This window comes from Sander lucioperca, chromosome 21 (genome assembly GCF_008315115.2).
Source record: "Sander lucioperca isolate FBNREF2018 chromosome 21, SLUC_FBN_1.2, whole genome shotgun sequence".
NCBI lineage: Eukaryota > Metazoa > Chordata > Actinopteri > Perciformes > Percidae > Sander > Sander lucioperca.
In genome coordinates, this window is record NC_050193.1 from 21,339,065 (window position 1) to 21,461,013 (window position 121,949).

The 121,949-nt window shown below is 41.3% G+C and overlaps 6 protein-coding genes across 9 annotated transcripts in view; 2 read left to right on the plus strand and 4 right to left on the minus strand.

Annotated features, from left to right (window-relative positions):
* Positions 1-15,695: 15,695 nt before the first annotated feature.
* Positions 15,696-17,366, minus strand: hoatz (HOATZ cilia and flagella associated protein). The gene is made up of 2 exons (XM_031318762.2): positions 17,244-17,366; positions 15,696-16,237 (listed from the first exon to the last, which is right to left on the minus strand). The coding sequence occupies exon 2, from the start codon at positions 16,229-16,231 to the stop codon at positions 15,767-15,769; it is 465 nt and encodes a 154-aa protein (XP_031174622.1). The 5' UTR covers positions 16,232-16,237; positions 17,244-17,366; the 3' UTR covers positions 15,696-15,766.
* Positions 17,367-18,257: 891 nt separating this feature from the next.
* Positions 18,258-59,309, plus strand: LOC116063736 (myosin-11-like). Of its 2 annotated transcripts, none has more exons than XM_035996579.1 (43): positions 18,258-18,415; positions 19,682-20,006; positions 20,443-20,613; positions 25,011-25,167; positions 26,338-26,365; positions 27,144-27,243; positions 28,389-28,421; positions 29,173-29,265; positions 29,357-29,420; positions 29,562-29,660; positions 31,004-31,147; positions 31,672-31,767; positions 31,865-31,983; positions 32,507-32,659; positions 32,751-32,924; positions 33,588-33,761; positions 34,304-34,418; positions 34,511-34,698; positions 35,297-35,418; positions 36,578-36,647; positions 36,844-37,004; positions 37,603-37,711; positions 39,087-39,218; positions 39,299-39,505; positions 40,414-40,551; positions 40,638-40,761; positions 41,356-41,527; positions 43,736-43,948; positions 44,137-44,281; positions 45,010-45,216; positions 45,869-45,973; positions 46,922-47,074; positions 47,224-47,472; positions 47,966-48,178; positions 48,768-48,980; positions 49,826-49,987; positions 50,569-50,697; positions 50,841-50,929; positions 51,403-51,526; positions 52,084-52,292; positions 53,183-53,291; positions 53,396-53,568; positions 58,016-59,309. In XM_035996579.1, exons 1-43 carry the CDS (start codon positions 18,273-18,275, stop codon positions 58,239-58,241), a joined length of 6,330 nt encoding a protein of 2,109 aa, XP_035852472.1. In that variant the 5' UTR covers positions 18,258-18,272; the 3' UTR covers positions 58,242-59,309. The 2 variants fall into 2 exon arrangements, with proteins under 2 accessions (XP_035852472.1, XP_035852473.1); XM_035996580.1 differs by having other exon boundaries at positions 28,392-28,421.
* A 2,639-nt stretch (positions 59,310-61,948) lies between these two features.
* Positions 61,949-69,849, minus strand: LOC116063775 (nuclear distribution protein nudE homolog 1-B-like). 2 transcript variants are annotated; one of them, XM_035996581.1, is made up of 9 exons: positions 69,582-69,849; positions 68,697-68,840; positions 67,815-67,968; positions 66,397-66,545; positions 65,878-66,014; positions 65,316-65,570; positions 65,125-65,210; positions 64,402-64,547; positions 61,949-63,712 (listed from the first exon to the last, which is right to left on the minus strand). In XM_035996581.1, the coding sequence occupies exons 2-9, from the start codon at positions 68,780-68,782 to the stop codon at positions 63,664-63,666; spliced, it is 1,062 nt and encodes a 353-aa protein (XP_035852474.1). In that variant the 5' UTR covers positions 68,783-68,840; positions 69,582-69,849; the 3' UTR covers positions 61,949-63,663. The 2 variants fall into 2 exon arrangements, with proteins under 2 accessions (XP_035852474.1, XP_031174601.1); XM_031318741.2 differs by having other exon boundaries at positions 68,697-68,837; positions 69,581-69,811.
* A 3,259-nt stretch (positions 69,850-73,108) lies between these two features.
* On the minus strand, positions 73,109-77,359 carry LOC116063788 (mpv17-like protein). The gene is made up of 4 exons (XM_031318757.2): positions 76,371-77,359; positions 75,821-75,891; positions 74,579-74,608; positions 73,109-74,479 (listed from the first exon to the last, which is right to left on the minus strand). The coding sequence occupies exons 1-4, from the start codon at positions 76,675-76,677 to the stop codon at positions 74,264-74,266; spliced, it is 624 nt and encodes a 207-aa protein (XP_031174617.1). The 5' UTR covers positions 76,678-77,359; the 3' UTR covers positions 73,109-74,263.
* A 6,695-nt stretch (positions 77,360-84,054) lies between these two features.
* On the plus strand, positions 84,055-101,674 carry crlf3 (cytokine receptor-like factor 3). Its single transcript, XM_031318730.2, has 9 exons — positions 84,055-84,183; positions 90,455-90,582; positions 94,137-94,344; positions 95,050-95,137; positions 95,302-95,479; positions 95,567-95,795; positions 97,415-97,553; positions 97,730-97,842; positions 99,758-101,674. Exons 2-9 carry the CDS (start codon positions 90,466-90,468, stop codon positions 100,021-100,023), a joined length of 1,338 nt encoding a protein of 445 aa, XP_031174590.1. The 5' UTR covers positions 84,055-84,183; positions 90,455-90,465; the 3' UTR covers positions 100,024-101,674.
* A 6,460-nt stretch (positions 101,675-108,134) lies between these two features.
* Positions 108,135-121,949, minus strand: part of LOC116063745 (polycomb protein suz12-B-like) — a 15,012-nt gene continuing 1,197 nt past the window's right edge. Inside the window, exons 2-16 of one of the 2 annotated variants that reach the window (XM_031318677.2) lie at positions 121,089-121,135; positions 120,885-120,949; positions 115,863-115,931; positions 115,032-115,081; positions 114,842-114,927; positions 114,492-114,738; positions 113,487-113,589; positions 113,258-113,363; positions 112,521-112,695; positions 112,317-112,405; positions 111,230-111,373; positions 110,715-110,872; positions 110,400-110,592; positions 109,304-109,383; positions 108,135-108,624 (exon numbers count right to left, since the gene is read on the minus strand). In XM_031318677.2, coding sequence (XP_031174537.1) covers positions 108,180-108,624; positions 109,304-109,383; positions 110,400-110,592; positions 110,715-110,872; positions 111,230-111,373; positions 112,317-112,405; positions 112,521-112,695; positions 113,258-113,363; positions 113,487-113,589; positions 114,492-114,738; positions 114,842-114,927; positions 115,032-115,081; positions 115,863-115,931; positions 120,885-120,949; positions 121,089-121,135 — 2,057 coding nt within the window. In that variant the 3' untranslated portion in view covers positions 108,135-108,179. The remainder of the gene's footprint in view (positions 108,625-109,303; positions 109,384-110,399; positions 110,593-110,714; positions 110,873-111,229; positions 111,374-112,316; positions 112,406-112,520; positions 112,696-113,257; positions 113,364-113,486; positions 113,590-114,491; positions 114,739-114,841; positions 114,928-115,031; positions 115,082-115,862; positions 115,932-120,884; positions 120,950-121,088; positions 121,136-121,949) is intronic. The other variant, XM_031318678.2, reaches the window with a different exon arrangement.

The following is a 121,949-nucleotide window of genomic DNA, read 5'->3' on the forward strand; positions in this document are numbered from 1 at the left end:
AAGTTCTTCTTTTTATTCGTTGTAACATTTTTGTTAATGACACTTTCTCACAAATTGAGCAGTTTGAGGGCATCGAGCACGTTAATGATCAAACAGCACAAATGTGCACCTGCTCATGAACAGGTGGTATCCATCGGGCTGAAACGAGCAATTTGTGAACAAGTTGTGCAGTTGGTAGAGTTTGCTGAATCCAACTTTAAACACTCTTACAAGGCAAAGGGAATAAAGGGCAGTTTAGGAAAATAATACAAAAATGTTCTTGTATGAGACCCATTGTCTATTGTCTCTGTATATTTAAAAGTAGTTAAGAAGCAGGGGAGGAACAATCTTTTTTCACATGCAGTAGTTTGACAGTTTTGAAAGAGCTTTGGGCAAATATTGACATCATGCAGCCTTAAAATAAATTATTAGAGCACAAAGCAAATTATAAAGGCTTTCACTCTTTCCCTAACACATATTTCATGGAAAGATGGAAAGCGTCACCACTCTGACACTTGTGTTTGTTGGCAGGGCTGTGGGTTATACATTTTTTGGGCCAAACCCATGACTGACAGCTCCATCACCAAAAGGTCAGAGGGTCAACCCTCTCAGAAAGTCAATGGGCTTCACCAGCACAGTGTCCTTGGGGAATCTGCTGCAGGGAACCGTTCACCTCCGACCTCTCTGAAAATGAACGGCATAAATGTGCTGTGTGTGAGTCTCAAGGGGATGTACACTGTACCTAGGAAATAAATCCTAATAGTAACTGAGCTCTCCAGATTTCAAAATGAAAAAGCTGAAATTAAGCGGTTGTGTTAGCAGCTGACCTATACATCACAGCTAGAAAGGCACTGAAGCATTTCTTTTCAACTATGAAGTAAATATTTAAAAGATAATCTATGAATGTTTCGCTATTTCGTCCCTACTTTAGAAGGTAGTGAATCGCTGGCCTGAAGTAATGATCTAAAGATCTAGAAGTCTAAAAGGCTTCTTTTTTCCCACTGCAGGATCTTAACAACCTGAAACCTGGAGCTTCCCATGACCTGAACTTCTCAGGACCTGTGAGGCTTTGGTGCATGGTTCTACCTAGTTCTACCCATTTGTAGCCACAATATGTGGAATTTGGTCACATAGCATTCCTTATTGTCATGGATGGATTACTGAACCGACGTACCAGGCACAGGCACAGCTGCCCAAGAGGCCAGGGGTCCAAACTACCAAAAACATACATATAACCACCCAGATTTACTACAAAGAGACACAAAATGATCACAATGAGACCCAAAGTTACTACAAAAAGGGGGCCTCTTACAGTACATGTCTGGTCCCAGGGGCCCATTGTATCATAATCCATCCATCCATCTGCAAAGGCATTTTCGTGATCTTACAAATCTACTATCTAGAATGATAAAATGATAAAAATGTTTGCCCAGGACGAAAGTGGCCCGCCATAGCTAGGGCAGTGGAGAAGAAGAGCTTAGCGGAGCAGTATTGATTGATTGATTTAATTTAAACAAGGAAACATTTCCTCATTAAGGGCAGAAAAAACACACCTGTTAGATCTCAAAAAATCTCTTGATTGAAGCTGCAACCCGACAGGGAAAAACAAGATCACTACTGGGAATTTAACTGATTCTGAAAATAGCTACACTACCTCCACATTACTGGGAAATGTAGGCTAGTTTAAACTATTAAAAAACACCTCTCCAACATTGTGTACACAATCTACAGTTTACACGTTACTAATACGTTATTAATTGTCGTGTTTGTCGTATTGCTGTTGCATTTCTTTCCCCTGAAAGTATCTGGAACTTGTATTTGTGCTGAAATTTAGTTCAAAGATTGTGTCCCCAGAGTTAGGGGAGAACAGTGGAAACAAAAGCCTGTGACAACGGTGACATGTTTAATTACGGGTTGTTAAATTCCTGTAGTGGAAAAGTGGAAAGCAAAAATGTAAAGAGGGCCCTAACTACAGGCTGAAATGAAAGTCATTTAAATGTAATGCAGACGCTGATTTGAAAATGTCACACCAAACAGTTTATGTGTTCATTAGCCAGAGTTAAATGAACAAACAGAGATAAAGGAAATTATGTTTTAAGACTCGATTAAGACATTAAGACACGGTTTTTCCAGCACTTTGGTTTTACGCATTTAGAAAAACAAAGTAATGACCTGAGAAGTAATCTCGTATTCATCCATGTCTGCAGTGAGGTATTCAAATTTGCGATGAGTCAGCCAGAAACCCCGGCTCCTTCTACTGCTGTGGTCACTGCAGTTTCTCCTTTCTCAATCTGGGTGTTATATAAAGCGTGGTGGATTGTAAACAGCCGGGATTAAATTGGCTGAGAGTTGCAGAAGTAAAGGGGAGGTTGCTAGGGCCGACGTAATCCAAACTCAAGTTATAAATCCTGCCTGTCTGTAAACTGCTGGTTGGTGGCAGGTCATGAATCCTCTCTGTACGCAGATGTAAACATGCTGGTGACGAATGAAAAAAAATGTTTGAATGTATTTATCTACATATATTTATCTATGTATTACACATCCTGTTTCCTGTCTTTTTTTTCATCTGGATTCAATTTGATTTCCTCCAGCACACTGAGCACATTACAGACACAGCATACTTAAGGTCTCAACCCTAGTTTAATCTTTGCTTTCTGTGTGTCCTCCACGTCAAAAATAACCCTAACCTGCTTTGAAACTGCATCTAAAAGTGATAATTATCATTCAATCAATTGAGTATTTCATGAATTAGATGTATTATTCAGTTTATAAAAGGTTTCATATGATGACAAATGAGGAACCAACAGGTTTGTTATCTCATGTCTAATGAGCATCACAGCTTCATTAGACCCAAGGCTGGATTAGCAGTTGGCCAAAGTTACCCCGGGGCCCCAGACCCCCGGGAATGCTCAAAGGCTCCAGGTTTACTGTGTGGCAACTGGTTTGGGGTTATTATAAATGTATTTGGGTTACTATGCACTACCTGAAATTCCATTACCTTGCACGGCAGCTGGATTCTCCTGATATCACGCGATCACACAGGATCACATATCACACGGAAATCCATCTCGTCAGGCTTCAAGTAATGCGTTTGTGTCTGTACTACCAGCTAACCGAACCAATCCGTGCGGTCGATGAGGAGCAACTGGCAGCAATGGGCGTGGTTTAGGTGCGTGCGATGGCCGCGACTGTTTGTTCAAAACAACAATGGCGGATGTGATAGACAGATGGTACATCCAATCACCTGCCAGGTATTTTTTGAAAGTGCCTGCTCTTTTCCAAACAGTTTCCAATGACGGCTTCTCAGATGGTTCCGTGTAACAAACCATCTGGCGTGTCAGGTTAGAAATTCCAGTGTCTTTCAATTTGTTCTATAATTGCGTCCATTCTGACCGCCTCCGTTATGCAACGTACATATCTCAGTTCAAGCAGCGTGAGCCTTCATAGAGGGTTTTCACGACGCGTCATCAGACGCGTCATCAGACCCGAAGTCGCCATGTTGGAGGTACTCCGCATCACAACAAAGCACAGGCACTGAAGTAGATCCCGAACGGCGTCAAGGAAAATGGTTAATTATTGCCGTGTTTTAGGTTGTACCAATAGGTCAGACCGAGAAAAACATTTGGAATATTATCGACTTCCAAAAGTTATTAAAAACCAGGGAGAGGAGTGCCAGAAGTTATCAGAGGAAAGGAGGCGCTTGTGGTTGGTAAAGCTCAACCAGGATCTACGATGGAAAATCTGTCTTGTTCGGTCTTTGAAATGAAAAAAAAAAACTATTGAGAGTCACTTGGCTACACCTCGAGTATTGCAATGATATCATACAGTTAAGGTTAGGTTGATTAAAGACGTTATTGCATTACTTACTTTGGCTTCACAACACATGGTCGTTAATGACTTGGTACTGCGTCTCCCTCACCCATCCACACACCATCTGGTTATAAGCCTCCAAACTTTTGTAGGATTCAAGGTCTTCCGCTGTGTATGGGCTCGGCGAAAAAAACAGGTAGTTGACTATATCGGGATATGCAACTGAAGGAAGAATCACTGGGTCGCCGTGGATCCAAGAAGAGGGAGCCAACTTGTAGGGATCTGCACTGCCAGTAAACTGTAATTTCTCAAAATATCGCTCCTTTTTAGTCCTTCCATGCCTTTGCATCTTGGACGCGTTTTGATGAGCTTTTCTGTTGTTTAGATATAAAGTATTAAAGCATCCAAAGTGCACAATACTCCATTACTCCATTCAGTTGTTTACACCGAGTGCCTCCAACATGGCCGCATATCCAGGTTACCGCCCAGAACGTGACGTTGGTGAAAACCCTCTATAAGCTTTCCAAATAAACTCAAATTTTTACAGAAATAGCTACTGTAGTTGCATTAGCAAGCAAGGTGCCCCGAAAGTAGATCCTTATAGTAATGCTATGTTCCCACTAAGAGTGACAAGGCAACAGGCTACAAGTCATTTTCAATGGAATTTCAATTTCAATTTATTTATAAGGGACAATGTGCAATTAAAACATAAATATGACCATTCGATGCATTGCACCAGAGTTAGCCTTTGGCTAATTTACATCTGCAGTCCGGTGATGTTAACCTACAAACTGACGCCCCAAAACTTGTTGCCGGGTGATGGGCGTGATGTGCTACAAATCAAAGTTGAACTGGCCTCAACTTTTTTCAGCGCTCCAATGATGCTGTGAAGCGTCAAACGATAATGTGTTTTTGTTTCACTGTTTCTGGTCCCCTTCTCTCTCCCCACCGGTACGTTCCATCTAAAGAATGGAAAAAAAACCTCTTGCCGTAAGCCAGTTTCCATACACTTTTTACCTCGATACTAACAGCTAAGTTAGCTGACGCTGCACGCAGGCATGCAATGGGGCATGTAAACTAAAGCTATCTCCACAGGTGCTCTTAACTGACAATTCATGGGCCATGTTCACACACACACAAGCCCATGACAACATAACTACATCAATGAGCGATTGAGTTACACTTCAGATTTTGGTTTTTAAACGCAGCAAATTTGTTGTAGTCGTTTGTGCAAATCAATTAATAATTCAAAGGAACAAATTAAGTAATGAGGGCACACGTTATTACTATAAATCAGAACAATTTGAGTGCACAACATCTAAATTTGTAACCTAAATTTTAAAATAAAATCAGCCCTGTTACCTGAACTTTTCTGATTTGTAGAGACCTCTAGAGATGAATGGAGCCCCATGCTGACCTGCCCTTATGGATTCCTTTCCCACGCATCCCTTATAGACGTGTCAGCTGGACTCACTTTGATCCATAATATGTCCACTTGCACTCGTGACGAATGGAAACTCTGAGCCATAATGGCCGGCAGAGATGCAGAGTGGGAGGATTAGCTAAGCAGCTAAAGCGTCTGTTTTGTAAATGGAGGTGGAGGATTTATAACTAAGCAGAGACGCAGAGAGCGCTTCTGCCCTCCCCGTTACCACATGCAGAGCTGCACACAGGAGGGGAGGGGACGTCATCTGCACATAGGGAAGACAGTGGAGGTAATTTACTGCATGATACCTTAAGTTAAAGCTGGCTTTCGTAGTTTATTTATCAAACATAAATCATTTAACACATCACTTCCAGTGCACCAAAGGATTGTTTGTTTTATTCACTGGGCTGAGAAGACATCACTTTTTAAAAACTTAATGTTAAATCTCTTCCAGCTGTTGGAGAAATATCAATATACTCATTGATTATACATCCAGGTGACCCATTTTATACACTTCATGTTTTCGAAATAAGACAAACAAAGCGATGAACTGTAGTGTGATGAATACTGGACCTTTTAGTCTACATTGTTTTGTTTTATTACAAAGATAAGGAACATGTAGTCAATGTTTCTGATGTCAATGATTTAATCAATGTTATTGGTAGTATTATCTCAAGTGTAATTTCAATTTTGAATGTTATTTTAATATTCAATTTGACAACAGACCTTATAGGGAGATTATTTTCTCAACTGTTGTTTTCAGACCCAAACCTGTCCCAAACCCACAGTATGCATGTGGGGGGGAAAGTACAAACCCAGTCTGAATGTGTTGAAGAGTTCAGGTTACAGATTATATTCATAACACAATCTGGCAGATTTTAGGCTAAATCCAGCCTTGTTACACACACATTAAATACAAAGGTTGGCTGTTAGAAAGTGCCAAACATTACATATACTCATTCTTGTGTTTACATGTTCAGAGAAAAGAAAAGAAAATGTAGCACCTTTAAAGCAGCATTGATTGATTTTTCGGCCTCTTGGGGGGCAGCACAAAAAGCTGCAAACACAAAATTGGCTTAGTCATTGTTGGCATTGTCACAGCCCAGCTCTAAGACTGCGACAAAATAAGAGACACGGGTTTATTAAAGAATACAGTAATTTATTGACCAAAACATAATGAAACCCAACAAATAGATGGGAGGAATCTGTAAAGTCAGTGGTGTAGGGAGTGGCAAAACGGGCCCAGGTGTGTGCCATGTCGCATTTTCAGAGGAAAGGACGTCTCATCCCTCTAAAAAACACATTTTCTCGTTTCCTCTCTCCTCGCATGATTTCCTCGGTGGGACGAACGAAGAAGGGAAGCAAGTGAAGAAACGTGGATGCAATTTAAGGACCTGGGACGTACCCCTGGACAGAGAAAACACAGCAACAACAAAGCCACTGTTAAACCAAAAACTATCATCTGAAAGATGCTAAAAAGCTCCATAAAGCTGAGACCACTGACGAGTTGATTGATATTTTTCTCTGGGTTCGGCACAGTTTCCCCAGTTCGGCAGTTATTTGATCCATTGTTAATATAAAATTATTAATTGGTGCAGCTTTGAATTATGACAAAACGTCATATTTGATGAGACGTGGGTCAAAACTTGAATTTAACTTCGTAGCACACTCCTAGTTGATACATGATGCACTTGCACAGTGTCCAAATAATGACAGGAGCCTCTTGTTTGGCACTAAATGAGGTGCAGCACAGTCTCAGTCCTTGGAGAATACGTTAGATGCATATTTCTGTGCTGATCCTGGGCTTAATGGGGCTTGGTGATAGCAATGCTTCATCTCAAGGTGCACCTACATTTTTCAGTCTGTGCAAACAGGCTTGCTGTACAGTATGACCTTCTCTATTAATGACAACACGACATTAAACAAGAGCTTTTTTTCTCTGCACTATACATCACTGGGCATTGTTTGCAGTGTATCTGGCATTAGCAATACAAATAGACTGGTCAGAGAACATCCAGAAGAAAAAGGGAAACAGCTTATTTTTCATAATCAGAAAATAGGAGGCATTTATAATGATACAATTCAATTCCAATGGGACATCCCAGAGATCAATACCCTTTATTCTCATGAATTGAACTGCCCATCCTTCAACCCGGATTCTCCAGTTCTATGACTTCTCAGAGGGTGATCAATGCGTAATCCTTCTCATTAACTGTGACTTTTATGTATCTGATCAGAGGATAGCTGGATGTTATAATTGAATGTGAATATTTGATTCAGCTGATGCTGCAGCACTAAAATGACATTTATAAACAACACATTTGCAACAGAAAATATATTTTGAAAGAAATATTTTTTTTCCCAAGACCAAAGCTCCCCAAGCTAACAAGCTTTGCCTTTTTGCAAGCTTGTTAGCTCACTTGTTAGTCCACAGAGCTCCAAACCACCAGTTGACCTGCATAATGAGCCTGCAGGAAACCTATGACTTTAAAGAGCAACTTGCTGGTTGAATTTCACACTAATTGTATATTTAACCTCACCTATAAATGATCATTTGACAAGGCAAGATTTTTTTTTTTATGTCTTACAAGACATAAGGGCAGAATTTAATTTTCCCCCTGCATCGCATCAAGTTACACAAGTGAGTCGATTTCCCTGACTTGGACTGCGCATTGGTCCGAAGGCCCATTATTCTGAAACCCCAGTAGTTTGAAAAATGTCCTATTGGACAAAAAGCCCATTATCCTGTAAAACAAAAGCCCACTGCTCTGAAGGCCTGTTGTTTTGAAAATACAAACTCTGGAGTTGGTGGAGTTGGAGTTTAGTGACTGCCGGCCTTTACTACTTTCCAGACTCCATTAACATTTTGCTCACTTTAACAGATAATGTAAATCATAAGGTATGACTTTGTCTAAAGAAAGACATTGCGGCTGATATTTTACTTTAACAGCTCTTCTGTGAACTAAGTTCAATAAACAAAAGTGCGCTTTTATTTCTGAGAAACGGGCTGTCTACTATGGGCTTTGGGTCCAATGGTAAGTTTTTCTGTTATTTACTACTGTGGTTTCGCTGTGGCAACGCTGCCGAATATCCAGAAGTTAAAGCCCGAGCAAGAACAATCTTTGCTGAGTTTTGTTGGTGGCCATGACGTTAGTGATTGGTTATGGCAGATCCAGAGTGGCTCTGGGCAGATCCAATAGTTTTAAACTTCAACAAAGTACCCGCCTTCAAGGAAGTTAACACTTGTCAATGGAGAGTGGCCAGACTCTCTGTACAAATGAAATACGAGAGTCTGGTAGGACCAGGCTAAGCTGTAGTAGCTTGAGCCAAGAAACTAGAACAAAAAAAACAAACAATATAAAGATGTCCCTTTGTTAGCAGTAAAATGTTTTACTGCCTTCATGTCTCTGTGCTGACAGCAGCCTTCTGCGGGTACAGTGAAGCTGTAGGATCAGAGAAAAGAGCAGTGTAGGACTTTAACAACAGCTTTGAGACCATTCTGGTGTATCCCAAAGGACGTTTCAAAGTCTCACAGCAGCCACGAAGCCTGTTCATTAAAAGTGGGACTTTTTACAAGACTGCTACTGGTACTTATCAACTGTAAAACATCCCGCTGGGTACGCAGCTTTGAGTGGAGAGGAGACACTTGTATATCACCTCCCTTTAAACTCAGCCTCGGGGACGAGCCTCTGGAAAGCTTGTGTCGCTGTGATTTGTGTCCCTCTCCAATTTATTGTCGTTGACGGGCTTTTTTTTTTCTGTGTTCTTGTGTTACACAAAAGGTTGTCACAGACACCAGAGACAGATCCATAAATATCCTCAGTGTTCTTCTTCACCACCTGAGTAAATAAAGCACTTCAATGTGCTGGTGTATGCAGGTGTGTGTTCATTATAAATGCGAACACTTGTTATTGCTTTATCACAATGTTCGGCTCACATTTTTCTTGTCTGCTTTTTTTTTCTCTCTGCCTTGTACTAACAATCCTGTTGTGGTGAAACAATCCGATCACGATTGTTTTGCGGTTCCAATCCTATCATCTATACTGGCTTGACCCGTGTGAGTAGATTCTGAAAGCAGTGTTGAGATCTCGGAGGACAAAGCGACACAAAGCAGGGTTCAGTTCACAATGTTCTAAAGGTTTATTGAGACACACATTTTCTAACAATCACTACATTCAATTAGATGACGTGTAGAGAGATCACACCTGCTCCTACATTTCCCATCAGCCCAGTAGCATACTGGTCCATTTCCCTGTTTTCAACCTTGAGTAAAATTTTTATTTTACTGGCTTGGTGTCACTTGTGCTTTTGGATTCAAACCTGCTTTTAATGAGCCTTTAAATGCTTAGATATTTGGATCTATAAGTGAGTCTTTTAAAATTAAATTAAAAATACATTAAACAAACATCTGTCTCAGAAATGTCTAATGACCCCATCTGCCTATCATGCCACCCCAAACCCCAAACATTTGACCCACAGTGCCTCACAAGCAACAGTCTGGATCCTATAGAGCTCTTTGAGGCTAACTGGCTCCTTAACTAGACTATTACTGTGAAGTTGCATCAGAGAGCAGCCCTCTGAGGCTCTAAGGTTTGTATTATTTAACAACTGACAAGTTTGAAATCTCAAAAAGAGAAATTGCATAAAGTCTGTATCTAAAAACTTGACATCAGAGGATTCAGAGGAATGAAAGCTTCAATTATACATTTTAGGGGGCAAAAAATGACTTTGAAAACTGACAAATGCACCTGAACTTAACCAACACTCCACTCCAACAAAACAATTTCTAATCATTATTCTACTTGTCCTAACACGGAAATATTAACAATGTTTAAGTTGTTCAAGGTTCTTAAAGCTGGAGTGAAATGAGTTCACACAGGTCTGATAAAGCCTTTTGTCGCTAAGGAAAGCTCTGTGTATTTCACAGTGTACCGACCAGAGTTGTCTGGTGTCTGTGGTGACTTTTCCTGTGATGGCGCAGCAGAAGTGATGCATTTTACGTCCATCAGCCAGAGAGTAATGGGGCAGGTAAGGAGGAGAGGGTTAGGGTTAGGGTTACACAGGGTTGTGTGGTTACTCTCACTGCCAGAGGGAGGAGACAAGAATTGCACAGTGCAGGTTTAAAAAAGACTTTTACCTGAAGAAATGTGTGTGTGTATGTATGTATGTGTGTGTGTGTGTGTGTGTGTGTGTGTGTGTGTGTGTGTGTGTGTGTCTCTGTCTGTCTGTCCGTCTGTGCGTGCGTATGCGTATGCGTAAGCGTGTGCATGTGTGTGCGTGTGTGTGCGTGTGTGTGTGTGTGTGTGTGTGTGTGTGTGTGTGTTTGTGTGTTTGAGCTCCAGACCTTGACAGTGAGGACATTTTTGGAAAGTGATAGCATTTTCTCGGGTCCATATTTTCTCAAGGGGAAATTTAATGCATTATAAATCACAGTCCTCACAAGTATAGGGTTACAAAAGCCTGTGTGTGTGTTCTTCTTGACTGCCTGATTTATAATCAAACCCAGCTGATTGTGTGGCCTCTAAGATGGCTGTCTGAATACCTGATTTGTGTGGATGTGTAGGATGTGTGTAAATTTGACACACAACTATATGCCAAATTTTACTTAATAAAATAAATAATAGTAAATGTGGTGTCTTTTGGTAGATGTTGGCTGGTGGGGCAGCTGCTCCACCATGATATGGAGAGTAATGGCTAGCCCTGTCAGACCAAGACACACACACACACACACACACACACACACACACACACAGTCCATTTTAATTACAGCCCTATTGTTGTGGTGACGGTCTGAGAATGAAGCGTGATCAACGGCTCTTTATTATTCTCTGCATGTCTCTGAACAGTAAAGATGTCAGAAACTACACTGACTCAGTATTAATGTTTAACTTATGATCAAGGCAGAGTGATTTGATGAAGAATACAAAACATTATTGATCCAAAAACATCAGACAACATTTACATGGAGTTCAACATTTAAAGCTTTAGTGCGTAACTTTTTGATATTAATGAACGTCCGTTACATTCAAGCCATTGCCAAATGAGTTGCTACAAAGCTATGTTCAGAAGGTTGTTGCGTCCGGCGACTTTCCCGCGCAGAAACTCGAGTGAAGATAATTACCTCTTCTGAAGAGTCCATCATGTTGTTTTAATCCTCCGTGTCCTCCTTGGCTACTAGCAACTGCGTGGAGAAAGGGAGGGGGGCTGTCAGGAAGGTGGAGAGAGAAGAAGAGATACTTTTTTTTGAGATTACATGCACCCCTTTCCCCTTATTTGCCTCACCCGGGGAAGAAAGGGCCGTCCCTTCCGACCCGAGTGTGGCGCCTCACTGCTAACATTATTAGCTGACGCAACATGGCTAACAGTGCTAACATCTGAACCAACCTGAGCATCAGAAAGTGCAGGGTAGAAAAACTCTTGAGGCCATACAAAATGTACGCCCTTTAGTGATAAAATAAGGGGGTTGTTCGTGGCCTTCGTGCCTTCTCCCGAAGGTAGCGGGCACGAGCCGGCCCGAAGCCCGAGGTGGGAATGGGTAAGCAAGTCCCTCATGGCAAGTGGCAGTCCTATCCCCGAAGCTCTCTTCACGGGAAGCAGAGCTGCCGAACCCTCTGGCTGCTGCTGCTGCGGGCGGAGATGAGAGCCCAGCTGCTCCAAGGCTTTACGGCTGGCTTTAAGCCTGTTATTTCCTGAATGTTTATCCCGAAAAGCGACTCTGAGAGAGGGTGGTTCAATACAGGGAGTACAGACCGAGCGTCAGGTGACTGTGTCCCACCTGAGCTACACGCAGTCAATGGCAGAGGTTGACATGTGATATCAGCTCGGTCCTCTCGTGGGTGTGGGAGTTTGTTTGTTTATTTTTATTTAGACTGGAAGTTGAACGGTCTTCTCTCTCTATCTGTTGGCCCCCCATTGTGAGTCAGCAGTAATGAAATGTAGGCGCCCCATTAACGTACCATTTCTGTGCATCTTTCCTCATCGGAAGTTCCCAATTTCAATGGAATGCACCAAAAGCAGCAGTGACAAGCTCCACCTGGGGCAGACGGGGGAAACCAACCCCTGCTAACTCATGTAAATAGCGTCACTAACTGCGCTCCATTTAAATTTAGGGCGGGAAAGTCACCACAGACACTTAGATTGTATTACTCGACAAAGCAGTAAAGACAAGCATTTTCGTCAGTGGGCCACATGCTTAATCAACATTGTTTTAACTCACTTTTTGATAGATAGGTACTTTCTAGACAATTAACTACATGAAAATCTTAACTTTAAGCAACATGTTGCCAACGTTGTGCAGCAGAACATTGAGCTCTGTATCAGACCGTACAGTGTCCTAAAGCTCTGCATGAAATGTCAGTTAAATATCAGGAACATCACTTTCCGCTGACCATAATACTCCCTCAGAGCTCCCATCTCTCATATGAGCGGTGATTAAGTGCAGCAAACTGAGCGACCAACAGCTGGCGTAGAGATATTACAGCGATCTGTTTTCACCCCTGAGAAAAGACACTGCAGAGCTGAGATATGAGACACTAACATAGCCAGAGAGCTTCTGGATTTCATGGTTATGATTATTTGGGTTCACCTCAGGAGCACACAGATAGCCACTGGTTGTCATGGAAGATAAACCACTTAAAGTCACCTTTGTATTTATGAAAAACAGTTTACAATGCGAGTAGAATCTCCTCACACACACTAAGGTCGTTGTTTGCCAGGTGAAGCCCATAAATGAGTTTTTACTGACATCTTTTGGTAAATTCTTATTATTACACCAACCTTCAGCACAAACAGGGCATGTTTAAACCTGGACCAGTGTGTACTGGACCAGTATGTTTATTGGGCTCAAGTGTATCAAGATCTTAACAAGCACACCATTTTACTGTTAAACTAAGAATTTAGACTAAACGACTGTCAGTCAGCGCACAACTTTGATCCAGACTGAAACATCTGAAAACTATTTATCCTCTAGTGCCACCAGTTGGTGGAGATTTGTAGCTTTTGAGTGAAATAAGTTTTGGATGGAGTGCCATAATAATTTGTTCAGACATTCATGTTTCCCACAGGATGAATTGTAATAACTTTGTTGCTGACTTTCCATCTAGCGCCATCATCAGGTCAAACTTACATTTAAATACCTGCAGAACTACTGACATTCCCATCAGACTAACCAGCCAATGTTAGCATGCTAAGACAGCATTTAAAACTGATAAAAACACTCTCACCTCTTTGATGTTGTGGCAAAGTACAGCCTCAAAGAACTGTTAGCATGGCTGCAGACTCTCAGGAGGAAATAGTGCATTTGTTGGGGACTATTTTCAGCGGCGGATTAATCCACATTTAGTGCTCTAGTGAGTATTTGTGACAGCAGGATGGTGTAAATGGGATTGAGTCAAAATAAAGTATGTGTAATACAGTATGTTTTCATGGTAATAAAGGAACATGTAACCCAGGGCAACAGTGTGGCTCATTGATGTGTTTTTAACAACAATGGAGCTCTATGGCACAGAGGAAGAACATATATCAGGCTGTGATACACATATATTCATTTTTGGTTTGAGTCTTTTTTTGTGGGATTTCTTTTTTTTATAAGATTATTTTTTGGGGGGCATTTTAGGCCTTTATTATATTGGACAGCTGACGAGGTGAAAGGGGAGAGAGAGGGGGAATGACATGCAGCAAAGGGCCGGAGGTCGGAGTTGAACCTGTGGCCGCTGTGACAAGGACTGAACCTTTGTACATGGGGCGCACGCTCTACCAGGTGAGCTATGCAGGCGCCTTTTTGTGGGATTTCTTTATAATAACAATATAGAATATAACCAGACTTATCATTTTATTAAAATGAAAAAGGTTTAAAAAGTGGATGTTTTGACACTTTCTTTACTGCAAGAACAAATTATTATATTAATCTACAGTGACCACAGCTTTTGTTTTTATGGAGACTACAAACACTGCATTAAAGGTGGCTGTAAAAAGTTTCTCCAGAACAATCTACCTTTTTTTCTGCTGTTCATCCATATCCTCTGTATGTTCCAAACTGTCTTATTTCTCTCAGAATATAAATAAATAAAATTAAAACCTGTTAAAGATAATCACACACTATTCTTCACTCGTGAGGAAACGTTATGACAGCCAGCACAGAAGTGAATTGTTGATACTCAAGAGGGATTTAAGCTACTTAAGGGTGAATTACAGGGCTACTCGAGGTTGGAGAGGTTAAAGAGCGTTTGTAGACGACGGGCTTCTGTGTGCTCTTTGTGCTTTGAAAACTTTAACCAAATTAGTTAAAGTCAACATTCAGCAGGCCTCTTCTTATCCTATTATGGTTGGGCCATCTCCATTGGATATTTGGAATTTGAATATCTAGACAGGCTTCACTTCATGTTACGTAATGCTGTTTGAAGCAAACTGCTGGCTCCAGCTGACACCAGTAAAAGGTTAAGACATGAATCAGATAATTCAGTTTTACATATATATTCTTGCTTAAAATACTAGGCAGGTTAAATGCTTCATATGGTTTGCAATCAGAACATATAATTACAATTAAAAAAGTATATATAAACATTCCAGGAGCAACGTAAATCCAGTCTAAATTATAATCAATTTGAAGCCATTTTATATCGCAGGGCATATAAGCTCATTATTTCTAACCCTTTGCTGGACTGGTGAACGGCCCGAGATATTTATGTGATACACTAAAAACCTTTCACACTGAGAGAAAGGGCTGCACGTCATGATTATTTTCATTAGCGGTTATTTTGTCCATTAATCTTTTCGGTTAATTGTTTTATCAAAAGAGTCTCCATCAAAACGTCTTCAGATGTCTGGTTTTGTCTGACCAACAGTCCAACGCCTAAAGATGTTATAGTGAACAATCATAAAACAAAAGAAAGCATCAAATTCTTTTAACCACGATGCTGGAGCCAGCAAATGAACCAGCAAAGCACCTGCAGCATGGCTTTCTATATTTAGGATTTTTGTTTTTGAAGCCCCTGCACACATAGGGAACTCACACAGGTGCTTTCACTTATGCACCTGATTAAACCTCCTCTCAGGACCCTACTCAACACGGTACAGCCAACAAAGGTTGCCTCAATGAATTTGGTAATCCTCTGACTTTTCATCTGGTGCCATAATCAGTTTGACAATTTTAATTTGTCCAACTCTCATCGGCCTGAACTGTACTTTGTGATAAGAACTAATTAGCAAATGTAAAAAAAAGAAAGAGAAAAAAAAAAAAAAAAAAACATGGCAAGAAAGAGACATGACAAACATTAGACCTATACCTGCAGACTGTTTCCAGTCCACATTATAGAATATGTAACAAGACTATTCAGTTGGGACAGTAGTAGCTAACTTTTCAGGTATTTGAAATAAGCCTCAAGACCAGACCTCATAGAGAATTCCTCGTATTTTGAAACGGAACAGGCCTAACTATCTGCTTAAAGTTAAACGGACCATGTTATAAACATTTTTAATTTTGACATTTTTGTTCTTCTATAGGCCTAAACCCCCCACATGTGTGAAGCCTTTTAAAAACTTAATTATGGTCCTTTACTGCAGCTGCTTCACCAGCTCTTCGTCGTCCATCTCAGAGTCTGGTGGTTTTTGCAGCTTCAATATTTTATCTCGGCCGAACTTCAAATTGGGTTTGAAGTCCACAGAGAGCAGCTCCTTCTGAATCCTCTGCTCCCTCTGCCTCCCCAACAGAGCCAGGATCTCCCTCCTCTGGTCGGCCATGGCCACATACCGCTGCCTCTCCTCCCGTCTCTGCCGGAGAGCAGGGACACTCGGCGGCTGTGGGACGGGGTGTTTGGACATGATGTTTTGGAAATGATGCTGCGTCCGGGATACCGGCAGTCTCTGACGGATGTCTGCGGACACCAGCCGGGATTCCAAGGGCGGCAGGAGAGACAGTGAGCTCCACAGCTGTCGTGCGTGGGACACGTCCTCCGGAGAAGAGCCGTCAAACACGGTGAAGCATTTATCAAAGTCCTCCTGCTCCGGGGGCTCAGACATTTTACTCTTAGTCCAGAAAACGGTTATCAAGAAGAAAAAAATTAAACCGAGTTAACACTAGTTTAATAAGCTAATAGCAAACTATAAGTGCGCTGTAGTTAAGTATAGTCACCATGGAAACGAGACATCTACGGCAAGCCATTATGAACCAAAGTTAATCCTTCCGCGCAAACCTTTCAAAATAAAAGTAGGTTATTGGTAGGCTACCTTAATTGACCTTTAGAGTAAACTGCGGGAAGATGCCCCCTTAAAGGGATTTTCTGAAGTATGGTTGAATGTGGTACTTATCCATAGTATCATATCAATAGATGGTGGTCAGCACACCCTCAGTTTTGGAGATGCAGGGAGAAGCACCAGCACAAAAGCATGTACTGCTGTGATTATGAAATGCACCTAAATGCATCATTAAAGTCCCGTCGGAGCCACACTTTTTACCGTTCAGGGAAAATGTTACCACACTGGTTCTCCGTCATCTCCATGGTGTCTTGAAAAGTGAAGCCACAGGCTACCGGTAGGCTAACATTAAACTAGCCTACACTGTGTAGTGTCTTTTTAGCTACAGTGTTGGAATCCTTTTGAGTAAAATACAGCCACACTTTAGAGCGTTGCTTTTAACCATAATACTAGCTAACGGTAGGTTTCCCTTACTTTCTGCCAACGTTAATGCTAACTAACATCACATGCAGTTATGCAGTTGTACAGTTGGGTACAGTTGTGTCAGGTAGTTTTACAATTACAATGATGATGAGCACAGTATCCTTTAGGCTAGCCTACTGTTCATTAGGCATTCATTATTAAAATGTATTATATCCATTTTATAGGTAATTTTTTGCTATGTAGTACTAACAAGTAACAGCTGTCAAGTGTATTGAAGCAATATTTATTAATTGTAGCCTAATATTTTCCTCTGAAATGCAGCGGAGTAAAGTGTGTGTAAACTAAGTTAACAGAAAATGGAAATACTCAAGTAAAGTAAAAGAACCTCAAAGTTGGGGTTACTAAGGGTACTCACCAGTCTCCACCTCTACTAATTAGTGACAAATCCTATTTACTCAACAGTATAACAGTAAACTACTCGACATCACATCTGTGTACAAATTCATTCATTCAAAGCTTTTAATTTGAAAACAGAACAATTAACCCTGTCCTCTCGCTGTGATTGGCTGGATGCAAGTCGCTCGTGGCTGCTGCCAACTATGGAAACGAAGCGGGTCGCGCGCGCGGCTCCACCCCCAGGTGTCGCGGGCCGGTTTAAATAGTGTGGAAGAAGGAAGGACCAAATCATCATCATCAGTTCATTTACCTGACATGATTTTCTCATATCCCTGGAGTTGAGCCTCCATTCTGCTGCTCTGAGGGCTGAAGCACTGCACAGTGAGTATAAGGACTTTCTTTATTATTCATATATTATCCGTTTTATATAATACAGGGGACAGGTAGAGGCTTTTCTACTTTCATGCAAGGAATTCTATTGTTCAATTTGTTACAAATGCCAATAATATTAACCTATTTAAACCTGCAGAATGACTTTAAATAGTAGCTTATTAATAACTAAAGTCATATTTCTGTAGAGCAATATGTTTTTATATTTGCTGTTGAAGAGTAAAAAATGGATTATCCATTATGGATATGATAAATAAAGTTTAAGAGATTTAGGATAATGCAGCAAGCTTTTGGTTTTAAACTAAAGTGTTAAAAAGGTTTAAAAATTTAAACATTTAACAAATCTTGTTTGTTGACAGTTGAAGTAAAGCTTTAATTGTAAAAATGTCAAATCTTTATTAGAGATGCTGCATATTGATTCCTGCTCTGCTGTGTGTGTGTGTGTGTGTGTGTGTGTGTGTGTGTGTGTGTGTGTGTGTGTGTGTGTGTGTGTGTGTGTGCCACACATGGATGCACCTTGTGTCATGTCACCATTTTGGTGTAAACGGTAAGCTTGGCTGGACACATGAGCTGCACCTTATAAGGTAGTATGCCTGCTAAGTCCCTAGCATCCCTCTTTGGGCTACCAAAGCTACCAGGAGCAAAGGGTTAGCCAAACATGGGCATTCCAGCATGGCAGCTGGGTTGTTTGATTACAGGGGTTATCTGTTTGCTGCTTTTCATGTTTTATTGCCGGCTGTTCAACGGGAGGTCAAAGCAGCCCTGTGACCTACATGAAGAGGCAGAGGCGAGGATAAGGGAGTAAGTAGCTCATTGCAAACCTACAGGGAAATGCACCAAGGCGTTTATCTGCAGTAATCTGTCACTGAAACCAAATGTAAATGATCCGAGTCACAGTCGGATGCAAAGGCAGCCGTTTGAGGTCATAGAAGGAAGAAAGAAAGCGTGAGCTAATGTCTTTTATTGATGGTCGTTTGTTTTCTGTGTGATGATTCCAGCTGTGTGACAGTCACTGAAGATAGACTGATGGTTTATATCGTCCTCTGTTTGGTGTTATGTAGAAGTTTGCTCTCTCTGTTCAATCAAACTGTGATGACAGATGTTTAGGGTTGTTTGCTCACTGTATGTTCCCAGCTTTGTCAATTAAATCTGCTCAACCGAGGAAGGTTTTGAGTGTTAAACTCTTAATAGATTATACCTAAAGATGTTTTGTTTTTTTTCCTCCAGACTTTAACTTTGAGTGTTGCTTAATTAAGCATAAATTGAAAATGCTACGGAGAAGTTTTTACTTAACATTTCTTTAGACACTTTAGACCCTCAAGACTTTTTACAAGATTGTAATGAGTTAATAAGTTAAGGTAAGGCAAGTTTATGTATATAGCACATTTCATACACACAAAAATGGTAAATTAATTGTTTTTATATAATGCTATTCTACCTTAACGGACGCTCTTAATAGCGCTTTACTATTTGTCTCTCATTTACCCATTCACACACACACATTCATACATAGATGGTGGCAGAGCTGCCAGATAGAAGGCGCTGGCCTGTGCCCATCAGAAGCAACTTTGCATAAACATATGAAATAAATAAAACAACAAATAAGACTATTTCTAAAAAAAGTATAAAATAAGAACACTGGAAATCAAGTAGATTTAAGAAGTGCAAAAGTATAAAAATGGAGTTACAGGCGAGAAGATCAATACCACTCTAGTGTCTGCGCGGTAAATATGAAGCTACCACCAGCAGGCGATTAGCTTAGCATAAAGATTAGAAACGGGTTGGGGGGCGGGGGGGGCGCAGCTAGCCTGGCTCTGTGCATTTTGCTTACCAGCACCTCTAAAGATCCCTGATTTACATGTCCTGTCTGTTTAATAGTTAGAATAACCTAAGTGTGAAAACTTGTTTTGGGGGTTGTGTGTCGCACTATTTCTTGGCTGGGAGCAGTGATTTGAGAGTCTGCTGCTCCTTATCTGCAGCCTCATTGATGGATGACTCACCGTTTTATCCAACAAACTCAGTGTGTTGACAGTTTCTGTGTTTGATTTCTGCCGTCTGTTATGTCAGCAGGTCAGAGGTCAACCCGACTCCCATCGATCCACCAGAGGCTGACCCAGTCGCCAGCGACGATCCAGACGTCAGCTCCACCGCCTCTGAACCGCCAGCGATCCACTCCGACGCCGCTGCGTCTCAGATCGATTCATCCACTAACGGTGATACTTCCAACATGGCTGACCCGGCCCCCGACGATGCCAAGTTCCTCTTCCTGGATAATGACTTTCGCAACAGCGGGGTGGCGCAAGCCGATTGGTCGGCCAAGAAGATGGTGTGGATACCGTCGGAGAAGGAGGGCTTCGAGGCTGCCAGCATAAAGGAGGAGAAGGGTGATGAGGTAATGCACGCCCTGATGATGTCACAACAGATTCTCCGTTGTCTCTGCATGCTGCTGTACCCTTTGTATTTTACCGCTTTCATGCTCCTGATTGTTTTTTCTCCAAATGAGGACAGTTTTTTTGAAAAAAGTCTCTAATGAACGGTTCAGATGCCAAATAACAACATAACACACACATCTGTCTCTATTAAAGTGAACTAATATACTTTTTTTAATCATCCTTCTCTTTTTATGGACAAGACCAGCTTTTCTTTTTTAAAGATTAATAAATAAAATGCAAAAAATGATCTAAGGGTCAGTAAAACAAAAAGACTGCACAGAATTGCTTGACATCAATACATATTTATTACGTCTGTAAGGGAAGTTACACTCAGGTCTTTAAAGGCTACGCAGAGGTAAACAAAGCTTCATTATGACAGTGTGTTTTTGGGTGCAGGTGCTGGTGGAGCTCTCCAACGGTCAGAAGATGACGGTGAACAAAGACGACATCCAGAAGATGAACCCGCCAAAGTTCAGCAAGGTGGAGGACATGGCCGCCCTCACCTTCCTCAACGAAGCCTCCGTCCTCCAAAACCTGCGAGAGAGATACTTCTCCAGCCTGATCTATGTGAGTGAGGGGCACACACACACACACACACACACACACACACACACACACACACACACACACACACACACACACACACACACACACACACACAGTGCGTCTCACTATCTTTGTGGGGACCCGTCATTGACATAATGCATTCCCTAGCCCCTTACCCTAACCTTAACCATCACAACTAAATGCCTAACCTTAACCCTTACCCTCACCCTAACGATAACCTAATTCTAATCCTAATCCTAAAACCAAGTCTTAACCCTCAAACAGCCCTTTAAAGTTGTGGGGTCCAGCATTTTGGCCCCACAAAGCTGTCCGGACCCCACAAGTATACTGTATTCCCAGTTTTTGGACCCCACGAATGTAGATAAACAAGAACACACACACACACACACACACACACACACACACACACACACACACACACACACACACACACACACTCACAGAGACACAGGACCCTCACATAATGTGTTCTCTAGCCCCTAAATCTAACCTGAATCTAATTTTGGTTTTGAAACATATCTTTATTGCAGGCTGTTCTCGTTCACTGTTTGTACTTATGTACCATGAGAAGTAATGCACACTATAATTCGTATATAATCCACATAATCATGAGCCAGGGCTTGCAGGGCTGCAGGGCTTTCACCCAAGAGACCGCTGTTTGTGTTCTGTGTGAAACCAAAAGTCAATGAGACTTATTTTAACAGATTTTTGTTACGTACTTTAATAACATTGCGTATGTTAGGAACGTAACAAACCTACCTATTTGAACCCAAACCCCGATCTTTTCTTAAACCTAACCAGTGGTTTTGTTGCCTAAACAGGTTCTGCACTGCAGAGGCCCATTTCAGAAAACAGTTTTAGTGAAAACTCTGAGTATGTTAACCCTGAGATGAGGGAAGCTCTGGGTTTTCTGTTTCAGAAAGGGAGGTTAATCAAACTTAAGAGAGAGGGGTAACTCCAGCCCATTTCAGAAAGAGAGGTAAGTTAACCTCAGAGTCAGTTACTATGGTAACTGAGCCTGTGAACCTAACCTGGTAAAACAGGGTTGGTTTATTAACTGTGTTAGGCAGACTATAAAAGATTTTTTTTCTCAAAACATGGCATTTCCTTTTGTCAACATTCCCGTTGATGAAGAAGCTGTATTTCTTTGTTAGTTAAACATACGTCGGGAGATGATATTGAGTCCCTGATGCATTTTGATTTCCAGATAACTACCTATTTGAGCTGTATCGTTTTTCTTCCCAGTCTATCAGTTATGTAGCTTACATAACCTTATCAGTCCTAATATCACTAACGTCACCCATCGTGGACATGCTCTTACATCCCAGCAGATTATTTGTGTCGCATTACGTTTTTTTGCAAACGGCAGTTTTCTTTACAACATTAGTGATGCGGAGCATTTTAGTAAAGCCACTGAATGCAGAAGAATCAGAAGAGTGACTCGCTCTGAAACGTGTTTTTAACGTTTTTGTAGTGTTCCCTGGACACAAACCAGTAACAGCCATTAAAAATATGTTCCACATGATTGCAGGTGAATGATGTAAACCCTTTGAAATAAAAGATTATGAATTATAATTCTGTTAATGATGGTGCTGCAGCCTCAGAATGGAATTAGTAGGCTTAGGACTTTTTCGCCCGCAAGATTGCACCTAAACGAAATAGATTATAGGTTCAATACCATTTCACCACTAATATTAGGCTATTGTGATTAAATATGAAATTAAAACACTATATTGGAACTTCCGCATATACTCGAGCAGCATTTTTTTCCCACGCAAATTCTCTCTTTAGCAGCAGCAGTCATGTTGCTTTTTTAACGAAATATATGTTCAAACTCGCTGTATGTGCGCATGAGTATTTCCGTTTGTGGTTGTTACCATGGTAAATCAGGGTAAATCAACTCAGACATCAGGGTTAGACTCAGAGTTTGTTAAACCTCCAAAACAATTAAGCATGACTTCTCGTAACATATCGTATATGAACATTTGTATAAGGATACATTGCTTTCATTCATCATTTTCAGAAAGAAAAGTTATCAAGGCACAAGCACAGACAACAATAAAATTTCAAAAATAAATGACTTGTTTGTTATTATGAAGAATAAGTTGAAGAAAGAGAATAAAAAAAAAACGATGATGTGGATTGAACATAAAACCCTGTAGAAGTTACGCACATCGTTGTTTTCCAGAAAATCATAGAAAGTGCAGCTCACATTTGAGCACCTCACAACAAAATGTATGTCTCAGAATTGTTCTAGGTTTTTAAAGTGAAACATCTGAGCAGAGAAAGGGAAAACAGAACTAACATGATCATCAAGAAACCAAAAATGATCTCTTAAATTAAGAAACTTGATTGCTCCGGGATTGCTCCAGTGCCGCTGGAAATTCCGCCGGATGCATGTCTTTTTGTCCGTTTCCTTCTGCATCCTTTAAGGAATTTTAGGGCTTTGGTTAACTGCTCCTCAGATCTCTGCAGGGTAAATCCAGACAGCTAGCTAGACTATCTGTCCAATCTGAGTTTTCTCTCGCACGACTAAAACAACCTTTGAACGTACACACGTTCACAAGTTCCTTCCTGAGGCTATTTTGCAGGCAAAATCAAACTGACATTATCGCTGTGGAAAAAGAAATAACATCAGCACTTTTAAATCTACATGTAAACATAATATGAGGAGAACTATTCTCATTATAAAACTCATTGAAGTTGACACTGACTAACTTTCAGGTGGAAAAGTCCTTGTTTAGGGACTGTGCGCAGACACACTGCTCGCTACATAGACTCAGGATGTCCTGGGAGGATCAACAGCTTATGTTTTTATTTTTTCAGTCAGTCTTACAAAGTCTAATAAGGTATGGGATGTAAAATTAAAACCCACACTGATGCATCTAATACGGACAGCCTCCAGTCCATATATGAGCAGACAGTATCTGAGCAGCCACAAAATTCCTTAATCACAAGGTTGGCGGTTCGATCCCCCCGGCCGTTCCTGTCTTAATATCGACGTGTCCTTGAGCAAGACACTGAATGAGTGTGTGAATGGGTGGCAAGTTGTAAAGCAGTTTGCTTGGTAATGTAGAAGGGATCTATATAAACGCAGTCCATTTACCATTTAACAAACGAGTCCCACAATGGAAAGTAAATCATTATACATCATTGAAACATAAATCTAAATTCTAAATAAAACGTGTTGTGTTGTAGGGATCATGCAACAAATTTCAATAAATAGTGTGATGTTTTTGTATATTTCAGTTTGAGAGGTTGTGCAGTATGTCAGTGTGAAAGCCTGTGTAGTATCTGTAAATATGGAGAGCTGGGCGATAGGGAGAAAATACTATTGATGCTTTCACACAATATTTACAAAATGAGATTTTTGATAAATGAACATCAGTTGCGTGGATATAATGACTAAGTGGGTAAAGGCAAATACTAGAACAGTCTGGTAAGTTCAGAAAAGTGCATCACTTTACTGTAATGCAGCATTTAAAGCCAGGAAAAGACAACACTTGTGTCATATGTGCGATATTACGATATCCAAAATTTATATTAATATGTTGGTTATTTGTATTTATAGTATGATGATGATACAGAGTCAAGAAGGGCAAATTGATTTGGTCACTACATGCAGCAGAAATGTACACTTTTTTTTTTTTTACATTGCTGGTTATTACAGATATTGCAGGTATTAGTATAAATTATTAATTATTTTCATTATCAGTATCAGTATAATCTATAAGCTGATTATTTGGAATGTCAGAAAATATTGAAAAATGTCCCAAGCCTAAAATTGCCCCAAACCCCAGAATATTCAGTTTATTTTAACATAATGTAATGCAGAAAAACTAACTTTTAGGAAGCTGGAACCAGTGAATGTTTGACATTTATTTCCAAATTGTTTGTCAAAATAAGTTGCCTTTCTATTTTCTGATCGATGGACTAATTGATGAAATGTTATAGCTCTACTGTGAATTCCTGGATGAGCTGATTGACACTTGAAACTGGAAAACATGAATGTCTGTATCTCTGACCCACAGGAACATCTTAACATGAATTTAATGTCTCTTCAGACTTTATTTGAAATGTCTGAAAGTATGTCTGGATGCTTCTTTGTCAGTTACTGCCCACCACTAACTAAGAAAAAAACAAGACGCATCTCACATAATGGTATAGGAGAACACGTCCTGAGGATATCTATATGAAACTACAACCTACAGTTAAAGGGGCAGGGCACATATGATGTATCTCTTACACACTCAATGTTCCACTAATCCTGGGATTCCTCAAGTTTAGAGGACAGTATTCCAGGAGAAATCAGGGAATCTGTCAAGTTTAACAACAACAAACCAGAAGGATCACTGTAAAGTCCTAACTGACTGCCCCCCCCCCCCCCCTTTCCACAGACGTACTCAGGTCTGTTCTGTGTGGTGGTGAACCCTTACAAGATGCTGCCCATCTACTCTGAGAAAATCATCGAGATGTATAAGGGCAAGAAACGCCACGAGGTGCCGCCTCACATCTACTCCATCACAGACAACGCCTACAGGAACATGATGCAAGGTGTGTGTGTGTGTGTGTGTGTGTGTGTGTGTGTGTGTGTGTGTGTGTGTGTGTGTGTAAAAAGTATTATATAAAAACCAAATTTACCACTGTTGCATTTTAACACACTGAGCTTTAACACATTACGTTTTTGAGGCATAGTGTGCTATAAATCAGCATTTTTAAGCCATTTTCCCACCAGAACTGTACGTATAGTAGTAGCAGTAGTATATACATGGGTCACAGGTTAGTTTGTGTTACTGTGTGACTCTGGCAAATCGGAACTAACCTTTAAAACACCAAAGTCACACAGTAACGCAAACAGACCAGTCGAGGCAGCAATAGACCAGCAACTCCAATGTTCTGCAAGGTAAAATAACGAGTCAAAGGAGTCTGGTGGATTCAAAGAGAGCATAGATGGATATAACAGCTACGCTTCCCTGTTGTAAAGTGCTGTCTGACGGCAATGTAATGCGGTGAAAATATTCCAAATATAGCGTATACCTAAACTGATATTAATTATTTCAGGTGTCTAAAAAACATTTAGCTGCTGCCCCCTTACCACAGCAGAACATTGCTTATAGCTTCCGCGTCAGTACTCCTGTCTGCTTCTCCAAACTGGGGGTGTGCCGACCCCCATCTACTGTAGCTAATACACTGACTATGGATAATACCTCATACAACCCCACTTCAAAACAATCTGAACTATCCCTTTTAGGTAATGGTTGACACACACACACACACACACACACACACACACACACACACACACACACACACACACACACACACAATTATCAAATAAAAGTTAAAAAATAAAGGTTGAATAGTGGCAGCAAGCAGCCCTAACCAGCCTCAGAGCATTGCGTCTGGTCTCCGGATGGTCCACCAGTGACCTCAGACCAACTCCTTACTTTCCATTCAGCCCCAGAATGGCCATACATGGAGCAGGGAGACGAGATTACAGCGATGGAGCCCTGCATCCACCTGCTATTTTTAGATGATATGAGTGATGGAGGCTAATCTCCCCCCAAACGAGATTTCAGAGCTGTTTGCTCTCGTGTCAGAGTGAATCGGCACCGCCTTCAGAGTTCATGTTTGGTGTGTTCAGCTTGGTTTCAAGTGAGTTTAAACTTTAAACATCACTCTCTCTCTCTCTCTCTCTCTCTCTCTCTCTCTCTCTCCACACAGACCGTGAGGATCAATCTATTCTCTGCACGTGAGTCAAAACATACTTAACCATTTCCATCACACTGTACCATTCATGTGAGCACACACATTTCCATCACTTAATGGGACATTGCATTGACTTGCATTCATTCCCTGGAGACTTAAAATAAGTGTTAACCCTAAAAAATTTAATTATTCACATTGTGGGGACTTGGATTTTGTCTCCAAAAGGGAGGGGAGTCTCCACAATGTAATTGTGTGTGTATATATTTATGTTTACATGTATGTAAGGCTGCAAGTAACAATTAAAATCATTATCAATTAATTTAATATTTTTTGTTCAGTTAATCGTTTGGTCTGTAAAACGTCAAACACATGTAAAATGCTTGAAAGCTTGAAAACTCCAAAATACTCAGAAGACAAAACACCCAGCAAATATTTATATTTGAGATGTTGGATCTGGTGGATATTAATATTTCTATCTTCAAAAAACGACTAACACATGATTAATTATTCAGATTATTATTTGTTTCAGCCCTTATCTACCATCAGGGATTGAATATTGTCACAAAATATCAGCTTTAGTTGAAAATAAATAAAAGCTGGCCTTCAAAAAAAAATCCAGAATAACTCCATCCTGTCTCCATTGTCAACACTGTCTCACTCTCTTCTCTCTATCTTTTTACCTCTCGTTTGTTGTCATATACTTTTGTTTTCAGGACTTCTTTTGTGCTAATAAACTAAACTATTATGACTCTGTCTTATTTTCCTCTTTTCCTCCTCCCACGTTTCATCCCTCTCTCCATCGCCTCTTCGCCGTCACCCAGAGGTGAGTCTGGAGCGGGGAAGACAGAAAACACCAAGAAGGTGATTCAGTATCTGGCTGTCGTCGCCTCCTCGCACAAGGGCAAGAAGGATGCGAACCCTGTGAGTAGAAACGTCTTTAGAAACGTTAAGATGTTTTAAGATTGAGAAGCTGGATCTACATAGCAGCCAAATAATAATTAAATAAAACAAATTACAAAGACGCGTGCCAATCTTACATTTGCCCAAACACAGCATGTGTCACATTTCTTCCAAATTTGGAGTAAAAAGTATCAATACCACAAGGTAAAAAATACTCACAAAAGTGCTTATGTAGAACCGTGACTGGTTATAATATTGTATATATGATGCTATTGAATTATTTTAATGGATGCATATTATTTGATTATTTGATGAATGCAGCATTTTAATGTTGTAACTGGTTGTAACTTCAACTTTCCAATTTCACTGAATCATATTTTACAATATGATCATGTTTTGTTGATGCACTAAAATCTTAATCTGAACAGCAACTACAGCTGTGAAAAACCAGCATTCAAAGTTTGACAGTATTATTTGTTGCCACTCGCGCAACTTGACAGTAATGAGCTGAAGTTAGGGACCGTCTCAAAAAAGAAGCCAAGAGAGCTTTTCAGATTTTTGTCAAAAGCTTTTTCAACTATGTAAATTATAACAATAATTTCACGATGCTATTTAAATACTAAAAAATATGCCAAAAGATTAGCGATATACAATATGAAATATGAGAAAATGGACTAAAATATCATACATGTGCTGTACAGTGTATCTGCGCAGTGGACATACTGTTTAAAGAAAACTAATATGTTACATGCATCCTATTCCCTCATCCCCCCATTTTATTAAATGTACCCATTAAATGTTTGGCTACTATCATATGAAAAATTGGAGCCTCAGTGTTGTAGATATTACTGTACACTTGTGTTTAGTTATGTCACAGGCTTTTGATTTTTCTCACAACTCGTAAAACGTCAGTAAAACATGTGCTGTCAATGGAGAACTACATACTTACAAGTCTTCGTATCTTTGCCACAAATCGTCCACAACGTTAATTGTTCCTATAATCAAGCAAAGAAGAACAATCTGTGATTTGTTTAGGCAAGATGTATTGATGCTTGATCTCTGGCCCTGCTGCTCTGTGCATTTCAAGCAGCACATTTTTGGGAAATGCTAAATGTATCAGCAAAACAACAGTGGAGTTTGTTACCAGTTCCTGTTTCTTCCTGCAGCAGCAGCCGCAGCAGGCAGGATCTCTGGCATACGTGAGTATAAAATCTCATAGACACTTTTACACAATATGTAAGTAGGAGACGTTTTACTACTTACTACTATCTAAGGGATAGTTGGGATTTTGTGAAGTAAGGTGGTATTATCCATAGTCAGTGTATTAGCTACAGTAGATGGTGGTCGGCACAATCCAGTTTGGAGAAGCAGGCAGGTGTACCAACATGGAAGCTAAGCAATGTTCTGCTGTGGACAGGGGCAGCAGCTAAATGTATTTTAGCCAACTAAAAAAATCTATCGGTTTAAGTGTACGCTATATTTAGAATATTTTCACCGCTCTACCTTGCTGTCAGACAGCCCTTTACGACGGGGACCTGAAGCTGTTATCTATGCTCTCTTCTAAGCCACCAGACTCCTTCAATAAAAACAGTAATTTTACCTCCCACAACACGGGAGTGGCTGGTCTCCTGCTGCCTTGATCAGTTAGTTAGTTTTTTTATGCTTATTGTGTGACTTTGGTGAATCCGAACTAACCATTTTAAAACACCAAAGTCACACAATAACGCAAACAAACTAACCAATCGAGGCAGCGATAGATCAGCAACTCCTGTGTTCTGCGAGGTAGAATTACTGTTTTTGTCAATGGAGTCTGGGGGTGGAGTAGGAAGTACTCAGATCTCCTACTTACAGCAGGTAAAATAAGTAATACTAAAGCATGGAAATACTTTGTTACAAGTAAAAGTCCTGCACTCAAAACCTACACTATGTGTAACTTGTTATGGGCTGCAGGGGGAGCTAGAGAAGCAGCTGCTGCAGGCCAATCCCATCCTGGAGGCATTCGGAAACGCCAAAACCATCAAGAACGACAACTCCTCACGATTTGTAAGTTTTTAATCAGTTTGTGAGTCAACACTTTTAGTTCTCCGAGTGGTTTAAGGTGTCGTGTAGCCACTGTTGTCCTCTCTGTCCACAGGGAAAGTTCATCAAGCTCAACTTCGATGTGACCGGTTATATTGTTGGGGCCAATATTGACACCTGTATCTTTTTTTTATAGATCCAAGTTGTTTGTTAAATTATGAATATAAATGGGATAATAAGATAAAAAGTAGCATTTTTGCTTGAGATATTACCAGAAAACGGGCCTGGTTATCGGCTTAACTCTGTCGTGACCCGATCAGACCTGCTGGAGAAGTCTCGCTGTATCCGTCAGAGCATGACTGAGAGAGCCTTTCACATCTTCTACTACATGGTGGCCGGAGCCAAAGACAAGCTGAAGGGTGAGCAGCCACAATACAAAACACTCTTCTTACTCTAAGGTTTAATGGGCTTAAAGAGTCAGTGTGACATATCTTAAAAATGAGCTGTCTCTAACCCGGAGTCAGGTAAGATAATAATCAGCAAGGACAGCCACTTTTTGAAGCCAGCTTGCTATCTCAGCACACAACGCTTTATATCTATTTATTTAACCTTGATTCAGGCCTAACCATCGAGTACCTGGTGCTCCTTTTAATGTAGCTTCTATTGTCCATTGTGTTTTTATGTAAATGTATTTTAAAGCTATAGTGCGTAGTTTCTGTCGCCCCCATGAGGAATTCTAAGTAATGACAACAACACTGTCGGCGCGTCCACATGATAACTAGCCTTCCGTGACCTTCAGAAGAGGTAATTATCTTCACTCAAGTTTCTGCGTGCGAAAGTCGCCGGACGACACAATCTTCTGAACATAGCTATACTGAGAAATCCAGAGAGAGTTGTGTGGAGCTGATAGTCTTAAATAGCTTTGTAGCAACTCATTTGGAAATGGCTTGAACGTAACGGACGTTCGTTAATATCAAGAAGTGACGCACTAAAGCTTTAAAGTGTTCTATCTGGATGTGATATGGTGTTTTTAATGTATGCTTTTTAATAGCAGATTTTGCACATAGAAAAATTACAAAAAGGAGAAAATGAAATATTTTCTATTTCTTTCTAACACCTCTTATCTCTAGCGCACAGACAGGTCTTGAATGTGTTCAGCCTAGCTTGGCATCAAGACTGAAGATGAGGGGAAACCGTGTTGGTGCAGATATAGCCCAAAAACCGTTCTGCTTATGCTGTTCGGATGTCTGTGTCTATCTCCATCTATCGGATGGATTGCCGTGAAATTTGGTTCAGACATTCATGTTCCCCTGAATTGTACTAACTGTGGTGATCCCTTCACTTCTACAACTTCTCCTACTTGCCCCATCAGGGTCATCCCTATTTTCCCAGGGTCCTACAGTTTGAATGTTTAAATTCCATTCAGCCACTGTGGAGATTGCCCGCAAATTTAAAGCATAGGTTTCAAGGGGTATAACATCAGTAGGCTGTAAGCTGCAGGTGATTTCAACATATTGACCCAGGGAAACATACATTAAACATATTGACCTAGGGAAAAACATTGCTGAGAACATAAAACCATTTGAAAGGTCTTGTTAATGAGTCATATTAAGCGGATATTGATCTCTATTCATCTGTGAAGAAGATGAAAGATCAAACTGATATTTATGTCATCTGCTGTGGGTTTGACCGCTACCAAACAAATGATCCGTGTGTGTGTGTGTGTGTGTGTGTGTGTGTGTGTGTGTGTGTGTGTGTTTAGAGGAGCTTCTGCTGGAGGACTTCAGCTGCTACCGTTTCCTGGTGGCCGGCCACGTGGAGATCTCCGGTCAGGAGGATGATGAGATGTTCATTGAGACTCTGGAGGCAATGGAGATCATGGGCTTCACTGAGGAGGAGAGAATGGGTACTAACTCCAACCATCCATCCAACCTTTTTCTAAATCATTTTCACTTCAAAGACGGTGTCCTTTTTAGAGAAGAATAAATTTAAGGGAATATGAATTAAAAACATCAGGAAAGTGGAATTAATTCAAGGAAAAGAGTGGGGAAAGTAAAATCACTAGAAAACCTTTACACCTTTAGTATTTTGTTCATGCTGGGACAAAGAGAGGCTGTCTAAATGTTCTCCAAAACTTAATTTCCTGAGGAATCCACAATTCCTCTCTCCCTGGACACATACAAAACCATTTAAATGAAACCTGGCATGCAGCATCTTACTGAAATAGCTTTTTGCTACACCAACTTTAATGTAGTTTGGGTGTTCACTGTGCAGCTGTATTATGTTGGGACATAGAAGTATGTGAACAGATCTCTGTACCAGCAGGTATTTGTAATTTCATTATTTGGATCAGGCAATAAAACTATTTTGGAACTTTTAGAACTTTAGCTGCAAATGTATGCACCATCTTGATTGTCGTCCTCTCTGCAGGGATGATGAAGGTGGTGTCCACTGTGCTCCAGCTGGGCAACATCAAATTTGAGAAGGAGAGGAACAGCGAGCAGGCCACCATGCCCGACGACACCGGTAACCATTTCAAATACCAACACCAGCACTTTAAATGTACCTTTAAACGTCTCTGACCTCTTCTTCTTCTCCGTCTCTTGTTACCCATCAACCCCAGCTGCTCAGAAGGTGTGTCACCTGCAGGGCATCAATATCACCGACTTCATCCGAGCAATCCTCACTCCTCGAATCAAAGTGGGCCGGGAGGTGGTGCAGAAGGCACAGACCAAGCAGCAGGTAACCGCAAACCAGACCTCATCAGCACAGAAAATATAGGCTCTTCTGGATTATTTCCGTCCGCCAAGGAGGTTATGTTTTCGGTTTGTCTGTTTTTGTTGTTTGTCTGTCTGTTTATCTATCAACATGATTACAGAAAAAAATTCTTGCCTGTTTTTCATGAAACTTAGTGGAAGGGTGTAGCATGGCGCAAGGAAGAACCTAATACATTTGGGAGAGGATCCAAATCATGGGGCGGATACACAAATTATTTTTCACTTTTGTTAACACTGTGAGATAGGGCGTTTGTGCTGCATTCATGTGGTGTCGGAATAATCAGAAAAATTAGTTCCAGACTGGGAACATTCACACTGCATTACCATTATGAAATAGGGCATGCCTTGGTGGAGGTCTGCGCTCTTTGAGTGCCCTATCTAGTTTCCTCTGAAATGTAGTCCAGGTGATAGAAATACTCGAAAAAAGTATCTGAGACTCTGAAATTAAAGTAGGGCAGTTGAGTAATTGTGCCTCCACCCCCCTCCAGGCTGATTTTGCGGTGGAGGCTCTGGCTAAGGCCATGTACGAGCGTCTGTTTCGATGGATCCTGGCCAGAGTCAACAAGACGTTGGACAAGAGTAAGAGGCAGTCGTCGTCCTTCCTGGGCATCCTGGACATCGCTGGCTTTGAGATCTTTGAGGTGAACGCTGACTGAAAACCTTTAAATACTTGAGTGTTTGTTTTTGTTTGTGTGGTTTTCTGATCACTGCTGTGACGTTTCTCCGCCTCAGGACAACTCCTTCGAGCAGCTCTGCATCAACTACACCAACGAGCGTCTGCAGCAGCTCTTCAACCACACCATGTTCGTCCTGGAGCAGGAGGAGTACAAGCGAGAGGGCATCCAGTGGAACTTCATCGACTTCGGCCTGGACCTGCAGCCCTGCATCGAGCTCATCGAGAGGCCGGTCAGTGTTGACCCACACATTAACGGGTTTATAGATGTGATTATTAAACATAGAGTTTTACCTTTCACAATGCTGAGAGTACAAGAGGTCCAAAGGACTTGCATGCAGAGACAAAAAGGATTTAACCAACATAATAGTCATAATCATAATAGTTTATACTTTATTGATCCCCAGGGGGAAATGTTTTTTTTTTTTTCCACTCTGTTGTTAGTTACACACATTTACACACAAGCCTGAAACACATGCACACATGCTCAGGACCAATACATGCACAAACGGAGAGATGTCAGAGTGAGGGGGCTGCGACTGCTGGACAGGCCTTGCTCAAGCAACCCTCTGCTTCCCAACCCAACTCCCCACAGACTGAGCTACTGCCACCCCATTGTTCACTCATTGTCTAGCCATTAAAATAAAACTTACAACCTTTAATAAGCACTAGGATTAAAGAGATGCTTCCAAAAGACTGTTCCTGTCCAGAGTGCCAATAATAGTCGGGATACACACCTGTATCACCTCTACCAGGCGTGCATTTAGCTTGAAACTGAGACCTGAACTCTAACACCTGCCCCCCATCCAATCCCAACTGTCCTAACCTCGATGGAAAATAATTTAGATTTAAGATGTTGTCTTAACTGAGCTTCTGTGTCCGTCACTGTCCTGCAGAACAACCCTCCTGGCATCCTGGCCCTGCTGGACGAGGAGTGCTGGTTCCCCAAAGCCACCGACGTCTCCTTCGTGGAGAAACTGCTGAACACCCACACCGGTCACGTTAAATTTTCCAAACCCAAACAACACAAAGATAAACTGATGTTCACTGTTCTGCACTACGCCGGTAAGGTGAGGATCACCCAAAGCTTCAGGACCGAGACAGTGATAATCCTGAGAACTGTAGCATCAGTTAGTTTAGTTTAAATGATAAGGCCAGTCATATTCTATGTTTTAAACCAATGCTCATACTACCGAGAGACACATTGCTGCTTTGGGTCTTTTAATCTGATTTGTTAACAGTCAGAACAATAAAGATCATGATCACCATCAACAAACATGACTTCCATCCAGAGATGTGGACTTGAGACCTGGTGACTTGGACTCAAGTCACAGTTTGCATGACTTGCGACTTGACAAAAAATAAATGACTTGAGACTCGACTTGGACTTGTAAGTTAATGACTCGAGACTTGACTTGACTTGAGGCATGATGACTCGGATGACTTGCCTTAACTAAGGACTAGACTTGACTTGACATAACCTGTGACTTGATTTGACTAGCCCCCAAAAAATAACTGGAGAGTGGAATGAGACTTGGACCAAATTACTTGAGACTTATTTGGGACTTGAGCAAAGATGACTTGGTCACAGCACTGGCTTTTCCATTTCTAGGTGGACTATAATGCAGCTAACTGGTTAACTAAGAACATGGATCCTCTGAACGACAACGTGACCGCTCTGCTCAACAACTCCTCCAGCACCTTCATCCAGGACCTGTGGAAAGACGGTTAGTCCTCCGTGGCAGGGCAACAAGTCCTCATTTCACCACAAATCTGTAGTCATGGTAATCACATGTGGTATCCATCTCTCCTGTGTCAGCGGATCGAGTGGTGGGTCTGGAGACCATAACCAAGATGTCAGAGAGTTCGGGGCCCCCGAAATCCAAGAAGGGCATGTTTCGCACAGTGGGTCAGCTGTACAAGGAGTCTCTGGGCAAGCTGATGACCACGCTGCACAACACGCAGCCCAACTTTGTCCGCTGCATCATCCCCAACCACGAGAAGAGGGTAGGCCATCCGTGTTTCCTTCTAGGGGTGGGACAAATCGAAAATTGTGTGTATTGTGATTTGTTTTGCAACGATTTTTAAAATTGATTATTTTCCCTAGAATCTATATTTTTTATTTTTTATTTTGCCAATGATTCATCTAAATATTTTCTGTTTATAAGGTATCATATCCATTTCCAGCAAAACAGACGGAAAGCAGAAACTGCAGTAAATCCATGTTATGTACTTCTTTACAGAATAATGAAATAAATATCTGACTGACGTGATGTACATTCTTTTTTAGAAAACAATTAGTTTTTAGAAATATCATGATATATTGTCTCTAGAAGTGTATTATTCAACTTTTATTTTTGTTAAAGAAGGAAAAGAAAATCGCAATACTCAATACTATCGAATCGCTACACTACAATCGCAATAAATGAAAATCACAGTACAAATCTAATCGGCACCCATGTATCATGAAAGAATCGAATCGGGACAAAAGCACATCGTCCCAGCCCTAGTTCTTTCTCTCCGAATGTATCCAGAACAAATTATTTTATTTGAGCTGAAGCTGCAGTGTGTCGAGAAGACACTGAATGCTGCTGCTGTGATGCAGGCTGGGAAGATGGACTCCAACCTGGTGCTGGAGCAGCTCAGGTGTAACGGCGTGCTGGAGGGCATCAGAATCTGCAGGCAGGGATTCCCCAACCGCATCGTGTTCCAGGAGTTCAGACAGAGGTGAGGAAACTGTCTGACACCACATTTATTCGGATTATTATTTAAACGTAAACAACATGAATTGTTGTGTTTGTACTGATGTTGACAGTGTCTGTATTAATGATAGAAGAACTGCACTGTAATAAGCCCCAACTTTGTGAATTTACTTGGCAGTGCTAGGAACTTGATATTACCAGTGTTTTAGCCTTTCGTTTTAACGTAGTGTTGCAGTTCCTCACTGTGACCACTGGAGGGCAGACACAAACCTGCAAACTTTCAAAATAAAACGACCAACAAAGTGTGTGAAATGAAATCATTACATCACCCATTTCCAAGTTTGCATGTTTTTTGTTTAACCTTAAGGCAAGACACTACAGGTGAATAGGGTACAAACGTTAACTAATGGATATCACCCTGAAACAGGTGATTACTTGCATCAAGCCAATTAGGTTTTCTGAAATGTTATGTTTAAATATGCAAATGAGGCATTATCTTATGCACATATCTAAATATGTGCTAATTTGCATACATTTCCAGAAGAGAAATCTGAACATTGGATAAAGCCAGGTTCAAAACTCTTGGTCCATTTTGTTGACATACATACAGTATTAGAGTCAAAGGTTTTTACAGAGGTAATTTTGGATATATCTTTTTATCACTCCATAAATCAGAAAATACTTTCAACAGCCATACAAAAAAATCTATTTTCTCCATATTTTTAGTAATGTTGTATAAATCCGGCTATGATGTAGAGTATATGAACAAAGCCCTCTACATGCTAATGAAGTGGAGATTTTTGGAGTATGAGAACAAAACTCATTTTGAGAAAACAGCCTTTAAAGATATGTTTTGTAAAATGCCATTTATTTTTATTGGAAACCACTATTTACAGACACATTATCTAATCAAATCCTTAGCATTCTATACTTTGGATCATATATACTGTACGTACTATACTCCTAGGAGAAATCTACAGACACAAATAAAAAAAAGTGTAATAAATAAACACCTAAATATGTATTTTGATTGTTTTCTTTCCACTAGTCTGTAAGAAGACATGTTAAGGAAGCAAAATCTCAAAATTGACCAGTGCCTATGCCTGGCCTTAAATTAATAATATGCATACCTCTCCAGTTGTTACAGTACAGTGACAACAAAGTGTTTTTTTCTGTGCTTGTAGATATGAGATTTTGGCTGCCAATGCCATCCCAAAGGGCTTCATGGATGGGAAGCAGGCGTGCTGCCTGATGGTGAGCTAGATGGAACTGGACAGTTTTATGTTATCACACATATACAATATAATACTGCTGATACAGTCTGTTCTGTTTTGAGAATACCTGCATACTAAAAGTCATTTGAATATGAATTTATTTGAAAATGATGTTACAAGAAGCAGAAATGTCTGTCCTTTAAGCACCTCCTCTCCTCTGTTCTGCTGTCCTGCAGGTGAAGCACCTGGATCTGGATCCTAACCTGTATCGCATCGGTCAGAGTAAGATGTTCTTCAGGACGGGAGTCCTGGCCCAGCTAGAGGAGGAGAGAGACCTCAAACTGACCGTCGTCATCATCGCCTTCCAGGCACAAGCAAGAGGCTTCCTGGCCCGCAAGTAAGAGAAACAGTTAGACTGGACGCTGCTACGCAAGTACAAGTTTAGGGTACTCGTACTTTCGTATTTCCATTTTCTGCTACTTTATACTTCTACTCCACTACATCTCAGAGGTAAATATTGTACTTTTTACTCCACTACATTTATTTGACAACTTTAGTTAACATTGCAGATTCAGATTATTAATACAAAACACAATCAAATGAATCATGATGTATTTTTTTTATAGATTAAGATCAAACTGTATTGATCCTGGGGGGACATTCACAAATTACCCAGCAGTACAGTATATAAAGTAATTCAACTGAGCGCCACCTTTACCAGCTGCAACATTATAGAGATGAACACATGAATGCATCAATAATTACAATCCAGTCATATAATATATATTCTGCATAATGAGTACTTTCACTTTTGGTACTTTAAGTATATCTTGATGCTAATGCTTTTACCTAAGTAATATTTGCAGAGCTTTTACTTGTAACAGAGTATTTTTACACTGTAGTATTTGCTACATGTACTTAGTACTAGATCTGAGTACTTCTTCCAGCTCTTCCAGCTCTTGCTGCTTAGTTAATCTTTCTTGGTGTGTTGTCAGAGCTTTTAGTAAACGTCAGCAGCAACTGACCGCCATGAAGGTGATCCAGAGGAACTGCGCCTGCTACCTCAAACTCAAGAACTGGCAGTGGTGGAGGCTCTTTACTAAGGTCAAACACACACACACACACACACACACACACACACACACACAATTCAATTCAATTCAATTTATAGTATCAAATCATAACAAGAGTTATCTCGAGACACTTTACGGATAGAGTAGGTCTAGACCACACTCTGTAGTTTACGAAGCCTCAACTATTACAGCGGTTGCCTCAAGAGCAAGCATTATCAGTAGCTATTGCGACAGTGACAGTGGCAAAAACTCCCTTTTTTGTTAGGAAGAAACCTCGGACAGACCCAGACTCTTGGTAGGCGGTGTCTGACGGCACCGGTTGGGGGTGTGGTGAATGGTGGCAATAATAGTCATAATAAAGATAGCGGAACAGTGACCACAATTGTAGTCGTAGTAGTTCATGTCATAGTAGGGCACAGCGCGGCGTTATGGGGTGTAGTGTGGCACAGCTGCCTGAGTGGACGTGGTTGGACGCAGCAGGACGCAGTCGGACACAGCGGGGAATCGCAGAGCGTAGCAGGGTGTAGTAGGTCCATAGCGACAGCTGCACCCAAGACCCCGGTCTAGGTGCCACCCTATTCCAAGGCGATATTCTGGGTGAAGAAGAAGCATAGGGACTCCGGGGAGAAAACTCCCCAGAGCTAGGTTAGTAACAAGCATTTCTGGGACTAAGATGCACACAAAAGGAGACAAGTGAAAAGAGAGAAGAGAGAGCAGCTCATTGTGTCCTTGGAAGGAAGGAACTTCCCCAGCAGCAGTCTGGAGTTATAATAGCATAACTAAGAGAGGCAGGCTAACACACTCTCTCTCTCTCTCTCTCTCTCTCTCTCTCTCTCTCTCTCTCTCTCTCTCTCTCTCTCTCTCTTAAAAAAGCAGGGAATCAGAGCAAGCTATTTTTCACAGTGGTTATGTTCTAAAGCACTGATAAACACTCACACACCTCCGGATTGCCGGATTATAAGTGAACGCAGAGTTTTGTCCTGTCTGGTTCTGTGTGTCAGTTAAATGTGTGCGTCGATTTGAGACGCTGAGAGGCAAAGCAGCAGTTTGGAATGAGAGGGCTGCACAGCCTGCATGCTGTTATTGGCTGGGGGTTACACACCCACGTGGGGCCCAAAGGCTCTTTGTTGATGCCCATAAATGTCCCGACTGACCAAAAAGAAAAGAGAGAATCCAGGCAGAGGGCAGGGTCTCTGCAGATACAGACACCACCACACACTTCTAGTGGGTCATAAGTGATGATTGAGAGGGATTACTTCTGTATTAGTCTGTACATTCTGTACATCTGTTCCATATTATACCTTTCAAAACACGTTTCCTGTAAATGAGATGAAACCATGAACTGTATATTGAAAATAAAGCCAGGCTGAGTTGTGGATTGTGTGACATGTCTGTCCGTGGTTCAGGTGAAGCCCCTGCTGCAGGTCACCCGACAAGAAGAAGAAATGGGTCAGAAAGATGAGGAGCTAAAGGCAGCAAAGGAGGTGGCGGCCAAGGTGGAGTCCGAGCTGAAGGACATCACCCAGAAACACAACCAGGTGAAAGAAATGCAGCTCTTTATCTTGTTTTTTTTTATTATCTTAAAAGTTCCATAAATGACAGGAGTGTGTGTTTGTAGCTGATGGAGGAGCGAGCCCAGCTGGAGATGAAGCTGCATGCAGAGACAGAGCTGTACGCTGAGGCGGAGGAGATGAGGGTGCGACTGGAGGCCAAGAAGCAGGAGCTGGAGGAGGTGCTGCACGAGATGGAGTCTCGGTTGGAGGAGGAGGAGGACCGCAGCAACGCCCTGCACAACGAGAAGAAGGAGATGGAGCAGCAGCTGCAGGTCCACACAACATATTATTATTATTATTATTATTATTATTTTTATTATTACACAGTCTTATGAGACAGAGTATCTCATTAGGGATTAATTGACATTGTCATCTTAATAACTAATCTTCTAAAATGAAGTACATAATCAAAAATGTTCATATGTGCAGCAAGATAAGATACACCTTTATTGTCTCCTTTAGGAGAAATTTGGGTAACACTTTACTTGAAGGTATCTACATAAGAGTGGCATGACACTGTCATGAACACATGACACTGTTATGACACATGAACCCTAACCATAACTTGTCATGACAAAAACAGAATGACACTTAATGACAGAAGCGTTATGTCATAAACGTTTATGACTTGTTTATAATGTTTATGACACGTTCATGACAGTGTCATGTCACTCTTATGTAGATACCTTCAAGTAAAGCGTAACCGAAATTTGTCTTGGGCAGTCGAGTAAACAAACATGGCAACACATCGCACATAAACATACAAATGTCTACTACAAATATGATCAACTACAGTTAGCATTAAATAAACATCTAAACACACACAATCCCCCCCCCCCCCCCACACACACACACACACAAGAAAAAGAACCTAGTGCACATCCTCCCCCTCATATTCTATATATATTCTACCCAGATATTGCACTTTTCCCATTAGATCATACTGTGATCAATAACTTATGTATTGCACAAAGTCGTATATATTACACATTCACTATCAAATCAAAAATATTGCACCAATGCCCTACCAGATATTGCACATCCTTCGCTTACCATAACTATAACCGTAAAAATAATAACATTAATAAATGAATAGAACAAACATGCTGCACCCTTTTTATTTTGTTACATGCTGTATTTTTCACCTATATTCCACCACACATGATGTTTTTCTCTGCAGCTGATGGAGGCCCACATAGCAGAGGAGGAAGACGCTCGTCAGAAGCTGCAGATGGAGAAAGTGTCTGTGGAGGGAAAAGTCAAGAAACTGGAGGAGGACATTCTGACGATGGAGGACCAGAATAACAAACTGCAGAAGGTAGAAAGAGTTTAGCAGTTTTGCCTTGTGGTGTGGTCTGTGTTTTAATACACAGTAACACACACTGTGCTCTTGTGTGTCTACAGGAGCGAAAGCTTCTGGAGGAGCGGCTGGCTGACATGAGCTCTAACCTGGCAGAGGAGGAGGAGAAGTCCAAGAACCTGACCAAACTCAAGACCAAACACGAGTCCATGATCTCAGACCTGGAGTGTCAGTCAGCGAAATACTCCTCCATTCAGTTTTACTCACATCTGTTTAGATATATAGAAGAGGGCAGCTAATAATGTATTGACCTTGGTCTTAATAATCAAAAACTGTCGATCAGAAGTTTTTATTTTCATTTGAACAGGCGTTTTTTTCTCTTTTCTGTATTTAAATAAACTAACAAGGACAATATCCTTGTGTGTAATACAGAAAAATACAAAGCACACATAAGGTGTGCAGAAGAAATGTATTATTATTATTATTATTATTATTATTATTATTATTATTATTATTATATATACAGAATTTAGAGAAACATAAATCAAGTCTATAAACTCCTTTATAAATATATTACAAAGTCAGACTTTTTACCTGTAAATTTGGATTTATAAATGAGATTTAGCCTAGAAGATTTAAAATATTGTATATGGCTGAGAACTCAAATTTCATTCATCTTCTAGGATGCTACGACACGTTTCCAACAAGAAAAAATAAAGTGTATTGTAAAGGTGGCAAGTGATATTAATTGCAGGAAGTTTAGAGTTCTTAATAACAAATTGACCTAACAATTATTTTTCCCATAACACCAATCTCCTGCAGTGCGTATGAAGAAGGAGGAGAAGGGTCGCCTGGACATGGAGAAGGCCAAGAGGAAGGTGGAGGCGGAGCTGGGCGACCTGCAGGAGCAGCACGCCGACCTGCAGGCTCAACTAGCCGAACTCCGAGCCCAGCTGGCCGCCAAGGAAGAGGAGCTGCAGGCCACACAGGCCCGGTAAGCACACGATGTTCACGACAGCCGACAACAACAACACACTGTTGGACAGAATGACCATAGTGACGATACAGGGTTTTTCCTGCATAGAGACATTTTTGGCGCCCCCCCAAAGAGATTTTAGCCAGCCCCAAAGGAAAATCATCAGCACTAAAATGATAAGAATTGATAATAAAAAATATCAATTAAAATCCTCTCTAAATGTGTTTAAGAGCAATTGACCAAACAAGCGTTAAACAAGCAGAACATAGACTTGAATAGGAGCGCTAATCTCAGTTTTATCTCCAGAGTCAGGCTGTACTGGACTCTCTTAAATATTTTTTTATTTTTACCCGTTTTGTTAATTGGTATACATTTTTGTTTATCAAATTGTCAGAAATAACAGGTAACTGCTTAGATTTCAGTCAAATAAGGTAACACAGACTAATTTACTGTATGTGTACCGGTCATGCTTATCCCTGCAGTCACATTAGCTACAAGAGACAGAGACAAAGCGACAGGCTACCATTCATTTTCAATGGGAGTGGCCATTTGCCAGCGACAAGCGACGAGCTTGCCACTGCCACGAGCAAGGCAGGGCCAAAATAGACAAGAAGTCTATTTTATGCAAATGCTGAGCGATGCGACAAAGCGACTGCCAATCGGAGTGAAGGCAGCGTGAGGGCAGCGTGACGTATGTCAGTGGCTCGAGTCGAAGAAAATAATTCAAGATGGCGGAAATAAATACTTTTAAATCCAAAAACATCGTTCTTGTGACTTGTAAGACGTGGTTGAAGCAAGGGGGTAAGCTTCGCCTCAGAGCTCGACTCTCCTATGGCGCCATTTTGATGCTACAAAGCGATCACCCGACGTTAGCATTCCATTGACTGCCATTCATTTTGACGTCACTTTGACAGCGAATAACTTTACATCTGAAGCGTTTAAAGACTTTATTTGTCCATTGTTTATTTCTAAAGAAACACGACAATGTATAAAAGACTCCATTACCTTGTACCTCACGTTATGGCTCCGTAGCAGACGTTTTTATAAAAATAGGCTAACGATTGTGTCATAACCCCGCGACTTACTGTCGCATAGTAGAGGAATTACCGTATAGTACAGGAGAAGCTCACAGGCAGTTTTGACTTACATTAGCTGTTTAAGTGTAATTACTAATGTTAACTAGCATTTTAGTTAGCAATAATTAGCCTGTGCCTATGTTATCTCCTTACATATACCTACGCTCTCTGTCTCTGCAAGATTCGGAATGATTGAGATTTCTCTTGGCACAGCTACCAGAAGACTTACAACTTTCAGACACGTTGCTCACGTCACATGTACGTCGTTTCTCTCAGTTGGAGGCTGCGCAGTAACGCTCAGCGCTCACCGGAAAAGTGCTTCTAATGGCCTTCACTGGTCTCCGTCCAGAGCAACGGGATCTGTTGGTCCATTCTTATATACAGTCTATGGGTTGAAGGTAGCATCGGAGAATTTCTGTTTACTGTTGCCAAGCAACCAGGAGTAGGTTAGGCACGCCCAGGAGCGCCCACAAGCGAGTGCATGTTGCTCTCTTTTGTAGCTAATGTGACTGTAGGGTATGGCCATGTGAAGATGGAGTCATTAAAATCAAAAGTGGAAGCAAGCAAGTGCATTTTACATTATGTATTATTTTGTGTTGGTTTTAAGGGTTACATTACACACACCTTTCTGACCTGATTGGGGGAGCTTTGCCCGACAATTTCTGTAACTTTCTGAAGTTACATGACTTCTGTATGACTTCTGAAAGTGTGCCTTTAAGTGTGGTCATTCAGAACAGGCATAAACACTTTCATCTTCAGATAACACGTGTATAATAAAGTTAATTTCAAGCATATTAGGATAAAGACATGGGACCTTTAAAACAAAGCTTCACAGATCTTTCCCCAACACTAAGGTCTACATGTTTCAAAGGCTTTTCTAAGCAGGACGAAAAAAAACTGTTATAGAAAAGTACTGGAATCCCCTTAAAATGTGTAATATTCTGACTGTAGAAAAACTCCCCCAAAGTTGCTAAAACTCAACAGAACTAAATTCTTTTTTATGAGAAAAACTAGAGCACATGTGCTCAGTATCCTTATGGTAGCTGATCCTACAAAGACATTTTCACCCAGACAATAATGAAACTCCTGAAATTAATATTAGTACTTTAATATATTAGAAACTTTATCAGAACCTTATTTTGTTGCACAGCTTGGAGGAGGAGTGCAACCAGCGTGGGGCGGCAGTGAAGCGAGTTCGGGAGTTGGAGGTTTTGCTCTCGGAGCTGCAGGAGGACTTGGAGGCCGAGAGGGCGGCCAGGGGGAAGGTGGAGGCGGCCCGGCGGGACCTCGGAGAGGAGCTGAACGCTCTGCGCACCGAGCTGGAGGACAGCCTGGGTACCACCGCCGCCCAGCAAGAGCTAAGGTCTGTACGATCTGATGTTTCCTACATATACAGTACCGGTACCTGATTGGTTGGCACATTCTAATACAAACAGAGGACTAGATAACAGTGTAACCTGCATAAAAGTGGACGTGTGTAAGCCAAACCTGTCGGCCGTGTCACTGTTGGATGTGTCTTGGTGATGTGGTGTGTATATGTGTGACTGACAGGGCCAAGCGTGAGCAGGAGGTGAGCATGCTGAAGAAAGCCATGGAGGACGAGGGGCGGAGCCACGAGGCCCAAGTCCAGGACCTGAGACAGAAACACAGCCAGGCTGTGGAGGAGCTCGCTGAGCAGCTGGAGCAAGCCAAGAGGGTACACAGACACACACACACACACACACACACACACACACACACACACACACACACACACACAGCATTACATTACATTATAACATAGTAACCTCTAGTGCAGACGTACTCAAACTTTTAACTTAAACACATAAAAATATCATAATATATAAGCGAAACACTGTCCGGTCCGGACTGATTTGCAATTCACTATTTTCTGACTTTTATCTGGACTTTGAGACGGTTTTGAGATTTCTGCTTTCACCCCGAAATACAATAGACATGAATAGAATTTAGTTGTTAGTTGTGGTGCTCACAGAAATTAAATATTTCTCTGAATAATCCACAGAACACACTGTCAACAGCGTTTATAGGGAATGGGGCTGCAACTAGCTTGTTTTGATCGATTAATCATTAGATTTTTTTAGGTTAGTTGTTTAGTTTTTATAATCTCAGAAAATTGAAAAAAAAAAAAAAAAATCTTTCAAACTTCCAAGAGTTGAATATGACATTTTTAAATTTCTAGTTACAAAACTCTTACTTTTTTTTTTTTTGAGAATGCAGATAAAAAACATGGTATGACCTTAATGCATATTTAAGTAATGATAAAGAATGATGAGAGATGAACGTGAAAATTTACAACAACAAAAAAGTCTCCCTTATATGTGACCAGTGCACTTCTATTAAATTTAAAAAACACGTACTGAGGCTGACTCAGTCCCTCACTTAGCTCCACGTCTCTCCGCCCAGGTGAGAGCTGGTCTGGAGAAAGCCAAGCAGGCTCTGGAGAAGGAGTCTGCAGATCTGAGCGCTGACCTGCGATCCCTCGCCAGCGCCAAACAGGACGTGGAGCACAAGAAGAAGAAGGTGGAGGGCCAGCTGAACGAGCTGAACTCGCGCTTCAACGAAAGCGAGCGGCAGAGGACCGAGCTCGGGGAGCGAGTCTCCAAGATGACTGTGAGTCACAAAAACACTAATGAATCAACACTGAAGCACCGTATATCAAAGCCTGCTTGTATCCAAATATATGCTGTATATGTATCAAGGTAAATATGTCTCCAACAACAACACTGAAAGTTAAACAGTGACCAACTGAAAACTAAACAATAAATGAGCAGAAAATGAACAGGGCTGCAACGAAGGATCATTTTCGTAGTCGAGTAATCTGTTGATTATTTTCTCGATTAATCGATTTGTTGTTTGGTGTATAAAATATCAGAAAATGCGGAAAATCTGTGAAGATGACGTCCTGAAATGTCTTGTTTTTTCCACAACTCACAGATATTCAGTTTACTGTCACAGAGGAGAGAAGCAAGTACAAAATATTCACATCTAAGAAGCTCTAATTAGAGAATTCTAGAGAGAGAATATCAAAATAGTTGGCGATTAATTTAAAAGTTGACAACTAATCAATTGATCGATTAATCTTTGCAGCTTCAACCAAGTTCAACCAGCATTCGTCTTTGTTAAATTCGATGTGTTCGTCCTGATTTTAATTACAGGTAGACTAGAATATAGAGCAAATTCAATGTTCACCCTTCCTCCATCTGTCTCTTTGTCTCTATACCTCCACCTTCTATCTGCTTTTCCTTCTCTTTGTCTCCTCCAGACGGAGCTGGACAGTGTGACGGGTCTGTTGAACGAGGCAGAAGGAAAGAACATCAAGCTGAGCAAAGACGTCTCTAGTCTGTCCTCCCAGCTCCAGGATGCACAGGTGAGGGACACCACACATACATACACCACTTCATAAAGTTGTAGGTCTGCTTTGAGCTAAATAGCTAACATTAGCATGCCAACATGCTCACAATGACAATGCTAACATGCTCATGTTTAGCAGGTCTAATTTACCACGTTTATCATCTTTGTTTAGTAAGTTAGTATCATTGAGGTTATATGACCTGGATACAGCGTTCATGATGGAGCCTCCTATGAGAGTTGCTCAGTGGCGCATACGGCAAATAAGTTTCTATGCTTCCGGGTTTACTTCCGTCATATGCAGACCACTGAATATGCGCAGTAGTGTTTCTCCCGCTGGCCCCCACCTGTGAGTTTCCGCTCGGCCCAGAGACTTTACATTGTGGTGACCTCAAACGTTTTTAAATCGCTTTTCTCGGCTCGAGGGAAGTTTTTTCAAATATAAAAATTCATGGATTAAAACTTCTGCATAGAAAGAGTCATAACCAGCCTTGTTTGCAGTTGGAGGTGTCCTGGCAGCAGTTTTACAGACGTTTTTTTACAATGGTGGCCTATGGGGAAAATCCTTTCTGGGCCGCAGTGGGGATTGTTGCAGTTTGCATTGTTGCAACACTGCAAATAGCCACTGGCAAAAACAAACTGGAGGAAAGGCTGAGCGCTGTTCCTGGGGGGGCTGGTTAGTATGCTAACATTTGCTAACTAGCTAATTGTGGTTTCAAATCATCCTCTGAGGACTATGAATGTCTGTACAAAATGTGGTGCCAATCCTTCACGTAGATGTTGAGACATTTCCCTGAATGAGTGAAAACCTTGACCCACTGGTGGTACTGGAGGGAACGTTCAGGGGATCACCAAAGTCAGTGGGGTTTGTCTTCTTGGGACCATGAATGTGCAACATTTCACTCACCATAGGTAGATATTTCATTCTGGTGGACAAACCTCTTTTCTCCTCGTCCTTCTTCTCCAGGAGCTGCTGTCAGAGGAGACCCGACAGAAGCTGAATCTGTCTGGACGTCTGCGTCAGACGGAGGAGGACAGGAACATCCTGCTGGAGCAGCTGGAGGAGGAGACAGAGACCAAGCGGGCCGTGGAGAGGCAGGTCTCCAGCCTCAACATGCAGGTCAGTACATTCATACAGATGCGAAATGTGCACTTTTCAAGTCACAAGGCAGTCGGAGAACAATCGGCAGCGTCACAAATACTGAAAGGTAGCACCCTGTATAAACCTGACAAACTCCTGTAAGCTCTCACTGTTTCACCTTCTGTCAGCTGTCTGACTCCAAGAAGAAGCTGGACGAGATGTCGGGCACGGTGGAGGCACTGGAGGAGGGGAAGAAGCGTCTGCAGCGCGAGCTGGAAGCGGCCAACAGCGAGTACGAGGAGAAGGCGTCGGCCTACGACAAGCTGGAGAAGAGCCGCGGCCGGATGCAGCAGGAGCTGGAGGACGTCCTCATGGACCTGGACAGCCAGCGGCAGCTCGTCTCCAACCTGGAGAAGAAGCAGAAGAAGTTTGATCAGGTCTGACTGCAACTCTGGGAGATATTTACTTAGCTTTGTCGGTAACACTTTACTTGAAGGTATCTACGTAAGAGTGACATGACAGTGTCATGAACACATGACACTGTCACATGGACCCTAACCCTAACCCTAACCATAACTTGTCATGACAAAAACCGAATGACACACTAAAAGAAGCGTTATGTCATGAACGTTTATGACTTGTTTATAATGTTTATGACACGTTCATGACAGTGTCATGTCAGTCTTATGTAGATACCTTCAAGTAAAGTGTAACCACTTTGTCCAACTTCACATACACTTTATTTACTACGTATTTTTGCACAGGAGTACTGTGGGTTTTGTTCCCCGTCATTTACATTGAAAGACATTTTAAAAGGCTCCAAACATTCCTACATAAAAACTTCCCTCAGTGCAGATGTACCTGTATATTCTGTTCATTTTACATTCACATCTAATCTCCGGTGATCTCCTCTGTCTTCATGTCCGTCAGATGCTGGCAGAGGAGCGCGCCGTGTCCTGTAAGTTTGCGGAGGAGCGGGATCGGGCGGAGGCGGAGGCGAGGGAGAAGGAAACGCGGGTCTTGGCTCTGGCCAGAGCGCTGGAGGAAAACCAGGGCGCTCTGGAGGAGGCGGAGAAGACCATGAAGGGGCTCCGAGCTGACATGGAGGACCTCATCAGCTCCAAGGATGACGTGGGGAAGAGTGTAAGAGGAAACATCCTAACATTTTTATTTTCTTTAACATCTTTTCTGATCTTATCCCCCGTTCTCTACACTCTCCATTGGCTCCCGGTGCATTTTAGAATCAATTTAATGTTTGTTTTTAAGGCCTTAAATGGCCTGGCCCCGCCGTATTTGTCTGAGATTTTAACCCTTTGCAAGCACAACAGGTCATTACGGTCATCCAATCAACTCATTTTAGAAGTCCCAAGGTCAAGGTAGAAATGATGGGGTGATCATGCTTTTGCAGTTGCTGTCCCAAGACTTTGGAACAAGTTACCTCCTGACATTCGCACTATTCCTCCTTCCTCATTTTAAATCCAGCTTTCAATACATAGACATTTTCCCATTCTTCCTCCTGTTTTTGTGCAATCTTTTCTGATTTTACTGTATTCTATGTTTTATTCTTTTTATTGTATAGTATGTTGTTTTATTCTTGGTCCATGATGTAAAGGACTTTGGATACCTGCTGGTTGCTGTAAAGCAATATATCAATACATGTTGATTGATTGATTGATTGATTGATTGATTGATTGATTGATTGATTGATTATCCTCTCTCGGTTCTCCGTCAGGTCCATGACCTGGAGAAGGCCAAGCGCGGCCTGGAGGCCATCGTGGACGAGATGAGGACGCAAATGGAGGAGCTGGAGGACGAGCTGCAGGTGGCCGAGGACGCCAAGCTGCGTCTGGATGTCAACACTCAGGCTCTCCGAGCGCAGCACGAGAGGGAGCTGCACGCCCGCGATGAGCTGGGCGAGGAGAAGAGGAAGCAGCTGCTCAAACAGGCTGAGTACAACCTGCTGCTGCTCTTAACGCAAGATCTGGGGCACGTTCAATCTTAAAACGGTGTGCACCGTTTTGCTACGGTTTCCTGGTTGAACGACATGTTTCCTCGGAACGGTGTGAAACGTTGTGAAACGTTGTGCAACAGCTTTGAGTTATGTTTTCTCTCGTTTGTGGGTGTGTCTCTCATTTAGTGGCTGCGTTACAGGTGATACCCAATCAGCAGAGACGTGTCTGTAAACCCATGGTGATAAAAAGGCAGAGCGCTTGCGCACACAGCAGAATGTGCAACCCCCGTTTCAGTTTTAAAAAATGTGTTCAGGTCACACAGCTTTTTATTCTAGTATGATTTTAGCTTGTGCAGATATTATGCATGAAGGCAAAGTGAATAAAGTGGATAATACTATAGAAATTGTAAATAAATACAATTTGAATATGGTAGATTCAAAGTTCACATTATTCTTATACAGTCTGTCTGAAAGGCTCCATTTTAGCGGCTGTCTCTTTAAGCCCCCCTCCCAAAAAGTCTGCTCTGATTGGTCAGCGTTTCCGGGTCTTCGGCATCAGCGTCTCTGCACCGTCATTGCAGCCGGGGAATGACTGTAATGGCACTGTAGCGACACTTTCTACATATATATATATATATATAGATATATATATATATACAGCTCGACCTGATTTATAATTTAAAAAAAACCTCTCTTTACAATATGGGACCTTTTTAAATGAATTTGTAGTTTTGACACTGTGTGTACTCACCCACATTGTTATAAAGTCAAATAAATCAAACTAAAATAGAGTAAAATGACAGTATGTCTAACTGTCCTCCCTGCTGTCACTCCATCAGGTGCGTGAGCTGGAGGCAGAGCTGGAGGAGGAGAGGAAGCAGCGAGGTCAAGCATCGGGCAGCAAGAAGAAGCTGGAGGGGGAGCTGAAGGACATGGAGGACCAACTGGAGGCCACCAGCAGGGGGCGCGACGAAGCCGTCAAGCAGCTCCGCAAGATCCAGGTCAGCCTCAAAGTAGTCTCGCTTTGCCAGACCCTCCTCCACAGCGCTGCGGAAGAGGGTCTGGCTAGTCCACATAGCATTCTGGGATGGGAGAAAAATGTGCTCTGGTTTATTATTTAAACCAATCACAATCGTCAAGTGCGGCGCTAAGCACCGGGAAAGCCACGGTGCCGCTGCAAAAACTTGTTTTGGTTTACCCTGCAGAGATCTAAGGAGCAGTTAACCATAGTCCTAATACATCTGGCAAAGTTTAAAATTCCAACACAAACAAAATGAAAGGCAACTGACATCCGGCTGAAAAGAGTGACATCCGGCTGAAAAGAGTGAAATCCGGCGGAATTTCCTGCGGCAATGGAGCAATCCCGGAAGTGGAACGTCGTGATTATAGACTAGCCTCAATGCAACTAAAGCTGCACTGCTAGTTTTGATTAAGTATTTTACATCATGAATTTTACATGAAACATAACACGTTTTTTGTTGTGTTTTCTTGTTCGAGTGGTTACTCAGTTACTAAACTACAAGAGTCAACCTGCGTCAGATATATTTACAAGCCTGTATGACCTGCTCCGCTCTGGTCACAGGGCCAGGTGAAGGATCTCCAGAGGGACCTGGAGGACTCGCGTGCGGCCCAGAAGGAGGTCCTGGCCTCAGCCAGAGAGTCTGAGCGCAGATCCAAGGCCATGGAGGCGGACATCGTCCAGCTGCACGAGGTGACGCCTGTGGTGCCCTCTTACACCGCAGCTTCACAATAAAAGCTTGTTGTTTTCCATCAATTATGACATGAATGAATGTTTAAGTTGTTGTTGAAATTAGGGAGAGATGACATGATCTTCATTTGTGTTTCTCTGTCCAGATGTTGGCAGGAGTTGAGAGAGCTCGTAAGCAGGCAGAGGCAGAAAGAGACGAGCTGTCTGAAGAGCTGGCCAGTAACTCCTCTGGAAAGTGGGTGTCTTATGTTAACACACTTCCGATGTTTACAATCTGATGACTGTGGCAACAGCAAAACATGTTAAACTCATATATATATGATTTATTTTTTTTTTTCAAGAATTTTAGAAGATTAAATGAATACATCTATTATTTGGGATTTTTATTAGATTATTGGCAGAGTTTAACATGTTTTGCTGTTGCCACAGTCATCAGATTGTAAACATCGGAAGGAATACAAGTTTTGTGATGCTAACAGGAAATAGAACGTACAATTCAATCTAGATGTTTGAATTTAAATTACCCATTGGTTTGTAAAGATTTTAATTTTTCTTTTCGCAACATATTATTTTCCCCTCAGAAATATATATTCTTGTGAGTAGAAGAGCTTATAAAAAAAGTCTTGCGATGCACAATGAAAAATGTGAATGTCCTCTCTAATCAGATTTACTTTCCAACCTTCCCTCCATCCTCCTCCTTGTGTTCAGATCGCTGCTGTCGGATGAGAAGCGTCGCCTGGACACTAAGATCAGCCAGCTGGAGGAGGAGCTGGAGGAGGAGCAGGCCAACGTGGAGAGCCTCAATGACCGGCTGAGGAAGAGCCAGCAGCTGGTAGGCCCAGAGTAGGGCTGTAAATCACCATACCATATTATATCCATTCTTTGGACAACGATCGGGGGTGGTAGTAGCTCAGTCTGTAGGGAGTTGGGTTGGGAGGGTCGGCGGTTCAAGTCCCCGTACGGACCGAAGTATGGAGTGTGGACTGGTAGCTGGAGAGATGCCAGTTCACCTCCTGGGCACCGCCAAGGTGCTCGTGAGCAAGACACTGAACCCCCCCACAACCGCTGAGGGCACCTGTTCAGCAGTTGCATTTCCTCACTCTGACATCTCTCCATTAGTCCATGTAAAGGACCTGTGTGTGTGTGTGTGTGTGTGTGTGTGTGTGTGTGTGTGTGTGTGTATTTCAGGCCTGTGTGTAATAACAGAGTGTATATTGTAATTTACACTCTGTCAATGATCAATAACGAGTATTAAATTAAAATACCATATTTACTGATATCACAAAGTCGGCCACGATACCATTGCCATTACCATACCATACCATTTGGAAGCTAAGTTCCTTCCTCTTCATGTTTCTTTCTCATGTTTCCTTTGTTTTTGTGGTGCAGGTGGAGCAGCTGGGTGCAGAGCTGGCGGTGGAGCGCTCCACCTCCCAGAGCCGCGAGGGATCCAGGCAGCAGCTGGAGAGGCAGAACCGAGAGCTGAAGGCCAAGGTGCAGCAGATGGAGGGCCAGGGCCGCTCCAAACTCAAAGCCTCCATCGCCGCCCTCGAGGCCAAGCTGAGAGAGGCGGAGGAGCAGCTGGAGATTGAGAGCAGGTACTGGTGCATGGTGGGAAACTGAGTTCCAAAAGTTAATTTCCTACTAGAATTTAAGCAGTACAACAAAGAGACCCAAATAAGTAAAATTATTTTTAGAGAAGAAAGAAGACTCGTAAGGATTAAATCACTTCTCAAAACCTATGTTTAAAAAAAAAAATCTTAATCATTATATTTATTTATTTATTATTATTTGTCTGATTTCATTTGCTTCATTGTGTTGCTAAAATGTTTTATTCCTGGTTCAGCCACGTAAAGCACTTAATAACTTTGTCTTGAAAAGTGCTATAATTATTATTCGGATTATTGGCCTGATTATGTAGTTTTAGTTTGGTTTTAGTTTTATTCATTCAATTATTTTTCACTGCTTATTTATGTTGTGGTTTGTTTATTAACCCTGATCTGGATCGGTTGCGGCTCCCTCCGTTGTAATTGATGTACTCGTTGTGGAGGATTAACTCCACCTGTGTGGTAGTATTGGTTGTATAATTAAACCCACCTGTGTGGTAGTATTGGTTGTATAATTAAACCCACCTGTGTGGTAGTATTGGTTGTATAATTAAACCCACCTGTGTGGTAGTATTGGTTGTATAATTAAACCCACCTGTGTGGTAGTATTGGTTGTATAATTAAACCCACCTGTGTAATTATGTATTGGTTGTAATTGCCTGTGCACACGCTGAGGAAGGCCGCTGACCGAAACTTCTGTTGTGTGGCAATAAACTATCAAATTGGAGTGCTGTCCCAGTAGCTTTATTTATGATTATTCACTTTTAGGATCCAGCACTCAGCCTTTGCTTTCTAAGATCTAACTGAGTTGAGCGCGTCCAGTCCTATTTTTTATAATTATTATAAATGATATAATGGTGATAATTTGATGTGTCGTGTAGAGAGCGTCAGGCCAACGGCAAGAATCTGCGTCAGAAAGAGAAGAAGCTGAAGGATTTGACCATCCAGATGGAGGATGAGAGGAAGCAGGCGCAGCAGTACAAAGACCAGGTAGGCCTAACTCTGGAGTGAAACTACAAGTAACATAATGGCATAATGGCACTGTCATTCATGATGCCTTCACAGTTCCATATGTGTTTGTGTGTGCTTTGCAGGCGGAGAAGGGCAACGTGCGGGTGAAGCAGCTGAAGCACCAGCTGGAGGAGGCGGAGGAGGAGGCTCAGCGCGTGGCAGCAGCTCGCAGGAAGCTGCAGCGGGAGCTGGACGAGGCCACCGAGGCCAACGACACGCTCAGCAGAGACATGGCTTCGCTCCGGAGCAAACTCAGGTACCCCACACAACTCTGGGACGGAGGCTACATTTACGTTGCTACGTTTTAATTTAAAAAACAAATATCTTTTGCTACGTTTACACCTTGCATTCACACTGCTCTGGCGTTTCAGAGCCCCTATAGACCTCAACAGTCCCGCCCACAGCCGACTCCGGAAGTAAAAATCCCATTGATTTTCTCCATAAGGATTTAGAATATCAGTCATAATGTCTAAACCATCACGTGGTTGTGAAAAGAAGGTTTCTGCTCCTGTAGAAGCTAGAAGTCCATATGAAATTAACCTTGTTTTAAAAAAACATGTTTTATCCGCGATTTAATGGAGAAAAAGTACACTACCCACAGTCCTAAGTGTAACAGCAACGTCTCTGATTGGACCAACTCGCTGTTACCATAGAAACGTTTACCGTACCCGCGAAACCGCAAACGGCTAGAGCGATCTTCTACCATTGAAGTCTATGATAGTTTCTGTACACTGTCTTGTACCTTTGCCTTTTTTGCCGTTTTCAAAATGTTTTTTTGCGCCAAATTTAATGTGTTATGCTCACTATTCATCTCGTAGCTGGTTGGCTTGGTTCCAGACTTAAAACTCTATATATAAGCAATTTTCGAAACGTTAATGAAACAATTGAATGGGGAAAAACACTTCCAGAGACAGAGCCGAAAAAAAGTGGGCGGTGACTGTTGAGCTCTATAGAGCTCAACAGTCCTGCCCCTCCTCTGAGAGACCTTGGGTTCAGGAAGTAAATTTCCCATTCATTTCTCCCATTGACGTCTGGAAAAATCTGTATATAAAGAGTTTTAGACCATGCCTTAGGCTAACCAGATGGTACGTGACAATCCCAAAAAAGTAAAAGGTACAAGACTGTGTACATATCGTCATCTCAGAGCGAAGGAACTACTCATCCCATAAACCACCGCGCACCACTGAATAAAGGAAGCTAAGTTAGTTTAGCTAACAGCTAATTCGGCTAACCGCTAGCTGAGACAGCATGTAATAATTTAAAAGACCCTCAAAATAAAACCTGAAAATAACCGTTAACATATATAACAGCTGTTACGTCAGCTGTAGACGGCTTTACCCAGTGTTAAGTTTGAGTTAACGTTATTTTAGACTGAATCAAGCTGTCAGCTAGCGGTTAGCCGAATTAGCTGTTAGCTAAACTAACGTTAGCTTCCAGGCAGAGGCTAACGTCAGAAGCGTGGAACAGATCGTGATTCGTGCAGTGTCGTAAATCCTCGTGACGGATCGTGCAGGCAGCAGAGATCGGGTACGGTCACCCCCCTCCTCACCAGCATGAGTTCCACCAATCAGAGGCATCACTGTGGGATTGTGGGATTGTTCAGGATTGTGGGTAATGAAGTACTTATCCAAGACATCGCGAATAAAAGACATTTATCTCAAAACAAGGGTAGAGCCCCATGATTTGTGGTGTCTATATGAGCATATACAATCGCTGAGTCATGTCGGCATGCTGGTTTTAAGTCTATCATCGACGGTTATGATTTTATGGCTTATACTCCAATTTGTCCGAGAACCTCCTATGGCGCCATTGTAATGCTACAAAGCGATCACCCCCCGTTAGCATTCCATTGACTGCAATTCATTTTGGCGCCACTTTGACAGCGAATAACTTTACATCTGAAACGTTTAAAGACTCTATTTGTCCATTGTTTATTTCTAAAGAAACACGACAATGTATAAAAGGCTCCATTACCTTGTACCTCACGTTAATGCTCCGTAGCAGACGTTTTTGTAAAAATAGGCTAACGATTGTGTCATAACCACGCGACTTACTGTCTCATAGTAGAGGAATTACCGTATAGTACAGGAGAAGCGTGCAGGTAGTTTCGTCTCACATTAGCTGTTTAAGTGTAATTACTAATGTTAACTAGCATTTTAGTTAGCAATGATTAGCCTGTGCCTATGTTATCTCCTTACATATACCTACGCTCTCCGTCTCTGCAAGATTGGGAATGATTGAGATTTCTCTTGGCACAGCTACCAGAAGACTTACAACTTTCAGACACGTTGCTCACGGCACATTTACGTCGTCTCTCTCAGTTGGAGGCTGCGCAGTAACGCTCAGCGCTCACCGTAAAAGTGCTTCTAAAGGCCTTCACTGGTCTCCGTCAAGGGGGTAAGCCTCTCCTCGGACCGCGAACCTCCTATGGCGCCATTTTAATGCTACAAAGCGATCACCCCCCCGTTAGCGTCCCATTGACTGCCATTCATTTTGGCGCCACTTTGACAGCGAATAACTTTACATCTGAAGCGTTTAAAGACTCTATTTGTCCATTGTTTATTTCTAAAGAAACACGACAATGTATAAAAGGCTCCATTACCTTGTACCTCACGTTATGGCTCCGTAGCAGACGTTTTTATAAAAATAGGCTAACGATTGTGTCATAACCACGCGACTTACTGTCGCATAGTAGAGGAATTACCGTATAGTACAGGAGAAGCGCGCAGGCAGTTTCGTCTCACATTAGCTGTTTAAGTGCAATTACTAATGTTAACTAGCATTTTAGTGATCAATAATTAGCCTGTGCCTATGTTATCTCCTTACATATACCTACGCTCTCCGTCTCTGCTAGATTGGGAATGATTGAGATTTCTCTTGGCACAGCTACCAGAAGACTTCCAACTTTCAGACACGTTGCTCACGTCACATTTACGTCGTCTCTCTCAGTTGGAGGCTGCGCAGTAACGCTCAGCGCTCACCGGAAAAGTGCTTCTAACGGCCTTCACTGGTCTCCGTCCAGAGCAACGGGATCTGTTGGTCCATTCTTATATACAGTCTATGGTCTCCGTCCAGAGCAACGGGATCTGTTGGTCCATTCTTATATACAGTCTATGGGAATCTCTGCCTGACGTTACCATGGCAACTACTGGGCGGAGTATATATGCTGCCTCCTGTTTACTCCGCACACGCATGCCCAGTATACAAGAATGTTGATGAGATATGCGATTTGGGTGTGTTAGTTTAAACGGAGATTAGTTCTTCTACTGGAGCTAAAACACGGAGATCGCTTTTGGCTCTAAACACAATTTAAATGTAGCCTGAGTGATGGGGAGACTGGGAAACATCTTCATAATGCTACTACTATAATACGGTTGAAACAAAAAGATTAGTGAATAATTAGAAAAAAATGTTTTAGGTAGAGACCAATATCGATATTTGTGAGTATTTATTTTTCGACATGAATTTTGTTTTTTTTATAAAGATCACTTAATTGTAGGCTTAAATTTAGTGTTTAAGACGTGCTGAGCAAAACATTTTGCAGTCGGAAGCTAAAGTTGACAGTGCTCTCTAGTTAAGCTCGATAAACAATTATTGATTTTTAAAATAGTTGTTCAGTTGAGTGGAGTTTTTTTTTTAAGCAGTTTCTCAAATGTGAAGATTTGCTGAGCGCAGACCTCTGACAAGACATGCCCTATCTCACAATGTTAATGCAGTGTGAATGTTCCTAGTCCAGAACTAATTTTTCGGATTATTCCGACACCACATGAATGCGGCACAAACGCCACATGTCGCAATGTTAGCGAAAGAGACAAATAATTTGTATATCTGCCCCGTGATACGGATCCTCTCCAAAACGTAATGGGTGTCTCCTTGGTCCATGCTACACCCTGACACCAAGATTCATGAAAATCTGTCAAACCGAACCGAAAACATAACCTCCGTGGTGGAGGATAACATAATAAAATAGAATATCTTTGGGTCATCTGAAGATATGGGCATTTTTTTTTATTTTACAAACTTAACAAATAATCAATTAATAAAAAAACATATATAGGAAATAGAATTAAAACAAATGTATGGAAGCTGGAGCGAGCCACCAAGAAAAAGACGATAAACACATCAAATTAACACTTACAGTTAGCTGCCGTTTTGTTTTTCCATGTACTGCTTATCAATTTAATATTGCAATTTAAAAAGTCAGTCCGTTTGTTAGAACAGTATCTTTGCTTAACATGTTAGACTGTTAGATTAGAAACATCCAGGTCCACCTGAAACATAATAGTTTTGCATAGATAAAATAAAAAGGTAATCCTAATTATTTAAAAGTAGGCCTTAAACTTCTGTAGTGTCTGGAAAAAAAGAACTGTGAAGGCATGAGATCATTTGTGATTTCACATTTCTTCTTCCTCCTTTCATGTCCTGTTTCACACCTGTCCTCAGACACTACTGACCTGTAAACTGTCCGCAAAGCATGCTGGGAATATTCTCCTCTTTCTCTACGGGCTCTTTAACTTCCGTTTCCTCATCGCTCTCCTAATGCCTCCAGTTTACACCTGCTGCAAGATTTCAGGGGCTTCAGCTTTCTTTCTTTTTTGGTTTAACCTCGCTTTGCAACAAGCCACCTTCCTCTATCCTTCCTCTCCTTCTGACCCCCCCGTTCCTCCTCTTCATCTTCCTCCTGATGTGTCGGCTGTTCCCAGGCGCGCCGGCGGTGGCGGTGGGGGAGAGGTGGTGTTCAGCAGCCCCGGTCCTCGGAGCAGTGGCGGCGGCAGCATGCGGAGCCTGGGGCTGGGAGGGAGCATCAGCCGCAGGAGCACCGTCAAAGAGAACTCGGTGGAGCTGCCGGAGGAAGAGCCTCCATCCCAGTCTCCGTCTCCCTCTCCAGACCGCCGCGGAGACGCCTACACCTACTCCCCCGACGAGTAGGGGGGGGGGGGGGGGGGTCACCCAAGTTGTGGGGGGCAGAAACTGTCCCAGCAATATTTTCACATTTTTATTTTAAATTATTTGAAAGTTTCCTTTTAACAATAACGTGAAGGAGTCTCATAGATATTTTAACAACGCGATGGATTTATGTTGACATTCTCAACGACATTACACAAACAAGTTGGGGTAAAAAAAAAAGACTTAAAAAATTTTAGACTTATAAAGTCTGTGAAATGAATTGGCAACTATATTGAGAATTAATCATTTGGGCCAAAACAAAAGAAGCATTTTCAAGACGTCACTTTGAGCTATGGGAAATTATTACACTACTTTGTCACATTTTATAGACAAAATATTTGATGAATTAACCGAGGAAGGTCTACAGATACTGTAGTATAAAAAATTAAAACGAATAGATGTGAATGAAAATCCCTATTCAAATAATCTACAATCATTTTTTTTTAAGTCTTTATTTGTAACGCTCCAAAATACAATGTTTATTCTTTACTCTATGAAATGTTCCAGCTGTTTCTGAGAAATTACATTTTCCATGTGAAATTGCTGCAAAGACTACCCTACCCATAAGCCTCAGCGGCTGGTGCTATGCAGAAGACTACAGCCATAGTGTTACCATAATGCAGGACACTTTATAGCTGCAGTCAGAAACCAAAGGTTGCAGTAAAGATGCTTAATTTATCCAAACTCTAAAAGTAAGATGATTCTAATTTTGACATTTATCTAAAATGAAAGCTCAATGCACTCTGGGATTTGAAGTTGCCTTATCTCCTGAAGCTGTTGTGGACACTTAATAAGTGTCTCGTTTCAGTTCCGTGTGTTGAAATGCTCCAAACAGTCACAGGACATTATCACGGTATTTTATTTATTTTAATTATCAGTGGCTAGTTTTAGTGTCTATAGTATTTAATTGTTGGCAGGAAGTATTGGCAGCTTACATCCAGTTAAACCTGTCGCTCCATAATTTCCTATCTTGTCTTTCTGGCTTTATTAAGTCATGTACTACTCGCTTTTGTTTTTATCTCCCCTTCTCAAAAATGTATCAGTTAATTAGAAAAAAAAACACCACACAGTTCAGGAAGCCCACTTAAAAAAAAAAAAACCTAACAAGTAACCCTAAAATTACATTTTAAGAACACATGCAGGTCCCCATTTAATTTTTCATTTTGAATCTTTCACAACTAAGTTTTCTCTACAGCCTAAGAGCTGTTCTTACCTTATTAACATGAAGTAATCCTACTAGCATCAGCTAGATGCAAAATTGTTTAACTTTATTTTGGGGAAATAAATCTCAATATTTAAGAAAAGTGCAATGAGCACAGAGAAAGAGGTATGAATGAAAATAGATTTGAAATCCTCAAATAAAGTTTACCAAATGAAACGGACACAAAATGATCTCCAAAATAAAAGGCAGCATCCAGAATCTGATTCCCAGTTTAATTTGACAAGAGTTTGAGGGTTTGTGATGTGAAGTCAAGGAAAAGAAGCAACCATTATTTTAAATGTCTGTGGCTTAATATAACATATGTGAATTTAATATATTTAGATGTATTTATATAACAGGTAGTTTAAAGAATATATATATATATATATATATATATACACACACACACACACACACAGCTGTTGAGAATGTATTTTCAGAATACTCAAAGATGCTTCTAACCATCTGTTGCTCAATAATAATAAAGATTAACGGGATTCTCAAGTTGCAACTTTTTTCTATCCAGGTTTTTTGTAAAGCACAAGCAAAATATTTATTGTATGAAAATTTTAAAATATCCACAAAAAAAAAAGAAGAAACAATATATTATGATTCATACTTTTGTTTAAAATTTGGATTTAAAAATTAAGCAAGAATGGAGTCACTACTTTGGAAAATGGTTAAAACATCTTTTTTTAATCATGCAGCACACTAAAGATTTTCTCATCCAAATAGAAGTACGGAAGCCCTGAGAGGCAAGTGAGAAAAAGAAATTCTGGTGATCCATTTTTTAACTCTGATCAAAATAGTTTTCTCTCCTGTGATTTAAGATCAGGTGAAAAAGGAGGTTTTGCCAGGATAATCTAAGTTCCCTAAAAATAAGGAATAAAAAAGCTTTTAGCAGGTGATTTTTTTTTTTGCCTTGCTGTAATACCCACAAGAGGCTGAAGTGCACCACTACCCCCATGTTTGAGATAGGACTGAAATCCGTTTTCTTCTTGATCCTGACAAAAAAATCAGGATGTTTTCAGATGATTAAAAAAAAGTAACTTTGAAAAATGATCCTGGCAAAACCTTTCTTGTCACTTCCCTCTCAGGGCTTCCATATAGAAGAGCCTTTAATGATTGAATAAATTCCTTCAGAACAGCAGGACGTTTTGTTAAATGACCTGTGTGTTTCATAAAACCTGCCGGGTTTATTTTTCGGGAAATGAGATGCTTCGCTCAGAAAATGTTTTTAGAATATTTGAGAGAATCCGTTTATTTGGAAACAATGTAAAACTAAATTTGTAACCCAACTGTTGTATATTCATTCTTGAGATTAGGCGGGTGTGATTTAAACCCCACAGATACACATTCATATATAACTATTAAAAGTGAGTTGTACAATGGCTGCTGTGATGCAGAACTTTCTGAAGTGCTATTAAACTGCTACTTAATCTCACAGATGTGTCGTCTCACTTCTGCTGCTTTCTAGAAGAAATAAAACCAAGACTTTTTTTTTTTACATTTCAAGTTTTATTGCTTTTTCAGAAACATAAGCAGCACCGAAGGTGAACAAAGAGCGCATCAGGTCTTTGTATGTGAGCGTACTCTTAAGTCATAAGGCAAAAAAAACAAACACACAAAACCTCAAATTATTTTCCACTTTGACCTTAACAGAAAGGTCCAGTCTGCCCTGAGCAGCTAATTCAAGTCAATCCTTCCAGACTCAAGCAACTGAACCACAGCCTACAACCTATGTTAATGACGCTACAGTAGAGGTACAGTGTATATATATATAAAAAACACTACACGTCAAACCTATTACAAACTTTCTTTTTAACATAAAACACAAGTAGCCTTCACTGAAGTATTCCTGTCTCCTCGCTAACAGGAGACGTTTCCTATTTCACTCCTGGAGAGACAGAAGTAAAGCTCTGCAGAGGGGTTCAGTCTCCTCTACTCGCCAATGTTCATTTCATCGCAGAATATCAAAGTATTGGACACAACAAACAACATACTGATGATTCTCTATTCTTGGAGCCTTAGTAAGAGTGGTGCTAGAAGTGTAAACTTTGTCCTGAGAGTGGTGCTAAAGGAAAGGTTAAAGTACATTTGAATGGCATCTGCCTGTAAGATTTTGATATTTTCTAGTGGCGTTTGGCCTGATCAAGGTGCCAGTGGGAAGCTCAGGTGGGGTAAGTGAGCATCCTCTGGGGATCATGAATATCGACAGTTCATCCAACAAGGATACAAAGTGTTTAAAAGGTTAAAGGAGAATTCCGGTCAATTTCAACACGTAGCTGACTGCAGTAGATGTGAAAGACTTAGGGGCCGTCTACAAACTACAACACCGAAAAGAGATACAACAAAAATATTTATTAATTTAATGATTAAATAAGGTAGTGTCTCCTAACTTACCTCAATTATAACTTGTCTCCCGTTAGTTGTACTACAGCACTTACCGGAATTCTCCTTTAAGTGACAAACGGGACAACTAGGGATGTCCAGGGGTCAAATAAACCCCAACAAATGTCAATCATTTATTTACTGTACTCTTGTTTTTGTCTTATTCAGCCCGTTAAATTACTAATTCAAGGTTATCAATTTAATAATTCTGAAGTACGGTCTCAAGTATTTGGATCACAAAGTTTACTAGACTAAAGATGTTATTTCCATGCGCCAGATACACATTTAATCAATATGCTGCTATGTATAACATTATTTACCATGTAGTTTATTTCTGGATGAATTAAGTTCCATCTTATCTCATTTTTTAGGTTGTAGCTTTGAGTGTGCACAGGGCAGCTGTGTCATTTAGGTATCAGATACTCTAACACTAATCTCAGCCATACGGGGGGGGGAGGGGGGGCAAACTAAATTTCCTTATTCAGAGTAAAAATTCAGAAAGCTGAATAAGCTGCACAACCAGAATTAGTCAAAGTTAAATAAGGCTAAAAAGCTACATGTAACGGCAGAGATAGTGACAGTGATAAATATTTTCATTACTATGACTCCAACATTTGTTTCATTACTTATACACAACATATTAATTAAGGCAGCTTTAAGATGCAGAACCACTGAAGGCCACAATATGTTGGCAAGATTTTGATTCAAAAATGTATTTTTTATTTTCCCCACAAAAAAATGATGCTTTTAATAAGTTATTTGACTTTTCCTACAGACTGTCATAAAAAAAAAAGCACAGTTCATTAAAAGCTTAAGGCTTGCAGAGGGGTGCTTTTGATACCTTGAGGAACAGGAGTCCTAGTGAGTGTTCACACAGCTATCAAGTTAATGTTTTTCTGCAGTCTGTATTCTGTAATCTAAAAATACAGTATATTTCAAATATGTGTGTTTGAATCAACCATTTCCATTCCATTAGTGGCACTTTCTTGTAGTTGTGCCAATACTTTATATATAACAAATACAGCTTTGGAGGCATACTGTATAAAAGCAGATCAGCAAATGTGGTTTTATGAGGACAAAAGGAAAGGACTGACTGTGTTGCAGTTTAAAAGTTATTAGTTAGTTTAAAGACATTCTCAAAAACTGCCTCCCTGTCTTCTGATGTAGAGAAAAGTGCCCGTCCAGTGTTCCAGGTGAGTTCAAACTAAACAAAGCAAATTTTCACTTTGGTTTAATTGTGCAGGTTTGACCACCGCAGTGTTTTAGCAGATGAAGGTGACAGTACAGATGTTTACCCCCATGCCAAATCTGTGTTTCCAGCGGGGATTAGCAAAGTCTGTATTTTACTGGAATTTACTGACATTATCCCCCAGATATTATGCCAAGGCTCTGTCAAAACTTACATTAATAATGCATCTGTTAGTCTTTTCTTTATTGACTCCATATGCAATCGTGCTGCCTCTAAAATTCGCTTTGTGTTCAGGCTTTACACACCAAAAAAAGAAGCAAAACAAAGGTGGTGACATGCAGCACAAGTCCAGTTAGTTAGTTCGAGCTAAGTGCGAGTGCCGAAAAGAAGTCCTGCTAATGAACAAAGAGAAGTTCTGACTGTGTGGACATGAGCTGGTAACAGACATCCAAACATGTCCATAGCAAACATACCCGTCTGTTTGCATCACTGCAGCTCCCAGTGGTCGGCGTTCGGTGCGATGTGCAACACACAGTACCGTTAAACAGCGGCCGGATGGACGGGAAGGCAGCAGCAGCTCACAGGAGGATGAAGGACGGAGGTGGTGGAGGAGGTTTTCACTTTCACAGCAGCAGCTTGGGTCCTGCGCCGAACTCTAACCTCTTCACCAGCCTTTAGAAACACAACAGACAAAACACTTACAACCTTCAAACCAACGAAAAACATTGACCAAACATTGATGTGACAATATTTGGGTGGTGGAGAGTAATTAAATACATTTAGTCAAGTACTGTATGTACAATTATGAGGTACTTGTACTTTATTTGTGTATTACTATTTTATGCTACTTTATACTTCTACTCCAGTACATTTTAGAGGGAAATATTGTTCATTTATGCAACAGTTACTTTTCAGATTAAGAGTTCACGCAGACTTTTTAAAATGATACATTGTCGAGGAATAACTACCCAATAGTATATGAACTAATTAGCAAGCTACAACATTAAATGAATACATCAGGAATAATAATCTGAAAATATGATAACATACTGTAATATAACACTGCCATGGGCCATTCTGCTGCCTTTTGAGTACTTTTACTTTTGATAAGCTAAGTACATTTTGGTGCTAATAATTTTGATCTTTACTTAGAGTAGACTTTTGAATCCCAGCGGTGCTTTCAAAACACACTGACTGGCACATAAAAAAGAGAAACCAAGCAGTTAAAATAAAAAAAAATAAAAAATTGAAAGCTTCTTACAGTTAAATTAGTGATTTTTGATCAAAGCTGGACTATGTTTTGCAATGTTTTGTATTTTCGTGACATGAGCTCTACAGCTGTTGTTGCCCTTGCATCTCACCCCTTGTTGTAGAGGCCGTTGGTAGGATGGGTCTCTGTGGAGTTGTTGTGGCCCGACGTCGGCCCCTGTCCCCCCGCGCGGCCTCTGCGGCTCGCTGTCTGCCCGTTGACGTATTCCCGACACGACGCCAACTTGGACTCCAGGTTCTACAGGCAGCGCAGGAATCACGTCTGTAAGTTCTTCCATAAACATTTCACTTCATACACTATCATCACTGTGAGATCCTAATGTTTAGAATCAAGGTGTTACGGTGAGTAGGGAGAGAAATCTAATCTGCACCCAGATAGGAATGAAAGAAAAACTTAAACAAGACTAGGCGTCAGTCTAGCAGCTCTGTGAGACCCTAATGCTCATTATAAAAGAAAAACTAAACAGTTAAATGGATACAAGTTCAGGTTGAGATCTTTAACAGTTGTGGTGACGTAAATGTAATAATACGCCAGAGGTAATTGTCACAATAAAAAGGTCTTTAACAACCTTTATTATGTTGTTAAAGTGTTAAGAGATGCACGTGGCAGAAAGTCTTTAAGCTGTCAGTATAAAAACTTTGTGCTTGTGTTTGTGCATTATGTTGGTTCTAAAAACCAATAAACTTACCAGCTACAGAGAACAAATAGGGTGCATTTGAACATTAAAACCAGAAGCACCCTGCGGCGTTCACATGATGAGCAGTCAGCAGCTGCTGAAAAGTACTGGGTCAAACATCACACGTGTGGTTCTTACCCCGACTTTTCTCAGCAGCTCTCCGACGATGTTCAGGGCCGAGATTCTCGCCGACGTGGTGAGAGGAGTCCCCGAGAGGCTTTCACCTGCAAAAACAAACCATCTGATGAATGCAGAGAAATCCAACCTTCTCGGTGATGTAGCACAGGGAAACATCACGTAATCGCTCCAACGACAACACACGAACGGACCTCTGCTGACGGAGGGCAGCGGGGTGGTGAAGGACTCTGCTGAGGCTGCAGGTCTGGGTGGAGGGGTGGCAGGGGGGACGGGCTGGTTAGAGGACGAAGACGTGGTTCTGTCCTCGGTTCGTTTGTCTGGTGGGGTGAGGGGCGGGGTGGGCAGACCAGCCGAGGCCAAGGAAAGGTCTTTGATTGCACTGCTGAGGGTGGGCTTCCTGTCCTGTACCTGCTGTTTCTGCTGCACCGCGAGCTCCTGTCTCAGGTCTGAGACACACACACACACACACACACACACACACACACACACACACACGTTACAGAAGTGAAACAGACTTTAAAACTGTATTCACTGTATCCCTTGGCACCTTGTTTTATCTTCTTGTTCTTCTATACATACATATGCTACAATATTTGTATTTATTATGACTGTTTTCCCTAAAAGAAGATAAAAAATAACATGAAAGCTCCAAAAACAAAAGATTTGTGTTTAGATAAACGTCCTCACTTTTTTTAATCATGACACAAAGCCATTTCAAACCTGAGCCTCCGCGACAGCACTAGTTAGACCTACCTCTGGCCTCGTCCTTCAGCCTCTGGACGGACTCCAAGAGATTCTCCTTCTCGTCCAGCTCGCTCTCCAGGAAGGCGTTCCTCTCTATAACATGGTTCATCCTCTGCTCAAAGTCCTCCAGCGACATGATGGTCGCCCTGAAACACACACAGAGTGCAGCGCAGTGTCAGGTAACCCGATGAAGGCAGCCAAAGGCATTGATTGGTAGAATACTTTTCTGCAGGCTTGCTAGCTAGTTTACTTGTACTGTCAAACTTGCACTGTGAAAAGGCAGCTGGAGGACAAGCAGATAGCAGACCTGCCCTTTAAAACAAACAGTTATAAAAAAAATAAAACTACTTTCAAGGTGAAGGGAAAACACACACAGGCTTTTTAACTTTTGTTACCTGTTTCAATTATCTTTTCTTTTACCTCTTTTTAGGTTTGCAAACATGGCTAAAATTGGTTTAATCAGATTGTGAAAACCACACGGAATTTCTTTAGTACAGTTGTACTATCATAGTGCGAGTGTGCTCCGACCTCTTGGTCCGCTCCAGGTCGTCGTTGGCCTGCTCCAGCTCTCTGATGTATTTGTGAAGCTGGTCTCTAACGGCGGTGGTCTCAGCCAGGTCTCCCTCCAGGCTGGAGATCTGCCGGTAGGCCTCCGAGTGCTGCGTCTCATACTTCTCCTGGCAGGAGGCCCACCACAGAGTCAGGAAGGGACCGGAAAATAACAGAACAATACTGATTATGAAGGCTTTAAACCATAACACATAAAGCAGACATGGATTACTACTTCAGTGGCTCAATACCAAAAGCAGACCATGTGTGCAACCGCTGTCACCTTGCTGCTGCCTTTCTGGACATTTCCATACATTTTGTTTGTCTAAAAATGGTATATACTGTATATACGTATACATCAGAACCGAGCTCCCAGGAGGCAATGTGAGGCTCAGAGCTGGATGAAGAGAGAAGGTAACACACAACGTGAAACTGTGGCAAGCTTCAGCATGCTTTTGCTAAATTCCATAAGGTCCCTGCATACTGGTCATACCTAAGATAAAGCCCTGCACTGTTCTGAAAGTGGGTGGAAACCTTTTCAACTTCTTCTTCTCGTCTTATTTACTGCGTAGGCTCTACATGTATCTAACCTGACTACAAAAACAAATAAATATGTCAATTTATTCAACTTTCAAACATATTTTGCTGCAGAATCCCTGAGGTGCTGTTTGTCACTTTCTCTTCACAGGTCTTCAAACCGCTATGGAAACCCAGACAACAGACTAAAGAAACTTTGGAGTTCCTAGAAAAGTAGTCCTGGGACAAAAATGACCAGAAACCTTTTGGTGGAATTGCAAAATGCCTGTGCACATCCCTCTGGGGATCTCAACAGCAGGATAAACTAATAAATTTTTAAAAAGGGAGCTAAGTGGGCTAATGAACTGGGACATGACTGGGATAGGTTTTAAGGGAAGAACTGCCATCCCCTCCAGACACAGGCCAAGCAAGAGTCATCAGCTGCCTTTTTTCTGCTCTGAATCAATCCTCTGTGAATGTCTGTGTGTGTGTGTGTGTGTGTGTGTGTGTGTGTGTGTGTGTGTGTGTGTGTGTGTGTGTGTGTGTGTGTTCAGACAGTGAAGCCTATTGAGCACAGGCAAATGCAGCCATGAAACTTGACTTACTATCAGCTGATGGTATGGAAAGTAAGCATAGCATTTAAATAACTTGGACATCTCTGAAACAGCAGCTTTAGGCTTCAGCGTTGGCTATAAAACCATGATGAGACAATTGCTTGTGTTATAGGTGCTTCTCAAAGACTTTAGGAATAATAAGAAATATTACAAGACATATTACAAGACTAGTACATCTTCGCCCACCTTCAGTGGCACTGTCTTTATTTTCTTACGGGATATTGAACATGTTTGTCAGTATCTGATAGCTGATAATGTCCTCTGTACCTTGTAGTTTTCCAGCTCCATGCGGAGGTGGTTGTTGGCAGAAAGAAGCTCACGGTTTCGTGCCTCACACTGTTTGAGCTCCAGCTCCAGCTCCACCTCATAGTCCCGACTCATCTGCTGAAACTCCTGCAGTTCCTCCTGAGCTTCCTCTGCACTGCACACACACGTATACGCAGAATGTAAGCCATGTCTATCATTCAAGTCATTACTCAAATTGGCTTATTAGTTTGGATTTTCTGGTTTTATACAGTAAAAACACTGCAATCACACACGTTTGGAGCAAAACAATCAGTCCAAGACATTGTCAAAGACAAATGTTTGCTAGACAGTTCTAAAGCAGATCTGTTTGGACAAACAACAGCTCTGGGCATTATGGATTAAACACAAAAATCTAAAAAAAAAAAATCACAAAAATGTGTTTAATAGGAAAACACTTTGAGGTTCACAATTACTTGTCTTACAGGATTATCTACTGACTCACCAAACTGAAGAGAAGAGAAAAGCTATCGATTGTTTTTCTAGAATGTATTACGGAGCCCCACGTGCACACAAGTTATTATCTTGTTCGCACAAGATGTTCGAGCAAAATAATAACTTATGTAACTTATTAGCAAGATAAAAACAAATCATCCTTAAGGACTTCTGTGGCATAAAAACATTATGAAACACTATAGCATGCTTTCCAAAATGGTCATCAATAAGGGCAGCTAAAAGGTGCAAAAATACACTGAAGGTAAACTAACTAAGAAATGTATTCTCATATCATGATTTAGAGCACTTTGTCTTTTAAGTTGATGAACTGAGGGAGGCAGAAGTGATGGTCTGTGAGGTCTGTTAAAAACAACATAAATAGCATATAGCAAATAGCACATAAAAACACACCTCTGTTGGTGCCTGGCAGCCTGTTCCTTCCAATACTCCAGCTCTTCCTCCAGGGACCCAAACTCTGGAGGCTCAGGATCCCCCATCTCCAGTCCAGGTGGAGAGCTGAGTCTCCTGTCACACACCAACGCTGGTCTGTGACTGTGGATGAATTAAAACAAGGCAATTAAACAAATTCCGCTCAGTCCCCTTTAGAAATCGGGCAATTTATCGTTAACGTTACAACGGTTAATGGATTAACGGGTTATCAGGATTTTCACGTTGAGTGAACCATCAAGTAGCAATATGTTTCAGATAAAATCTCAATTTCTTTCAATTTCTATTAATCAATTTGGTCGTAACCGCCATCCATTGTGTTAACGTTAGTGCTAAATTAGCTAGATCTGTTAGATAACGGAAATATCCAGCCAACAGGTTTCAAACTTTCAACCTATATTAAATACTGTTTTTCTAATACTGCATGTATGCCGAATTGAACAATAGAGTCTATCATACACACAGACATGTTTAATTTTAGTGAAATTCAATCACATGTTACTAAAACTACTCCTGAAATAAATTAGATACAAAATGTATACGGACTCTGGTCCAAGCAAGCTGAACTAAAAAAGAAACGGGAACCTAGAGCACACGTCACCTAAAAGATAACGGGTAATAATGTATACCCTCATATCATTGTAACACCTGCTTTTATGAACATCGCAGAGGATTAGCAAAAACTATTAACAAACAAGCTCACATAATACAGCATAAGAAAGTTGGAAGAATGTTCTTAGCTTGTAATAATAAATACGTTAGCTAGTTCAGCTAACGGAATTTAGCGTTAACCATTTAAATCCCAGCTGAGACAAACATAACACAGCTAGCGTTAAGTTACAACTTACGCTCAAAAGTTAGCTTCGTTCGACGCAATGTTAACCAATGTATTCCTTTTCTAAATCCTCTTCATGTGCTGGTATAACTACCGACACACTTTTTTCGGTTAAATTCAAATGCAAAACCGTTAAAGAAAACTATTAAATTACATTCTCGGAGTTGGAAACCACAAAGTTGCTACTGTCTTGGGAAGACGTCGAACAATACAAATTGCCATTCATATTGTCCACGCCGATTCACCAACCACAAGTTAGATGACAGTCTCGTAGCATGTTGCTATTTGTCAATAATCTGTCAATCAAATGTTAATAGGCGGGATCAGGATCATTGTCCAATCAGAGGAGTGATGTCAGTGTCCGAGGGGTGTCTGCATAATCTTCACAGTCTAGACGTTGTGACAGATTACTAGAGGCCGGTGCTGCCTTTAAGTGCTGTCGGAAACATTATATACATATATATATATATATATATATATATATATATATAACTTAATACAATACTACATTTGGGGTGGTGTTTGTTAATTAATGTCTTATTTCTGAAAATGAACTGAGTAAGCAACTTCCACTTGCTTTTATCAGCTATAATCACATAGATTGCAGGTATAATCAGATATGAATTAATGAGGTTGTTATACAGCTCTTATATTGTACTATTATAAAGATAACAAAAGATTTATCCCCAGAGGGGAAATTCGGTTGTTGCAGCAGCACAAGGACACACATATATACAGATACATGGAGAAGTAAAATAATAAATAGTAGCCTAAAAGGTGTACAAAACTAAAATATAAGCAGAAATATAAACTATACAAGAGCAATTAAAGACAGAATTTCCAGGCAAAAGTGATATTGGTGTTATATGAAAAACAGCAGCAGAGTCAGCAAGTCCAGTATATGTCAGCGGCATATAATATGATGAATAATACATAATATGAATAAGTCATGACCCTTAGTGTTTGTCTGTATAATATAGAAATAAAACAGTATTATATAAACAAATCTTTAACAGCATCACAAAACATAAATAGCTAAAATATTTTTGGTTTTGTCAGATTCAGAGTGAAGCAGGGTCCAATTTCAGCGGTGGGATTACCCTTTTCTTTACAGGCGCTTTTAAATAATGATAATGAATTTGAATCTACACACCATAGCTACACATGTCATGTCTTTACTTTTCCTCACAATCATTTGTGTCCTTTTTTCAACATTTGATCTTATGTAGTAAGGAATGCACTGAATGCAGCATAATATTTCTGATATATATGGAAGTCCATTTCTGCCTGAAAAATGGATGAAAAGTAATCATTGAATAAATAAAAACAATGGTAAATCAATAATGCTTAGTCAAAACTGTGAGATAAAAACTAACTTAATACTACTTAATACGAAGTGAGGTAGTAAGTCATAATATTGAAATAAATGTCAATGAAATGGGCTTTGTAGACATTCATCTCCTTTATTGTAAATAATGAAAACTCGTATTATTTCATCCGGAGTTGTGTTCTGTGACTGCTGGGGAAATCTAATTCTCTAAATGACAATGTAGGCTACAATTTGTTAGTATTGCATCACAGAGATACCAGTAAAGTGAGCTGACTGTGCCACTGCTGCTATTTATAATAGAAAAAAGAATATAAACATAAATACTTTCCTGTTTTTGTTTCTCATCATTGTGCTGGTCTTCTGTTTACTTTCTTTTATGATAGTGATGCCCTTTCTTGTAGGAAATTATTCACAAACATGCACACAATTAAGTTAATTGAATTGCCATTGTCTCTACATCTAGTGATGTAAAAAAAGAGATAATTATATATTTACAGTTGCAATAAAATAACTTCCTACAGGTGGAAAGATGCACTTGAACACAACAGAACAAAAGCTCCAACAAAACATCAGTTTTATTCAGATCAAATAATTAACAGATGACAACAGACATAATAGACATAACAATAATTTATGACACATACCATTAAAACATCTCTACTCGTTTCATTTTGCTTTAATTGTTATTTTGTATTATTATTAAGTGTGTATTTTAACTCATCTGCTTCCCATCATGATTTATAGTGTGGTGGTTATGTTTCTGAGGATTAGTGAAGGAGAGCTTGTTAAACTGAGCTCGGCACCTGTCAGCATCCTTGAATCTGATTGGGGAATTCCACTTCCTGTTGGTGGGGTCAGAGGTGACACTGAGTCAACTGTGTCCATTTCAGAGGGATTAACCAGGACTATCAGATCCTGGTTAATCCACATGCACCATCACTAGAGCATTAAGCTGTTATACCACACACACACACACACACACACACACACACAAACTCCAACCCACGCTGTCCTTGCTTCATATCTGGGCTGCATGTATTCAGAAAGTCTTGACAGAGCTTGATTTAGGCTGTGGTTAGCCTAGCATAGCATTAAAAACCAGATACAGGGAGAATAAGACAGCCTGGCTCTGTCCAAAGTTAAAAATACATCTCCTCTAAATCTCACTAATTAACATCATGTATCTTGTTTGAACATTTTTATTGTGGTCATCCCCTAAATTATCATCAACATTTTCATTGTCAAAATGTAAAATTTTTCCAATACTTTAGTTCATGACCAAATACTGCAGCACTAATGACATCCCCATCAGCCTCAGCTGTCCTCTGTGTTTACTGCTAATTCGCAAATGTTAGCATGCCAATGGCTAATAGCATTTAGCTCAAGTGCAGCCTATGATAAAGTCTCACAGCGCTGCTAGCATGGCTGTAGACTCTTAACCTGCTGTACTTTCAATTTCCTGAGTTCACCTGTTTCTTAATTCGCTCCAGGAGCTGCTTCACAGTGCTACAGGCACATTACTCTGACACAATGTCCCAATCAAATCTTGTTATGACATCATCCCATCTACTCAACAGAAGAGATCTATAAAGAAAGAATCTGACTCTTGGTTTATTCAGATCCCATGTCAAATTGAAATGTGTCCTATTTCTAAAAAAAAAATAAAAATATATATATATATATATATCAATTAGTAATGCAACTAAGTAGTTGAGGTTCTCACAGTTTGCTCTAAACCAGTCATTCCACACAAAGTTCTGAACAATATTGAACATTCTTCGAGGTTTTATTTTTGTTTGGTACAGAGCGTCTATGTTGTTTTTCACTTAAAGCTTATTTACAGAACTGTTGTGTCCAAACCTTTAAAAGTTTGTATAAACTTGACATGTCAATTTTATCCAACTCTGTATAATATAGTTTTTAAAAGAGTTTTTCACTTCTGGTATAATAATAAATGTACTATTTATTCAGCAATGAAATCTTCAATTCTCTTTACTGTCTTTTGAATAAATAATGATAAAAGTTACAAATATTTCCGCTTTGCTAAAAGATCATTAAAATATAAACGAAAGTGAGTAAAGTGTCTGGGTTGGGTAAGTGACGTGTTACATGATAAGGTATCTGGGCTGATGGCAACCTATGTGATGTTTCAAGTAAGAGGACAGGATTGGCTTCACAGGTCAAACTAGGAGTAAACACAACATAAAAATATACAGTATATACACATTGCATTGTATTGAGTATTAGTAATGACTATCACCAGTCAGCCAAACACTGCAAGCGTATCACAGAGTGAGAAGGCACAACTATTGTGAAGCAGACATATCGGGCCTTTATTAAATGTGATCTCAGGAGCTTTACTGCTCTGTGGGCTCGCATCAAACCAACAACCAGCCGCGGTCCATGGAAGAAGTGCATGGGTCCAATCTCATTTCAACTGAAACATTTGTGCTTTGGAGGCAAGATCATCATTCGCATCATCACTGCAACTGTAAACAATATGTGCCAGGCTGCCAGACCTTACATCTTGTGATCATTCCATCTGGTACTTTGGTCTGGAGCAAAATGTCTCCAAACTTGCTGTGAAAATTCATGATCCCCTTGGGAAGGAATCTTAATCATTTCAATTGTCACCCTGCCCTTCATGATAAATTTGCAAATCTATGTTGTTATAAAATGCATTGAGCACCTTCCTGAACCCATTTGATGTAATGTCCCTGTGATCTAATTAGGGGCGTTTACACGTTTAGTTAAACCAATCAGGTTCAGGTTCTAATTCTACTCACGGGTTCTCTACCCCTCTAAACATAATGACGTCACGATGGGGTCTAATCGCAAAAAGACTTTGTCATTTTTATCTGTGCACTGTGGAAGACTTAGGTGCACATATTTAGTGGGGGGTTTAGGGGTCCTCCCTCAAGAAAATGTTACGTTTTATGCAATTTCACATCATTTAGACCATTATTATTACCTATCTGTGTCTAAAACGTTGGAAAAGATATAGCAGATAATAAATAAATAAATAAATAACAAAACTGGGGGACCAACTACAATCATTAGATCTGAGAAAGGTCATTTTGTTAGTTTTGATGCTCACATTGATTTGACATTTCTTCGGCTTGGGTGCTGCACCTAAGCCTTATAATGGAAGGGAAACCCTGTTGGTAATATTCCATCAGCCTTCAAAGTCCATATCAGTCAACTGTTGTGTGCGTATGTGACAGACACATGGTTTTCTTTTTCTAACCATTATCCTGCTCCTCAGCTCCTCAGCTAAGCAAAAGTGGACACCGATCTGTCCTGCAACCAAAGCTCAAAGGCCTGAAAGACAGAAGCCACCTCCTCCTCCTCCTCCTCCTCCTCCCTTTAGTTTTCCCTCTGGGCCTTTTCCTTTTTTCGGGTCAGCCGGGCCTCGCGTATCTCCTCCAGGGTCTTACGGGGGTCCATGACAAAGGCTAGAGCCACGCCGGCAGTGCCATCACCGCTCTGCCGGGAGAAGCACAGGAAGGTGGCCCAGAGGAAGGCGCAGCAGCCCATGAAGGCCGTTCGCATGTGCAGCGGCATCAGGATAAAGTTCAGAAACTGGGAAGAGGGCAGAAAACAGCATGATATATTACACATACAAATAAAACTGTACTCTTTCTTTTGGATTCTTACTTTTTTTTTCTTACTTATTTTTACCTGCATGAATGGCCAGTACATGAGTCCAGTCTGAAAGTTAAAATAGCATATGATGAGTTTTTTGAAGACACAGAAAACTTCCCAGACCCTGTCCATGCAAATCGATGTTCTTATTGCCTTAAAATGATTATTATAGGAAATCACGTTTAAGTTCATACATGCAGTGAAGATACTAATAGTTTAGATTGGATGCTTTGAGCTTGGGATCATTTTCATTGATTACCTGCCATACGATTTGGGCTTAGAGTGTATTTTCAATTCGATGGTATTTTTAGGATGATTGTTTGCTTGGATTGAGTAATAAAATCAATTTCCTGTCTGCATCAGTGCACTAGAGAACTGTTTGTCTTCATAATTCATTTGGGCTCATATTCAGCCTTCAAGAGAAAAGAAGTGATGGGCTTCCTTTATTTAGAAATGAAAACACAACATCAAGAAAATTACTTTTGATTATATAAAATGAATGGAACAAGATGTATTGTAAATCACTGATCTGCAGTGGTGGAAGAATATACATAAAGAATATATACTTAAGTAAAAGTAGTAATACCATAGGTTAACATTACTTCATTACAAGTAAAGTCCTGCTTTCAAATTTCTTGAGTAGAAGTATAAAATTTAAATCAGCAAAATGTAGTTTTATTTTTATTTTTTATTTTTTTAGTATTACTATGCAGCATGATGTGACCTTAAACTGTTAATTATTATATTGGAAAGATGCATTGATGTTGAAGCAGCATGTAGCTGGATGAGGCCAAGGTAATACTCCAAAAATGCATCATATTTTATAAATGTATCATAGTTTGAGTAATCTTAATCTAGTAAGTAACTTGTCAAAATAACTTTGTTTATTTCCACCACCGTGGAAAAATTACATATATAATATTATATAATATTCTTGAAACAAGATGTATCTTAATCAGTGATCTGGAACATTTTACACATCTACGGAAGAGAAGATTTTAGGACATTTTCAATAAGTTGTTTATACATTGGTATCTACCAGGATCCCTGAAGCGTTATACCGCAATTCCAGCAGCATGACACTGTGTTTTACATTTGGCAGGATTTCAGCAGGCAGTAGTCGCGAATGAATTACCCGGTTTGCACCCGGGCGTAGTGCCCACTGCGCAAAAGCAGCAATGGCACAATCTAGGTTAATCTGCTTGTGAGCTCGCAGCAGTCACTGTGTGGAGGGGAAGGTGACTTTCCTTCGCTTGATGCTGCCGAGGCCTTCCTTACCTTCCAGGTGTTAAAGAACTTCTCTCTCCAGTCTTCAAATATGTCCTCCTTACCCTCCAAGAAGCTCACCCCTGCAAAGCAGAGGAGACATTTACGCACGAGTTTGGGGTGATGTGCGCCATTACGCACAATCTAAAAACGTGCGTAATGACTCCTCACCTTGACCCAAATGATGTTTGACAGAGACAGGTCGCCTTATAACCTTACTATAGTGTGTGTTAACGTGTTTTAAATGAATGTAGGGTGTGATATGTAATCATTAATCCGCCTGAGTTCCGAGGTTTTGCTGCATGTTGTTACACGAGAGCAAAGATTCAGAGCATTTTATCAACTTTGACCTGATAAGACATATTTGGGTCTGTGTTCCTGCTCTGGTGGTTTGGCTACATGGAAAAAAAGAATTAGTGATTTATATATTTGGATGCTTTTGACATCAGATGATTTTCATCTGAAAAACAGAGACCAAGAGTGTGTCTGCACTTTGCCTTGCATTAACCGAACTCTAAACTGTCTTTGCATTAGATGTGGATTTTCAACCAGGCCAGCTTACCTGTATAGAAGACACTGGTGGCCAAAGGCGACGCGAAGCTTTGGTCCAGCAGGAGTTTGCGGAAAACCATCCCGGCGGACTTTCCAGGGAAACGCCTCTCCAGGGCTCGCAGCCAGAAGTAATTGAAGTTTCCATGGAAACTGATTGCCACAATGGCCACGTCGCGAGTGTGTTTCCAGTCCATGCGCTCCTTCTGAGCTATGAGCTGATGGACCAGGTCACCGCCGGCGAATAAGCACCCGTACAAAGTGACATTGGCCATCCAGGGGAATCGTTTGACGGCTTCTTTCAGTACAACTCTCCTCATTTTGGCACCGGTGGGCAAAGCTGAGGGCCCAAAGTGATGCTGGACTGTCCTGTGGCTTCAATTCAGCAATCAAGACGCAAATATAGCGGTTAAAATAATGTGTCTAGGCCCTGATGTCAACCGGCTGGCAGGCACGACGAAATCCATCTGAGCGCGGTAATCAGGGAGGGATTATACGTTTCCACCGGCAGCAGGAATACCACAAATTATCGGATCTCAGATGACTAATGAGAAAGGCAGACTCCCCCCAAAAGTTTCTCAAACGCTCCTATCGGCTCCTGCGTAAAAGCTGCTATGAATCCACTTTGGTCACTTGGAGAGGGCTCCTCTAAAGTATCGCGTCCTGGAGTTATGCATGCGTAAAATGCATCCGATCCTTATCTATATAAGAAACGAGAAGCTAGTGGAAAATACTCCAGTGGAACATAAATATACATCTAGATCATTCTATCTGCTCTCACTCGGCGTATCGCTCCAGTGAATCAGGTGCCTCTTCAACAAATCCTGCGGGTCAAGCGATAATCTGAGGGATTGTCCCGGGCTGCTCAGGCGTAGATCCCCGTCTAATAACTGCGTCACTGACATCGACAACAGCAGTAGGCTGTAGTTTGCTGTGCAGAGCTATGCCCCGAGCCAGTCCACGCACTGTCAGATCTGCGATGCCCAAACCCGCAATGAGCTCTCTCTCTCTCTCTCTCTCTCTCTCTCTCTCTCTCTCTCTCTCTCTCTCTCTCTCTCTCTCTCTCTCTTGTAGTTTCAAAAATTAAGGATATTTAAGGAAGCTTGTATTGTGTAGTTTTGTGGCGCCACTGTGGTGTTTTCTATTTCTACTGATATAATCCTGTATCATAATAAAGTGTAAGTGTCCGAAGCCCCCATCAGGAGGTCACATATTCCCACCTGAGGCAGGGCGGACAGTACAAGCGCTCCTGCCTGGCCGGGCCACGCCATCCTCAGGTGCAATCAGGTCACCTTAATGAGAGGCTGTATTTATACTTTATCGCTTTGTTCTTTCTGTTTGGCCCCAGCCATGTTGGGTGCGTTCTCTTTCCTTTGAAAAATAAATAAAACTGCTCTGCATATGTGATACTCACAAAAAGGGTTTTGTGATACAAAGGTATATTTGGTTTTTTTAAGAGTTTATTGTTTTGCTTTGAAGATGGATTTTCATATTTTTGGGTACCTTAATTTATAGTTTGATCATTTAAAAGTAAGGAGAAAAATAAGCTAATCCATATTGCGCCAGTAGGTGGCAGTAGTAGCTTTTCACAGCATCTGGTACACTTTGGGAGTGCCTTACGTGAGTTCATAATCCAGTTGAATGGAGAAAAAACAACACGTCGTTGTGTCTCACTTCTTTATGTGTACTTTTTCCTGCTGTTACAGGATTATTACAATAACCTGCTAACGGGTGCCAAGCCGGTACCCGTTACAGCTCATGGGGGCTCGTCCGGGATCTCTTCCACCACCAGGCCGGAAGCTGATCCAGTGATACCAACACCGTGGACTAAAAAGTGACCTGACCAGACGGTTTCTGGACTGTGTAACCAAGTGCGAGGTATAGAGAAGCAGCCATGGCAGACAGTGAGAGGAGAAAGTTGGTGTGGACCATCAAGAAAGACCTACTCACTCTCTCTGTGGATGAACTGTTCCAGATAGCCAAGGCGGTGGGTCAAGTACCAGGAAGGGACCAATCCCAGCTTGAGTCAGGGGATGAGGAAACTTACTTTGAGTATATCAGCAACTTTATGAACAGTGAACACTTACTAGAATCTGAGGATACAGGTATGGCCCACTTGCTACAGTTGAAAGGCATAGTTGATGTAACCATCCACGGCCATGTGTCCGATCTGCAAATGCACCCGACTGGGGATATTGTCGAGGTCCCATTGTCAAACTCTGAAGTTAGGGTTGAAGAAGATAAAGCCAATTCCAATGTCAACTCAGTCGTGACAATTAATAGTGAGGTTAATGACGTTGATAATGCTAATGTCAATCCCCTTTCTTCAACAACATCCATGAACACACATGATATAGAACTACAGAAAATGCTTTCGAGTTATGAGGAGCTCAACAAGAAAATTATGCAGTACATGCCCACATCCACTCTGCAGCTGACAATCCACTCATCTGAAATAGCGCAGATCAGGTCACAGAATAGGGACTGTACCAAGCAGCTAAGTGAACACTCCACACCCACCCCACATGATAAAATGGTCTCCTTAAGAGAGCTTTCTTACCTTCATCGTAGAGAGTTCAAGATTCAGGGGGGTCAGGTTGGAGATCAGGGGTCAGACATCAGCTACAATAGTGTTTGCCGCCAAATTGAAGAAGGATTAAAGGAGCAGTTCAGTGATTCGGAAATTGTGAGGGCTGGAAGATGGGCACAGGGCAGTGGGCTGCCTGAAGAAGCCAACGCGCCAGGGAAACTGGAGCCGGTCCCTGCCAGGGGACAGACAGTGACCGGGCCCCAGCTGTCCCAACCCGACACATGTCATGCTGCTAAGTCTGACAAACTATGTGTGGCGAGAGTTAACACTCAGACACAAGACATTGTAACAAAGGACAACAGACAGAGACAACCAAATGAGGAATCCCAAGCACCCTTTCATGTTTTACCCAACAGCAAAAGTGAACGCCTAGCCAAGCTCATTGGGAGAAAAGCTCTCACCCATTGTAATATGAATGGTTTAGCTGTTGCGGCTTTGCTAGATACGGAACTGGAAAAATAAATACCTGCCAGACACCCCTGTGAATCCACTCAGTGAAATTATTGATGAAGAAGATTTGAAAGTTTATGCAGTAAATGGTGAAATCATCCTATTTGATGGCTGGGTTGCTCTTACTATCAACCTGAAAGGTAATGAAAACCCTGGTTTGTCGATCACTGTGCCTTTTCTTGTTAGTAGTCTTGCTCTTGAGAGACCACTGTTGGGTTTTAATGTGCTGGAGGAGATCATACAGGAGCAACCTGAAAAACTTGTTCCAACGCTCATCAGCCTGCTCTGTGATGCCATGTCGATACCACAAGAAAAGGCAGAGCTCCTTGTACAGTTCATCCAGACCAATGAACCTGTTATGAAGTGTGGATTTTTACGTACAGGCAGACAAGACACTGTCATTCCAGCAGGTCAGGTGACCTGGGTCAAGTGCCAAGTCCCACCCAACATGGATTCGTCTGATTCAGTTTTTCTGTTTGAACCTGATGACAACAATGTACAGCTATTTGAACTGGATGTTGGCGAAGGTCTGCTGGAAGTGCAAAATCCAAGAAAACCATATTTAGCTGTACCCATTGGAAACAACACAAAGCACCCAATCACCATCCCAAGAAAGACAGCCATTGGCAGAATCCATAATGTTGAAAAAGTGATTTCACCAGACTCTCTTGACTCACCTGACCTGCCCAAGCCAACAGTGACAGTCAACAGTGCTGTCTCAACCTGTGCCAGCTCCAGACCATCTCCATGGCAACCTAGTGTTGATGTCAGTCACCTGGATAAGGAAAAACAGGCAGTGGTTAACAAGATGCCCTGTGAAGAAGCTGGAGCTTTTGCACGTGACAGCAATGATATAGGATGCATACCAAGCCTGCAAATGTCGATCACTCTGCGGGATGAAATACCTGTTCAAAGAACATATTCTTCAGTCCCAAAGCCATTGTTTAAAGAGGTGAAAGAGTACATACAAGAACTGTTGATGAGAGGCTGGATAGTCAAGTCCAAGTCCCCGTATTCTGTCCCGGTGGTGTGTGTCAGAAAGAAAGATGGCAGCCTGCGGCTATGCATCGATTATCGCCTTCTGAATAAAAAGACTGTCACTGACCGACACCCGCTGCCCAGGATACAGGATCTGACAGACACTCTTGGTGGTAATGCCTGGTTTAGCATCCTTGACCAAGTACTTCACCTTGCTAGGGAGAGATTCTACTGGCCTTTTATGGCAAAAGAAATAGAGGATTATGTCACACGAAAATGCCCATGCATTAAAGCCAAGAAACCTGTCGCACACGTTCGTGCTCCTATGGGTAGCATTACATCCAGCTTCCCTTTAGAACTGGTGTGCATTGATTACTTACACTTGGAAGCCAGTTGTGGAGGGTATGAATATATTTTGGTAGTGATTGACCACTTCACCAGATTTGCTCAGGCATATCCCACAAAGAACAAGAGCGAAAAAACAGCTGCCGAGCGTATTTTCAGTGACTTCATACCCCGATTTGGATACCCATCCAAACTACATCACGACCAGGGCCGTGAATTTGAAAATAAGTTATTCGAAACATTGCAACAACTGTCTGGAGTTGGTCACTCGAGAACATCACCCTACCACCCACAGGGAAACCCAGCTGAGCGGTTGAACCGCACCATACTCCAGATGCTGAGGACATTGACTGAAAGCGAGAAACTGCGGTGGAAGGATCACCTCCCGCATGTTATACACGCTTACAACTGTACCAGACATGAATCCACGGGCTACTCACCCTTTTTCCTCCTCTACGGCCGTCATCCACATCTTCCTGTTGACTTGCTGTTTGGGTTCAGAGAAGAAAAGGAACCATACTCACCCAGAGGATATGCCGAAAAATGGGCTGGGAGAATGTCAGAAGCCTACCAGATTGCTAGTGAGAATAGCAAAAAGTCCAGTGCAAGAGGGAAAGTAACTTATGACAGGAAAGTCAAGGGAATGGTGCTGCAACCAGGAGACCGGGTTCTGGTCAGGAATCTCAGTGTACGTGGAGGCCCAGGCAAATTAAGATCATACTGGGAGAAGACCGTTTAGGTCAAAAAGCAGCTTTCTGATAGTCCAGTGTACATTGTCTGTTCTGAAACCGGAGACCAGGGAAAAACCAGAACACTGCACCGTAATCTCCTATTGCTGGTAAATGATCTACCTGTTGAAATCATTTCACCTCCGGAAAAGAAGCAAAAACATAAACAAAGACGAGAAAAACAGACAGACATACAAAAGGGAAGAGATGAGAGCGACAACTCGGATTCAGATGATGACTGTGCCTCAGGTTACTGGTTGAGGATACCGGCAACAAGAACAGACAAGAGACCGCTTACCCTGCATGAACAACTGACTCTGCCTCAGAGAAATCCTACCCGTACTTCGGTAACAGATCCAGCTGCTCCAGAACCTGTAGGGATGGAAAGCCATACTGTACCTGAACACTTACCAGACCATGTCCTGTTACCTACACAAGATGAAACTGAACAAAGCATTGATGAAAATCTACCTGACCCCCCCAGGCCCGAAGAAGAACATGGAGCCAATGGGCAATCGGACTCAGATACTGAAAGCGGACCCCTGACTCCTCCTGTTGAGCACAACCAGACAGAGGTTAGAAGGTCTGTACGTGACAGACGACCACGTAGATTCCTCACATATGACTCATTCGGTGAGCCGTCAGTGGAGTCACATGCTAACATCAATTCAGTTTCTATTCACACAGATCCATACTCACCTGCTGCAGTTGCTACTGAGCACACTTCATCTCCACACTCACTTGTTCCATACGTGCTGCCTTGCATACCGCACCCACGCCATATCATATACACCCAGGCACTGTACATGCCATATATTTACCCTATGCAGGCTGCATACATTCCCCCGCAGAGGCTTGGCTTTTAAGTAGTGTTTTAAGTACCTGAGGTTTCTCTACATAATGCATAATGTTGTGAGTTTAAAGGGGGCATGAGCCAATTTTAATTGAAAATGTCGGGAGCCATTTTTGTCTGTCGGGATGAATGTGATACTCACAAAAAGGGTTTTGTGATACAAAGGTATATTTGTTTTTTTTTAAGAGTTTATTGTTTTGCTTTGAAGATGGATTTTCATATTTTTGGGTACCTTAATTTATAGTTTGATCATTTAAAAGTAAGGAGAAAAATAAGCTAATCCATATTGCGCCAGTAGGTGGCAGTAGTAGCTTTTCACAGCATCTGGTACACTTTGGGAGTGCCGTACGTGAGTTCATAATCCAGTTGAATGGAGAAAGAACAACACGTCGTTGTGTCTCACTTCTTTATGTGTACTTTTTCCTGCTGTTACAGGATTATTACAATAACCTGCTAACGGGTGCCAAGCCGGTACCCGTTACACATATGGTCTCTCAAACATGCTCCAGCTACACTAGCCATTAGGTTTAACTGTAATAAAACTGCTATAGACTGAATTCAATATGAAAAAAGTATAAAGCATATTTGGGAAGAGAGAAAAAAAAAAGATGTCTCCGATCCATCCAGACATGGATTTTTAATAATCTGGGAGCCATATAGTGCGTTTATAAACGATGAGAAGAATTTGTGAATGTGTTTGGCCTAGCTTGTTACCTGTCTTTATTCAGCTATTCAAGCAGACAGCCTGCACACGTGCTGTATACCTTATAGCCAATAGAGGGCGATGTCACTCTACATAGAGACTATTATACTACCTGATTCCTTGAGAAAGGAAGCAAACCTATTTACACCTTTACAGTGACTGTCAGATCACTCACTCACTACTGGCCTTGTCAAACCTCAGATTCATTGTACTTTACTTTTTATTTTTGCTATGATGTGGATGTGTTGTTATATATAGCCTACATCACTGATTTGACTTCTTATATCAATTGTTGCAGGATTAGTAAATAGGTTGACTGATTCATAGTTTTTCACCCCAAAAACTCTTATTTTTGTGTCTTTCAGGTCTCTTTTAGGGGAGTTGGGGATCTAAATATCTGTGCAAATAAAAGGTACTGAAATAACAAATTATATATAAATAAATAGGCAATGTTCTGTATTTGGCATCAACCTCATGAAGTCATATAAACGTACGTGGCGCTGCATGTAAAATACTGCAGTACTGTCAAATTTTTGTAAAGATTGTAGTTTTATTTAAAGATGCTTACAGTGCAATTGCAACATGTAAACATTTTTATTAGTGCATGAGAAAATATACTTTAAAAAATGGATATACACATACACCCAAATGTACTTTATTTAATTATAAACATAGTGATACATCAACTTAAATACAAAGGCTGTAAGTAAAATAGTGATGATGGCATATTACTAGGCTACTAATAAACATATAATAAAAGAATATAAAAGATAAAATAATAAAATATGAAATAAATACAATAAAGTAAATAAATATACACAAACACAACAACAACAACAACAACAACAACAACAACAACAACAACAACAACAACAACATGACTTTAAATGTGTACATTTACCACAGCACGGTCCAGATTGGTTCACATCAATTTATTACATCAGTTCACTTTGATCGGTTGATGAGGGAGGGGATAACAAAGCATATCTCAATCCGATTGGCTGATTTTCTTGTCGATCAAAATTACCTTTTCTGTGATTGGCTGCTGTCCCAAAATTCTCGGAAGTGTCATTTTTGGACTTGAGTAAAACTTCGGCATATCTAGCGGTGGTGTAGCGGTGGCAAGGAGCTGATTCAGAAAGTTTGGGACTAAATGGCTACCACAAAGCAGTAAAACAGGTATGTTTGAACACTTCTCCGTATAAGAAGGTGCGCTTTTCAATTTTACCGATTAGTCGTTGTTTTCTTTCGTTGCTTGTTGTGTTTGCTTTCCCAAGCATGATCCGAGAGTTGATCATTGTCTTTTGGCCACAAGCTAGCCCCAAATTTCCTTCTTGTCTTTTAACGTTACTGAGAGAAGGTAACCATTAAAATGTCGTCTATTAAAATAGTGCATTTCATAAGTCGTAGCTTTTCGGAATCACCTATATCATCAGTAGCACTCTTTCATTCTTATTTACAGCTAATACTGACAACTTTTAAGCTAGTTCGTCTGTTATTGTCATCATCTTCTTCCACCAAAATACACAGTAACGACCGTCAACTGAAGTTGACATTTCTTGGATAAAGATGTTGCTTAGTGAACAGCTTCTACGCCGAATTGTCTCAAATACATTATTAATTTAGGGAAACTCTTATATATATTATTGTGATGTATCTGGGTTTGCTGACAGCAGCGCCAACTTAAAAATGAGAGATTTCTCAACGGAGTTTGGTATTAGTTTTCTCCACACGCCAAATAAATTAAGATTACCAGGGCTAATTACAGCGACCTGCCTCCTTGTGACATTCCGACTCCAAATGCATCGTGAATTATGTAATTATGCATTTTACGTTGTTGAACTTCTAAAGAAGACTAGAGCAGCCTCAATGCTGGTGGGCGGAGGTTAAACTTGATGAAATAACTACTAAATACGGAAGTTGTGAGCGAGTTGAGACATGTCTGTCTCTTCTTGTCAGTTGTCTGCTCTAATAATAATAATAATGTGGGTTAGCACTTGAGTGCCTTTCATAGCTTTCATGTTAGTCATAGCATGTGCAGCATGCTTAAAGGAATTCCAAGAAGCTTCTTTAAACTTGACATTTATTGACAGATTGGGTCAATAACGGTATGAAGCATTCAAGTGCTTTACATAAACAAAATAAAGTTAAATTGTGTTTTTCTTTTAGGTTTGTCAAGTGTGTAGCATGGTAATACTGTTTTCGTCGCCTTAAATACTTTAAAAACAACATGAGGATATTAATAAGAATATAAAAACAGAATGATGAAGCTGAATAAACAAGTACGTGCAAACGCAACACAACAAAACCCTTTATTCAGGTGTGTTTGATCAGTCAAGGTTTGTAATCTTTTGTGTTGGCTTTTCTCACCTCAAGAAGCTTCTTTAAGACTTTTTTTTCCTCTTTAGGCAGAGCTTGGTTGTTTCACTGCATATTTAGAACACCGTAAACAGTCTGACAGACCTGTGAAAGCGGGACAGTAGGACATCATTACATGCAGGTTGACCTAAATACTCTGTAAAGCACACTGCTGATACTCTCTGGCTGCACATTTACATAAAAAGCATGCAACTGTAAAGAATACAGGTTTGTTTGGGTTAGGTTTAGATCCAGCCACACCCGTATTATATACAGACAATAGAATTTTGGTGTTATAGGACAAACCAGTTTGACATTTGCTTGGCAAAGTGTCCACCGTTCACTTTGAATTTTCGGTAGATTCTGGAGAGAAAGAGGGATTATAAACTACAGGATTAAAGAGATGGGGAGAGGGCTGGCATCCTTTTTTTTTTTTTAGAGCATAAAGAAAAACAAAATCTATGTTTAGGGTGTCTGGTAATGGCTGCTGGTTTGTTAACAGAAAGGAGAGAGGGGGAGACAGATATCTGTGTGCATGTTGTTTATGTCAGAGTGAGTGAGTGAGTGCATGCCTGCATAATTCTGTAGCTCTACATTTGAATTAATGTGGGTATATGCATATACTAGAGAACAGTAGATCAGTTTACTGGTTTTGTGGGATCTGATCAAAATGTTCTGTGACATCTAGCCTAATTTAGGCCCATTCATGGACTTTCATTGAACAACAAATTCAATGATAAGTATACACTCACCGGCCACTTCATTGGGTACACTTGTACAGTTTGTCGGACAAAACAAACAATTTGAATACAGCAACTTGGGCTTTTAGGTAATAAAAACGATTAGGGCTAATCTAATAATGAATCAAGATAATAATCTAGAATGGTGCGGATCTGTCCAGCTGCCTTTGTGTCCGCTCCGTGAACAATTTATGCTAATAACAATAGCAAAATAACAAGATAATAACATACAACCACGAGACACTAATGAGGCTAGGAAAATTGAGCAAGGCACCGAAACCCCCAACTGCTCGGGGCTTCTTTCCATGGGCAGCTCCCTCACTCTGACATCTCTCCATTAGTGCATGTATAGGGTGTGTGTGTGTGTGTGTGTGTGTGTGTGTGTGTGTGTGTTTTAACAACAGAGTGAAAACAGCAATAAAGTATACATTACATTAAAATCAACACAGCCCTACAACAGATTCTTGATTAAACCCAAACAAGCAAACAATTCCCTAAAATGACAAAATATTCCTATTACAATATTAAGGTTCAAGGTTCATTTATTGTCATTGTACAGCACAGGGTTGCACAACGAAATGCAGTTGAAGTCCCTTTATGCTACATAAGAAAGCTGCTCCTGATTCTGATTCTGATTCTGCTCTTTAGCAGCAGAGTGAACACACTGTTGCTAGGGTGGGTATTGAATCACAGCTTATGTCTCTTATCTTATCTTATAAGTGTGACAAGAATGAAACATGTTCTTGTACATGCAGGATTTTCTGGTGCATAGTTCTCATATTTACAGTGAATAACCGTATTCATCCTACAGATGATTCACGTTTTCATGGTGCTGTGGTATGCAGCGTTTAGATGAGCTCATTATGGATTGAATGTTGAGATGCTACAGTCACTGTAGTGTGATGTAAGATGCCCTCCTGGGCCACAGGAGGATAGTGTACATACTTTATGTGGCAGAAGCATGAAGCCTGTCAGGGACTTCCTCTTTAGGCGCTGTAAAGGAAGCGTGGCCGACCGCAGCCAGGGGCCAGGTTGTGTCATTACTTTCAGCTCTGAGGAGGACGAAGAAAAAAAGAAAGTTACTTTTGTAAACCTTGATCATTTGAATACTTTAACACCTGAAGATTGGAGTAAGCGTTGTTGTTTTCTAATATGGTGTGGTGCATGAATGAGTTTCACTGGTATAACTGGATGCAGGTTACTCCATATTAGTCCACAGTCAGGAGAGGTGTATTAAAGGGAAGGTCTTCACCCAAAAAGTGCCTCTCACATACAGTATTGTGTGTGTGTGTATATGGAAGACAAAACAATTGAGGATATTAAACAAATAAAATAAAAAGCATGACAAATGCACAATGTTGCCCACTGAAATCAACTTTTAAAGATCAAAATGCTTCTATTTTTCTGTGGAAACAGTTACGGATGCACTGCTCTGATACACTGTAGTGGATCAGTGTCAGCATTGACACCATTAGTTGATTAATTGATTAGGCGATCAGCAGAAAATGAATTTGCAGAAATGCAACAAACATTTGCTTGCTCAAATGTGACCATTTCATTTTCTCAGTTTTATATCATAGTAAATACCTTTGGGGGTTTTGGCCTGTTATTCTGACAGAAAATGCAATTTGATTTCTCCTTAGGCTGTGGGATTAAGTTACCAATAATCAATTCATTAAAAATGCAGTCAATAGATGAATTGGTTTTAAGTCCCCTTGATTCTTTCACCAAAAATAGACTGCTTTGACAGGAAGACATTTAGGGTAGTGTAAAAGGAAATTCATCTCATCTTCACTTTCATTCTGTCTGCAGAGTGAACCAAGATTTCCATGATGTTTTTGCCCTCCATTTTTTAATATCAATGTTCAAGTCAGAGTTTCTGGGTCTGATGTAGGGCTGCACGATATGAGGAAAATTGCGATTATTTTGACTGATGTTGCGATATGATTCACAATATTGGAAGGAATGATACATTTTTTGGATCATCATTCTCATTTTCATTGAAACACAAATAAAAATGTACTATAGTCATGTAGTGTGATATTTTTATTTTTTCAAGAATCTGTACCAAACAAAGATGTTTTCCTTTAGTCTGTAGGATAGGATTTGTAGGCCCGGGACATCTCTGCAGCACCACAGTACTTCATTCAGAATGGTTTGACACATATTTTGCCTTTAACAAATATTGCGCCCCCCCTGAGATTTTGCGATTTCGATAAAATTGCGATTGATTGTGCAGCCCTAGTCTGATGGTGCTATGAACTCCAAATACGTGTATTGGCAATATATTTTTATATTTTATGCTATGAATTAATGAAAGTTTGCATTGAACATCTTATTTTGGAAGTGAAAGGATGCTGTTACAACGTGATGTTGCAGCGCTTTTATTTCATTGTCTTTAAGTATTTATTTGTCTTGAACTAGAGATGTTCTCCGATACTGTCTAAAACACTGGTATCGGTATCTGGAAGTACTGGAGTTTATGCACCGATCTGATACCACGTAATAAAGCCCTAAAGAAAATCTACGTTAAAGTAGTTTATTTATGTTCTTTTTCCGTTATAACTGACTGTCAAACTGGATAATAAAAGAAAGTTCTGTGGCATTCATTGTTTGTTTGTTCATGTTTCACAAAGAGCTTAACCTGAGCCAGACCGACAACAAAGATAGAAATAATATCACATCCATACAGGGATAGTAGTATACAGTTGTTAAAACATAATAAAATATATGACACACTAGTATTGGATCAGTACTTGGTATCGGCCGATACGCAAGTTCAGGTATCAGAATCGGTATCAGGAAGCAAAAAATGGTATCGGACCATCTCTAGCTTGAACCCACACTGATGCTTTACAATTAATATTCAGAAGACATTTGAGAGTTTTATCAGTGAATACCAGGGGGAAATACTCTACTACTTTAATGTATTTTGTTGCATACACTGTATGCGGAAAAGTGTTTCTGTGAGACATGTTGCCGTAGATGGTGAGTTGCAAACTTTCAGAAGCAGTTGTATGCGTTTGTGACTGCGGTGACATTAACACTGACGTTAGAGCTGTTGTTTTAAAACCTGACCAACTCTACATGTTGACTTTACTTTGTGTTCTGTGCTATCAGTTTTCACATTTTACACCGAATGGCCTTAACATTTAACACGCAGCCAAAATAACCAAATGTAGCAGCGCAGCAGCATTATTTTAGTCATCTTTGATAATGGATGCTAAGGTCACAGGAAGGACCCCTGCCTGCTGGGCCTCACTCAGTGTGGTCTGGGCTCAGGATTGCTTACTAAGTACACCTATTTTGTGTTTTATTTTTGCAAGGAAGGTTCATGTTGTATCAGACTGAGCAGTCCTTATTCAAATTGTAGGCTATAAAGGTCAGTATCAGTCTGATCCCACGCTGCCGCGTACTGATCTCACTCATAAAGTAGTGCTGTTAACTGGTTGGTTGCTGACTGGTGGCGGTAGGAAGTGGTTTTCTTGTTGCCACACGTTCTCTACCAGTCAAAATGCTCTGCATGCAGCGTTGTACCTGTAGTTTTTGTGGTTGAGGATGCAGGTTATTTGACTCCATATACAGCGCATTCAGAAAGCATTCAGACCCCTTCACTTATTCACATTTTGCTATGTTGCAGCTTTATGCTAAAATTGTTTAAAATGCATTTTTTTCCCTCATCAATGTACACTTAATACCCCATAATGACAAAGCAAAAACTGGATGTTGTTTGCAAATGTATTAAAAAGGAAAAAACAGAAATATCACATTATAACCCTGGAAAATTTAACAGCGACAGTAGTTCCAGTGAAAACCGTTCACATTAATAAGTGTGATTATAAACCAAGAGGGGAAAAAAAGGGTTTACAAAAGCATGCACATCCAGAAGATGAATACTAGCTGCTGGACAGAAGAGCATGCTCAATACAGAAAAATAGAGTCCGCACACTAGATAATGCTCCCATGAACATGTATTTAGTTACCACCAAGTGGCGTTTCAAGCGTCTGAAGGAGAGCTTGATGCTTGTAATGTCACTTGGTGGTGATAAAATATGTTCATGGGAACATTATCAGTGTGCAGACTTTTCCATCTTTTATAAACAAAGAGGAAAAATTGCAATTCTTAAAAACGAGACAGCAGCAGAGACAATTTGATGTTTGTGTTTTAAAAGATCGTAATAATCAACAGTAACTTTACCAGTAAACCTAAGATAAATAACGATTCCTCAAGGCGTTAGCTGACAACATTTTACACTCATTGAAACACAGTATTGTGGCAGTATTTCTTTTGTGTCTAGTTTCAGGTTATACCGCATCTTGTAAATTTTCTCTTTCGTGTGTGTGTGTGTCAGGAGGCGGGAGGATGTCTGTGGAGGTGGACGTGATGCTGCAGGAGGCGAAAGAAAGCATCGAGGCGGCCCAGAACTACCGCAGTGAACTCCAGCAGCGCCTGAATGGCCTCAACCAGGCCCGCAAACAGGTACCACACTGTGCCTCACCACTGCACATAACACAGATCAGACTTACAGACTTGGACTAAACAGGCCGGATAGCACCACCATTTGGCTGTTTTTATGAAGCACTTTCGGCTTATAACTCCTTTTTAGAGTCCGGTTCAATTCTTTTGTGATGATGCATTTTCCAGTGAATCAAGGAGGCTTTGAAAATACTTTTATTTAGATCAAGTCGGAGCATTTTCTCAACACATAAAAGGCACACGGCATCCTTCAGTTTATCACAATGCATTCAAAATCAACACATCTGCAGATTCCAGGTTTACTGGACAGGAAGCGGATGAAAAATCTGAAGAGTAACTAAAGCTGTCAGATAAATGTAGCGGAGTAAACACTACCATTTTTACCTCTGAGATGTAGTGGAGTAGAATAAAGGAGCAGCAAGTGGAAATACTTTACAAGTACCTTGAATTTGTACTTAGTTACATTCCACCACTGATAATGGATTTTAATGGTTTTATACGCACGCACGCACGCACGCAATCAGTCCAGGGTAATATGAAGTGGGTTAGCCCCTGACCCAACAGAGTCCCAAGGGGGGGTCTCTCTCTCTCTCTCTCTCTCTCTCTCTCTCTCTCTCTCTCTGCTATCTCTTCCTTCCTCCTGCTGTCTAGATTTACCCCTCCGGCTGCTCGTTGTAAACAATGCTGCTATTTCCTGTTGCTATGCACGTCTTAGTGGAGAGGGACGAGGCCAGATTCTTGTCCAAAAACGTACAGCTCTGACTCGTTTTTAATTTATCAACAATTGTTTACATGTGTGAAATTGGAAAGTAAAATCATTTGTTGGGTTGTCTTTTGAAAGCATTAATATATTCTCTTCACTGCGGCAGAGTATCCTTTTCAATTTGTTTTAAGTCATTTATTTTAAAATAAACGCAATAAAACGTGTCAATATCTGCAAAGCGTTTTCAGAGATTGAGAGAAAATGTTGTTAATAGTTTAGCCTTCTGCTAACTTTAGCCAAATGCTCACAGTGGCGGCTAGTTCAAGTTCATGGTTATGTACAGTAGCTAGCTAAAGCCTCGAATTACAGTTTGCAGTGTTTTCCCTACATTTGTGGAAGGTTTAGGTGCACTGTATGTGGCGGGGGGTTAGGGGTCCTCCCTTTAAGTTACGTTTTTAATAAAAACATATGCAATTTAGTATATCTGTGTCTAAAACGTTGGAAAACCTAGAGCAGATAATAAATAAATAACACTGAAAAAGCTTAAAGAGAAAACTTGCTGGTCCACTGGGGACCAACTACAATCGTTAGATCTAAGAAAAGTCAGTTAGTTTTGATGCTCACATGGATTTTACATTCATTTGGCTTCGGTGGTGCCCAAAGCATCCTGGAAAACCCTGACTTCACAAAGAAAACAGGACGGTCATTCTCATAGAATTGCCGCTATATAATGGCATCAGGATCACAATCATGATGTGGATAATTGAAATGAATGACTAGTACTCATACAGGTTACTGTATGAAGAAAGGGGCTGAGGACAGAGAGGGGACTGCTGCAGGAGGAGGGCTGGGATTTTCACATTCTGCCGTTTGTTTGGCCTTTTCCAGAAAACTGCCTACCCCAGCTTTAAATGACTTCTATGTTTGTGTGTCAGAGACTCCCTCCACCCAATCCCAGCTGCTCCATCATACATTATCTTTGGGCTTTCTTTCCCATAACCCCCTTCTTTCCCACAGCAGGGATGGCTCACCACCAGATTAAAGGAATCCAGGAAACATTACACACAAACACACAATGAGAATAAGACTGGAGATACCATACTGTGTGTGTTTGAAAACTGACAATACTATCACTGCAGCATCTTTTCCCTGTAAGAGGAGTCATCCAAACATTCGCCTGATGTCAGATCATCTCCTCCCATGTTTGATGATGTCTGGTTATATTTTTAGTTTGACTTATTATTTCAACAAAATATTGATCGCTGGTCGTCTGTGCTGCGCTGATAGTAGTCAGGAAGTGATGTCCATGCTTTATCAGTGCAGCAGTTGTCAATCAGCCTTCCGTTTCCTGCTATCTTTCTATCACTCTCTGTGTAGACTCATTGTGTGTGTGTGCATGTGCGTGTGTACATGCATGTGTGATAGGAACAGAATGGTGGAAGCAGCCTGTGATTATGCATCTCCTATCTCGTATTCAAAGAGGGAATTTGCCAGGCTGCCGAGCACGACAATGACAAACTTTAGGCAAGAAGGGAAACGTTGGGACATAAAACTGGTTCACAAAATATAGTTGTATGATAAAGACTAAAGCTGTTTGCATGCTGTGCTCAGAGATTTAATGATATGTGTACATTTTTCTGTCACAATTTCCTGTTTCCTGCCTCCTTATTTAAGTTTTACATCACCTGCCCACAACAATTGATGCCACACAGTGAAGGTGTAAATAATTGTATCATGTACCAGGTGTGTGTGTGTGTGTGTGTGTGTGTGTGTGTGTGTGTGTGTGTGTGTGTGTGTGTGTGTGTGTGTGTGTGTGTGTGTGTGTGTGTGTGTGTGCGCACTTATGTGTTGTGTATAAAAGTGTGTTCTGCAAAGAGGAACTGAAACACGACCTCTACCGCTGATGACAATCCTGCAAGCTTCCTGACAAGCTGCTCGTCAGTAAGGGTAGTCTGTGCTACAATGTGTATGATATTAGTAGTGGAGCCTTCTTTCTCTGTGCCATAGAGCTCCATTGTTCATAAAACACATCAATGAGCCTCATTGTTGCCCTGGGTGACATATTCCTTCATTACCATGAACACACACTGTAGTTTATTTTGATTCAATCCCACACACACCGTCCTGCTGCCACAAATACTCACTAGAGCACCAAATGTGGATTAATCCGCTGCTGAAAATAGTCCCCAACAAGTGCACTATTTCCTCCTGTTTGTTTGATAAAAACTACAGTGACCAGCTGTTTTTTTTTTTTTTGGAAATTACTGAGACTTACAAAAAAAAAACTACATGAGTAGGCCTATATATATTTGTGGGTTGTTTTTTTAAAAGATTTACATCTTCAGTAGGAACCAATAGGCTTGGAGCGGAGGCAGACTAAGACATGTTGGTTTCGGTCTTTTTGTGGGATTTTTCAATAGTAATGAAATAAACATTGTGATTTCTGCACGTCTGTACCAAAAATGTAATTGTAATCTGTCCTGAAGTTGTCCAACAATGTCCATTAAATATGTCCATTTAAATATGTGTAAAATGGTTTGAGGGATCCTTAGATCTAAGATCTTCATAGCCAACAACTGCTTCTCTGTTCTCATGTTGCATATGACAAAGAACTTGAAACTCTAAAAAACAAAAACATGTCAACACCTTTTTTTTAAAAATACAATACAAAATGAGAAGTATTTTAGTATTGAAGCAATGACGTGTCTGTGGTTGTACCAGCCCAAATCTTGGCTGTGAGGTTTTGAAATCACATATATGTAAATCAGAATGGTGATGTTTTATAACAGCCAATACTCTTTTCAGAGGGACAGTAAGTGTGGTTACTTTCATCTATCTTTTCTTTGTTCCTTAGGTCCGGGGCAGCTCGGGTCAGGCCCGCGAGGCCCTCCGGCGCCACTTCACGGAGCTGCAGGCGGCAGCGAGTCAGTTGCTGACGGAGCGATTGGCCACCCTGCTGGCCGAGGTGGACGCCATCGAGGCGGACAGCGTCAAACCTCTAGATGACTGCCAGAGCCTCATTGAGCACGGGGTGGGCCAGGCCGACGAGCTGCTCAGAGAAGGTGGGTCCCTGAAATACAACATTGACTCTCTCTGCTGTTGGACAGACGCCATCTGCAAAGGAGTGGTTGTTTGGTACTGGTTTTGCTGTTGTTATCAGGGTTTTCCCCACCATTGTAAGACTTAGGCGCAGGACCCAAGCTGTTTTGGGCTCCACCTAAGCCGAATGAATGTAAAATCACAAATCAAAACTAACTAAATGACTTTTCCCAGATCTAGTGGTTGTAGTTGGTCCCCAGTGGATTTCTTTAGCAAGTTTTGTCCATAAGTTCTTTTGGGAGTTATTTATTTATTATCTGCTTCAGCTTTTCCAACATTCTAGACACAGATGTGGTAATAATAAGGTCCAAAATGATATATATTTTTTATTGAAAACAATGTCTTGAGGGAGGACCCCTAAACCCCCCCGCCAAACACGTGCACCTAAGTCTTCCACAGACCTAGGGAAAACACTGGTTATGTCATAATAAAATATAACCTTTAGGGTTTTAGACTGTTCTGGTCGAGCAAAACAAGACATTAATGGCTGTCACCTCGGCAATTTTTCCCAGTTTTCTGACTTTTTTTGTGGCTAAACAATTTCTAATCAACAATGAAAAAGCTTGCTGTTTGCATCCTTACTTCTGATAAAATGTTACCCTCAATTCCAGTCAGATAAGAAAGTCGTACATGTGTCAGATATTTAAATATAGTCTCTGTCTCTCCAGGGGAAGCAGCTCTGCGTTGTGGTCTCGGGGAGAAGGAGGACAAACTGGGCAGTTTCACCAAGAAGGCCATGCACATCCAACTGGACAGGTAGGACAGAGGCAGGCTGCAGGTGTATCTATAGAGCAAAACAAATTGCCTGCTATGGGCAATAATATTCCAAGATAAAAAATAAAAAAGCGCCTGTAACTATCCTGGACAGTGATTCTGGTACTTTCTGGTGTTTTATTTACGGTGTTCTGTGTGTTTTCCAGCCTCCCAGAGGTACCAGCGTTGGTGGACGTGCCGTGTGTTTCCGCCCAGCTGGACGACTCCCTGCTGGGTCTGCTGAGGGACCGGGTGACCCGCCTTGGCTCCGTCTCCTCCCACCCGCCTGTACAGATAGAAGAGCTGCAGGAGAGACCGGGTGGCACCCTGGTCCGCTGGTGTAAGGTCAGCAAGAGGGTGTGGAATAAACACAGAGAACATACTCCCATGCCTAGTGATGTAAATGCAATAATTAGTATCTGTGTGCATCAGGTGGATGAGGACTTTACAGCAGCGGATTATCGGCTGCAGTACCGGCGGTCTGGCAGCGGGGGGAGCCAGTACGAGGACGCCTACATCGGTCGGGACTGCGAGTTCCTGGTTCTCCACCTCGACCCTCACACTGATTATCTGTTCAGGGTCTGCGCCCGCGGGGAGGGTCGCACCGAGTGGAGCCCCTGGAGCATCCCCCAGACGGGTTACACCACACTCGCACCGCATGGTAGGTGAAGACTCGGTTACCGTATCTGACCCAGGGACAGCTGCATGCTAACGTGTTTAGAAGATGAACAGTAGGTACACGTTGATGTTGTCGATCGAGGTGCTGATGGGTCTACACCTGTAGCAGGATTGAAGTAACACTCATGATGAAAGCCCAGTTTGTTAGCTGATGGTTAGTCTATATCCACGATGTTCCACTTCCGGGATTGCTCCGGTGCCGCCCGAAATTCTGCCGGATGCATGTCTTGTTAGCCGATGTCCGTTTCCTTCCGCTTTCTCTGCTCCTCAGATCTCTGCAGGGTAAATCCAGACAGCTAGCTAGACTATCTGTCCAATCTGAGTTTTCTGTTGCACAACTAAAACAACCTTTGAACGTCCACCAAAACAAGTTCCTTCCCGAGGCTATTTTGCAGCGGCACGGTGGCTCTGTGCGGAGCTTAGCACCGCCCAAGACGATTGTGATTGGTTTAAAAAGCATGTTTTTCTCCCATCCCGGAATGCTGTGTTGATTAGCCAGACCTTCCTCCGCAGCGCTGCGGAGAAAGGTCTGGCAAAGCGAGACTAGCTGAAGTCGACACATAACTTCCAAAAACATTTACCTCTCGTGGTATGCAACCATGCAGATAGTTTTGGTTTTATTCCAGGTTTTGAGAGACCCTAAACCAAAGAAATTTGGTTTAGGGTGCTCACAGCCTGTGACATGCAACATGAATTTCTAGACATGCACATGTATTTTCCTAGATGGGTGTTGCCGCACTTTCTACTATGTTATACTTTCTACAAATGTTTTAATCATACAAGAATAAAACACTGACAAATGTAGAAGTACAGTATGTTTTGACACACTTTGGAGGTGTATTTGTACATCATAGCAAGTTGATACACGTCAACGCATCACAATACTCACTGTCATATTTTCTTTTATCCCAGTTACACCCTGAATCGACTCATCCCAGCCACTGTACCTTGAATATAACTACTTTTTTTGTGATTACATTTTTTATTAAATTTTTCCATGTATTTTGGTTGGGGTATGTCAATGTAAATGTCAGTGGACTGTATTCATATAGCGCTTTTCTAGTCTTAACGACTACTCAAAGCGTTTCTACATAGTACAGTAACCATTCAACCATTCAACTATTCAACATTCACACACATTCATACACTGTGGCCGAGGCTGCCATACAAGGTGCGACCTTCCAAATGTTACCGGACCTAATGGAATTCAATTTCTGATAGTAAAACGAGTCATTTCGGTGGGGTTTTGATGCTAGAAAAAAATGCTTCCACTGATTTACAGGCGTGTCTTTCTCCATGTAAGTCTATGGGGAAAAGTCTTTTTGGGCCCTATGGCATCATGGCCCAGCGTCCAGCGCACTTCCTGAGGGCCTGGAAACTACATTTGTTGACAAGCTATCTGTGTGTGTGTGTGTGTGTGTGTGTGTGTGTGTGTGTGTGTGTGTGTGTGTGTGTGTGTGTGTGTGTGTGTGTGTGTGTGTGTGTGTGTGTGTGTGTGTGTGTGTGTGTGTGTGTGTGTGTGTGTGTGTGTGTGTGTGTGTGTGTGTGTGTGTGTGTGTGTGTGTGTGTGTGTGTGTGTGTGGTTGCTCTCTTATGATCCAGAGTGGTGTCCAGGCACTGAGGGCTACATCCTGAGCAGCCGGAGAAACATCGCTCTACGCAGTGACTCCTCCCAGTCGCGCTGCCCCGTCCTCTACTCCAACGCACCCACCTACTTCTGTGGCCAGACGCTCACCTTCAAGTATGTACACTGACCCACTCAGATAACTAATAGATTTATGGATGCCTTCCAACTGGAAAAATACATGTCATGTTGGATTTTTTTTTATGTAAATGGTTTTGGAAATGTACAGTAATCTAACTCTGTGTGTGTGCGTGCGTGCGCGCGCGTGTGTGTGCGTGTGTGTGTGTGTGTAGGATGTCTGCAGCAGGTCAGATGGATCGGAGGGACAGTCTGGGTGTGTGCGTGGACAGCGGGAGGGGGGAAGAGTCACTTCAGAGAGACCAGGCCGTCTGCATTTCCACCAACGGTACGCTGACACGGACAGAGTGTCATTTCAATTTGTTTTAGGGATAAGGATGGCCGTATTCTATAGCTATGTCAACAAAGCTCACGTACATCCAGTTTGATATTAAGTTTGACTGTAAAGTCGACACAAACTGCTTCATTCTCACAACCTCTTTTCACACATAACGTGTAACTTTGTTACGTTGTAGTTTAAAGTGCTCATATTATGCTTTTTCCCTTTCCTTTATTGTGTTATATATCTTTTTTGTGCACGTTATAGGTTTACAAAGTGAAAAAGCCCAAAGTCCACCCCAAAGGGACTTACCATCTCCAACAGAAAACACTGTTCACAAACTGCTCCAAACAGCTCTATTGTAGTCCAGCCTTTACTTCTGTGACGAACGTGCGTCACTTTGTAACACACGTTATAATGCTCGTCTAGCTGCTAGCGTGGCATGCCCTCATACTCTGGCTAGTAGTCCTTACCTAGCTACTGAGCATGTGCGACTCCCAACAAAGATGGAACAGAAGTGTGATGCCTCACTCTGTAGCTAAAACAGAGAGCTCAACACACAGGGTGAAAAGAGGAGCTGTGGCAATGTGCAGTACAGCAAAAATATGGTGTTTTCTGAAAATTAAACCACATAAACCTATTCTGATATAACCTAAATACAATTATGAACCTGAAAATGAACATAATATGAGCACTTTAAGTACAGATAGTGCAACTTAACAAAGTCGACTGTAATCAAAACATTGTCGCAGAATAGAGACTTATAATAGGCTGTTTTATCAAAAAGAGAATATGTGTGTTGCAGACAGGCTGCCTAAAGGGGCATGAAAAAATGCCAGTGTGTAAAATGTTTTCTAGCATGTAGGGAAACCTTTTCTGGCACTGCATTGTGTTTTATCCACTGGAAGGGCAGCCTAAAGGAGACTGTGTCACGTTTTATTGCACATTGGGCCACCATAGAGGGCATTTATCATTTTATTGATCTGACAAAGGGGCATCAAAGAGGGCACTTTTGCAGCGTTTCTTTTTCGAACACGGGGGCACCAGAGAGTCCAACAGTGAATCTTAACATTACCTTGTTAATAATTATTATGACAAATGGATCCACGGTTTAACAGACGTGTCTTTCGCCATGTAAGTTTACGGTGAAAAGTCTTTTTTTTGGCTTCCATGGCATCACAGTTCCACTGTATGAATGCTATGTCAAATTGGCTTTACTACACATCCTGGGGGCCTGTAGTAAACATGGAATATGTAAACAATGCAAGTTCAAAAATGTTTGGCTTTGCAAACATTTTATGAGGAAGCAAATGCATGCATGCTTGCTTTTAGGATACAACAATGAGCTACACATAAGCTACAATTAAAGGCACACATAGATGCTACTCCATTAAAAACCTTACTTTACAGATCCAGATTTGACATTGATTTATGATCTGATTGGTTCACACACTGTTTAACCCTTGTGTTGTCTTCCCGCCGACCAAGCAACTTTTAGTTTTTCTGGGTCAAGATTTGAAGTCAAAACTTCTTTTTTTCCACACTTTTGTCAATTTTGCCGTTTGTTATTGCACTTTTTTTGACGTATTTTCTTCTTTTTTGCGCCATGTTTTTGAGGCTTTTTCCAAAAATTTTATCACCGATCTTTTTTGACAAAATTTTCTACAAATGCTATAAAATTGAATAAAACACCGCAATTCAATGAAAGTAGTGAACTGATCATTTATTTTACTTGTGAAGAGCGTTGTAGGGAACCATCCATGTTATGTTTTTGGACAATTCAGTTGAAAGAAACCCACATTTCTGATATAGAAGCTTTCTGAAAATAGGTCAAATTTGACCCGAGGACAACAGGAGGGTTAAAAAAAACCTATTAAATAAAGTGATGCAACAGTACGAAGAGTATGGATGTCTATCCTCTCAGGTGCTGTATTCGTCAACGGTAAAGAGATGACTAACCAGCTGCCGGCCATCACCGTGGGCTCTGCTGTCACCTTCGACATGGAAGTGGTGAACCTGTTTCCCATCAGCAACAACAACCTGAGCGAGGGGGGCAACTTCAAGCTGAGGGTGACCATCGGCTCAGGGAACCGGGAGGTGGTGTTTGATTGGCTGGTGGACCAGGCAGTGGACTGCCTCTTCTTCGGCTGCTCTTTCGTCCACTCCGGCTGGAAGGTGCTGGTGTTTTAACGGATCCTTTTTAATCTGCTGGAGTCCAGGAGCTCGTCCCGCAGGCTCGGTCATCTCCAGTTTAAATGTTTCTCTTCTGTTGTCCTATACCTATAGGGTGCAGAGTCTGGAAACAGTCAGTCATTTCATCCCAGAATTTCTTCCAACAGCCGTTAAGTTCCAAATTAGCAGCTACCAGGGACGTCACAGGAAGGGCTTAGCCCCCAGGGTATGCGTAACCTTCGCAACAAGACGAGTTGAAACTAGCAACTACTTGCAATTCTAAAACCTGCCAGTTTACACCAATGCGGCGAGAGGAGACTTTTTGTACTTCGGTTCTAACTTTCGACTTTTTTTGTAGCTGGATATATCATTTGTTGTGTCTAAATATGAATTTGGATAACGTTAGCGATAGTGAGATGCTTTGCTGCGGTTGCATCTCTAATGATGAATGATGCATCGGCGAAAACGTTTTCTTTCTCTGGTTCACTGCTTTGTTTTAACGGCGCTAGCTCTCGCCAGTCACTCCCTAGCTCGCTCGACCACAAAAGCTTACCGTGCCCGCGGGCGCTCGTCGCGCCTCTGTCTGCCATTTCGACCCCTTGACAGTTCGTAACATAGAAATAAAACACACACACTACACACCGATGAATGGGGATGTAAGATTGATTCATTGTAGTGAGTGATACAGAGTGCACTGTAAAAAGTCTAAATCTAATTATTATTTTTCCTATTATTACGGGGGGGCCTTGGAAAAGCTACTAGCAGCTACACATAATGGTCTGTAAGTCACGTACCAACTGAGGAAATGGGATGGACCCTGATGATTCCAGACTCTTTGTCAAACCCTGTCAGTGTTTCCATCCGCTGTACATGTGAACCAGCAGATCATCAGCCAACAATGATCCAGCTCTTCTTCAGTCTTCAGGAAGCCACGTCGGAGAAATGATATTTGTGTTCGTGACAGCTTCTTGGCTTTTAGTCTGATTATCTGGCCTTCTTACAAGGTTGGCCATTGTTTACAGCTTTGCTATTTTTTTTTTTATTTTTTATGTGGCGTCTTCCCTTGCTGTGGGGAAGAGTTTCAGTAGGCCTTTGATCTATGCATCATCTTCTTTTAGTAACAGTTTGTAGATGAAAAACACAGCCTGTCAGGACACACACACACACACACACACACACACACACATACACACACTGTTCCTAGGAGGCCATGAGAGAATAGAATATACATTTTTATCTTTAGTTTGTTTCTGGGAGCATCAGGAGAGCAAAGATAGAAATGTTAGAATTTGCTAAACCTGCTAGTCTTTTTTATTGTTTTTACTTTATTTGTGTATCTTAAAAATAACCCGTCACTGTGAAAGTCACACCTCGTCTCGTATTTTTCTTTGCCTTCTAAACTTGTTTATCAGAAGTTTAAAGGGACAGTTCATCAAAACCACAAACCAGCCTGAGTGTTGTCTGTCTGTCGGTCTGTCTGGAGTTCTCAGAGGTTTGGAGAACCACAGTACATACTGTATAACAGCACATGTAGCTCAGTGGAAGCCTGGAGCTTTGAGGCAGTTTGGGCAACAGAGGGGCCTAAAATAGCACAAAGACGTTCTAAAGTTAAAACCATTGGCTTGCTGGAACAAACTTTGTGCTGCTTGTTGGCCCCAAAACTCTGAAATAAAAACAACTCTTAAAAGACTGAAAAGCAATGTCTGTTTAAATGTAGTAGACATGGAAACTCTCAACACCCACCCAGAGCAGCTCAGCCTTTTTACATGTTATTTTAGCTGACGCTTTTTATCCAAAGCGACTTACAATTGCTATTAGGGCTGTCCTCGACTAAAGAAATTCTTAGTCGACTAACACTTATATGATTTTGTCAATTAATGGATTAGTTGATGTAATCGACAGAGCTGTGCTCTTTGAGAGGTGGTTAAGACTAGAAAAGCACAATATAAATGTAGTTAATTAACCATCTGTAAAACTGACCTTCTCCACAATTAATCCTGCAAAAGCACCACTTTTACCTCAATTTTGTGTTTACCAGAAAGGTGCTCATAAGTTTCTTGGAAATGAGTAATTAAGCATAAATAAGCATAAAAAATGAAAAAAGTCATCAACTAAAGAAATCTTAGTCGACTAAGACCAAAACGACCGATTAGTCGACTAACAGGTGGCAGCCCTAATTGCTATATATATGTCAGAGGTTGAATATTGTAAGCCGGATATCTCGAGATAGCGTGTTCTGTTCTCATCCGAGATGGCGAGACGGAGACCTCCGCCAGGGCCGTGGCCGATCGCGCAATGTCAACGGGAAAATAATTCACATATCCACGCTGGGATTCAGATCGGCTCCAAAATGTACTGGGTTCTTTCCTTGTCCCGTGCTGCACTCTGCCACACTCCCAAGTTGAATGAAAATCACGCCAGTTCAGTTTTTCCGTAACCCTGCAGACAAACGGACAAAACGAACCGAAAACCATGACCTCGTTGGCCGAGGTAATTAAAGCTTTTACTACCTCCGTGAAGTTAAAACTGCTCAACAAGTTTAAAATATGTTTCAATTATTACCTTTGGAAAGAGACATTGTTATTGAGTTTTACAGTTTTTAGCTGCAGGCTGAAAGAAATAAACTTTTTGTTTGAACTGTCGCCTTTAAAATAATCGAGCTGTTACTTTTTATTATTTTAGCTTTTTTTTTTTTTTTGTTGCCTTGACAATCCTAACAGTATTTACCGAACCTTCCGTTATAGTGGGAGGATGAGAGTTTGGGGAGCATGCTAGCTGCACGTATGATTTGATGGTTATTAATAAATCTGTGAGGAACTAAATCAGCTTCATTCAGTTAACACAGTCGAGCTCATCATGACTGTATGTGGCTGGCTGCTGTGAAGAAGTTTAATTGAGAGAGTTAATTAATGTGAGGACCTGAGTTATTCTCTTCTGTTATGGTGTTTATATAAAATATTGTTAAGAAAAGATGTTTGACTTGAAAACAAAATAACAAGGTTTGGATAAAGTGGAGCTTCAGATCAGACAGGAAGTTCTTCTTTTGGGGTTTAAACTCATCTGGTGGAATATGTTAACAGTTTGTAACCAAACGAGAAGTTCACTTTATCATTTCTTAGTATCTGCCAAGGAGCGTTGCTGTCTCTGTCAGCTCTAGTTGGTGAGGCAAAAATGTAATCGCCATCAGTTTCCATCCAGAGAACTGCAGCTTGAGATCCTGTTCTGCCCACAACAATGAAGTCTCATGATAGAGGCGTCTTGCTTTAAAGGAATAGTTTGACATTTTGGGATGTCACTGCACCCAGGCGTTGGTTGACAACTAGTCTATATCCACCAAGTTTCATTTCTGGGATTGTTTAGGTGCTGCCAGAAATTCCGCCGGATGTCTGTCACCTTACTCTTCCTTTGTATTGGAATTCTAAACTCTGGTAGATTTCTGAGGACTATGGTTAACTGCTCCTCAGATCTCTGCAGGGTAAATCCAGACAGCTAGCTAGACTATCTGTCCAATCTGAGTTTTCTGTTGCACGACTAAAACAACTTTTGAACGTACACATGTTCCACCAAAACAAGTATTCTGTTGCTGCATCCCAAACCAATCCCAAACAACCCAGAGTTTTTTTCTTCCCTTAGTGCAGCATTATGACAGGTTCAGCCAGACCTTTCTCCCACCCTGAAACAGCGCTAAAACAAAGTGTGGAGAAAGATGTCTGGCTATGCGAATAAACGCAGACATGAGAGTGGCGTCTCACTTTCAGCAAGAAAGTAGAGAAGAAGCGTATTGCCCAAAATGTCAAACTATTCCTTTTAATGACAAAGTTAACATTATTTTGTTTTGGCATCACATTCTTTCTAGACTCAAAATGCGTTTTGAACTCTGGTACATCAGGATGTTCCACCATGGCTGTCCACCATATTTATGTTACTTCTTGAATGTATTTGTCTGCTGTCACTTTTATTCTTTATTGTATTTTTTTTGGTCCGTCTGGTGGAGTGAAGTGACTTATATAAAAAAAAAATGATGCTGCAACGTTACCAGTTATTTGAAAAATCTGTTTCCATCTTTCTTTTGTGAATCCACCTCTGCTAATCTTAATGTCTTTACGACGTCAACAGCGTTTCTGGTTCAGTTTTTACAAAGTGTGGATAAAAGCAGCGACATCAAGAACGCAACGCTAAAGAAAGGTTCTTAGATTCTTGACATTGCTCTGCTTCTGTCTTTCCGTGTTGTTTTTTTTCCTTGTGCAAATTTAAAATGGGTATAATTATAAGTGGATGTTTGTCCTGCACACACAGTGGACTGTTGTTGACTTTTAACCCACCAGCACCTCTTCTTCAGCTCTCTAACAGACAGACGCTGCAGAGACGTTTGCTGTTTTTGGGCTGATCCGAGGTCAGTGTTTTTGTCTTTTTGGAGAACCCTGGGTGGGTCCAGTTGATGGTACAGATTCCCTCAAACCAGTGAACCATGCAGTGGACATAAAAACGGTATCTTCTTCCTGCCTGAAGGAGAGTAAACTGTTAGCTGAGCGTTTGTCGGGGAAAACAATGACATCTGCTGCACAAACCTCTGCATTGCATTTGTTCCCACTGCTGTCATCTTGGGTATTTTGTTCAATAAAGGTCAAATCATGTAAACTGAACACTTTTTTTGTACAGAGTTTGTGACTTATCATTTTTTTCTACATGCAGATCTCGGTTAAAGCATTCACTTTTTAATTTGAAGGCCGATGACGGTTTTCTGACAGTTTACAAAGTTAGCAGCCCGTTTTCGTTTATTTTAATTATCTGTGAACTGCAGTGATGGAAGATGTATTCAGATCCTTTACTTCAGTAAAAGTACTCCAAAAATACTCCACTACAAGTAAAAGTCCTGCATTCAAAACCTGAAGTAAAAGTATGTAATCAGCTTAATGTTCTTGTAGTACTCATTGTGCAGTAAAATGTTCCTGGTCAGTGTTTGACTATTATATCTGATGTTTCTGGATTAATATTACTGCTGCATTAATGTGTATGTTGCATTTTACTGCTGCATTAATGTGTATGTTGCATTTTACTGCTGTAGATGTTTAAGGTTGTGCTAATTGTAACTCCTTTATATACTGTTGGCTAGTTTAATCTATAGCAATGCATCATATTCTATAAGATCATCATTTTTGTAGCGTTGCTGTCCTGTGAGAACCACATATCTAGAATGTTTTAAAACTTTTCATGGTGTCAGAAAAACAGCCCCGTTTTCAGCTTTGTGATGATGCTTTTTCCACCTTTTATTTAGCTTAAGAAGTAGAACTTTCGCAACACATAAGGAACACCTCATCCTTCAGTTTCTCTCCTGCTGCTAGTTTCTCTCCTGCTGCTAGTTTCTCTGCGCAGCCGTTGCTAGTCTCGTCATTTCAGCGCGTACTACTCTCATCAAAACAACTTGCTGTGATATTTCGTCACCTGTTGTGTTGTCTACACATGATGAAACTTCATATTAGGGAAAGAAATGGACCACGTGGTCTATAATTGTACAAAATTGTTCTTTTATTAGAAAACCATTCTGACTCAACTTAAAAGTTCACAATGTCAAGCTGGTTTTTACATAGTTGTTGAAGAAAAGTCTTGTTTTCTTGACATGGCTCCTCTCATCTTGTGCAAAATGCTGCTGGTCTCATGTGAATGAACAAAAAAAAAAGAAAAAAGAAAACCTCTACAGTGGGCTTTATGCAAAACAAAAAGTGCTCTGTCACTCAGAACTATCACATGTGAACCAGATGGCTCTGAACACCCACTGCAAACCAGATTTCTGCTGAAACATTAGACTTCTAAAAGCTTTTAAAAGATCAAGGTCACAATATGAGAAAGTACAAATAAATCCAACTATTCCCCATGAAACCTAAATATTTCTGCATCAATTCCTACATCGGTGCATCAATACCAGTCCTGTCAGCTGTAGGCTCATGCTGCAAACAATGTGTGCAATATGGAGCAGGAAACTGAAGGCAGCATCTGGACATTGTGCTTTCTGTCTCACTGTAACGTTGAGATCATGTCAAGGCAGTGAAATCGGGTCAGAGGCTTTGCAGAAATCTTTTATTCTTTTTTTCTTTCCTTTTTTCAAAAAGCAAGGAAACGTTCACAGGAGACAAGAAACAAGAGCGGAGATATCTGCAGGATATTCATCCCCTTTGGTGTGTCAACTAAAAAAAAAAAAAAAAAAAAAGACAAAAACCTCCCAGGTGGTGTTCAGGTTTCCAAACCAACATATTCCAAAGCTAATTTATTACAGTTTCACAGAGTCTTGTACATTACGGCAGAAGGAAAAGTAAACCACAAACCAGCTGAGAAATGACACAAAAAATAACGGCCAACTTGTTCAAACTTCAGCTCAGGTTGATGGCTTCACCTGTGTGCTGTTCCAGGCTCTGCCTCCTCTGAAGGTGGCCTGTTTGTTAATCACTATTTTGTCAATTAATAATTTAGATGGTAACTCGAGGGGAAACGCAGACCAGCAATTCCCAGAGCCCTCGTGTGTGAGCAACAGTCCAAAAACTCAAAACCAGCAACTTCCCATTCAAGAAACTGGAACCAGCATCTGGATTAACCGTTCAAAAAGTCTCATCAGCAACTGTTGAGACAATTAATTCTCTGTCGATTGACTAATCCAAAATTGGGAGGACTTAACCTGCATCTTCTTCCCAAATTAGACAATCTACACAAAAGGACACACCCATCGCCGACCCGGCAAAACAATTTGGCCTTGAATTGTGGATTTCAAAAGGAGGCGGAGCATGATGTGGGACACAGTTTACTGTCCGTTTGTTGTCCTGGGCTCAGAGGGGCCAAGCTGCATGAGGAGGAGCACTGGAGGAAAACTACAAGTCCGTTTGAGAAAACAAATAAAAAAAAAAATTATATATATGTGTATATATATATATATATATATATATATATATATATATATATATATATATATATATATGTGTATATATATATATATATATATATATATATATATATATATATATATATATATATATATATATATATAGCAAGAATGCATCTTGCTGTTTGTGAGTGCTGGCAGTGGAGGTCGCTGTAAGAAAGCACCCGAGACGCTTCCGAATGACCACCGAGAGTTTCTGAGGAATACAAAGATCTAGCACCAGTAGTAGAAACTGCACACTGCACACTGTGAGTATGCATCTGATCCAGGACTCTGATCCCGGCTGTTGGAGCGGGTCTTTATTCCACTCGTGAACTTAGAAACTTATAATAAATATCAATATATACTGATGGAGAATATGGGGAATATACGGTGATCAGATGGAGAAGGCCAGAGATGACAGGGACTGTCGAGAGACGTGGAGATGGAGACTAGATGAGACATCTGGACATTCGATCAGAGATCCCCCGAGACCTTATTAGAGACCTGAAGACCTAATAAGAAACCAGATTAGACAGCCGGAGAACTGATACGAGTCCCGGACACTTTATCAGACACCCAGAGACCTGACTAGACACCTAGAGACTTGATCAGAGACCTGATCGGACATCTTTGACCCCTAACCGTGACACTAATGTGCATATGAACACATTCGGTAGAAAAAGGAAAAAAGACCTTTGGTGGAGCCGATTGTGGCAGAAACGTCATTGATTGGTGCTTCACACCGAGGAGGGCGAAAGGAAAAGATCCCATGTGAAGTGTGTTTACTAGACGACGGAGCGAGCCCAAAAGTGAATCGAAAACTGTCGAAAACAAATCCACATTGAAGGCAGAATTTGTTCTGCGCTTGCTCCACAGTTTTGTCGTTAATACACTTAAGTGGGTTGGGAATGAAAAGGAAAGGATGTTAGGGCAGGCAGCTGTCACGTCTACAACATCTGTGGGGACACACGGCGTGGAATAACAAGAAAAATAACCATGATTCTGAGCTTCAACTTTCTTGACTCCTCACTTTCCCCAAGTAATGAAATGATAAACTCCCCTGAAGCATCTCGTAGATGTAAAAAAGTCCATCTTATGTGGAATGTAACCTGCCCTTTAAAAAGTAATCCCTGCAGTAACCTGTGTGTGTTTGAACACCTGTTTGTCTTTCGCCTATTTTTTCTAGATTTATTGTCCTGTTTGGGGGTGGGGAGGGGGAGGAGGGGGGGGGGGATCTTTGCTGTAATGTGTGTTTAAATTCAGTTTAAAACCGACCCAGAACCGGAGAGAGTGACTGCCCGGTGCTCGGCTTTTCTGTCGCGGCCCCCCCACTCTCCTCCTGCTGGTTTCCCTTCTCCGCGCAGCCGCTGGCGATCTCGTCGTTGCACGGCGTGTACTCAGATGGGTCGAGATCGGGATCTGGGTCCAGCTCCGGCTCCGGCTGGGACTCCACGGCCGTCTCCCAGTCCTCCTCTTCTTCCTCCTCCTCCTCCCCCCCCTCCCCCTTGTCCCTGTGAGCGCCCTGGCTCTGCAGGAGGCGGAGGCGGGCCATGGCCTGGTCAATGGTCTGCGTGCTCACCAGGTTGAAGTCGTGCATGCTGATCAGGTGCAGCAGGAAGTTGCGGCAGAGGTTGTTCTTGACGATGTGGACGCCGTGGTGGTCGGCAAACAGCAGGCAGGACTCGTTCATCTGGTTGTCCGCTATGAAGCTGGAAGGAGGACAGGAGAGTTCAAAAAGGTATAGTAAGTGATGTTAAACCAATACACATTTTGTCAAATTCCATCGCCTAAGCTCTCTACCTTCTGTGTGCGCTGAGGGAGGCTGTATTTGTTTGGCAGTTGAGTCCAAATATCAATAATCTTTGTGCAGAATCACTTACTGCACCTTTAATGTGATGGATGCAAGGAAAAAGATTCTAACAGACCGGTCTTTCAAATGCATCATTTAATATGTTTACACTTCGGTTAACAACACAGCATGTGTCAGGTCAGCGTATTAGTCTGATCTCTGCAAAAATAACTGCTTATATATATTGGATATTATTTAAAAGGATTCGGCCAAGACCAGGTTTAAATAAGCCAACGATCGAGCAAGGCCTGAGGCAGACACATTTGATCAGCTGTAATTAACGCTAATTCCCAAACCGCTAAAATGTGCTTCCTGCAGCTGGTGTCTGTGTTCAGACAAAGATCAAGTCCTTGCGAATCCAGACCTTCTATATTTGGAGTCAGAAGCTGGTAAAGTAAAGCAGACCACAGCTGTTAACTCACTGTGTCAGACACGTTTACTTAGCACAGATTCGGCTACGTGCAAATGTCGGAAGGTAAACCAAAACAAGGGTCTGAAGAGTGGATCCGATACGGGACTGTGGATTGCTTCATACGCACCCGTGCTTCATGACGTGGAGGTTCCACAGCTTCATGATCTCCTTCTCCCCCTCGTTGACGTCAGTGAAGTCCTCGATTTGCTGCGGTGAGAGCAGAGCAGTCAGACTTCAGACAGGACACACTCTCAGGTACTCTCAGGTTGCTATAGTAAACTAAGGCTGTTTACACTGCAATGTTTTCAACATGCAAAAGTATTTTTTTTAACGTTCTGGCCGAGAGGGAAATCTTTTGTATATGCAACTCCAGCGTCGCCGTGTAAACTAGCAAAACTGGTCTCTGTGGAGCCAGAGCCAGACACTAACTCTGATTTTAAGTATCTCACCCCCACCTACAGTACCCCTCACACGACTACAGTATATCTCCCAGTGGAGGTGGCCTTCGGCAGTCCATTCAAAACAAGGCCGTCTACACCTGGGCCTTTTTGTGAAACGTAAAAAGGAAAAACCTTTCCGTTTTTTGCGAGAGCGTTGTGTAAACGTAGCCTTAAGCAACAGAAATGCAGGAACAGCGCAGCATTATCTACAGAAAGGTTATTTTTCTTCTAAAAAAGCTTCTCCAGAGACGACAAAAAAGACATTATACACAGCTTTAATAAATGCACAACAATGGCAAGTAAACTTTACTTCATGTGTAAAATCAGTGGAATGCTCCTTCAGCTGTAAACTAGTTAAGTAGACGATTCATTTAGGGAATTGTTCAGGTGCCGCCTGAGGCTCCACAGGATGTTCTTCATTTTCGGCCAGATGTCCGTCACCTTCTGCTTCCTTAGTGTTGTAATTCTAAACTCTGGTGGATTTCTGAGGACTATGGTTAACTGCTCCTCAGATCTCTGCAGGGTAAATCCAGACAGCTAGCTAGACTATCGGTCCAATCTGAGTTTTCTGTTGCACGACTAAAACAACTTTTAAACGTACACATGTTCCACCAAAACAAGTTCCTTCCCGAGACTATTTTGCAGACGATTGTGATTGGTTTTAAGAAATGCCAATAAACCAGAGCACGTTTTTCTCCCCGGAATTCTGTGTGGACTAGCCAGACCCTCCTCAGCAGCGCTGTGGAGGAAGGTCTGGCAATGCGAGACCAGCTGTAAACTAACCTTGGCAGTCTTCTCTTTGAGCCAGTCGGGGTCCCTCTCGTCCTCGCTGTCCACTTCCATCTCCTGAGGCCGGAGCGGCACGCAGCTGTCGCTGTGGAAGTAGAGGCGGTTGTGTCCGCTGATGATGGGCGGCTCCTGGTCACCGTCCTCCGGCTCCAGGAACTCCGACAGGCTCGGCTTCGTCCTCTTGGGTCTGGATAGAAAAGGGGAGTTTCAAAAAAAAAAAAAAATATATATATATATATATATATAAATAAATAAATAAATAAATAAATAAATAAATAAATAAATAAATAAATAAAGGAAAGAAATTACCTGCAGACGACAACGTGGGTGACGGCGGTCCTCTTGACCGGGCCGTTCCTGCTGAAGGCGAAGCCCGGCTGGCTGTGGATGTCCTGAGGGTTTCCTGCATACGAACCATCATAACACTCGTTGATGGAGACCTCGATCTTCGCTCCTTTAGGATGGTGCTGCCGGAGATCAGGAGAGGGACGAGTGAATCAAACTGACAGCAACAACACGTTGAAGACGACGACTCGACTCTCTCGGGAGTTCTGGTAACATCTTTTTAAAATCACTTCTTAAAACTCTTTCTGCAAGTTTTCATCTAAATATAACTTTATTTTGAAAGGTGGCGTATAAATCAAGTGTATCATTGTTATTAGACTCAAGAATTGAATGCCAATCATGGAATCCAAAAAAAAAGTGGTGCCTTAAACACTGTTGTGTTTGGCTATGTGTCTCGAGTGAACGTGAACAAAAAAAATATAAGTATATAGCTACTTTTTAACATTTTATTTCTTTTAAACCATGTGAGTCTGTCTCACCGCGTAGTTGAAGATGAAGCGGGAGTGAGAGAGTTTGAGGTGTTTGATCAGACTGTAGAGCTTCCTGCAGTTAAGGGTACACCAGGGACAGTGGAGGTCGTCTCTGGCCTCCGTCTGCTGCCGCGTGTTGTTGTTGTACTGGAACTGGACAGAAAAACAGCGAGTGAGTGTGAGAGAGACGAAAACATAAAATGGGATCGTCTGTGGGGCTTCAGGTCCATCTTCAATCTACAGGCCTCAGCCTGCTTCAAACCGACTACCGTACGTGTCTCTCTAAAACGGTTTAATATATGGACGTCGTCTCTGTGCCGTCACCCGTAGGTTTCTGAAGAGCCAAAATGAAGCTCAGAGTTGATGTCGGCCCATCCAAAAATGGGCAGAGAGGTGGAGCTTGGATGGAGCTGAGGCGGGCCGAATGAAGCTCGCCGTCTATGCCAGCAGGATCGTCGAGATTAGACAGTGTGTCAGCCGCATTGAGTGCAACATTATGAATGCAATCAAAAAAGGATTTTCAAAAGTGTGCGTTGCTAACCCCGTATTTGAATGCATTTTTAGGCCTTTATTTGGATAGGACAGCTTAGACTTGAAAAGGGAGAGAGATGGGGAACGACTCGAGTCGAACCTGTGGCCGCTGCATCAAGGAATAAACCTCTATATATGGGCGCCCGCTCTACCAGGTGAGCTACCCAGGGGCCCGTGTCTCACCCTTCTTAAAGATTAGAGAGCAGCTATAAACAATTCTGACTTTATATGTGGTCAGACGACAGGGCGTACTAGGTAGTTTATTTCGAGCCTAACAGGACCTTTTTAACTTCCAGAATCCTGCAACATCCATAGGATTCAGGCCTCATGACATAATGCTGTAGCCTCATGTGAATCAAAGGAACCCCTTGACAAAAAGTCGATAAGACTGCGGTGGTTAAGTGGCTAAATAATTAGATGTACGTCAAAAAATTGTCGGTACAGAGGATCAATTAGCCTGAATGTTCAAGATGCCTTAAAACTAATTTGTGGTAAACTGTAGTTGATGTACAGATTCTGGCAGGTGAAGGTGTGCCGTGCAGACCCAGTACGAGGCGAGACTGACCTGGTAGAAGATGCGCAGCTTCTGCCGGGGCTCAGCTGAGATCAGTTCTCTTCTGGTTTGCACATCGGCATTTAAGGATTCTTTAACAGCTGCAGCACATATGACAAATACATCTTTACTCGCTTTCAATAAAGCAAATGAACAGTTGCACCACAGATTGCTTGCTGTAAAATCTAAGTCTCTGTGTTGCGGCTTCTCACTCACCCAGAGTGTGTGGGGCTCTCAGGGAGCCGGGTCGGGGCTCCTGGTTGGTCTCAGAGTTGCGGGTGGCCAGAGGTTTAGCCACGGGTGCAGTGGAGAGATCGGAGTCGCCGCTGGTCCAGCGCAGGGTGAACTGCAGGGTGGGACCCTGGGAGAAACTCTCAAATGGAGGCAAACGCTACAAAAAGAGAGCAGATCATTGAACCACGCTAGCTTAAAGATCACTTATTATTAACATGACCAATAAGCAGACTGGCACAGATATGAAACTAATAGTTTTACAGTCTTGGTTAATGTATTTCTGTTTTTGTCTTGTTTTTTGTTCCATGAATCCACAACGGTCAACTGACAGTGAGCTGACACAAGATGGAGGTGAGTAACGTTCTCCCCGTGGCATTCAGACCATAATAATGATAACATAACTATATTACTGTGTGTCCAATCTAATGCAAACCTCTGTGTTATTACATAATTTAATTTGAAATACAATAGTTTGGTTCACGGTGATGACTCAAGATCATTTACTTAAGATGTAGACTAGGCATGATCTTGTAACGTCATCATGAGGACACAGACTTTAGTAATCCCCTCCCCCCCCACCCCCAAAATCACACACACAATGATGTGTCTGGTGTGCATGAAGTGAGGATTTGACTACCTGCATGACATTTATACTTTGTGTGGAAATACCTTGTAGTGGGGAGCCTTGCCAAGTCTCTCTCTAACACACAAACACACACCTTTCCGTCCAGGATGGTCTCCCAGGTTGCCCTCTTCTTATTGACGGGACACTCCTCCATCTCTTGCATAGACACCTCATACTCCCCATCTAGCAACTGCAGACGTCTGCGTACGACACATTTAGTTTTTCCAACGCTTGATTCTGCTGCACATGATTAGAACAAACGCTTTCCTGTGTGTCGGAAAGGTGACACATGACAGTTTGTGTGTGTGTGTTGTGTGAGCTACCTGTTTTTATCAAAGACAGTCATCTGAGCCACAAATGTGGTTTCTCCCTCCTCCCTGAGACAGGAGCTCCTCCTCTTCCTGTTTACCACTTCTTCTGTAAATTCTGAGACAGACACATGACATGTACCACTCCTCTACCACACGAGATTAAAACTGGTCTTTCAAGGAAAAAGACAAGTTTGGGCAGCCATTTCTATCAGTTATGATTACACTGTTTGAAGCTTAAAATATTGATAACATTTTTAACTAGGAGATTCTCTTGACAGTCGCCACACTGTTGGTCTTTGAGGACTATGAAAAAAACAATCCACTTAGGGTCGTAGAATGGCTTTACAGAATGATATTTCATGTCTTTGAGTGCAGCCGCCACGCTGAGGAGAGGCATTAAGAGCCAAAAAGCTTCACTTCAACCATTATGGAGTTAACGTCAAACGGCTACATCTAATCGCTAATTTACCTCGAAGGGCTTTAAAATCCGTACAGCTACAATGCCCACTATCCTCAGACCTTCAATTTGCATGAGAAAAAACCCTTCCAAAAAAAGCCCTTTAACGGGAAAAATAAAATGGAGAAACATGAGGAAGGGATCTTTCTTCCAAGGTGGCCGGACATGCAACAGATGTATCTAGAGTAGACACAGCAGCCTACTAACTTTACCTGAATTTATTGTACATTGGTCTTTGCTAGCGAGCAAGTGCAATAAAATGTTGGAAACAACAATTTGCCAACTGGGATCAGCATGACACCCAAAGTTGAAGCCGGAAGTCGGCCTGTAAACTATGATGGGATGTTTGGGTAATAATTATGACCAGTCGCCTTTGTTTTCTCTTCCAGATAAATAGAGGCTGGTTTAAATTCCATCTGAAGTGATGTCACCATGTTCCCCGAACTGACCGGGTGAGTACCTTTTGTTATTACTGATCCGAAATGATGGCCACAACTACAAAAATAAGTGAGTCAGTGAGTGAGTCATGCTGATATAAACCAGAAGAATCCTCTGCTCACCTCTGTTGTTGTGGTGCTCTCCGTTGGCCAGGCCGTTGACCTGAGTCCGAGGGTAGCCGGGCCTTGACACTCTGAAGAGCAGCGAGTAGGATTTGACCATGTGAGAGTTGCTGGGTTCAAACTCGCTGCTGGGAACCAGCAGCGAGGGGAAGGAGCCCGGCTTGGCCGAGACTCCGGCGCTGGTGTCGGGGTTCAGAGGAACCTGCTTCTTCCCTGTGGGGACTTGCTTCACTGGACAGCTCACATCCTGGACACGCAGGAAAAGACATTTCACATGCGTTCCATTGACACCTGGATTTTATTGAAAAAACATGAGCAGCGTTGAGATACTTATATCATCACACACACACCTTCCTCTTCTTGTGACAGACTTTGACCAGCAGCACCTCCAGAGATACAGAGTTCTGCTCATTCTCACTGTCCTGAGATGGCTTTCCTGAGAACACAAACACTTCCTTTAGTCACACTGAATCAGTGGAAGGACTAGACCTAATAAATAAATAAACACCAAATGACGACAGCTGAGAAGGACAAACTTACCAGCTTTATGAAAGAAGCCAGTAAAGGTGAGCTGCAAATTAGAGGCCAAGCTGTGAAAAAAACAAAAAAAAACAAACAGAAGAACTTTAAAATGTTCTTACAAACTCTCACAGGTGATGTTTTATTTGATCATATGTCTACAAGATGTGCGATCCCGTGGTTATGTCTTAAAGCAAGGCTGTTCTTGTCACGGTGTTGCATTAGTATGAGACCACATGGGCAGGAATGTTGTACATTGTTCTGAAACCGTGTGTGCTTGTGCTGTTTGCAAAACCCAGCAACACATGGAATAGGAGGATTTATAGGAAAACAAAGTGACTGAAACCGCCACGTCTCTGCAGTTATCTCAACTATAACTCAATATCCTAGTAGTCGTTTTCATGAGTAGCTTCTAGTTTTCATTCAAGTAAATGCAGTTTATATGGAAAATAGAAAAAATCTGAAATCGCTGAAATCCATTCGCAAAATTGCTCAAAAACTTGTTAAAACTCACACCAATAACAGTTTGGTCAGTATTTCATTTGATCTATTTCCACATACAGTAAGATTCTGTAATTCATGTTCAAATGTTTTCAAGCCCCTAATACTCGGAAAAGATAGTTTGTTGTTGGGTGAGATGATGATATATTCCTTAAGGCGACAGAAGCCATAATGTATCTTTACTTTGGATTACAAAACTATCCCTTTTTAATTTAATAGCTCTGGTTGTATTAGATCATTGCAGGAAATGAACCATTTAGAAACCAACAAGGAAGACATGGAAAGCCTTTGTAAATAAATACCAACAACAGCACAGACAAACGTGAAGCATTAAATGTCTGGAGCGTTTACCTGTGAGTCTCCTGTTCGCCTCGCATCTTTTCCACTTTGAACAACAGATTGTCAACCTTGGAGCTTTTCCTGTACATGCAGACAAACAGCAGGGGTAAGCAACAGCAACACAAACACCGCCATCCAACACTGGCCTACAGGCAGAACAACACAACACTATACAGGCCAAGACTTTCTATCCAGGACCTGATCAGTGCCACATTCATTTATTCTGGTCTGGAGATAGATTCAGTTGACTGACTAACATCCGCTGATATACCTGTGCTTTTGATCGTCACTTTTCCCCCAAATAAGTCAACTGTATCCTGGTCACGTTACACTAAGACAGACACTTCACGTAGCATGAGATGCTTTAAACACTAAAGACTTTATACTGTATAGCTTGAAACTTGTAGGAACACGTTTTAATAAAACTGCAAAAACAAACAAATCCTTAAAAAGTAAAAGGCCAACGGACATCACCTTGAAACATACCAGGTGGTCTGTAAAGGTTGAAATGTTGTGCGGCATTTATTTCACTGACAGACATATACGTACTCTTTAACATTTTAATAGTATTTTTGACGTTTTCTGTTGCCAGGTGCTGAACACCTGTGTGCGTGTTGCCACTCAGACTAGAGAGACTGAAGCAAGTTCCACGTATCTCTGTATGATACAGAGTGGCAATGACCAAGAAACCCGCTTCAATGTTGTGCAGGCAGTCTATGAGGCAGCAGGTACAACGTTTTAATCATTATCAGCAGCAGGTAGTAAAGATGCTGAGGCAAACTTTAATCTTTTTTTATTTTACAGCTTTGTGTGAGTGTTGGCAGAGACTGTACAGAAGATTGGATTCAACCACAACAAGCCATTGAGTTCTGCGTTTATATTGTTTTAAGATGCTGTTGGTAGATGTGCATAAGCGCCATGTGCCATTTTGTGAACTGGAATTTCAATGGAAAGCGTGCCCACCTGGCTCAAATCGGCCATGTGTCGGTGTTTTTTATTTGGAGCGTACCCATTAGTACACTGAGTTTAGGGAGCTGAAATTAATTCCCACTTCCGTGCAACTACACTATGAGCAGCAGTCTAATGAGCCAAAGTAACTGAAAACACCTGCGAGGCTGTGCAGGGTCTTGCAGAATAGCACCTTTAAATATTTAGGTCCTGTTCAGACAGACTTTTGCACTGAATCAAAAAGTGCAGGGAAAAAATATGAAGGGTCCTTTTACATCCAGCAACACACTGCATCGACCAAATACGTGCAAGCTCTCATTCCTAGTACATTACTCTGCAACGTGAATGCTTGTTTCACTGTTCTCCAGGAGAAAATGATTGCTACCGGACACACTGGCTGGCGGCCTTTTACTTTAATTGGCTTACAGCTACATACATAAAACATACAGACTTGGGATCCAGCACAGTTGGGGGGGGGGGGGGGGGGTATGGATCCATTTAGAAAAAAAGGTAACACAAGAGAGAAACTGCTCAGACACTTTGATTGCACAGAGCCAGTATACAGTGAGGAAAATAAGTATTTGAACACCCTGCTATTTTGCAAGTTCTCCCACTTAGAAATCATGGAGGGGTCTGAAATTGTCATCGTAGGTGCATGTCCACTGTGAGAGACATAATCTAAAAAAAAAAAAAAAAAAATCCAGAAATCACAATGTATGATTTTTTAACTATTTATTTGTATGATACAGCTGCAAATAAGTATTTGAACACCTGAGAAAATCAATGTTAATATTTGGTACAGTAGCCTTTGTTTGCAATTACAGAGGTCAAACGTTTCCTGTAGTTTTTCACCAGGTTTGCACACACTGCAGGAGGGATTTTGGCCCACTCCTCCACACAGATCTTCTCTAGATCAGTCAGGTTTCTGGGCTGTCGCTGAGAAACACGGAGTTTGAGCTCCCTCCAAAGATTCTCTATTGGGTTTAGGTCTGGAGACTGGCTAGGCCACGCCAGAACCTTGATATGCTTCTTACAGAGCCACTCCTTGGTTATCCTGGCTGTGTGCTTTGGGTCATTGTCATGTTGGAAGACCCAGCCTCGACCCATCTTCAATGCTCTAACTGAGGGAAGGAGGTTGTTCCCCAAAATCTCGCAATACATGGCCCCGGTCATCCTCTCCTTAATACAGTGCAGTCGCCCTGTCCCATGTGCAGAAAAACACCCCCAAAGCATGATGCTACCACCCCCATGCTTCACAGTAGGGATGGTGTTCTTACGATGGTACTCATCATTCTTCTTCCTCCAAACACGGTTAGTGGAATTATGACCAAAATTCTGTTTTGGTCTCATCTGACCACATGACTTTCTCCCATGACTCCTCTGGATCATCCAAATGGTCATTGGCAAACTTAAGACGGGCCTTGACATGTGCATGCATGATTTCAAACCATGACGTCTTAGTGTATTACCAACAGTAACCTTGGAAACGGTGGTCCCAGCTCTTTTCAGGTCATTGACCAGCTCCTCCCGTGTAGTTCTGGGCTGATTTCTCACCTTTCTTAGGATCATTGAGACCCCACGAGGTGAGATCTTGCATGGAGCCCCTGTCCGAGGGAGATTGACAGTCATGTTTAGCTTCTTCCATTTTCTAATGATTGCTCCAACAGTGGACCTTTTTTCACCAAGCTGCTTGGCAATTTCCCCGTAGCCCTTTCCAGCCTTGTGGAGGTGTACAATTTTGTCTCTAGTGTCTTTGGACAGCTCTTTGGTCTTGGCCATGTTAGTAGTTGGATTCTTACTGATTGTATGGGGTGGACAGGTGTCTTTATGCAGCTAACGACCTCACACAGGTGCATCTAATTTAGGATAATAAATGGAGTGGAGGTGGACATTTTAAAGGCAGACTAACAGGTCTTTGAGGTTCAGAATTCTAGCTGATAGACAGGTGTTCAAATATTTATTTGCAGCTGTATCATACAAATAAATTGTTAAAAAATCATACATTGTGACTTCTGGATTTTTTTTTTTAGATTATGTCTCTCACAGTGGACATGCACCTACGATGACAATTTCAGACCCCTCCATGATTTCTAAGTGGGAGAACTTGCAAAATAGCAGGGTGTTCAAATACTTATTTTCCTCACTGTAGTTCACAGAGCCTTATAAAGACACTAGAAACTTGTCTGGACACATATTACCAGCTTTGCATGAAATGCTGAACACTAAACCAGTTTGATTCCTAGTTTCTAGGGCTGCTCCCTCTTAGTCGATTAGTCGAATAATCGGTCGTTTTGGTCTTAGTCAACTTAGATTTCTTTAGTCGATTAGTCATGTTTTATGCTTTTTTCATGCCGAATGACTTATTTCCAAGAAACGTACGAGCACATCTCTGGTAAACGCAAGAATTAAAGTGGTGCTTTTGCATGACTCTTTGCAGAGAAACTCAGATTTACAGATCTGTCGATTAAATCAACTAATCGATTAGTCGATACAATTGAATGAGTGTTAGTCGACTAAGAATTTCTTTAATCGAGCACAGCCCTACTAGTTTCTGATCAAATTATAATAAACTTCATTCATTCATGCTCGGTGAACAGTTAACTGTGGAGGGTCCCTGTGTGGAGCTTATTCATCTCAAGTCACAAGCAGCGTTTCATGTGACTGAAGCGTGCAGGAGTGCAGCAGCGGAAAGTGAAAGTGAGCAGAGCTGCAGCAGACACGTCGCCTGCTTCACTAACTCCACTTCAAATCAGGAATAACGCGTTCTAACAGCTGCCATTTTTAGTCCCCAACCAACTCCCCAAGTACTAAGCAGAAGTTACTTTTCCTCAAAGGAGGGAAAGTACCTGTCTGATGAGTGCATGTCCAAATAAGGACCACAAAAAAAACCAAGTTATTATAGCGTTGATTGTAACAGAGAGAGGCCGATAGTGTTTCAGATACAATTATCAAGAATGACAGTTTAAAAAAAGTGCTGTATCATGTCTTTTTCTTTCTTTCTAAAAGTTTTAATTTATTTAAAAACTGCAAAAATAAAAAATTATTCTACACTACTAATGGAGGATAAAAACAGGATCGGTGCCCAAGTTTTAAAGTTTCAGCTCAGTTTAATAGTGTAAGAATTTATTTCTTCTTTTCTTTTGCACATACCTTTTTTTTTTTTTTTTTAACTAAATAAACAACAAAGCATTAACAAACACCTGTGTTCACAAATTGGTTTATCCGCTGGTTAACAGCTGTCACCGATTTTTATTTGCAGCCCAGCAGTGTGTCAATGGACATCTTTCGATACCAGCATCAACATGATACTTTAGTTTTGGTACCAATTCCAAGACAATGCTATTTCAATGAATCCATATTTCTACAACAGTCATAACACAAACAGCTGTGTAAGAACACTGCCTAAAAAAAACAGCATAAAACCGGCAAATATTAACTAACAAGACTAGACACAGACACAGCCTAGTAGCCAATGAAAAACCAATTATCACCCAATATTCAACTTGCACCTACTTGGTGTTACTTGAATAGCAGCTGACTAAAATTGGTTCATGTTTGACACAAGTATGCAGCCCAAGAGTTTTTAACACATAACCCCTGCATAACCTGCAGTTCTTCAACACAACATCCATGCGATAACACCAGACAAGGCCGTATTCTAAGCCCCCGCACCACCCCCCTCCCCCCTCCCGACCCAAAAGCAGCCCCATGCGATCAGAAGAATCTTTTTTGTGTGTGCAGCGTCTGTATGCAAAGCGGCCTAACTGAAAACGTCTCTCCTATCTCAGCTTTAACTGATCCAGTCAGCCCCCACCTACAGCAGCCGACATTTAAGCAGTTAACTTTCTCTCAAGATAACACTTGACCTGCTTTTTTTGTTTTAGAGACAAACTATTTAACACCAAGTTTCAGGTTCAACATAAAGTTTTGAAACCTAAAACTGAAAGCAACAAAGCCACAAATTAAAGACACAAGATAATCCCAAAACAACTGATCCGTTAAGCCTAAAAGGTTGTCTTTGAACACCATCCTTAGAAAAATTTGATTTTCGGCATCACAACAACTTGTGAAGTACTGGATTCTTACCTTTTGACATTATTCCTTGAGTTTCTGTGGGACATATAGGTGAGTGTCCTGTGCAAGAATATAGGCTGAAATGGGATAAAAAAAAAATTTTTTAAATACGTGAAATGTTGCAATTCTACTTCAACATGCCAAGAGGTACAGAAACATTTCCTCTTATCTCAAATGGTCAAGTTCATTATGTGACTATTTTTAAGGAACACTCACAGCGATCAAGTTCCTGGTGCGGAGGAACCTGTAGATTTGTGTAGGCTCTGCAAATAAACATGACATCATCAGCACATGATTATGTGTGATATACACCCTTTATATAAAGATTTTGAATCTTAAACAAGCGTCAAGCCAAACAAAAAAAAACATAAGCTTAGTACACATAGTGCTGAAACAATCATTTATGTAAGGAATGAAAACGTTAAACTTATCATGCAAGCCATTTCACCAAGTAAAAATACCAAACGTGACCCTTAAGGAGGATCTGCCTGCTTTTCTCTGCTTAATTTTTTATTTTTGAAGACGTCACTTTGTGGTCAGCTAACCTTGTTTTCATGTTATTTAGACATTTCATAAACTATATAATTGATAATAAATGAATTGATAGATTAACCGAAAACCATCCCTCGTTGCAGCAACGTTCGGAAGACTGAATGAATGAGTTCACCTTGATTTAAATATGCAAACAACCTGCAGCTGCAACAAGTTGTGACAAAAAGAAAGTATGACAACACTGCAACACGTAATTAACAGTGGGTGAATGTAACCGAGTAGGCTACAGACACATTTACTTAAGTACTGTACTTAAGTGAAAATTCGAGGTACTTTAACTTACTAGCATTTCCATTTTATGCAACTTTATGCCTTTACTCCCCTACATATCAAGAGGTAGTTTTTTTAGATTTGCCGATTTCGTATTTGAATGTTTCTGATGTATAAACTGAAGTTTTTTTCTGAGCAGTAGTAGCTAAAATTAGCACAACCTTAAACAACTACAGCAGTCAAAAAATTGTAACATTCTCTTTAATGCAGCAGTACTATTAATATTACTGCTGCATTCATGATTAATTAATCCAG

Coding starts and splice junctions, on each gene's coding strand:
- hoatz (XM_031318762.2), bottom strand. CDS start 16,231: ATGTCTGAGCCCCCGGAGCAGGAGGACTTTGATAAATGCTTCACCGTG.
- LOC116063736 (XM_035996579.1), top strand. CDS start 18,273: ATGGGCATTCCAGCATGGCAGCTGGGTTGTTTGATTACAGGGGTTATC. Junction 18,416..19,681: donor GCAGAGGCGAGGATAAGGGA/GTAAGTAGCTCA, acceptor CTGTTATGTCAG/CAGGTCAGAGGTCAACCCGA. Junction 47,473..47,965: donor AGCAGAAGAAGTTTGATCAG/GTCTGACTGCAA, acceptor CATGTCCGTCAG/ATGCTGGCAGAGGAGCGCGC.
- LOC116063775 (XM_035996581.1), bottom strand. CDS start 68,782: ATGGGGGATCCTGAGCCTCCAGAGTTTGGGTCCCTGGAGGAAGAGCTG. Junction 66,015..66,396: donor GACCTGGAGCGGACCAAGAG/GTCGGAGCACAC, acceptor TGTGTGTTTCAG/GGCGACCATCATGTCGCTGG. Junction 64,548..65,124: donor AGCTGCTGAGAAAAGTCGGG/GTAAGAACCACA, acceptor CGCTGCCTGTAG/AACCTGGAGTCCAAGTTGGC.
- LOC116063788 (XM_031318757.2), bottom strand. CDS start 76,677: ATGAGGAGAGTTGTACTGAAAGAAGCCGTCAAACGATTCCCCTGGATG. Junction 75,892..76,370: donor CACCAGTGTCTTCTATACAG/GTAAGCTGGCCT, acceptor TCTGCTTTGCAG/GGGTGAGCTTCTTGGAGGGT. Junction 74,609..75,820: donor AGTTCTTTAACACCTGGAAG/GTAAGGAAGGCC, acceptor TTTAACTTTCAG/ACTGGACTCATGTACTGGCC.
- crlf3 (XM_031318730.2), top strand. CDS start 90,466: ATGTCTGTGGAGGTGGACGTGATGCTGCAGGAGGCGAAAGAAAGCATC. Junction 90,583..94,136: donor TCAACCAGGCCCGCAAACAG/GTACCACACTGT, acceptor TTTGTTCCTTAG/GTCCGGGGCAGCTCGGGTCA. Junction 95,480..95,566: donor CCCTGGTCCGCTGGTGTAAG/GTCAGCAAGAGG, acceptor TGTGTGCATCAG/GTGGATGAGGACTTTACAGC.